The sequence below is a fragment of the Rissa tridactyla genome, unplaced genomic scaffold, assembly GCF_028500815.1.
Source record: "Rissa tridactyla isolate bRisTri1 unplaced genomic scaffold, bRisTri1.patW.cur.20221130 scaffold_29, whole genome shotgun sequence".
Lineage (NCBI taxonomy): Eukaryota > Metazoa > Chordata > Aves > Charadriiformes > Laridae > Rissa > Rissa tridactyla.
This window is the reverse complement of record NW_026529507.1, coordinates 1,863,247-1,985,142: the sequence shown is the minus strand read 5'-3', so window position 1 is coordinate 1,985,142 and position 121,896 is coordinate 1,863,247. Positions and strand designations below refer to the sequence as shown.

The following is a 121,896-nucleotide window of genomic DNA, read 5'->3' as shown; positions in this document are numbered from 1 at the left end:
CACAGATGTCACCCAAGAGGACTCCAACTGATGGCCCGCTCCTCACCGATGTGAGCCTGTGCAGCCTCTGGTTCCCTGGGGTGCAGTGTTGGATTCTTCCAAAGACGGGTGCACCACTTGCTTGTCCTCTCTCACAAGAGACCTCTGCCAATCCCATGACCTCTCAGAAAGGATATTCCAAAGAAATATTGATCTTCCCTGTGACGCCATTACAACTATTCTCCCTGTTACACAGTGCAGTTAGTTTCTCTAATTTTTTGTCTACTTGTCCTGATACAGTGACCATTTCTAAAGTCACCTTTTCAGATCCAGACTGTCTAGGCAAAGGCCCTTTCCATAATTCTTCAGTTTTCTTCTCCATTTACTCTTTGTTCATCCAGGTACCTCTCGCCCACGCTGCTGCTTTCACCTTCAGGGACTGAACAGCCTGACTGTCTCTCAACAGTCTAATTGCCTCCTTAGCCAGCTCTTTAATTATGTTTATATCTATCGTTTTTTATCTAACTACCTAAGTTTATCCCTTGTAGAAATCAACTTCATTAGTGGTAGCTTGTACTTAGCATATGATTACAGAATATCATTTATTGTTTATGAAAACTGATTGTGCTTTACTTTTCTTTTCTGAAGAATGGGGAAAATTCTCCTGTGCCTGGGTGCAGCCAGGTCTCTAAGGGGCTCAGGTGGGAGATGGTGCAATGGAGCTGTAACCTGCAGCTGCAGAGACCAGTGGAGAAGTCTGATGCAAGGAGCAGTGATGCAAGTCCCAGGTGGGCAATGTCAGAAATGGTGAGGTTGGGGAGGTGAGGAGCAAGGCTGTCTATCCAGCGATGGACATCAAAGGACTGCTTTAAGTAGGTGTCCAGACTTCCTGAGGAAACACTCTGCACCAATATCAATCAGAGAATGCTTCTATCACCTCTTCTGCAAAGTGAAAGGTAATAAAATATATCCTTTAACAGAAAAGATCATTTTTATCAGATGCATTTTGAAATCTTCCTACTTCATTACACTATGAAACCTCTCCAATTAGCTGTACAAGTCTTGAAGAAAATTACAAAAAGAGAAGCTTGTTAAGGCTTTCTGTCTTTTAATGAGCCCCATGGGGTATTTGCTGCTGAGTCCACAGACCTCAGATACTGAGAGAAGGTTGAACAGAGTGCTCAAGAAATCAGAAGTCAAACTCCAAGTACCTGGAAGCATTAATGAGCCCCACTGAGGGCCATTCCTGACAAAGCCTCCCCAGGGACTCGTTAGAGCAGATAATTGGAGGCTGTGATTGCAGGTGGGCAAAGGCAGAGTGCAGGTGGCTGTAATGCTGAAGAAACCCTTGGTTGGTTTGATGCAGCAGAAAGGCCAAGCCCTCAGCCCCAGGCCCTGGCAAGGCAGATCCTGTCCCTCACTTGTGGCCCAGGGCTCTTCCTGGGGCAGAGGGATGTGAGGGGGAGCAATGCCAAGTGCAGGAAAATTCTGTGACACCTCCTGGCCTCCCAGAGAAGGGGCGAGGAGGAAACAGAGTCCTGAGGCTCAAAACAATCACAGACTCATGGAATCATCTATGTTGGAAAGGATCTTTAACATCATTGTGTCCAACTGTAAACCCAACCCTGCCAGGTCCACCACTAAACCACGTCCCTGTGTGCCGCATCTTGTGGCGCTGCGCTCTCCCGCTTCTGCCCCTCCCCAGCTCCTGCTCAAGCCATAACCATCAGTGGGAGGTGTGATGAGTGTCACCTGGACTTTGGGGGATGGCTGGCAACACAGCCAACACACTGTCTGGAGTGGGGGCCTAGGTATTTTGTTCCCATGCGAATATGACTGGAGGTCAATTCTCTTACTCTATAAATAGTGGACAGCCCAAGAGTGCTTGGAGCTCTCCTGCACGGCAGTGGGCTGCACGCCAGGATCTCCCCTTGAGCAGGGATGCTCGCTTAAGGTTCTCCTCCTAGACGTCGAGAGATTCCTTGCCACAACAGATTCTCAGTAGGTGATTAATAGAACGTTAAACTGTGAAATCTTAGCTAAGTGATAGAAAGGATTGATTGCACATATATAATCCTTTAGACATAAACCGTTAACCAAGGCTGGGACTAGCATTGGATCCAGCCTCAGGCAGACTCCTCTCCGAGAAGGAGTTTAGAAAGCAAGTTGAGCCTCATGACTCAACGGGAGGGTCTCCCTGACAGCTTGTCCGACCCTGTCCTCTATGCAATAAAGAATCAAGTGTACCTTGTCATCACATCCCATAAAACACTGTCGCGTTCACTACTAATTTTGTTAAATCACTGTTTGCATATTAATAAATATTTCACTCTTCACGCCCAGGCATCTTAGCTTTGTTGGACGCCCTACCAGTGAGCCCAGAAACCTCAACCCATGGAAGAGAAATCCCAAGACATTTCACTGCTCAGAAAGTAAAAGCTGGAAGAAGCCTTGGGACCATTAGTGTGGATGTCCCACCACCTATGTTAGAGTCCAGAAAGTTTCCAAGATGAAGAGACCACACAGGCTCCAAACACAGCCACAAGCCTCATTTTGGCCTACAAAGGTATTCAGAAGGAAATGACTTCACAAACACAGACGCCAGTCATGAGCCTGCTGCTGGATAATCATGTGCCCAAGCAGCAGTGATCCCACAAGCGACCTCTAGCTGCTGGTGTGTTCCATACATACTGGCGTGTCCCATACTGTGTCTTGCATTCATACGCATGCTGCTGGCATGTCCCATACTTGGGGCCTCACAAGAACCAAGCCTGGTCTTCAACCTGCTGGCCTAAGGGGTGCTCTGGAACACAGGGCTTCAAACACCCACGAGCTTGCTCATGGTCTCTCAGGTCCTCAGGCAGCAGCAGCCTCACAACTGGCATTCAGGCCATTTGCCTGCTGCGGGGCTATCAAGGACTCAGGCAGAAGTGACCTCCAAATCAATATCTGCCTGCTTCTGGCCTATCAGAGATTGTGGCAGCACTGACCTCATAACCAACATCCACACCACGTGCCTGCTGCTGGCCTGTCAGGTACTCATGGAGAAATGACCTCGTAGGCACTGAACCCAGCCTTGAGCCGGGGTTGGCCTGCCGCCAGGTTCCTGCCATTATAGCAGCGGTGACCTCACAATCAACACGCCAGGCCTTGGCCTGCTGCTGGCCTGTTGGGTTCTCAGGCAGAAGGGACCTCACAAGCATCTACCCTAGATGTTGCTGGACTGCCATGTCCTCACAGAATCATGTAGATTGAAAGGGATCTTTGGAGATCGTCTAGTTCATTCCTGCTGCCCTAGAGGGAGTCAGCCAGAGCAGGTCACTTAAGAAGATGTCCAGGCTGGGTTTTAGTATCTCCACGACAGGACACTCCACAGCCTCTCAGGGCAGCCCGTGCCAGGGTTCTTGATGCCAAAACCTGTTTTCTTGAGTTCAGTTGGAATTTCTTAGTTTTGAGGATTGGGGCTTAGCGCATAAGCCCTGTGTGGGGACGATGAGGGACATGGGCTTCTTCAACCTGGTGAACCTCCTCCAGCGAGGGTCACCAACCAAAAGGAATAACCTCACTCCAAGTATGGGAGAGATGGATGGGATATGACAGATATAAACACATGGAAGGATTTGGCTGAAGAGATTATCAGACTGCTGAAAGACCAGGGCATTCTTCCAACTGCCTGAAGCTCAAAGCAGCACCTGGGGAGTTTAGAGGGATGTGACTGAGCGAGGAGTAAGGGGATGGGAAACTGGAGAGCAATGGGAAGGCCGTCCTTGCTGCCCCATTAACGGTCCAATGGCCCCACCGTGCTGGAACCACATGGGACAGGTGTGCTCAAGGGTGGGGAGACATCTCCCTGGCAAAGTACTCCGGCAGCCCTAAGGGCTCTGTCCCCCTCAGCCCTCCTGTTTTGGTGGCCTCCCGCAGTGCCTGGGCCACAGATGGTCTGTGTCCCCTCAGTGCCAGCCCCTCTCCCCAGGCCAGCACAAGAGTCCTGCTCCAGGCACAGAGCAGCCTGCCCAGAGTGGGGGCCTGCAGGAAGAGGTTTCTCCTTCTCATGGATTCCTCCCTGCAGGCACAGAAATGCTCCCTTGCTCTTCTCCCTGGTCACCCTTTCTCCCCAGAAAGCCTTTCCCCAGGTGAGTGTGTCCAGGCTGGCCTGGCTGGACATTCCTGGTTCCCACCCCATGCTTCCTGCAGGGACCTGAGCTGGCGGTGCTGCTCTGCAGAGGGAGGGGGCTGTGGTGCCCTGGGGCCATGGGGTGACCCTGCACTCGCCATGCTGGTCAAGGTGGGGAGCAGCCCCAGCCAGAAAGGGATCACTGCTGCTGAGTCCCCTTCCATCTTCCCTGATTGCTCAGTAGACAAGGACGGGGCTTGGCAGGACAATGGGGTGTCTTTAGTGTCACAAAGGGCAGGGAAGGGCTGCCCTAGATCGGTCCCACAGGGTCTCCAGGACAGTGGGCTGAACCATTGTCTAGTCTTTTGTCCCTTTGGCCTGCTGGCTCCTGGCATTGCAGGGGCCTTGTTAGCCCATGGGCTCTTTAGGTTCACCTTTCCTTCAAGGACACTCCACCTTGGATGGTCACTCATTTGATGAGGTGCCACTCACTGCTCACCCAGACTCACATACTTTTCCGGGCGATCCCATGAGCTCTCCTGGCAACTCCAAGTTCCTCTCCAGGATAGCAGTGGCCATCACCCATACCACAAGCGGGACAGTACCAGGAAGAATAATCGAAGACCATGTGCACTCTGCTTGGACATGTGCCACCAAGAAGGGAACTCTCTTCGTCCAGCCCTTGGTCCCTAACAGATCCCCCTGCAACTCTGACCCTGTCCCCCTGAGTCTGTGGAGAACCCCAGAACACCATGAGGACTTTTCATGGAACAGTTCCTTGGGTGTGCTCCTGATACCAGCTTTGGGAGAGGCATCCAGCCTTCTGGCCCTGCCTTTCACACCTTTCATCAGTAGATGACAACTCATTGTATGAGGGTGCCACCGGGGCATGAGCCACCTCCTCATGAGATGCTCCAAAATCTATGCCCTCTGGAAAGTCCGTAATCTCTTCAAGGGTTCCTGGAGGTTTGGTTTCCCTGGTCGAGCTCACTGTGTGATCAGCACTACCCGCTTAGTCCATGTAGCGTCAGTCGCGTGATGTGTGGAGGGGATATCCAGTGTAGCACAGGCAACTGCTGTGCCAGGAGGAGCCGTGCTTGCCCATCAACAACTTCTGAAGTGGCTCAAACCCCCTCATACGCTGTCAGGATCTCTTTTTCGGTTGGGGTGTTGAGGGCTTCCGATCCTCAATACCCTCATCTCCAAAGCCTAGAGGTTGACCTCAGGTTTCTCCCGATGATTTCTGCCAGAGGCTCCAGGTGAGACCACGTGCCCCAGCTGCACTGTAGAGACCATTACGCACGGCTGGTCCTGTCTGGACAGACCCAAGAGCTACCACACGAGCTATCTCCTGTTTGATCTGCTCAAAGGGTTGCTGTTGCTCAAGGCCACACTCAGAATAGATCTTCTTTCAGGTTACTCCATAGAGAGGGCTCACAAGCTGATTACAACCTGGAATATGCATTCTCCAGCATCCCACAAGGCCTAAGAAAGCTTGTGCTTCCTTCTTCTTAGCTGGTGGAGACATAGTTGCAATCTTGTTGACCGCATCCATAGGGACATGATGGCATCCATCCTGCCATTTTATTCCCAAGAACTGAATCTTCTCTGCAAGTCCCTTGACCTTGCTTCTTTTATGGCAAAACCAGCTTTCAGAAGAATCTGAATTGCTCTTTTCCCCTTTTCAAACACTTCTGCTTTGTTGCCCCACATGATGAGATCATGGATGTATTGTACATGTTCAGGGGTATCACGCTGTTCCAGTGCAGTTTGGATTAGTCCATGGCAAACCGTAGGATAGTCGATTACAGAATCACAGAATGGTAGGGGTTGGAAGGGACCTCTGGAGATCACGTAGTTCAACCCCCCTGCCGGAGCAGGTTCATCTAGAGCACGTTGCACAGGAATGCGTCCAGGCGGGTTTTGAATGTCTCCAGAGAAGGAGAGTCCACCACGTCTCTGGGCAGCCTGTTCCAGTGCTCTGCCACCCTCAAAGTCAAGAAGTTCCTCCTCATGTTTAGATGGAACTTCTTATGTTCAAGTACCTCTTGTCCTGTCACTGGGGGCATTCCAGGTGCATTGGACACCACGTGAAAGCAAACTGTGGCCTGCACCCTGCTGCCAAAGGGATTGAAAAAGAAGAATGCATTGGCAATGTCAGATGTAGCACACCACTTGGCTGCCTTTGGCACCAGTTCATATTGGAACTTCCACCAGAAGGTTCAAGCAAGTCGGGGGGCTAAGGCATCTTCTGTGCGAGGGGAACATTATCAGGGCTTTGGAAGAAGGTGGGTGAACTGTTGGAATCTCACAGGCTCTGGCAAATCCCCAAGGGACAGGGGACACGGTGTAGCTATCTCCATTGATGAAGTGCATCAAAGGTTTTCAGAGCCACCTCCACATTTGATTTTCCACCTATAACCAGTGCTTCTCACTTTCTGCTTCACCGGTCCCCAGGGACAGGAATCTTGTCCGGTCGTTCCCTCCATGGTGTCTCCAGTGATGGGCATCAGTGGGGCCTGGTAACACCCTCACCATCTTGGGGTTTGCTGCTGAGTTTTACTTCTCTAGAGGCTTGCCCAGTGTTTGAGGGTCTACAGGATCTTGGCCGGAGAGGACTCATTTCCATACAAAATGCCATAACCAGCCAAGTCTCTGTGCATAGACTTCCCGGATTCCTCAGTTCTTCTGTGCTTAATTAGAGAGTTCTCAGATGAATACATTTCAATACTAAACAACCATAAGAAAGGATTGCTTCCTTCTTATTTTGTTCTTTATTTTTTCTTCTTACACATGAAATGATGCCAGCAATCTCCAGTTCATATTGGTCCTGAATTTCTGCTAATGGAGCCTCAAGACCCTTTAAGGCAAGACTCTTTATTGCAAACACTCCATGGACAGGCTTTGTCTCAATCTCACCATGTCTCTCACCTGGCAACCAGGACTGACAGCAGCCTGTTCAAACCTGAGCTTTCTCCACTCCAGTCCGTAGCTGCGTGTTTCCACTCCTTGGCACCGGTTCCCACCTGCTTTACCTTGAAAACGAGCTGACACAGAATGGTGTTTCCTAATGGCCAACAAAGGAAATCAAAGGCAGGCAGAGTTCAATACAGAGAAGACATGCCTCAGCTGTATGTCACGTCCCCATTCCCTGCCCTGAAGTTCACTTTCCATTCTGGATGGCCTTAGACCAATAGAAAACACATTTTCCTGTCAAGCACAGATCCCAGACTGTGTTCCGAGGACATGTTTATTTTAATATATTTCACATCTGTATCTCCTATCTAAAAGAGGGTGGGCGCAATGAAGGTTGGATACGTTGGATAGATCCTGTCTTTATCTCTTTGCAGTCAAGCAATGGTCCCACCTGCTAGCACTTCCCTCCTATCGTCCCTTTTTTGAGATGGCCAAATCTTTATGGGGCGTACAATGGCATAACACCATGGCCCTCCAAGTGCCAAACCGTAACCGGTGTACATGTTCCCTGAGTTCATCCAGGCACCGTCTCCTTCAGGCACCCAGAAATGCAGTGCGAGAGAACATGCTTTGGGACATGTTCCTCATCTAAAGGGAAGCTAAGCAGCCTTTAGCTCCCCACCTCCTTCTCTGGACCCTTTTGAAAGATGCATGCAGCATTTACTTTTTGCCAGATGGCAGGGAGTCCCGCCAGCCTCCAGGACCTTTCCAAGATGATGGAGAGTGGCCTCACTGTGACATTCTCTTACTTTCCAGCACCTCTGGATGTACCCCGTCCATTCCCATGTACTGGTAGTGGTTGAGTTTGCTCCAGTAGATCCTGATTTCATTCCTATCCGCCATTGGCTGTTCTTGTCCAGAGTCTTGCCTCGAGGCACAAAGCCCTGAGAGACCTTGCTGGGGAAGCCTGAGGCAAAAAAGGCATAGAGTATCTCGGAACTCTCTCTCCCTACTCTAACTCAATACAGCAGTGTCCAACTAATATCTTTGTTTTCTTCTGTAAGAATTCCTGAAGTTGGAAATCTCGTTATGATTCCCCTGAATTTACTTTCAGGTTTCAAACTGAGTTTTGATACAGGCCAATGTTCTTCTTGGAGGACGCTGTCCTTGAAGACCAGCTGTACAGAGCTTTGCGCCACCTTCAATGCTCCTGACCATTGGATCCCCACGAAAACTCCTCAGCGTAGGCCAAAGGCAAAAGGACCTCTGAGGTCCAGCGTCTGCAGTCTTCTGTTCTGCTTCCTCACTGCCCTGGAGTGCTGGGACCCCACTACTTCAGGGTCACGACAGCCAATCTTCACGTCTCTGACCAGCTCTTCCTGCATTGCAGGTATCACATCAAGGTTGGCATTATTTTTGTTGGCCCATCTGGCAGCTGTGCTAAGACGTTGTCCTAAGACACTCCAGAAACCACCTGGACTGTACGTGCTGCTGTGCTCCTCTTTCAGAAGCTGCCAGTATCATGGCAGTCCCCAGCGAGACCCAGGCTCGTACAGCCAGACGCTTCCCTGGGATCCTTCAGAAAGACTATACCCTCTTCCTCATCCTGACTGTGGGTTCCTTATCTCCCACCATGACAGGACACTTCTACTGGCCTCTCCTCTCACCCTCCCCCACAAAGGCTCACCAAACTCTTCACCTGCCCCAAGGAGTTGCACCATACATCCAGTTAACGGCTTCACTTTCAGGAAACCCCACTCCTGATCCTTCCAGCCTGTCTCTCCTGAAAAGCCTGTAGCCATCCATTGCAGCACCCCAAGCTGTGTGCCTTGTCCCACCACGCCTTGGCAGTTCCTCTGTCAAAGTCAAAAAGCACAGGCTCTCTCTCAACTTGTCTCTTCCCCTGGCTGAGAGTTTTGGTGCACATCTGGGCTGTGGCACCTCAGGTGTAGCTCCAGGCCAAGCTCGGACGTCTCTTAAAGGAAACCTGGTACCAAGCATTGAAGACCTTCTGTGTGCAAAGGCTTTGCTTCACGGCAGAGACACGGTCAAGTGGACGGCACCTGGAAGCTTAAAGCTGAAATTGGATGTTGATGGTGAGCAAAGCCTGCTGTCTGCAAGAACAGAGAGAAACAGGGCTGGGAAGGGCGGCCCTGGCAAGAAAGAAGGTTTTTGTCAGTGGTGTCTCTGCAGCCCTCAAGGGCCTTTGACAAAGGTGAAGGTGATCTCCATGAATGACAAGGTGCTGCTGACAGGTCCCCCACGAGATTTTTTGGCCTGTTCCTTGACTGTATTATGAAGAGGGCGAGTAAATGTTGGGCATGAGAAAAAACAGCAGTTTGAGAGTGCAACACATGAGTGGAGACCCTGGTGTGACGTGTCTTGTGTTCTAAACTGCCTCACATCTACTGCATGGAGAAGGGAGAGACCTTGCCCCACTGCAGTGGCAATCAGTCACTTGTGTTATGAAAATTTGCAAGTGGCCCGTGCTGACCGAGCAGAGAGGCTAGGACACAAAGTACAGAGGTGCAAGTGTAAATATTTAGTCATGTGCATGAGGCGTCCGAGCTCAATTGGGGTACCTCAAATGCGGTTAAACACAGGGTTCTTATGCCATTCAAGCATTCAGGTACCTTATTATTTGACTAATGACTAACTAACACACACACGGAGTATCAATTCCTAATCACAGTAAAACTGCACAAAGTAGCTATATCTCTGCAGCTCCATCAGCCATCAGCCTTCTCGCGGCTTGTCTATTGATCCAGACATCCCCGGAGTTGGTCTATTGCTAATTACTTGTCTGTGATGCTGGACACTGGGAGAGTTTCAAAGGTGTGTAAGAGGGACGAGGATACTGGCATTATCTCGGTTCTCCAGGGGTATCTTTTATCCTTCATGGACAGCTGAATGATTCTGAGAAGTCCTTATTTTGAGGGCAGGGCTGTTCTTCTGCTCCTTGTGATGAGCTGACCTCCTTTAACTCACTTACGCAAGCATGATAAATCAGTACACAATGGGAGCTAGCTAGATATATATCTTAAGAAAGTTAATTCATTCTCATACGATAAAGACTGATGGGCATAACAGTTAGGGAGGTAGATTTTGATACCCTTGGATCAGAGGATGTCTGTGGCCAGGTGGGTCCTGCAGAGAGCTTTTTGGTGGTCAAGGATCACCTCTTCGTCATCCAGAATGGTCCATGCCAACATGCAGGAAGTCATGCCAAGGTGGCAGGAGGCTGGCATGCATGAGAAAGGAGCTCTGAGTAACATCAAGCCTGAAGAGGAAGCACAGAGAAGGTGGAAGCTGGCTGCCTTCCAGCCTCCGGGGTTCCGTGGTTCTGTGCTGGAGTTGAACTTTTGGTTTTCCTTTTTCCTCTTTCCCCTTCCCAAGTTCTTTTCTTTAACCATTGTCGTAGATTCCTCTACAAACAGCCCAGCTTCTCTTTCCCCACAGGCCCTACATTTGCTTGCTTTGTGCCCTCTCTACGGGGCACAAAGATGTTTCTAACATAGGTGTTGTGACAATTCCTCTGCTGGACAGTACAAAATTAGGAATGTCTTTAATTCCCTGTAGTGCCCTGCAACTCCTCGTGCTGTTATCTTGTGCTGATGCATCACCACAACCATGGTGAGCTGTCTGCACGCAAACATGAAGAACGAACAAAATGGATCTTCAGTCCAGGGGGACCTTGGGAAATTCTGGGAGTCAGCCAGAAGAAACTGCTGAAGTTTTACAAAGAGAAGTGGCCAGTCCTGCATCAGGGGGAAGAAAAACACCGTATTACAGTGCCAGGTGGGACGTGACAGGATGAGCAGTGACCTTGAGGAGAAGGGCCCACGCATTATGAGGGACACCACATGAGCCAGTGGCGCATGCTGACCATGAACGAGGCCAGCTGCACACAGGGATGGATTAGGAGGAGAGGGCTACCCAGACAGCTTGACTTTTCATGCCCTTTCAGTGAGCCGTGGTGTGGCCACACCTGGACGTGTCTGTCCCTCTGTGGGAATTCCTGCTGTAGACAGGTGGGGAGGAACGGGAGAGTGCCCAGAGGAGGTCTGCACATGGCCTCTGCTTGAGGCCCCAGACCCCATCCTTCTGACCTCTGCCATCCCAGCACAACCCCAGGAACATGCTGTCCCTGGAGAAACACCAGCCTCTCCAGACAGCTCCAGATTCCCCTCCCACAGGATGGGTGGCTTTTATGTCATCTGTGTGAAGGGCTGGGGTACGTCCCTCAGTTAAACCCACGATCTTACCTCTCACCAGACACCGACTGGTGACTCCTAAATCCAGTCCAATATCTCTAAAATGTTACAAACGGACAGTCAGCTTTTTATTCCTGGACACATGGAGGAGGAAGAAGACCTTCAGGGGTGAATTTCCTCAGGCATGTTTGGAGAAAGACCCCAGCATTAAAGCACTGCACCAGGGAGATCTTGCTTTGTTAACAGAGACTCTGTGAAAGAGGCCAGCTCTGAGCCACTGTGAAATACATTTTTAGAAGGGAACCAGGTGAAACTAAGACGTAAATGTCTCAGGTGTAGTGACACAAGTGAAACCTTTGTGTAGGAGCATAAAAACCATAAATGACAATATCAACAGCAATGATGAGAAATGTAATCATTAAAAACACAAAGCCAATAACAAAACACACAAAAAAGCAGATGGAATCAAATAGTGCGGGAGTCATTTGTGGAGAGAGGTGGAACATTTCTCCCTCTTGAAAAAAATCCATGAAATCAGATACCTAATGGCCTCCTTGAGCTCCTGGTTCCTCATGCTGTAGATGAGGGGGTTCAGTGCTGGAGGCAACACTGAGTACAGCACAGCCACCACCAGGTCGAGAACTGGGGAGGAGATGGAGGGGGGCTTCAGGTAGGCAAACATGGCAGTGCTGACAAGCAGGGAGACGACGGCCAGGTGAGGGAGGCACGTGGAAAAGGCTTTGTGCCGTCCCTGCTCAGAGGGGATCCTCAGCACGGCCCTGAAGATCTGCACGTAGGACAGCACGATGAACACAAAACAACCAAAGCCTAAACAGGCACTGACCACAAGAAGCCCAGCTTCCCTGAGGTAGGAGTGTGAGCAGGAGAGCTTGAGGATCTGGGGGATTTCACAGAAGAACTGGTCCAGGGCATTGCCCTGGCAGAGGGGCAGGGAAAATGTATTGGCCGTGTGCAGGAGAGCATAGAGAAACCCACTGCCCCAGGCAGCTGCTGCCATGTGGACACAAGCTCTGCTGCCCAGGAGGGTCCCGTAGTGCAGGGGTTTGCAGATGGCAACGTAGCGGTCATAGGCCATAATGGTGAGAAGACAATACTCTGCTGTGAGAAAGAAGACGAAGAACAAGAGCTGTGCAGCACATCCTGCATAGGAGATGTCCCTGGTGTCCCAGAGGGAATTGGCCATGGCTTTGGGGAGAGTGGTGGAGATGGAGCCCAGGTCAAGGAGGGAGAGGTTGAGGAGGAAGAAGTACATGGGGGTGTGGAGACGGTGGTCACAGGCAATGGTGGTGATGATGAGGGCGTTGGCCAGGAGGGCAGCCAGGTAGATGCCCAGGAAGGTCCAGAAGTGCAAGAGCTGCAGCTCCCGTGTGTCTGCAAATGCCAGGAGGAGGAACTGGGTGATGGAGCTGCCATTCGACATTTTCTTCCCCTGGGCTTGGAGACCTGTGAATGGAAAGAAAAGCAGTGAGAAGTTAGGGAAGATTTCTCTCAAACTAAAGTATTCAATTGGTCTTAGAAACCCACCAAACTGGCTCTCGCCTTTCAGGAAGACCTTTTGCAGGTCCTTTTTGTACACTCTGGTTGGTGCTGGCTGATAGTCCACCAGAGAGCTGAGATCTCTGCAGGATTCAGTCCTGCCCTACAGCCATGGGTAAAAAGGAACACGGGGTGATCTCAGATTAAATCCACTCCTGGCATCAAAGGGCTTTTCAGCATTGTCACCCGACTGCAGGGCAGAGCTCAGGGCACCTTGTTGTTGGTGTTGTTCTGTTGTAGTTTCCCCACCACACCTGAGGAGTGTTTTTAAGGCAGAAATCCCTGGCATTTCTGTTGTGCTGCAAGTGAAACCTTGTGGGTCCTGCGAGCCAAGGGGACTGTCCCTCAGTGCAGAGCGAGGACAGCGAGTTTGTCCATCGGAATTGCTCTCAGTTGCCCTGTGCTGCTGCCTCTTTGAGCTGGAGGATGATCCCAAGCAGACATTCCCCTGAGAAGAACCTGGACACTGCTGAGAGCAGAGGAGTCCCATTTACAAGCGCAGTTCTCCCAGCCCCTCACCTGAGCTCACTGGACCCGAGGAGGATCTCAGCTCTCCCCTCCCAGCCAGGGACACAGGGGGCTCACTGCAGCTGCCTACATTCAGCCCTCCAGCTGGATTTACGTGGCCTTGGCACTGACATGTCTACTCCGTGGGGCTGCTAGACGACACAGGGATGCCACGGGAGAGCTGAGCCCTTCTGGAGGGCAGCGTGCAGCCAAGCAGGACACTCCTGGGAAAGAGCCAACTAGCCTAAAGATGGGGTGGCTTACTCTCGGCCCCACACACTGCAGTCTCCAGAGCCCAAAATATTAAAGGCATTTGGATGCTTTTCCTCCCTGGATACACAGGCATGACAGGACGTGCAGCGTCAGTGTCTGAGCTGCACCTGAATCCTCACCCCCACCACAGTGGAAGAAGGGAAGGAACAAGGACAGCAGGGGTGAGAGGGGAACAGGTGAAAATTCTTCTTCAAAAAGAGTCAGGACAGGGAGACACTTGAACATTTCTCCTCCAGGATGTGGGAGAGGAGACGAGGGAGTGTCTCCAGGGAATGTATGTGTGGTGGTGCCATCCTAAATGGAAAAGGAAATTCCTTTCTCCCACTCCCCATGCATCCCACTAAAGGTGGAAAATTCAAAACATGGGCTCCATTTCTTTCAGGTGAATGCTGCCTTGAAGTCCTTCTCCAAAAGGATCCTCTGCAAATGTCCTGGGGGTGATCTGGAGCTGGGAGGAAACACGACCCATGCAGCACCCTCACGACTGCAGAAGGACCCTGCCATGACACGACTGGGGTCACTCCTTCCACCCACAGCTTCTCCCCGCAGCGCCATGGGGAGCTCCCCGGGCAGGCTGAGAGCTGACCCTGGCAGGCAGCAGAGTCCCTGGCCCAGCACACAGTTCCCTGGGACACGGGGACCCTGCTCTGAAGGACAGCCCTGAGCACCCCTGCACGCACACCCACCTTCACAGCCCGGCAGCCGTCCCTGGGAGAAGGCAGCCGACATGCCCTGTGCCTTTGGTGATGTGGTAGGGGTGCCCTGCTCTCGAGCACATCCTTCTCAACACCGACGGAGCCTTGAGAGCCTTCCTGACAGATCACATTAGCCATGGGCTATGCCAGCTTTAGGAGACTGCTCCAGGGAGCCTCTCTGCATTATACTGCAGCAGAGACACAGCATGCCCTGTCCCTCTGACGGTGCAGCAGGGAAGCCCTGCTCCACACGTTGTCCTTCTCCTCGAAACTAGAGAAACTGTGAGAGTTGTACTTGCAGATCCCGTAGGCTGGGGGTTGGTCCAGCTTCTGGAGATGCCTCCAGCAGCTGCAGATTCAATGCCCTGCAGCCAGAGACTGTGCAAAGGCTGTGAGGATTTCTCCCAGTGAGCTCTCAGCACTCTCCCACCCCAGGCTGCCTTTAAGATCCGCTGGCCTCACACGTCTCCCCTCGTTACCTGCAGGCAGTGCCCTCAGCCCTGCTGCGCTTGGCAGAGGAGCTGCTCCTGGGCAGAGCTGTCTCTCTGCAGCGCTGCCCGCTTGCCACGAGCTCCCTCCATGCCAGGAGCCCAGCCCAGCTCAGACGCAGAGGACCAGCCCGAGACGTCACTTTCTCTGCCTCCTCGGGGCTCCCTGGAGGTGTCCCTGTGCCTCCAGGGGAACCTGCTGGGAAAGAGACTGAAGTAATACTGTGTGGTCTCTCTTGCACCTCTGGAGAGACGCTTCTTTCCAGCCGGGTAATTTCTGCTATCAGAGAGAGCTGCGCACGAGAAAGGTCTTGTTCCTTCTGGTATGAGACAGGAAACCTGGACAGTGCCAGATCTCCTTTGCCCCTGCTGAGCGAAGGCAGTCGGCTTCGTCAACTGAGGCATCTCCTCCTTGGTTTGTAGTCCTGGGTGTGAAGTGGACTCAGCTCTCACTTAGGGCTGCCACAATCCCACAGGAGGGGGGATTCCTCTTGCCTCTCTTCAGGTGGGCACAAAATAGGCACCTGCTGCATGGGAGCTGCTGGTCTCAGCTCCCAGCGTCATTCCTGGAGATGGAGGCCAGCAGTGAGCTCTTCAGACTCAAACACCTACTGACATTTCAGGTCTCAGACGTGGTCCAAGATACGTGCCGGTAACTGCAAGATCTAACGGAGCAGTTTATAGAGAAAGGGCAGTATCTGCTGCCACCATCTTTGAGATTCATGAGGAATTCCTTTGGCCACCAGCACGTGCCCACATTTTGGACAACTGAACTTTTCCCTACTCTTTCAACCCAGGGCAGCCTTCTGAGGTAGACAGGGGACCAGATGTACTCATTGCCATTGACATCATCCATCTTCTCCATCAGGCGTGTATACTAGATCCCCACTGACTGTAACGGCAGATGTCTCATGGACATCCCCACACCACCTAACCTAATTCAGGGCAGCTACTCGATGGCCATGGACAGGCCTGTTGTGCTACAGGAGGTGCCAGGGCTCTCCAGCACAACTGCAGGTGGCCGGCAGGGACTGCACAGGACCTACGGGAAAGGCATCGCCTTCAGAGTGGGTGCGAGACACACACTCCAGATGCCATGTCTCATAGATTCAGTTTCTGTTGGCCGGCAACTGAATCCCACGAGGGCAATGAGGCAGGGTCTGACCCACCTCCATCCAGTGGATGCAGAGCAGTTCAGGAACAGGAAGCACATCACACTGGGATCTCCACTCATTTGCCTATTTAAGCAACACAAGGAAGTCTCAGGAACTTGCTTCAGTAACAGTTAAAGAAGAAACAAAGAGAATGAGTGGCCACTGCTGGAAATTAGTAAGAGCAGGTGTAGATGAATCTGAGATTCTCTGTGTCCTTCTTGCCTTGGTCTCCTCCAGCAAGCTCTCCCAGGCCTTTGTGCCTTGAGGCAGGACTCTGGAGGGAAAAAAAACAGTGGTGAATTTGGATAGAGTCAGGAGTTACTTGAGCAAACACAATCCTTACCAGTCTATGGGACTGGAGGGGTGGCATCCGCGGGAGCTGAGAGGGCAGGACGATGCCACAGTAAAGCCACTCTCCATCATCATTGAAAGGATCTGGAGTTTGCGGGAACTCCCTAACAACTGGCAGCACCCAAATGCTGCAGGCACTTTCTGCTGTGACCCTGCTTTGCGTAGAATGTTGGTCTATAGAAATCTTGCAAGGTCACTTCCAGCCTGAACGGAAAGTTCCCAGAACAGGCCAATGTCTGCCACCCTGAGACCTGGAATCTGCACTCTGCTCTTCGTCCTCACTCCCTCGGGAGCTGAGACTCCACTCTTTCTTTGCTACTAGAGCCAAGGCTGACAAGGATGACACAGGTTTTCTGATCCAGGTGAGCATCGCCTTGCTTGGCCCATCTGGCAGCTGTGCTAAAAAGCTGAGGCAAAGAGCCTCCAGACACCTAAAGGAGCATTTGCACTGTGCTCTCCTGGGAATGTCAGGGGGTGCTGGGCTGACTTTTGGCTGCCAGGTGCCCACCCAGCTTCACTCCCGCTCCCCCTCCTTCTCCACTCGCCTTGCTGTCTGCAGGGCTGTTTCTCTCCATGTGTCTCACTCCTCTCTCTTACAGTGACTGCACACTGCTGTTTAGCCTTGCTTCAATATGCTATCACAGAGGTGCCACGAGAATTGCTTACTGGCTCAGCTTTGGGCACTGGCATGTCCCCTTTGGAGCCAGCTGAAAGTCGCTCTCTCTCACATGGAGTCACCTCTTGATCCCTTTTCTCCTAAGCCACCTCTGCAGCCCCCTCACCCCTACCAAAAGCTAGCCATGCCAACTCAATACACAGGGTCATTGATGTCCCCGGTAAGACGTTAAGTCGTTGGTGAGCCCAAGACTTCCTCAGGTTGGTTAAATAAGAGTTGGTCCCCTTCCTCTCCTTCATTATAGGTTCTTTGTGTCAGAGCAGAGATGTGCTGGACCTCAGTCGTGGCACCAGGGCCAAGCTCAGGCGTGCAACAAAGCCAGCTGTTACCAAGTGCCCAAGTACCGTGCAGGCAAAAGGTTTGTGTCAGAGCATGCTGGGGGGGATGGCAGATGGCAATGTAAAGGGGAAAGGAGGAGATCAATCCCTGCTCTCCTCAGGACGAGAGAGAAGCAGGGCTGGACTCTGCAGCCCCGGCACGAGAGGGCTTTGCTGTCTGCGGGGTCTCTGCAGCCCCAGAGGGCCTGTGGTGCAGGTGAAGCTGATCTCCAGGCAGGACAAGGGGCTTAGCAAGTGTCCTTGGCTATGGGTATCCTGAGATCCAGGAACACTGTGAAAATCATTGCTCTGTTCCTTGACTGCATCATCAAAGGGATGACTGAGGGATGTGGGAGAAGCACTCCCTGCATCTACTGGATTGAGATGGGACAGCACTTGCCTCACTGCAGTTGCTTGAAGGAAAGCACTGACCGCCTCAGAAGGTCTCTTGGGGTCTCTTACACGGCTGCTCTGAATGGGGATGATGTTCGCGCAAGTCCTGTGCTGTCCCTGCCGGCTGCACGCAGTTGTGCTGGAGAGCCCTGGTGCCGCGATTGAGAGACGGGACGCTGCTTGATGCAAGCAAAATGTCGGTTTATTAGAGGCGTCGGAAAGCTTTTTATACAGCTACTTAACAGTTACATAAATTACACAAATTCTATCATTTCTAATTGGCTTAGCTCTAAATGTTTCATTACAATAATCCCTCCTACTTGCGGTTTCGCTACATGCTAGAAGCTACGGTTTTGGATTGTGCTAAAAGCTACAGTGATAACTTGTTGCCTACTCCCTACTTCTTCAAGGTTATTTATCTCAGACCTGCAAGGCCAGTTGTTCCCTGGCTCCTCAGAGTTATTTGTCTCAGGTCTGCAAGGTCGGCATGCCCTCGAATTTCTTGCATATTTGTACTTTTCTGCTAGCCGCCCCCGACATCTCCCCCTTTTTTGTTTCTTTAAAGGCAGAACTGAGGCGCGGGTTTAAAGGTCATCATACTCAGTGAGCTGGACAGAACTAACACTAGCGTAAATCTTCGGAATATCGCCGTTTTGAATAAACCACGTATGTCGAACAACTTTATTCACCATAGACCTAACACAGGAAAGAGCGCAGCTTAGAATCGAAAGGCCTACCAATATAATAACTAATATGAGCACAGCAGATTGTACCAGGCTCCTAAGCCAGCCCTTTAGCCCAAACCAATCACCCGAAGCACCCAATCCGAAGAAGTCCGTATCAGATTGCACCTTTTGTGAATGCGCGAGGAGTTGTGTAATTTGCTTATGTATCGAAGAAGAGTGGTCCTCTAAGTCCATGCAGCACATTCCGTCAAAGTCCTCACAGCCATGTCCGTGGGCTAGTAGCAAGAAGTCAATAGCGGCTCTGTTTTGCAGGACTGCGTGTTGTACCGTGGACAAGTCTTCAGCCATCTCAGATAGTATGCGGCTGGTAGCATTTGCTTGCTTAACCACCCAACAGGCAATTGCATCTAAGTTTCTGTGGGCTCTCGCTGCTGCCACCCCAGGGGTAAATCGCGAGGCGAAAAAAACCTCCCAGCGATTCCATAGCTTAACATTATCGTCGCAAGTATTATCTAATGCTTGTGTTGTGTCACGAGTAAAACGTAACCGCTTTTTTGGGCTTGGATGATAGTGAGGAGTGACAAGACTAAGCTGTCCAATAGTACACGGGCCTCCTCTAGGGTTAGAAGGGATCCCAGACCAAACTCTATTTCCGCAAATAAAAAAGAACCCCAAGGGGAGCCGCCTAGGGAGCGTGGTACCGGGGGCTGAGTGAGTGGCGTCTCGAGCAATGCTCAAACACCATTGTTGTTGCCAGAGGGTAGCATTACCAATAGGTGAGATGGCGGTCGGTGGAGAATCCTTTACTAAGCGCCCCTCTTTTTGGGCCCCCGACCATGACCTAAGGCCAATAAACAAACAGTGAGAAGCATTAAGAGAATCTACTAAGTCAATTTCCTGCGGCTCGGGCCCTATTGGCAATTTATCATCCCAATTATCGTATTTTTCAAAAAGGTCCTTAAGATTTTTCCATGAAAAAGGAAGCCTTCCAGAAATACTGTACTGCTTCCGTAAGGTTGTCATAGAGTTATTAAACAGTAAAAAGGTCGAGTTATTCAGTGGTACCCCTACTAAGCAGGTGATGAAGGGCGAGCTGGGCGTAGCAAGACTGGCACAAAAGCTAGTTGTATTGAGCGACCTGGCCAGAGTAACCCAGACATTTTGACGGGGGTCAAAAAGGTGAGGATGGTACCCTGGCAAAGGATTGGCATGTGTCCAGGCCGCACATATACAAAAAGGTGTTAACAGGATCATAATGTTTGACGGACTCTTCCCCCCACCCCCTTTTTTTTTTTTTTTTTTTTTTTTTTATTTTTGCAATGCTAAATTCTTACAATGCTAACTTCATATATTAGGCAACTGTCACACCATCTATTGGCCAATGTTAACCATCGCTACCATCTCTTACCACAGCGATAGCAGTCACATAAAACCTAAGGGTCACAATCACCACAGGCGACACAATGAATATGTTCTACTGGCGTCTCTGCTCTATTGTCCATAAGAGCACTGCATCAGTCCTCCGAATGTTCTCCGGTATGCTGTTCAGGGGAATGATCTAGCTGTGGATTGGTGTTGTGGCCGTCCGACTGTGGTAGGGGTTCACGGAAAGGTCGCACGCTCTTCGCTGGGATCCACCTGGGGCCGCGTTCTGTGGAGACACAAGCATAGCCTCTGCCCCCTGTGACAAGGGGGTATGGCCCCAAGACCTTACCTGTCTCAGGGTCGCGGATCAGGACTGGAGCTTTTACGCTGGCTTCGAAAGAAGTGTTTGTGTTAAAGTGGCGAATGATCGGAGGGTTGTTATCTATTAAAGAACAATTTAAAAAGTTAAAAACATACAGGGCTTTCTGTAGACGTTCTTCAGGGGTGGCTGTCCCTACTCCCCCTTTCTGTTGCTGCAACAAGCGCTTTAAAGACTGATGAGAGCGTTCAATCAGGGACTGGCCCGTAGGGCAATGCGGGATCCCAGTGATGTGAGTGATCCCCCAAGAGATAAAAAAGGTTTTAAGTGCAGCCGAGATATAAGCAGGGCCATTGTCTGTTTTGGTTTGTGCAGGGATGCCTAAGGTAGCAAAAGCACGCAGCAGATGCCTGCGAACATCTTTCACCGCCTCCCCCACATGGCAGGAGGCAAATAGAGTGCCTGAAAAGGTGTCAATAGAGGAATGGACGTATTTTAATCTCCCAAAGTCTGGATAGTGTGTGACATCCGTCTGCCATAATTGCAGGCTTTGTAAGCCTCTGGGATTAACCCCACCTGGTGCCGTAGGAAAAGAATGTTTTTGACAATCAGGGCAGACAGCGATAATGTTCGCCGCTTGCTGAGAAGTGAGGCCAAACTGACGTTTGAGGCCCCCTGCATTCTGATGGAAAAAGGAATGACTAAGCTTAGCTTGTGCAATACGGTCAGGTAAAACTTGTACCGGCAGAGTGAGCATATCGGCCCGTCGATTGCCCTCTGCAATAAACCCAGGTAAAGAGGTGTGCGATCTAACATGTAAAACAAAATAGGGATGTGTTCGAGAGGTTAAAAGGAAAACAAGTTCCTGCAACAAAGCAAACAAATCAGCATGCGAAGTATGACGCAGCACCGAGGCCTCTGCCCGTTCAACGACGCCTGCAACATAAGCAGAATCAGTAATAAGATTCAGTGGTGTAGACCACTTACAAAAAGCTCGAACAACAGCGGCAAGCTCTACGATTTGAGGGGACCCGGAGACCGTCTCAACGTCCGACTCCCATTGTTGAGAGCGGTCATCCCACCAGACAATCACCGACTTGTGTGTTTTTCCAGACCCATCAGTGAACACAGTAAGGCCTTGGAGGGGCTGGTGACATCTCTTTGGTATGGATATTAAGTTAAAATGAGCATGTAGAAGCTTGTGGGACGGAGGATGTGAGGTTAGTTGACCCGAATAATCTGTTAAGGCAAACACGAAAGCATCAGACTGTTGGAATAACCATTGTAGGTACATATTAGTTACAGGTAAACAGATAGAAGCAAAGTCCATCCCTGACAGGGCAAGCAAGCGCTGCCGTGCTTTAATTATCAAGGAAGCAAACATTTCATGTTGCGTCCAAATTGTTTTAGTGGGCTGGTTGGGTAAAAAGACCCACTCAATGATTAATAAGGGATCAGGATTGTTAGGGTCCCATTGAAAAATCAAAGCATATGGCTGACGTGCAGGGTTCAAAATAATTAAATTGAAGGGCAATTCAGGCGCACAGCGGTGTGCTTGCCGTGAGGCAATGGCTTCCGCTACTTTTTGTAATGAGGCAGCGGCTTCAGGACCAAGTCGACGAGGGGAGCGTAAATCGGAATCTCCCTTGAGGAGTTCAAACAAAGGGCTTAAGTCTGAATTGGAGATTCCTAGCAAGGGTCGGACCCAAGTAATGGTCCCTAATAATTTTTGAACATCGTGCAAATTTTTAATGTCCGCCTGTATATGCACAGGTTGGGGAACTATCGTCTGGGTCCTGATGCGCCAACCCAAGTAGGTCCAAGGGGGCATTTTCTGGACTTTTTCGGGCGCAATACAGAGGCCTGCCGAATTGACAGCAGCCATAACAAGGGCTACGGCCTTTTCCATGAGCTCAAGGTGAGGCGCAGCCATCAAGATATCATCCATATAATGATATAACAGAACTTGAGGCAACGCAACCCTGACAGGGCTAAGTACCTTAGCGACACACCATTGACAAATTGTCGGGCTATTTTTCATTCCCTGTGGCAGTACAACCCACTGATATCGTTGCATAGGGGCTTGCATATTGACACTTGGGACTGAAAAAGCAAATTTGGCAGCGTCGTCAGGGTGTAGTGGAATATTAAAAAAGCAATCCTTAAGGTCAATAACGGTGAGATGCCAATTGCGGGGGATCATAGTTGGAGAAGGGAGCCCTGGCTGCAGAGCTCCCATATCTACCATAGCATCATTGATTTTTCTGAGATCATGGAGCAGGCGCCACTTGCCAGATTGCTTCTTAATAACAAAGACAGGTGAATTCCAAGGACTAGTAGTAGGTACTATATGTCCTTTTGCTAATTGTTCCGTAACCAGTTCTTGGAGAGCGCGAAGCTTTTCGAGTGGTAGGGGCCATTGATCTACCCAAATGCGCGTCTGAGTTTTCCAAGTCAGTTTCAGGGTGTCGCGCACCTCAATGGCCCCTCCTAAAAATGCGACTGAATGGAAGTTCCCCATTGTGACAGCACATCATGTCCCCATAAGACCATAGGAACAGACAGCACAAAAGGCTTGACGGAAGCCACTCGTCCTTCTGGGCCTTTGATTTGGATCAATTCCGAGGATTGGTGGCTTCTACCAACTCCTCCGATTCCGGCTAGTGCCTGAGGCACAGCTGCCAAAGGCCATTGTGGAGGCCACTTCGCCTGTGAAATTACAGTAACATCGGCCCCTGTGTCAATAATCCCATTCAGGATTACTTGCTGAGTGCCGTGAATAAGAGTACATTGACAAAGTGGTCACTTCTGGGAAATGGACTGTACCCAGAGAATCTGTGGATCCCCAGTAGATCCAAAACCTCCTTGTCTTTGCTGCGGAGGTGGGTGAGGCGAAAGAGAGCTTGCGTTCTGCGGGATCAGTAGTAATTGTGCAATGCGGCTTCCTTTGGGTACTGTGCAAGGGGGAAATGGGGTCCAGGCCATGATTTTAATTTCCCCAACGGTATCCGCATCAATTACTCCAGGCAATACAAAAAGTCCGGCTAAGGTTACCGATGATCTCCCTAATAGTAGCCCTTGTGTTTTCGGGGGTAAAGGACCTGAAACATTAGTTGCTAATAAATGAACAGAGGAATCAAGCAACGTTACTGCGTGTGAGGTTGCCAGGTCCAATCCGGCGCTACCGGCTGTTGCTGGGTGAAGACTTGTGGCGAGGTCACACCCATCTGCGTGGCTCGATTCACCGGTGACGATACTTGTGTCTGTGTGCGTCGCTGCCCCGCGCTCCGCAAGCGGTTCCCCTGTATCGGCTGCCCTTGAAAATTATACTTAGAACGACATTGATTAGCATAATGACGCCCCTTCCTGCATCGGGGACAGATCCCAGGGGCTTGGGCTTTAGCCCCCCCATTAGAAGCGGGACAATTTCGTTTGATATGGCCTGGTTTACCACAACCGTAGCAATTTCCTCCTCCAGACTTGTCTCTCATAGCTGCGAAAGCAGCTGCCATCGCTTCAAATTTGTGGTCCACAGTACCAATACGATTACAAGCCTCCACCATTTCGACCAAGGTCGGAGCTGGGTTAGGGAGAGATTTAAGTAATTTTTTACAGTCGGCGTTAGCATTTTCAACTGCTAATTTTAATAGCAAAATCTCTCGAGCTTCGGTATTATCTATTTGGCGTTCTAAAGCTTGCTTAAGTTTATCAATAAATTGCATGTACGGTTCCCAAGGTTCCTGCGTAATAGAGGTGAATGCCTTTTGAGGTTTACGGGAATCGGGTATTTTGAGTAAAGCCTTTTTTGCTTCTTCGCGGATCGCTTCCAGGGCCTCTCGTGGACAATCTCGAGCCTGTGCCGCTGGATCAGAGTGCTGACCCGTACCCATAAGGTGCTCCATGGTCAGTGCGGCAAGAGCAGCATTATTATGACCTACGTAGCTGGTGAGGAGAGTTTGAAGGCCCCCTCTCCAATGCGACTCCCAGAGGGAATACTGGGGAGGGGTTAATAACAATTGCGCTAGCGATTTTAAATCATGGGGAGTCATAACGTACATAGCAAAGACAGAAGACAGCAGGCTAGCAAAATATGGGGAAGAGAGCCCGTGTTCTGTGACGGTACGGCGCAGCTCTTTAATCACAGGGAAGGACAAAGCCTCCTACTGCACTCCCCGGCCTTGATAAATAACAGGGGCGACTATCGTTCGCGCTATTTCCAAGTCACCTTCTTTTAAAGCTTGACGTCTAATATTCGCCCATGTATCATGAGGGTCAGGGGGATACAAGTCAGGCTCTTTATCGGGATCAACGGGCCCCGGGTCAAGCGGATCTTCCTGAGGAGGGTAGCCTGCGGCACAGACCTTTAAGGGTCCGGGCAACTTAGCGCGTCGCGGACGTAGCGGAGGGGGAAGCAAAGGCTGAGCTGGTGGAGGTTCCCCCTTAGTATCTGGAGAGTCTTTATGTGATTTAACAAAATTAGTAGTGAACGCGACAGTGTTTTATGGGATGTGATGACAAGGTACACTTGATTCTTTATTGCATAGAGGACAGGGTCGGACAAGCTGCCAGGGAGACCCTCCCGTTGAGTCATGAGGCTCAACTTGCTTTCTAAACTCCTTCTCGGAGAGGAGTCTGCCTGAGGCTGGATCCAATGCTAGTCCCAGCCTTGGTTAACGGTTTATGTCTAAAGGATTATATATGTGCAATCAATCCTTTCTATCACTTAGCTAAGATTTCACAGTTTAACGTTCTATTAATCACCTACCGAGAATCTGTTGTGGCAAGGAATCTCTCGACGTCTAGGAGGAGAACCTTAAGCGAGCATCCCTGCTCAAGGGGAGATCCTGGCGTGCAGCCCACTGCCGTGCAGGAGAGCTCCAAGCACTCTTGGGCTGTCCACTATTTATAGAGTAAGAGAATTGACCTCCAGTCATATTCGCATGGGAACAAAATACCTAGGCCCCCACTCCAGACAGTGTGTTGGCTGTGTTGCCAGCCATCCCCCAAAGTCCAGGTGACACTCATCACACCTCCCACTGATGGTTATGGCTTGAGCAGGAGCTGGGGAGGGGCAGAAGCGGGAGAGCGCAGCGCCACAAGATGCGGCACACAGGGACGTGGTTTAGTGGTGGACCTGGCAGGGTTGGGTTTACAGTTAGACACAATGATGTTAAAGATCCTTTCCAACATAGATGATTCCATGAGTCTGTGATTGTTTTGAGCCTCAGGACTCTGTTTCCTCCTCGCCCCTTCTCTGGGAGGCCAGGAGGTGTCACAGAATTTTCTTGCACTTGGCATTGCTCCCCCTCACATCCCTCTGCCCCAGGAAGAGCCCTGGGCCACAAGTGAGGGACAGGATCTGCCTTGCCAGGGCCTGGGGCTGAGGGCTTGGCCTTTCTGCTGCATCAAACCAACCAAGGGTTTCTTCAGCATTACAGCCACCTGCACTCTGCCTTTGCCCACCTGCAATCACAGCCTCCAATTATCTGCTCTAACGAGTCCCTGGGGAGGCTTTGTCAGGAATGGCCCTCAGTGGGGCTCATTAATGCTTCCAGGTACTTGGAGTTTGACTTCTGATTTCTTGAGCACTCTGTTCAACCTTCTCTCAGTATCTGAGGTCTGTGGACTCAGCAGCAAATACCCCATGGGGCTCATTAAAAGACAGAAAGCCTTAACAAGCTTCTCTTTTTGTAATTTTCTTCAAGACTTGTACAGCTAATTGGAGAGGTTTCATAGTGTAATGAAGTAGGAAGATTTCAAAATGCATCTGATAAAAATGATCTTTTCTGTTAAAGGATATATTTTATTACTTTTCACTTTACAGAAGAGGTGATAGAAGCATTCTCTGATTGATATTGGTGCAGAGTGTTTCCTCAGGAAGTCTGGACACCTAGGTAAAGCAGTCCCTTGATGTCCATCGCTGGATGGACAGCCTTGCTCCTCACCTCCCCAACCTCACCATTTCTGACATTGCCCACCTGGGACTTGCATCACTGCTCCTTGCATCAGACTTCTCCACTGGTCTCTGCAGCTGGAGGTTACAGCTCCATTGCTCCATCTCCCACCTGAGCCCCTTAGAGACCTGGCTGCACCCAGGCACAGGAGAATTTTCCCCATTCTTCAGAAAAGAAAAGTAAAGCACAATCAGTTTTCATAAACAATAAATGATATTCTGTAATCATATGCTAAGTACAAGCTACCACTAATGAGGTTGATTTCTACAAGGGATAAACTTAGGTAGTTAGATAAAAAACGATAGATATAAACATAATTAAAGAGCTGGCTAAGGAGGCAATTAGACTGTTGAGAGACAGTCAGGCTGTTCAGTCCCTGAAGGTGAAAACAGCAGCGTGGGCGAGAGGTACCTGGATGAACAAAGAGTAAATGGAGAAGAAAACTGAAGAATTACGGAAAGGGCCTTTGCCTAGACAGTCTGGATCTGAAAAGGTGACTTTAGAAATGGTCACTGTATCAGGACAAGTAGACAAAAAATTAGAGAAACTAACTGCACTGTGTAACAGGGAGAATAGTTGTAATGGCGTCACAGGGAAGATCAATATTTCTTTGGAATATCCTTTCTGAGAGGTTATGGGATTGGCAGAGGTCTCTTGTGAGAGAGGACAAGCAAGTGGTGCACCCATCTTTGGAAGAATCCAACACTGCACCCCAGGGAACCAGAGGCTGCACAGGCTCACATCGGTGAGGAGCGGGCCATCAGTTGGAGTCCTCTTGGGTGACATTTGTGGGCACCAACAGCAGAACGTGTCCAAAACCCATCAGCACGGACTTACCAAGGGTCAATCATGCCTCGCCAACCTGACTGCCTTCACGATGTAGTAACTGCATTTGTGCATGAGGGCACTCTTGCCACGTTTGTCAATAGCAATAAACTCGGAGGATCATTTGTTTACCAATTAATTTACCAATTACTGCCATGGGCAAAACAGACCCAACTTGGGAAAATTCATTAAATGTATTTCCAATTGATTGTAACAGAATAGGACAGTGAGAAATAAAACACAATTCAAAACACCTTCCCCCCTCCCTCCCTCCCTTCTTCCCAGGCTCAACTTCATTCCTAACTCTTCTACCTTTGCCCCGAGTGGCACAGGGGGGTTGTGGAATGGGAGTTGCCGTCAGTTCATAACACTTCGTTTCTGACCTTGCCCAAATGTGGGTCCTTCCCACTGACTGCAGTTCTCCACAAACTGCTCCAGCGTGGATCCTTTCCACAGGGTACAGTCCTTCAGGCGTGGACTGCTGCAGTGTGGGTCCCCCACAGGCCACAGGTCCTGCTGCAAAACCTGCTCCAGCATGGGCTCCTCTCCTTAGGCAGCAGGTCCTGCCAGGAGCCTGCTCCACCGGGGTCCTCCATGGGCTGCTGGTCTAACTCTCCTAAAGGAAAAAGGCCAGCCCAGCATGGCTTCTCTTCTGGACCAGACCACAAGAAGTCCCGGAGGATGGCTGTTTCCTATGCCCGTGGGACTTGAGAAAACTCAGAAGACTCCAGTGTTTTGGGTATTGCTGAACAGAGTTTGCATGGTGTCAAGGCCTTCTCTGTTTCTTCGTTCTGCTCCCTCCAGTGAGTAGGTGGGAGGTGAGAAAGAAGTTGAGAGGGGACCCAGCCAGGACCGCTGATCCAAACTGACCAGAGGCATATTCCATACCATATGACCTCATGCTCAGGAATAAAAGCTTGAGGCACAGGAGGAAGATGGTGGGGTTTTTTATTGTTTAAGGAGTCTGCTGCTTGGAGACTGGCTGGGCATTAGTCTGCTTGTGGGAGGTGTTGAGTGATGGTCTCCGTTTCACTTGTTGAGGTTTTTTTAATCTCTTCTCTTCACCAGTTAAATTGTTATGTTGACCCCAAACTTTTCACACTTTATTTCTTCCTTGTCCCACTTGTGAAGGGGGAAGAAAGTGTGAGCGACTGTGTGGCTGCTGGGCTATTGGCTATTGGCCATGGTCAACACATCACAGCAAGGAAGATTGTGATAGCTGGGAGCGAGTTCAGCGGTTGGCCACCAAGATGCTTAGGGGCTGAAGGGGAAGGGCCTTCTTTAGCCTGGAGAAGGGAAGGCCTTGGGAAGCTCATAGCAGCCTGTGTGTCCCTATGGGGACATTTTCAGGGCCATGGAGCCAGGCTTGTGACAGTGGTGCTTGGCAGGAGGTTAATAGACAATGGTCAGATGTTGAAATAAGGAAGGTTCAGGACAAAGAAAATGAAAATCTTTTTCTCTGTGGGGGCATCCAAGCATTGCAGGAGGTTTCCCAGTGACATTGTGCCATCTCTGTCCTTGGATGTTTTCCATCTCCTACGGGATAAAGCCTTGAGCAACATTTGACCAGCATTGGTCATGCCTTGAGGCATTTGACCAGCTTCCTGAACAAAGCTATCAGTATGCCATGCCTCCTGAGATTCCTGGGAGCAGCCACTTTCTTGTCTTTCTTGTTCTTCTACAAACTTCTCCACATCTCCAGACCAAGTGGTGATTTAGGCTGTAAAGAGAATGGAAACAAAGCCTCTGGCTTGGTTACTATCAACTTAATTGCTAAAAGAGAGTGAGATGGAGGGATCTCAGAGCTTCCAGATTCCTGTGGAAGGTTGAAGGCCTCCAAGAAAGGAGTTGAAAATAAGAGTGTTGAACTAGCCTAGCCTTTAAATCACTTCACATGGGATGCTTCTGCTTCCCACTTTCAGTCATTGGCACCCAGAAACCTCACATGCTTTTCTTCCTCTCCTCCCCAAACCTGACCAAGTGACATGAAGAAAGAAAGCAGAAAGGCCCTAGGCCCCTGTGAATCAGCTGGGGTCTGGCACTTGGAGGGCCGCTCAGTGAATGGCAGTTCTTTCGTGGTCCACCCGATAAAGAATCAAGCTGGGACGTCAGCCTGCAAGAGCAAACCAACAAGGTCCATGGACAGGCAAGGCTGTGTCTGGAGAACCTTTACACCTACAGCGTAGATCAAGCTGGGGCTGAACCTCAGGCCTGGGCTTAAAGGGGATCCTGAGCTGAGGGACAGAGGGCTGGGAGGAGGCCCCAGGTGAAGCTGCTCAGGGCCATGAAGGCCTGTGGATATTTTCAGGGCCCTGACATGGTTTCCATGGGAGCCCACCTGCCAGTGCCCTCAGTAGGCCTCCTTCCGTACTGTCCAGGGTCTGTGCTCTGCTCCTCTCCTTCCCTGTTCCCCTGGAGATCTGGGAGACCACCATTTGATGGTCACTACAGCCAAGGCTGAGACTGGTCTTCACATCTCTGACCAGCTCTGCCTCTTGGCAGTACCAGCTCCACTTGTGCATCAGTGTGGCCCATTTGGCAGCTGTGCTAAGAACCATCAGCATGGACTTACCATAAGTAAATCAAAGAAAAAGGAAGCCTACAGAAGGTGGAAGCAAGGACAAGTAGCCTGGGAGGAATACAGAGAAATTGTCCAAGCAGCCATGGATCATGTCAGGAGAGTCAAATCTGGCCAGAGGCATCAAGGGCAACAAGAAAGCTGAATAAAGAACACGGACTTCACAGTATCGTGTTGCCTGGGGTTGGCGTGGCGACCTGGTTCAGGAACAGCACAGCGACCAATCACAGGCCGCTCGGTCCATCGACTCGCAGACACCAATGTGGTGGACGGCAAATGGCGTTTATTAGTAAGTGACACAGCCTTATATAGCTCGAGTTTACAATGTCCCTTCCATCTGCTCACATCATAAACTAACCACTATTGGGAGAGGGGCTCTATCTTTCCGTACAGCGCGATATCTTCCGGCCGCCAGGCCCTAACTACCTACATTTCCCCCCTCCCTATGGATAACCAAACTAGCTAAAATAGAAAAATAGAAAACTTGAATAAAAAACATCTTCCTGAAGAAGAACGATGGCTGCAATGGGGCCACCCATCACTCCCACTCCATGACCCCAAGTGCTATTGGAGACTTTAATGACACTCACTGGCAGGTGAGCATGGCAGGATGCATACTGTCCAGCTGGTGTTGGGGTCTCTTTGGACAACTTCTTTGCACAGGCGCAGACCAACAAAGGTGATGCTCACTCCAATCCAGTCCTTGCAAAAGAGGAAGTGCTGATCAGGGATGCGAAAACCAGTGTCAGCTTTGGCTGTAGGGACCATGAAATACTGGGAGAAGATTTTAGCCTCTTCAGGGGACTTTCAGTGGTAGGCCCATGGGCAGCAGTATTCAAAGGCAGCAGAGCTCAGTACAGTTGGTCTTTCAGAGAAGCATCTTCCAAGCATAAGAACTGTCGACATTCATAAGCCGGAAAACAACCAGACATTTCAGGAGAGCAGCTTGGCTAAGGAAGGAACGTGGATGCAGGGACTCAAGCAGGAATTTAGAAATAGGGATGGCTTTAGAGGAGCCAAAGCTTCCCTAGTGTTGACCCTTGCAAGAGCTTCCAGGACATCAAGAGGATCTCTTAGTACTTCCAGACCAATGCAAGAAAAAACCCAAAGATTATCTGTGGCCACTGCAGAATTTAGTAAGAACAGGTGCAGAGAAATATGAGATACTGTATCCCCCTTGCCTTAGTCTTCCCCAGCAAGGTCTCTCAGCCCTTTGCTCCTCAAGGCAGGAGTCTGGAAGAAAATAACCAGCAGTGAATGCGGATCAATTCAGGTGTCACTTGGGCAAACATAGTCCTTACCAGCCTATGGGGCTGGAGGGGCAGGCTCCCAAGGACCTGAGCGAGCAGGACAGTGTCACCGTGAGGCCCTTCTCCATCATCTTTGAAAGGTCACGGAGTCTGAGGGAACTCCCTGATTACTGTAAGAACCCAAACATTGCATGCACCTTGCAAAAAGGCCCAAAGGATGAGCAGGGTAACAGAAGACTGTGCCCCCCTGTGACACCCCTTTCTGGGTGTCTGAAAGAGAAGGTGATTTACCCTGGATTTACCCAAGGTAGCTTCTTCCTGGCCATCCTTTTTACGTTTTCTGAAGAAAGGAGAGGATTTCTGGGCAAGGAAGAGCAATGATTGTCTTCTACCTGGAAGTCAGCAAGGCTTTCAGCATCATCCCCCACAATGTTCAATGTCAGCACACTATGGTCTGCATGGATGGATAAATAGATGGGTAAAAACCAGCTGGACAGGAGGGCTGTCGTGGTTTGGGGCAGATTGGCCAATGGTGAGATGACAGATGCTCTCCCCCACCTCTCATTCCAAGGAGACACAGAAAAGAGAGAAAAGATTTATGAGTTTAGAAAAAAATGGTTACTGTAATAAAAAAGTAATAGTTCATTGAAGTAGTTACATTAATGAAATATTAATAATAAAATATAAAGGAAATAATGAAATAGATACAATGCACACAAAACCGTTTCAGGCTCCCAGGGAGATGTCAATGGCAGGCACTGGGGAAGTCAAGGACTGGACTCAGCACCAGATAGGAACTGGATATCGGATATAGATTCAGGAACACACAGGTCAGGATCAAAGTCAGAGAAACAGGGTCCTCCTCAGACATCAGTCACTGAACAAAGAGAGCCATTGAAGAAAAGAGCCGACCTTTTGATTCCTCATCTTTTATACTGAGCATGGGAGATGGGATGGAACACTCAAGAGATGGGATGGAACCATGGTAATGCTGGCCTCCTTTGTGGTATCTCTGCAATAAAAGGGAGTTTCCTCAGTGCCATGGGTGAAAATAGGCCTTTTCTTCCCAAACTGGAGTGCAGAACACACTCAGGGAACTGAAGGCTGAAAGGCCTTGATGATGTGCTTGGGTGCTGAATGGACGTGGGGGATGGATGGGGGCATCCCTCACGTCTCATCATGATGAGAAGTCATGACATGAGATGTCAAAACTGGCTCATAAGTCATGACTGACTCACCCCAGAATTCCCTCTCGATTGCCGGTACATCACCATTCAGGGACGGAGCACCAGCCACGTCCCTTGCCTTTGGGGATTCACAAAGTCCAAGCCTGATGGTGAAGTCGGCACTCACAGGAGTGATGGGTGGCCCCATTGAGGCCATCGCTCCTCTTCAGGAACAGCAGGGAAAGCTCTGGATGACGAAGGATGCCAGGACATGCTCCAGAAAGAGAAGATCAGTGCTAATCCTGACACCTGAGTGCAAAGAAATAGTTGCACTTCAACAAAATAAATTACAAAAAATGCCAAACTAAACCCAGAGAACAGCATCCGCCACCAGCACCGTTTCAGTGGTAGTTCCAGCCGCTGCAGAGCTGCAGCTGACGGCCCTGCTGTCCCTGTCGCAGGAATCCAACTGACAGCAGTTACCAAGGCCCTTTGGGAAGACTGCACTGGGTGTCACCTTCTCTGAAGAGGACCTGCTGCTTCCCTCTGGCTGCCATTAGCAGCAGAGCCCTCTGGTTCTCCACCCCACACTTTGCCCCCTTGGACACAGGAGGGACCGGCTTTCAGCTGCTGCTTTAACAACTGCCTTCGCTGTGCTCCTTTTCTGTCTCTCTTCCTACCGCATCTGTCAGGATGGGCTTCTTCTCATTCCAGACGGAGCCCAAAGCCTCAGAGTACACTGCCACCCCCTACTTACCCACCCTAGGATGTGTTGAAGAAATAACAATTAGCAAATAGGAACTCTACCCATAGCGCGTATCTGGCCAGCCTATAAAGCTGTAACAGCTCATCCTAAAGCTCCGAAGGCATAGACCAGCCATCACTTTGATCCCATATCTACCTCCTGTATGATCTGTCCTGAAGGTCAAATCATCGTTACCTTCAGAAGAGGATGGAAGGTGAGGAGAAGTGGGCAGTAAACGATGAATGGTTGGGAAAAAGCAGCCAAGCAAGTGGCAAAGGCAGGAGCCGAGTTGTCCCAAGGCCAGCTCAGCCCAAGGAGCTTTGGCTGGCCCGCTCTTGAGGATGCCAAGCCCTGGCCAGGTGAGCTCACAAGCAGTGGCCAGGTGCCACATCACTGCCCCTTTGTGACAGGGGCCACCCCCACATGCACGGGGACGCACTGTGGCCCCTCAGCCACCACAGCTGGGGCACCTCCTGCAGCCACCAGCCGGCAGCTGTTGGGCTGCCCCAGGCACTGCTGGCCAAGGGCTGCTCATCTGCCCACAGAGCTCCCGCCTCTGCCTGGAGCCGCACCAGCCCCAGGAATAAAAACCTGCCCAGGGCTGTCAGCGAGCCCCTTCACAGCTTTGGCCGGCACAGTCGGGGGGCTGAGTACTTCTTTTCCACTCTTCCCAGGTGCAGGACTGCATCCACGAGACTCCTGCAGCAAAGCACCTGGTGTCTGACAGGTTTGTTTCCAATGAATTTAATCTACCCCCAAGATACAGCCACAGACTGACTCTGAACTAGTGCTACCAAAGAACCCCCTTGAGCAACTGCGCTGGGTGCACCTTGGGTGGCTGCCAGGCCCCCACCCAGCTGCTCTCCCACCCTCCAGATCCAAAAAACATTTGTGGGTGGCTTTTTAGCATCTGGTTTAACCCCACGACCTGCCTGGAGGGCAATGAGTGTTGCCTCTGCCCCAAGAAGGCAGCTGGTTGTTATCCCTGCCCTCCTTGAGCTCACCAGTTGGGCCCCTGCACCTCCTGCGTCCTCCAGTTTTCCCCACTCTTGCTCGGGGCAGTGAGTTCCTCCTGCTCAGCTCAGGGCAGGGAGTTTTCCTCCTGCTCCACTTGGGGAGGCTTTCTTCTTTATATCCTTCCCTTGGGGCATCCAGTGTGGCCTCAGCCTTGCTTGGGTGGCTTCTTTTCATCGTGTCCCCCTCAGGACAGCTGGTTTTTCCCCTCTCTTGCCTGGGGAGGCTCCTTTTGCCCCTGCCCTACACCAGGTGCCTGGATTTACTCCTGCCCTGCTCAAGGTGGCTCTTTGTGCCTCTGCTGAAATCAGGGTGACTCGCTTTGCTCCTGCCCCACTTGGGGCATTTAGTTTTTTCCCTCTCCGGCTCAGGGCATCTCCTTCTGCCCCTGCCCCCGCCCCGCTCGCAGGGGCCATTAATGTCCCGGCCACAGCAGGACCACCGGGGCTCCAGCGCCATTCCCCTGGCACCAGCCCCTGGTCAAGTGCTGCCCTGAATTGTCACATCACAACCACGCTTTTGCTTCCCAGCCTCCTCTGGCACCGCTCCTCCAGCTGGCATCTGACATTGAAAAAAGAGCCTGAGCCCTGTGATCCCTCAGCTTTTATACTGAGCAAGATGCAGGTGGGATGGAGTACTCTGTTAGTCAGCTTTGGGTCACCTCTCCTGTGCGCTCATTCCCAAAGGTGCCATCCCTCTACGCTTCTCCCTTCCGACCCTCCGTGCCCTGCCATGTTTAACCCACCACCGTCATCCTTCCCAACTCTCCTGCTACCAACAGTGCTAACAGGGTGGGATTCCTCAAGGGCTCCCCCAGCTTGGCATCATCTACAAAGGAGGTGAAAGTGCATTGTCTGCCATCACACGGAGAGATAATAATGTTCCATAGTAGGTGTCAAGGGCTGGTCTTTGATGGATGCCACTAGTAAGTGGGTTCCAGAAGGACTTTGTACCACAGATGATGTCCCTCTGTCATTATTCAGACAGCTTTCCACCAACCACATCGTCCACTTCTTCAGCCCGGCTGTCAACAACCTGGCTATAAGGAGACTACAGAAGACCATGTCAAAGGCCTTGCTAAAGTCCGGGTACACAACAACCCCTTCTATTCCCTCCCACATGTCTTCTGCCATCCCTTTCTTGTCCTTCAAACGCCTGCAGATGGCTGCAGGAGGACTTGTCATATCCCCTTCCCTGGTGAGGCTGGCCAGTCTGTCATTGGCCCAATCCTCCTTCCTGCTTTTTTGAAAACTGGTTTCATGTCTGCTTTTTCCAAGGCTCTCAGATGGCTCTGGCCTTTCCAAGGTGTTGGAGAGAGGTCTCACAATGGCACTGGCCAGCCTTCTCCATCTCCATGACACCAAAAGTCTTCTCACTATGACACACTGCCAGAGGAGTGCCCAGGACACAATACTCGCTGTCCAGATCCTTGGGGGCCGCTTCAGAAGAAAACCAGAAGTGATTTCTTCCTACAAGCCCACGACTCCAACGGGATCTCTCGGCAGCCGACAGCTTTCCTAAGCTGTTTCTGTCAGTTCCTCCCAACTCCCATCCTTCCTTCTCCTCAGGCTGTAGATGAGAGGATCGAGCAGGGGTGAGGTGCGTGTTGAAACAGGGCTTTGTTAAACTCTCTCAGGAGGGCTGTTCTGGGCATCCCACTGAGAGTGGTGGGGGTGCCGCAGAAAGGAGTGGCTCCAGGGAGGGCAGGGGAGCCGGTGGAGAAGGCCTTCTGCCTGCCCATGCTGGGCAGGAGAGCTGCCCCCAAGTGCAGGCAGGGGAAGAATGGGTCTAAAAAGCAGGTTATGAAAACAAAGTCCATGATGAATGTAATGGTTTCACATCAGGAGAGTTTCAGCATTGGTGTAAACCCACAGAATCACAGAATCATAAACAGGGTTGGGTTTTAAGGGACCTTTAAAGACCACCTAGTCCAACCCCCTGCAGGGAGCAGGGACATCTTCAATTAGATAGGTTGCTCAGGGCCCTGTCCAACCTGACTTTGAATGTCTCCAGAGACTGGGTACATACAACCTCTCTGGGTGACCTGTTCCAGTATTTCACCCCCACAAAGAAGTGTTCCAGGACATCTGGACCAGATCTGGTCCAGACATCTGTCCAGGACAACTGGGACAAGAAGGATATGATTGCTGTAGATGACAGAAATCCCCCTAGCCAAGGTGCAGCCGCCTTCTGGAGACAACCCTTCCAGTTCCTGAGCCTTGCAGAGAGCAGGGGGTGGCACAGAGCCCAGTCGTCATCGTAGGATGGGGCCACCAGCAGGAAACACTCTGTACATGCCAAAGGTGCAGGAAAGAGCACTACCATTGCTGTGAGCAGAGATTGTGCTGTCCCCAGCCAGGGGACAGTCAGAGTGGTGGAGCTGGAGCAGGTTTACAAGTTTTCCAGAGGCAGCCCCATGATGAGGAGGGTGTTCCCAACCACAGTCACAAGGCAGGTCATGAGAGAGAAGAGGACGAGAATTTTTCTGAAGGTTGAGGACATCTCGTACTAAAGGCATTTGCTTCTCTGTCAGGTGCTTAAAAATATTGTGAAGGACGTTCAGAGAGGTGAAACATGGAGGGTGTGCGCCTCTCACTGCATTCCTACTCCCTAGACGTGCTCTGTGCTCTGTGAGAGGTGAGAAATGCCGTCTTGTAGAGGGCAATGCCGCTCACGCCTGCAGAACCCTTTCGGACTGCACAGGGGAGATGCTCCACAGAGGTGCTTCTGTCACACCGTGTAATCAAAGGGACAGGCCATGAAGAGAGGGGAGGGTGAGGTAGCACACAGGTGTTCCTGGAGACACACACGGCACTGTCAGGGCTCTGGCAGGGCTGCTCAGAGACACGAGTCCTTCCCTGGCACGGGCAGAGGCCCTGCAGCAGACTCCATGGCCTCCTGTTGCCACTCCCAGAGGCCGGCAGCACCTCAGCCCCGCGCTGTGTCTCCCTGCTCGGCACCTCTCTGAGATGCCCCACGGCGTGAGGAATGGACACAGGGACCTGGGGTCAAGGAAGCCCATCCCAGTGCTGCATTCAGGGGGTTTCCCAGGGGACGTTACTCTCCAATGAAGGGACACGGCCTGTCCCACAGCACTTTCGGGCATTTCTAAGAACAGCTGCTGGTGTTTGTGCTCTCTCGGGTTCATGTCCCCACATGCACACGGTGTGCATGCCGAAATCTCCTCTGAACCATGCAAACAGGGACTTCTGACCTCGTTATTCGGTGTCTCTCCACAGGCAGACAAACATCCTCTCTGGGTTTGCGTAGGCGTCCAGTTCTGCAAATGGTGGTTTCAGGTGTCTGTTCTGTGACGATTGCCCTGGGACAGCTTCCCCGGGGTGTCCAGCAAACAAAGGCACAGACCAGACCCCGCTCTGCTGGTCCTTCAGTCCTGTCCCTGGAGGTGTGGCTGTGCAAGGACACTGTTGTGTGTGCCCTCACCCTGCACACGCACACTCTTTACCTCTTTACTGGGCATCCCTCACCAGGGCACGTTTGAAGGAACGCTCTTGACAGCAACTGTGGAAGAAGACCTAATCCTTCCTGCACTGCCCTGAGCAGATCCCCTTTCATGGTGGAAACTCTGTTATGCAGACGAGCTTTTTCTCAGAGGTGCCCATTGCTTCTCCGTGCCTGTGATCACAGAGCTGCTACACAGCAGCACCATGACCAAGCTGCCAGAGCACTCAGGCCTTAGATCAACACAGGGGCTCAGAAGGAGAGTGTGGAAGTGAAAATAGAGCAGCCCCAGAAAGAACAAGTGCTGGTGCTCTGCAAGTACTGGGATTCTTTCCCCTCCGCCTTGGCGCTCAGGCTCTACCCCTGCAGCTCTACCCGTGCAGAAAAGGCCTGAGAAGAAGGATTTTGGGCATGAGTCTGTGAGTCTCAGAAATTTGGATAGATAGGTAGTAAAAAAAAAATCTCAAATAATGACATTTATTTGTGGACAAAAGTATATAATTTAAAAAAAAAAAAGTAAGAAAAAGCCAAAACCCTCAACCAAACCTAACACACAGTTACCTAACCCCTAACCAAACCTACAGAAGACGGGCTTGGCGTATAATGAATTACATTATGAGTGATTTGCAGGAGACAGTTTATTGCTGCAGAAAATAACCTGGTCATTAATTTCCAGAGGGCATCCTTGAGCTCCTGGTTCCTCATGCTGTAGATGAGGGGGTTCACGGCTGGAGGCACCACGGAGTACAGCACAGCCACCACCACATCCAGGGATGGTGAGGAGATGGAGGGGGGCTTCAGGTAGGCAAACATGGCGGTGCTGACAAACAGGGAGACCACGGCCAGGTGAGGGAGGCACGTGGAAAAGGCTTTGTGCCGTCCCTGCTCAGAGGGGATCCTCAGCACGGCCCTGAAGATCTGCACGTAGGACAGCACGATGAACACAAAACAACCAAAGCCTAAACAGGCACTGACCACAAGAAGCCCAGCTTCCCTGAGGTAGGAGTGTGAGCAGGAGAGCTTGAGGATCTGGGGGATTTCACAGAAGAACTGGTCCAGGGCATTGCCCTGGCAGAGGGGCAGGGAAAATGTATTGGCCGTGTGCAGGAGAGCATTGAGAAACCCACTGCCCCAGGCAGCTGCTGCCATGTGGACACAAGCTCTGCTGCCCAGGAGGGTCCCGTAGTGCAGGGGTTTGCAGATGGCAACGTAGCGGTCATAGGCCATGACAGTGAGAAGATAAAACTCTGCTACAGCACAGAAAAAGAAAAAAAAGACCTGTGTAACACATCCTTTGTAGGAAATGGCCCTGGTACCCAAGAGGGAATTGGCCATGGATTTGGGAAGAGTAGCAGAGATGGAGCCCAGGTCGAGAACAGAGAGGTTGAGGAGGAAGAAGTACATGGGGGTGTGGAGGCGGCTGTCACAGGCGATGGCCGTGATGATGAGGCCGTTGGCCAGGAGGGCAGCCAGGTAGATGCCCAGGAAGAGCCCGAAGTGCAAGAGCTGCAGCTCCCGTGTGTCTGCGAACGCCAGGAGGAGGAACTGGGTGATGGAGCTGCTGTTGGACATTTGGTGCCTTTTGGTGTGGAGCACTGAACAAGGAGGAAAGCACAGTGACAAGTTAGGGGAGACTTTTCTGAGAAAAATCAACACCAGTTCTCATACCTCACACTCTGCTCTGCTTTTCCATTTCTGTCAGATCTTCATTCAGCTCTGTGGCTGGAGCTCTGGTTGGTTCTGTCCAGGTGTGCCAGGAGGAGCGGGACCTCTGCCCGCCGGATGCCCAGGAGTCAGCCCTGCTCTGCAGCAGCAGATTCGTGGGAATGGGGTGGGCAGTCCTGGTGTCCCAATTTCTCAGATAAACCTCTCCTCGTGAAAAAAGGGCTTGTCAGTCTCTGCACTCCCATTGCCATGAAACCACAGTTGCAAGAGTGTTGGAGAGAGGTTCTTATACAGCTCTCTCCCGTCTCAGCAGGAGATTCTCTTGGATTTCAGAAACCCTCACCATTTCTGCTGCGTTCAGGGACAGCAAAGGGAGTCCTGCCAGGCCAGGGGATTGTCTGAGGGTTAGTGCAGAGCGAGGGGAGCTGGCCTGTCCCTCTGTCTTGTTCCCAGCTGCCCTCTGCTTGTGCCTTTCTGAGACAGAGGGGAATCACACTCACATGTAGACCTGAAAAGACACCAGGCGCTGCTGAGAGCAGAGAAACCCACTGCCGAGAGCTCAGCGTCTCACCTTTTCTCAAGGTCTCAGCACCCCACTTCTCGCCAAGGACACACATGGCTCGTTTCACAAACCCAGCAGCCTTTCCTTGGTCGTAGCGTCTCTGCGCTTCTCCACTGGGCATTCAGGTAACACCAGGATGCTCCAGGACAGACTGGCATCCTGGAGGGCAGCGCAGTGCTTGGAAGGACACCCCAAGGAGACACCCAAGTGTCCTAGTGATGGTATCTCAGAAGGGGAGAGTCAGCTCATTCCCCAGCCACATAGACTACTTTGCCCACAGCCCCACGGGTTAGAGGAGAGCTTGGACACTTCATTCCCATGGAGACACTTGCTCAGGGGAAGGGGTCTGCATTGGAGGGGATCATACAGAGTTTTCTGAATCCTTCCTCCCACAGCATTTCTGGTTTCTCTTTCCTCTCATTCCCTGATCATAGCTCTGCTGCCGGGAGATTTTCCTCCTGGGAGGTGTTTCCCTGTCCCATGTCTTTTCCCTGTCAGCTCTCACAGACCCCATCCCAACCCCTGTGCGCTCCCCTTGGCCCCACAGAAACCTGCCTGTTTGCCGGGCACTGGCCGGGTTCACGTTCCTGTTTGCAGGTGGAAAAGGGCAGGTCAGAACAACCCCGATGGGTCCAGCAGAGCTGATGCTGGTGCTGCCCATGGGCAGAGGAGTGGCTGAAGGCACTCCAGGAGGTTCCTGGCAGACCTACTGATCACTCAAAGCTACAGCTCAGGAGTCTCACTGACTTCTTCCCACTTGAGAGCTCCCTATACATGTATCCCTTGTTCTACCTCCCCACCCTCTCACTAGGAAAATAAAAACACAAACGCAGGAAAGCTCCTTATCTGTAACGTAATTCCTGCCTTGAGCTTTCCCTCAAACAATCCCTTGGGAAATGTCCTGGGGGTGAACTGCAGCTGAGAGCAGCCCTGCCCCACGCAGCACCCCCTTGACAGCAGGACACTCTCCTGCCAGGAGTTGCCTCTTCCCCCCACAGCTTCTCCCCGCACTGCTGTTGGGAGCTCCTCAGGTAAACGGAGAGCTGATCCTGACAGGAGATAAGTCCCTGCCACGGCACAAAGCACCCTTGGGTGAAGGGACCCTGCTCTGAAGGACAGCCCTGGGCACCCCTGGCTGCACACCCACCTTCACACTGCAGCCATCCCCGGGTGAAGGCAGCTGATGTGCCCTGTCCCTTTGACAGAGCCACAGGGAAGCCCTGCTCCAAAGCAAGTCCTTTTCCTCTACGCTGGAGAAACTGTGAGAGACCTCCTGGTAGATCCCAGAGGCTGTGGGATGTGCCAGCTTTGGGAGATCATTCCAGGAACCGCAGCTGCATTGCCCTGCAGCCAGAGACTTACCCTGTTCAGGGCTGTGAAGATCTTTCTCCAAGCGAGCTCTCCTCTCTCCTCCCACCCCAGACTGCCTTTACACTCTCTGCCTCCCTCCTCTGCCCTCGCTGCCTGCAGGCAGTGCCCTCAGCCCTGCTGCGCTTGGCAGAGGAGCTGCTCCTGGGCAGAGCTGTCTCTCTGCAGCGCTGCCCGCTTGCCATCAGCTCCCTCCATGCCAGGAGCCCAGCCCAGCTCAGACGCAGAGGACCAGCCCAAGGCAGCCCTTTCTCTGCCCCCGCGGGGCTCCCTCCAGGTGTCCCTGGGGCTCCAGGGGAACCTGCTGGGAAACAGGATGAAGTCACCACTGATGTTCCCTCCCTCAGCTGGGCAGAGACACTTCTTTCCAGAACTTTTAATTCTCCTCTCAAAGTTACATCGAAATATCACCTTTTTTGGTCTTATTATTAGATAACCGCAAGCTCTGCTGGAGCCGTTCATAGAGACAGGGCATCGTCTCAGGGATCATGAATGAGCCTGGTGGGAAAGCCCTTTGGCCAAGTGAAATGGCAGCAACCTCCAGATCCAGCAGTGGTCCATATCAAAACTGAACTGAAACTCAAATAGGAATTCCAGGGCACCGAGATGAGCTTTAGGTAATTCAGGAACAGTTAAACGAAGAAAAGGGAATAATGTAGGACCGCTGTCGAATTCAGTAGGAGTAGGACTAGACCTGAGATATTCAATGTCCTCTTTGCCTCAGTTACCAGCAGCGAGGTCTCCCAGGCCTTGGTGCTTTGAGGCAGGACTCTGGAGGAGAGCAACCAGCAGTGGATGGGGATCAAGTCAAGGGTTACTGGAGCAAACTACACCCTTACCAGTCCACGGGTCCAGAGGTTTGCATCCAGGGGTGCTGAGAGAGTGATTTTTCACTAGGAAGTGTTGGTCTGTTATGATCCCAGTAAGAAAGGCACTCCGACTTCATAATGTATGTTTTGAAACGCTGTTCATGTGGTCTAGCACTGTACGGAGAGTATCCCAGGGGCAATCCTATGTCTTTTTAGATGGTGGGAACTCCAGGATGTGTGCATTAAATGGGCCTTTGAACTAAGACCCCACACAGGTCACGTGCACGAGGTCCCGAACCCCACCTTGGCAGACCTCCACTCAGCACTCTCTAGTTCATCACTACTTCTCAGAAATGGGGAGCGACACACTGGGACACAGCCACATGTGTGGGGCCACACCGGTGCTGAGTTGAGGGGGATGAGAACTCAGGTTCTCTGGGTGGCCCACACTCCTCCTAATGCAGCCCCATATGCAGCTGGCCTTGTTCATAGTGTCCCTACTCTACGGGCTCGTAGGGCATCCCTCGTAGTGCCCAGGCCCTTCTCCTCAGAGTCTCTGCTCAGCCCGTCAGGTCCCAGCCTGTGCTGATGTATGGGCTTATTCTCCCCCTTCCCCCCCGGCACCCACCAAGGCAGGACTGACCACTTCTCCTTGTAAAACTTCAAGTGACTTCCACTGCCCGAATCGCAGTTTCTCAAGGAATCCATGGACTGAAGCACCATTTACTCAGCTTTTAATGTTTGCACGCAGCTGGCTCATCTTGACTGGGGTGTCTCTCACAAGAGAACAGCATGAGGAGTTGCAGGGCACTACAAATACTCCTTCCTAGAGAAACTGTGGGTCTGGTACTGGTCAAGCCATAGGTCTGGACCCAGAGGGGAAGTTGCCCTTTCTGGGAGAGAGCAGCAGGAACACGTGGGGCTCTGCCTGGGGGGAGGTGATGAGTCAACTGAGAGCTGAAGGGCCAGCACGAGAGGGCAGGACATGGGCACCGCTGTGGTGGGTGGATGTCTGCTATGGATCCCCTGACCAGGAAGAGGAAGCAGATGAGGCCTTCTTCAGACACCTGGAAGAAACCTCATGTTTGCAGGCCCTGGTCCTCATGGCCGACCTAAACTATCCCAGCATTTGCTGAAGGGGCAAGAGAGTGAGGTGCAAACCACCCAGGAGGGGTTTGGAGCTCATTGGGGATGTCTTCCTTACAAGGGTGACTGTGATGCCATGAGGTGAAGTGCCCTGTGGGACTTCCTCCTTACAAACAGGGAAGAGCTGGTCAGGGCTGTAACAGTCAGGGACGGGAAGGTAAAGGTGAGGCTCCTGAAAGAAGCAAGCCCATAGCTTTTCCCTTTTGGTCCTTCCCCTCTTTTGTGTTGCTTTTAAAATCTTCTTTTGTTTTTCCCCCTCACAGCCAGAATGATTTACCAAAACTGGTTTTCAGCGAGAAAGTGGTCAGTGACTGAGGACCTTTCCCTCCTCCCTGTCTTGCTTACCTTTACTTCCCACGTCTCCTCATTTGTCACTCTCTCCATGCCACTTTCTCCACTTTCTGAGGTGTTTTCTCTTCCAATAGAATTCCTTTTAGCGTATCCTAAATGATGTATTTAAATAAGACTAGAGGAAGAACTAGAGGAAAAAGACTAGATTGAGAAACACCAATTGTGGTCTCCATTTACTGTAAAGAGACTCTTGGGTAAAGAGCGCATGTGCAATAACTTACCTACTGTTTCTAGTGAAGTCCTACTCTAACTCCCCTAATAACTTTGTTCTTTGTACATCAAAGGATGTCTTCTTGCTTTCAGATGATTCTCCTCTCCATTCTGTTTTCCTTCCAGCCTGTGCCCGAATGTCCCCATGAACCTCTTTTCTCGTCCTTCTACACTCTTTCGCTCTGTCTCATCTTCTTTTAACCTCCTGAAGCATTGTTTCCTCCACTGACCATCTGCCCTTGAACACTGCAGCTTGGATGCAAACTATTGAACCATACCAGTGTCACGGAGTTCCTTCTTTTGGGCTTCCCCTCCCTCCACCATCAGGAGGTGCCTAATGGCAATAACTCTCTGGGCTTCGGACCTGGTTATCTTAGTTTGCCCTTTTGAGAGGCCTGGTTGACAGAGTCCCCTGGGAGGCAGTCCTGAAGGGCAAAAGAAGTCCAGGAAGGCAGGACGTTTTTCAAGAAGGAACTTTTAAAGGCGCAGGATCAGGCCATCCCCATGTGCCTAAACACAAGCTGGTGGGGAAGAAGACTGGCCTGGCCGAACAGAGAGCTTTGTCTCAAACTCAGGGGAAAAAAGGAGATTATGACATTTTGAAGAAGGGGGAGGCAACTCAGGAGAACTACAAGGATGTTGTGAGGTTATGCAGGGAAAAAATTAGAAAGGCCAATGCCCAACTAGGTCTTTGTCTGGCTAATGTCATAACAGACACTAAAACATGTTTCTATGATTACATTAGAAACACAAAGAGAGCTAAGGAGAATCCCCATCCTTTATTGGATATGGCGGAAAACATAGTGAAAATGGATGAGGAAAAGGCTGAGGTACTTAATACCTTCTTTGCCTCCGTCTTTACTAGTAAGACCAGCAGTTCTCTGGGTACTCAGCCCCTGAGCGGGAAGACAGGGATGGGGAGCAGCATGAAGCCCCCATAATCCAAAGGGAATAGTGAGGGACCTGCTACAGCACTTAGACATACACAAATCTATGGGGCCAGATGGGTTCCACCCACAGGTACTGAGGGAGCTGTCGGAGATGCTCACCAAGCCGCTTTCCATCATTTTTCAGCAGTCCTGGCAAAGCGGGGAGGTGCCAGTTAAGTGGAGGTTAGTAAAGGTGACACCCATCAACATAAACGGCCAGAAGGAGGATCCTGGGAACTACCGCCCTGTCAGTCTGACCTCGGTGTGGGGAAGATCATGGAACAGATCATCCTGAGTGCCATCATGTGGCACATGAGGACAACCAGGTGATCAGGCCCAGTCAGCATGGGTTCATGAAAGTCAGGTCCTGCTTGACAAACCTGATCTCCTTCTATGAGAAGGTGACCCACTTAGTGGATGAGGGAAAGGCTGTGGATGTTCTTTACCTGGACTTTAGAAACGCCTTTGACAGCATTTCCCAAAGCATTCTCCCTGAGAAACTGGCTGCCCGTGGCTTGGACGGGAGTACTCTATGCCAGGTGAAAACCTGGCTGGATGGCTGAGCCAAAGAGTGGCCAAAGTGGTGGTGAACAAAGTTTAATGCAGGTGGCAGCTGGTCACAAGTGGTTTTCCCCAGGGCCTACAACTGGGGCCAGTTCCTTTTAATGTCTTTATCAATGATCTGGATGAGGGGATCGAGTGCACCCTCAATAAGGTTGCAGACGACACCAAGTTGGTTGGCAGTGTCGACCTGCTTGAGGGTAGAAAGGCTTTGCAGAGGGATCTGGACAGGCTGGATCGATGGGCAGAGGCCAGTGGCCTGAGGTTCAACACAGCCAAGTGCCGGGTCCTACACTTGGGTCACGAAAACCCAATGCAGCACTACAGGCTTGGAAGTGGCGAGGTGGCTGTTGGTGTCTTCTCCCAAGTAACGAGTTACATGACAAGAGGAAATGGCCAGGAGTTGTGCCAGGGAAGATTTAGATTGGATAGTAGGAAAAACATTTCTTCACTGAAAGGTTTGTCAAGCACTGGAATACTTTTATTTTCAGCCAAATCAAAGGGATTTGGTTGGTATCAGACAGCCAAGTTTAAACGCATGGGGGATGGAGGGCCCTGGGGACAGCCCAGTCCAAAAATCCAACCCCAACAAATCTAGCCCAAAAAGAAAAACCCAACCCAAACACCCCCAACCCAAAAAAACCCAACCAAAACCACCCCAAAATCCACTCCAAACAACTAAAAATCCCAGGGTTCAAAAAACCCAACCCCAAAAATCGAGTCCCCAAAACCCAAAATCTAATCAAAAAACCATAAACCGAACCCCCAAAAACCCAATCCCAAAAAACCCAAACAAAAAAACCCAACCCAAAAATCAACCCAAACAACCCGAAAAATCCAATCCGAAAAATCCAACCTGAAAAACCAAACCCCAAAAATCCAACCCCAAAAATCCAACCTGAAAAACCCAAAATGCAACCCAAAATATCACTCAAAAAACATAAAATCCACCCCAAAAAATCCAAGCCCAAAAAATCCAAGCCAAAAAAGGTAAAGCCCAAAAATTCCAAAATCCAAGCCAAAATCCAACCATTAAAAAAAACCCCACTCCAACTTCAAACCCAACCGACCCAAAATCCCAGTGCTCAAGGCCAGCTTGGATGGCATTGGAGGAACCTGACCTGCTTGAACATGTCCCTTCTGATGGCAGCCCCACCACTGCGGGCAGCACATCAGCAGTTGCCATGCCACCACCGCCAGACAATCAGCACTGGCCCTGTCACTGTCATGTCACAATGGCTGCCTGACACACCCATGCAGGGGTAAAAATCAAACCCAAAAAACCCAACCCCAAAATCCAACCCAAAAAATCAAACCCAAAAAAGTCCAAAACCCAACTCCAAACAACCCAATCCCCAAAAAACCCAACCCAAAATTCAACCCAACCAACTGCAAAAATCCAATCCAAAAAGTCCAACCCCAAAAATCCAACCCCAAAACCCAAAATCCAACCCAAAATCTAACTGAAAAACACCCCAAATCCACCCCAAAAAATCCAAGCCCAAAAAACCCAAGCCCAAACATCCAACCCAAAAAAATCCAAAATCCAATCCAAAATCCAACCCAACAAAACAAAATCCACCCCAACATCCAACCCAACCCACCCAAAATCCCAGGGCTCAAGGCCAGCTTGGACGGCGTTGGAGGAACCTGACCTGCTTGAACATGTCCCTGCCGATGGCAGCCCCACCACTGCGGGCAGCACATCAGCAGTTGCCATGCCACCACCGCCAGACACTCAGCGCTGGCCCTGCCGCCCTCATGTCACAATGGCTGCCTGACACGCCCGTGCAGGGGTGAAAATCTAACCCCAAAATTCCAACCCAAAATCCAACGCAAAAATTCAAACCCAAAAAAATCCAAAACCTGAACCCAGAAAAATCCAACCCCAAAAAACCCAACATTAAATTCAACCCAACCCACTTGAAATTTCTAACCCGAAAAATCAAACCCAAAAAACCCAAAATATGACCCAACATCTAACTGAAAAAAAACAACAATCCACCCCAAAAAATCCAATCCGAAAAAATCCAACCCAAAATTTCTAACCCGAAATATCCAACCCGAAAAAAATGAAAAACCCAACCCAAAATCCAACCCGAAATTCAGCTCGGTTAACAGAAAAAATCTAACCTTAAAAATCCAACCCGAAAAACCCCAAATCCAACCCCAAATACAACAACAACAACAAAAAAACCATACAAAATCCAATCTAAAAAATCCAACCCCAAAAACCCCAAATACTCAATGGAAAACTCAACCAAAAAATCCAACATAAAAAATCCAACCCTAAAAAAACCCGCAAAAAACGCCAAATCCAACCTAAACGACCCAAAATCCCAGGGCTCAAGGCCAGCTTGGATGGCATTGGAGGAACCTGACCTGCTTGAACATGTCCCTGCCGATGGCAGCCCCACCACTGCGGGCAGCACATCAGCGGTTGCCATGCCACCACCGCCAGACACTCAGCGCTGGCCCTGCCGCCCTCATGTCACAATGGCTGCCTGACACGCCCGCACAGGGGTAAAAATCAAACCCCAAAAATTCCAACCGACCAACCCATAATTAAACCCAAAATCCAACCCCAAAACGTGAACCCCAAAAAACAACTTAAATAAATAAAAAAAACAACCCCAAAAATCCAACAGGAAATGTCCAACAAAAAGAATCCAGTCCAGGAAACTCAACATCCAATCCAAAAGCCAAATCAAAAAACCCAAAATCCACCCCAAACTCCAACCCAACAAACCCAGAATCCCGGGACGCAAGGCCAGGTTGGACTAACAGCGTTCTGACCTGTATCAGGAACAGTGTGGCCAGCAGGACTAGAGAAGTGACCGTCCCCCTGTACTGGGCACTGGTGAGGCCCCACCTCGAGTGCTGTGTCCAGTTTTGCGCCCCTCACCACAAAAAAGACACTGAGGGGCTGGAGCAGGTCCAGAGAAGAGCAATGAAGCTGGTGAGGGGTCTGGAGAACAAGTCTGATGAGGAGCAGCTGAGGGAGCTGGGGCTGTTTAGCCTGGAGAAAAGGAGGCTGAGGGGAGACCTTCTCGCTCTCTGCAACTCCCTGAAAGGAGGGTGTACAGAGGTGGGGGTCGGTCTGGGGGCCGCCTCCGCTGTGCGCTAGTGCCTTGGTACCCGGGCCTTGGGAGAGGGTGCTGCCACACACACAGATGCAGCTCCTCGGGGCTTGTGAGCCGTGCTTGGTTGCTGAGGAAGTGGTGCCTGGCTGGTGTGTGTCCTGTTGTCGTTTGAAGGTGGCTGTCAGAGACCAAGAAGTGGGCGCTTTCCTTCCCGTGTATCTCGGACAGGAGGCACTAGCCCCTTCTGACACAAAAGTGTGCCTGGGCACTCTCAGTGGCCACTTCTGCGCGTGGACTCGCACATTTAGCACGAACCTGTGAGCTGCACTAAATGGCCGCATGGTTCATGGTGCTGGTTTCGCGTCTGGTTGAAAACCTCTGGTTTTCATCCAAAGACTTCTGCATCCAAAGATGCAGCGTCCCTGAACCTGACAGTGCCGGTGCTTGGCCATTCGTGGGTTGGTTTTCTCTTCAAGGCAGTCTTTGATTAGACCAGTTCTCATTAGCAGGGGGCCCATTAAATGCTGCCGGCCTTCCATCCCCTGCAACAACCTGCAACATTCTAGTCTCCAAAGTGTGCCGAAGAAGAAGGCCGAAGAAGAAGTGCCTAAAAGCATCCAGCCTACGCTGCTGCAGGCTATGCTGGACGAAGACCAGGACGTTAAAGGGAAGGCCGAGACCATGGTCAAGGAAGTGCTGGAGCAGGTGAAGGCGCTGGACCAGTCCGTCCACGTCTTAAGGAGGGCTCCCGATGAGGTCAGCGGAAGCTCGGTTGCCAGTGCCAGAGGGGCAGATCCTTTGGACACTTCTTCTTCTTGGGCAAAGCTGCTCATCTTGCAGCCACTGCAAAAGGCTGTTGATATCTCCCGAGTGAGTCGTGAGACTGCCAAGGAGAGCACGCAAAAAGCCATCTCCAGAATTCAGCAGCTGGGTGCAGAATCGGTCGGGTATGCCAAAACCATTGACCCTGAAGTTGTGGAAACCTTGAAGAAGAAGTCAGAGGAAGAAAGGATGTCAGAGCAGAATTCAGAGAAGCTTCAACCAAGGAAGGTCTTGCCACCTCTCAGCCTCCCTCCAACAGTCCCACCTGCAGAGGAAGCAGGAGAAATCAAAGAGCAGATCTCACAGACTCTCCTCCCACCCCTCCCCTGAGGCACTGAGCAAGATGCTCCCCAGCCAACAGAAGGCCTTCAGCAGTCCCGGCATTACACCTCTGGAGTCACAGAAGCAACTAACTACTTTAATAAAATATTAATAATAAAATAAAAAGAAACTATTGAAATCTATACGATATGCACAAAACTGTATCAGACTCCCAGGATGACGATCACGTCACCGGCAGGCACTGGGAAAGTCCCAGACTGGACTCAGCGATGGACGGGAGCTGGATTCCCGATCTGGGTTTGGGAATGCACGGTTCAGGATTAAAGTCGGATGAACTGACAGAGTCCTCCTGGGACGTCGGCCGTCGAAAGAAGAGACTGCCCCATGTGATCCCTCAGCTTTTATACTGAGCGTGGGGCAGGTGGGATGGAATGCCCCGTGGGTCAGTTTGGGATCCCCCGTCCTGTCCCCTCCTCCCCGCAGGTGCCGCCCCTCTACGCTTCTCCGCTTCCCCCCCTCCAACGGGGCAATAACACAGTGAGCTGAGCTTGGCTGTGACAGCAATAAGGATGAGCAGGAGCCTCTCTGCACACCGTTCCTTGGCATAAATTAGAAACAACCAGGTCTTATCACTCTGGGAGCGAACAGCGTCTGGACAATACGCTGTTAATGTCAGAGAGTTCAGTTGGTTAGAAGAGGCTTAGCTGCAGAGTAAAATTACTGAACACAAAATTGGTTCTGCTTTACCTCAAACCAGGACGCTCCCAAGGGCTTGCTTGTACCTACAGGAGTCACGCCAGGCCACACCGTGTCTGGGCATTTTCCCTGCAACGTTTTCCCTCGTCTTCCTCCCTCCTACAGCCCTGGTCAGGCTAAGACCCAGTTTTACAGGGAATGTGAAGTAGGGAAGAGAAAAGCAGCCAAGGTTTTAGCCTTGTGTAGGAAGCTTTGCGGCTGGGCTCTCTGAGGGGCTGGTCCAGCCCTGCAAAGCTCTACTCATGCCGTAGGCGAGTCCCATCTGCAGGTGCTGCTGAAGGCTGCGCCTTCTTCTGTGCCTTTATCCTCTGGTCCCCTCAAGAGCCCTGATGGGCCTTTGGGTTCCCACCCAGGGCCCTCGCTGGGCCTTTTGGTGTCCTGCCAATGGATGGGCTTCAGCTTGTTGTCTTTGCCACGGGACCCCTCCTCTTGTCTTCTCAAGGCCTGTTTCCTTCCCCTGTCCCCCCCGGACCAGTGTGTGGGCCTTTCGGGGCAGCTGAGGGGCCACCAAATGGCCTTTGGGTGCCTCCCAAGGACCTCCATTTCTCTTTGCGTGCTTCCTAAGGCCCTCTGCTTGCCCCTTGGTGCGGCCCTGGGCTCTAGATGTGCCCTTTGCTGCAGCCCAGAGCCCTCTGGCTGCCTCTCGATGCCCACCCCGAGCCCTTGGCGTGCCTCTGGGTACCCACCACGGCCCTCCGTGTGCCCTTGGGTGCCACCCAGAGCCCTCCCGCTGCCTTTCTCTATGCCCGGGGAACTCCTTTTATCCTCTTGTCCCCTCCAGCCTGGCTGGAGCCCTGCCAGAGCAAAAGGAGCAGGGGAGAGGGTTTAGGCTCCAAAGCTACACTTACAGTGTCCAAAGCCTCATTTTTGTTTTCCAAAGTCTTAGTTTGGGCTTCCAAAGCCTCATGGTAGGCTCTAAAGCACCATTTTCATGGTCCAAAGGCTCCGTTTCAGTTTGCAAAAGCTCCTTTTCAGAGTCCAAAGCTGCATCTTAAGTGTCCAAAGCCTCATTTTCAGGCTCCAAAGCATGGTCTTGACGATCCAGCCAGTCGTTTTTAGGGTCCAGGTTGCACTGTAAGTGTCTAAACCCTCATCTTTATGGGCCACAACCCTTCTTTAAAGATCAAAGCCACATTTTTTAGGCTCCAAAGCCTCATTTTTAGAGTCCAACACCTTCATTCCAGGGCTGAAAGGCTCCTTTTTTGGGTCCAAACCCTCACTTTTAAGGTCCAAGACCTCATTTATATGTTCCAAGCCCCACTTTTAGGTCCAATGACTCATATGAAGGGCCCAGAGCACCATTTTTAAGGCTCAAAGTCTGATTTTGGAGGGCCAAAGCCTCATTTTCAAAGTCCAAAGTTTCATTTTTGTAACCAAATCCTCATTTTTAGCTTCCAATACCTCATTTTCAGGGACTAAAGCCCCCTTTTTCGGATTCAGTCCACAATTTGGAGGGCCCAAAGCCTCATTTTGAGCCTCCCAAGCCCCATTTTTAGGGTGTAAAGCCTCAGGTTTTGGTACCAATGTGTCATTTGAGGGCACAAAACCTGATTTCAGGGTTCAAAGCTTCCATTTCATTTCCAAAGCCCCATTTTTAAGGCTGAAATCCTCAGTTTTGGGACTCAAAACCATCTTTTCTGATCCAGAACATTTCTTCAGGGCCCACAGCTCCAACCTGAGGGTCTGAACCCAAAGGCGCAGCTTGTCGCCTGGCAACGTCCGCCCTCCCCTCTGTGTCCCGCCTATCTGCCCCAAAGAGCCAATCGCCTTTGAGGAGGCGGGAGCAAGGCACACGATTGATGTGTAACCAACCAATCAAGCTTCAAGGCCTGCAGGGAAGGTGGCAGGAGTCAAAAACAACCCTTGGCACCCTGTGGGGGCGGGGCATGTGGGCTCCACCAATCACAGCTGGAGTTCGAGCAGCACACAGATGATTGATAAGCATCTGACCCATCAGTTGATGGGAGGAGCAAGGCAGAAGTAGAGCCAATGAAAGAAAAGATCCTGGGCAGAGTGACAGCCCAGGCAGCCAATCAGAGAGTGCACAACCTCAGGTGACCTGCGCCTGGGCAGCCTGACCACCTGGGAGCCAATCAGGAGCCGCCTCCAGGCAGGGCAGGCCCCAAGCCAGGGCAGAGTGACAGCCGAGGGGACCAATCGGAGGCAGCATCACCTCAGGGGAAGGGCGGGTGCTGCTGCTGTGCAGCCTGAGCACCCAGGAGGAGGGCGGTGGGCTGCGCCGGGATGGGGGAGGGTGATGCTGGCTGTGGGGCCGCCCGCCATCACCTCACCCACTCCCCTCCCTCAAGCCCAAGCGACGCCTCAGTAGCCTGAAGGCTTGTGAGGAGGGGGGGACACGTCCCCGAGATGGTGCGTTGAGCAGGGGGAGATGGCGGTGCTGGGCCCTCCCCCTCAAAGCCGGGGGTGCCCAGGGTTGATGCTCTCCGCCCCCCTCTCCCCACAGCTGCTGCTCATCAGCTCCTTCCTGACGCTGCCCGACCTGCTGAGCCTGGACCCGACGTGCTGCTGCCTCCCCTCCGCACCCTTCTCCCCCGCCAGTGCCTGGCCCTGCAAGAGGGCCGCCATCCTCAACTGGGAGTCGGCCGTTGCCACGGGGGCGTGGGGGTGGTGGCACTTTGTCCCACAGCCAGTAACAACGTCCCGGCGTCCCCCCCCTCCAGACACCAAGGGGCCGTACCTGCAGAGCCTGGGCCGCGGCTGGCAGCGAGCACTGATGGCCTCCATCCTGTCTCCCCCCTCTCATGGCTACCACAAGCTGGCGCTTGCCCAGCAGCACCTCTTCCTCCTGGGTTACAGCAGGACCCACCTCTTGCTCCGTGACTCTGGCCGTCACGCCTGCTCCTGCCAGGCCCTCTCCCACGGCGTCAGGGATGTATGCCGACCCTTCACTCCCCCTTCCCCCCCTGCCACCGCCATGCTGGCTGACCGTCCCCTCCTCCCCACAGTGACAGTGGATCCCCGTGGGGAGCCCCCCCACGCCTGCATGCTGACGGAGCAGAAGCAGAGCGACACCCTGGAGGTGTTCGACCCAGCCGACGTCCAGCACATCTTCTGCATCAGCTTCCCCTCCTCCATCCGCGTCAAACAGGCGGTCGTCACCAGCACGGAGGTGACGTGGAGCCTTCTGCTGCTCACAGGTTTGGGGGGGACACTGAGGAGATGGGGAGAGCACCTTGGGGTGTGGGGACACTGCGGGGAGGGGGACACACATGCCAGATTCAGCCCCCTGACTTCCCCGTGTGGGAGCGCAGAGGAGGGGCAGGTGTACAACCTGCAGCTGACCCTATCCCTGACCCCAGTGTCATCCCTGTAGGTGCCATGTCCCCATCGCTGTCCCCACAGGTGTCCTGGCCACACCACTGTCCCCAGCCCTGTCTCTGTCCCTCCAGGTCTCTTGTCCCCCTCCCTGTCCCCACAGGTGCCCTGTGCCCAGGGCTGTGGGGACAGCGGCCGCCTGCTGGGCTGGTTCCATGGCAGCATCAGTTTTGTCCACCTCCGTGTCACAGTGAGACCAGGGGACACTGTCGACCCCACTGGGGGCTGGGGAGGACCCCAAGGCTCAGTTGTGGTGTGTAATGTCTCCTTTCAAGAGTACAAAAACGCACTTTTAGTTTCCTAAGCCCTTTTTCAGGCTCCAAAGAGGCATTTTTAAGATTAAGCCAGTCAGTTTTAGGGTCCAAGGTGCATCTTGAATGTCAAAACCCTCATTTTTATGGTCTAAACCCCTCTTTTAGGCACCAAATTATCATGGGTTTGATCCCAAAGCTTTATTTTTAGGGTACAAACTCTCATTTACAAGTTCCAAAGCCCTTTTTAAGATTCAAAGACCCATTGTCAAGCTCTCAAACAGCATTTTTAGCATCCAGGCAGTCGTTTTTAGATTCACAGCCACATCTTGACTGTCCAAAGCGAGAGCGAGTGGCCCACACGCATGTCCAGATGGGCCTCCAGGTGGGCCCCGGGGTGGCTGGGCAGCAGCCGGGCAGCGGCGTGGCAACATGACGATGTGCAGTGCGGTGTCGTGGCAACGTGACGATGCAACAATGTGCGTCTGCTCTCTAGAGCCGCTTGCTGGGAGACTGGCTGTGGTGGCCGCAGCTGGGTGCCTCTGGAGCGAGAGGTGGCAGCGCAGGGTCACAGCTCCAGGAGAGCTCTTGCAAGGAGCCATGGAGCACCGTCTCACTGCTGGCGTCCCAAAGGTGGACACACTGCTGAGCACAGTGGGGAGGAGGGGAGAGGTGAGCAACGGGCCGATGGAGAGGGCTCAGCCCGGGAGCCGGGGACACGTGGGGCTGCTCTGGGGCCTCAGGGCATGTGTGGGGAGCTGGGAGGGATGGAAAGGTGGTGGTGCTGGGCAGAGTTGCGGGGAGTCGTGCCTCTCTGCCCAGCATGGCTCACGGCTAAGCAGGTGGCAGGGGTTGCTGCGACAGGAGGCGGATGTGGGTTGAGGAGAGGATGGGAGTTGTGGGGCCGGGGGCGAGGAAGCAGAGAGCAGCTTTTGACGGGGCTTGCTCTTGGCGCTGCCCCTGGTGGGAGTCTTGTGAGAGCCTTTCTAGCAAGTGCCGTGCAGGAGGCTTATGGAGATAGTGCCTGAGCGCCCCTGAGTGTGTGTCTCTTTCTAGCTCGGGAGCAGGAGACAGCCACTGGCAGAAGGACCTACAGCGTTGCTGGACCTCCCGCTCGGGGTCAAGGTCCCCGTGCTGTCTGGCTCCAAGCCTGTCTTCTGCAGGACAAAGCTGGGGGAAAAGGTAAAGGAAGTGGAAAGGGGTAGAAAAGCTCTCCTCTTTGACAGAGTCCCCCTGTCCTTCCCCCTTGTGGCCAGCTGCTCTACAGTGGGCGCTGCAGCCCTTCAACGTGGCAGCGCAGGGGAGGAGAGGGGAGCTCCTGGCTCCCTGGCACAGAGACAAAAAGGAGGACTTGCCAGTTTTCTGGGTTGGTTTCTGGCACCGTGCCAACGCGCGGCCGGGGCCCTGCCTGCAGCAGGCGTCTGTGTGTCCAGGTGCTGGGGCAATGTGCCCTTCTGGCTCATCCAGCAGCATTGAGCCGGGCCCCGGGGCACACTTGAGGGAGAATCATAGAATCATAGAATTGCCCTAGCTTGGAAGGGACCTTTCAGATCATCTAGTCCAACCATCAGCCTAACTCTAAGAAAAACCATCATTAAACCAAAGGTCTCTCAGCACTCTGTCTACCCGTCTTTTAATTACCTCCAGGGATGGTGCCTCAGCCACTTCCCTGTGCAGCCTGTTCCAATGCCTGAAAAACCTTTCAGGGGAAAGATTGTTCCTAATATCCAGTCTAAACCTCTGCTGGGGCAACTGGCGGCCGTTTCCTCTTCTCCTGTTGCTTGTTTCTTGGGAGAAGAGACCGACCCCCACCTCTGTACACCCTCCTTTCAGGGAGTTGTAGAGAGCGAGAAGGTCTCCCCTCAGCCTCCTTGTCTCCAGGCTAAACAGCCCCAGCTCCCTCAGCTGCTCCTCATCAGACTTGTTCTCCAGACTCCTCACCAGCTTCATTGCTCTTCTCTGGACCTGCTCCAGCCCCTCAATGTCTTTTTTGTGGTGGGGGGTGCAAAACTGGACACAGCCTCTTCTGGGTCGGTTGGGTTGGATTCTGGGTTGGATTTGGGGTTTTTTGATTTGGATTTTGGATGGATTTTGAGTTTCTTGGACTGGATTTTTGGGGTTGGATTTTTGGACCGGTATTTTTGTGGTTGGTTTTTGGGGGTTGGGTTTTTGGGGTTGGGTTTTTTTGGGGATGGATTTTGGGTTTAATGAGTTGGATTTTGGGTTTGATTGTGGGTTGGTCAGGTCGATTTTTTAGGGTTGGATTCTTTGCCTTGGATTTTCACCTCTGTGCAGGCGTGTCAGGCAGCCATTGTGACGTGACGGTGGCAGGGCCAGCACTGAGTGTCTGGCGGTGGTGGCATGGCAACCGCTGATGTGCTGCCCGCAGTGGTGGGGCTGCCATTGGCAGGGACATCTTCAAGCAGATCAGGTTCCCCCAACGCCGTCCAAGCTGGCCTTGAGCCCTGGGATTTTGGGTGGGTTGGGTTGGATGTTGGGGTGGATTTTGTTTTGTTGGGTTGGACTTTGGACTGGATTTTGGATTAATTTGGGTTGGATGTTTGGGGTTGGATTTTTTGGGCTTGGATTTTTTGGGCTGGATTTGGTTGGTTTTTTTCAGTTAGATTTTGGGTTGGATTTGGGGTTTTTTGGGCTTGGATTTTTTGGGCTGGATTTGGTCGGTTTTTTTCAGTTAGATTTTGGGTTGGATTTGGGGTTTTTTGAGTTGGATTTTTTGGGTTAGAAATTTCGAGTTGGTTGGGTTGAATCCTGCCCAGCCCCATCCTTGGCTATTGAGCCATGAAGGAAGATGCAAAAGGGCTCAGCAAGCGTGAACATCGTACGGCTGGGGCTGCTCGGCACTATGACCAGCCCGGCCAGTGCAGGGTCTTTCCATGGCCACAGGGCACTGCAGCCCCCTCCTTCTACAGAGCAGCACCGCCAGCTCGGGGCCCTGCAGGGCGCATGAGGAGGCAACCGTGAACGGCCAGCCAGGCCAGCAGAGACACACTCACCTGGGGAAAGGCTCTCTGGGGAGAAGGGGTGTCTCTGGAGAAGAGCAAGGGAGCATTTGTTTGCCTGCAGGGAGGAATCCGTGAGAAAGAGAAACTCTTTCTGCAGGCACACGCCTGGGGCAGGCTGCTCTGTCGCTGGGCCAGGGTGCTTGATCTGGCCTGGGGAGAGGGGCTGGGACTGGGGGAGCTCAGGCAGTCTGTGGTGGGGATCTCCTGGACTTGAGACCAGGGATCACGAAGTTTCACTAACCTCCTTTTCCTCCTGCTGTGTTCAGCCTCCAGCCCAGGGGCTCATGGGGAAACAGAGACCCCTCTCTGCCCCCCAGCAGCTGCTGAGCCCTGTAGAGGGGCTGTGGGGTGAGCTCCCCAAGTGTTGCTTCACCCTGTGGTGGGCTCTGCCATGGGGCCAGCCCAGAATGGGCTGCTCTGCTGGTCTGGGTTCAGCTGGGTGAGGGCGAGGGAGGTGAGGAGAGCTGGCCTGGACTGCAAAGTGACCAGGAGAGAAAAAAACCAAAGAGCATTAGCTGGGCGGTGTGACCATGCAGGGCGAGGACACGCTCCCGTGGGTGTGCAGTGCAGAGCCAGGTGTCCATGAAGGGAGCGGAGACACGTAGGTGCAGGAGAAAGGAGGCTGCTGTGTGCCCTTGGTGGCATGAACAGACCAGGAAGGTGTCCAGGACATTCATCACCCCAGCATGTCCCATAGGCCATTGCCAGCACCTGCCACTCGCCCCAGGTAATGGGTGAGGTTTGCTGGTCTCAGCGCCTTTGTCAGGGGAACACCCCACCGTGCCCAGTCTCTCTACTTGCCCAGACCTTGGTTGACCCCACAGCAGGACTGTCTGCGACCCTCCGTGTGGGACACGGCTGGGGCTGGGAAGCGGTCAGGCACTGAGGGTGCTGTCAGTGCAGGAGGGCAGACATGGACTGAGCACTGAGGGCTCTCAGGGCATTTTGCCCTGGTGATCTCTCCCCACCCCTGAACCGATGCATCCCACGGGGCTCCTGCACAGTGGGACCGAGCGTGGGGCTGGGGCTGGGTATGGAGAGGGCACTGGTATGGGCCACAAAGCAGGTGTCCAGGAGGTGAAAGTAAGGACGGGTTACAGAAAAGTACTTGGCATTTATTGTCTGTGTTGCACAAGAATGTTTTTAGGAAAGGCAAAGCTCACCTGGAGCTGACGGTTGCAAGGCAGTCTTGATGCCCTCCCCTCTGCCCCTAATTTTGCTCTGGTCACCCCCAGAGTAGACAGTACTGGCCACTCTTCTTGTTCAGCAGTCTCTAGGGCCAGTTGGATGGCTTTCACTTCTGCAAACTGCCTTCACACCCTTTCTCCTTCCGTGGCTTCAGCAACTTTTTGTGTGGGACTCCACACCACAGCTTCCGATGGTTTCCTACAACACGACAGGATCTTCAGTGAACGGAGCATAACACCTTTCATCAGTAGATGACAACTCATTGTATGAGGGTGCCACCTGGGCAGGAGCCACCTCCTCATGAGATGCTCCAAAATCTATGCCCTCTGGACAGTCCGTAATCTCTTCAAGGATTCCTGGAGGTTTGGTTTTCCTGGTCGAGCTCACTGTGTGATCAGCACTACCCGCTTAGTCCATGTAGCGTCAGTCGCGTGATGTGTGGAGGGGATATCCAGTGTAGCACAGGCAACTGCTGTGCCAGGAGGAGCCGTGCTTGCCCATCAACAACTTCTGAAGTGGCTCAAACCCCCTCATACGCTGTCAGGATCTCTTTTTCGGTTGGGGTGCTGAGGGCTTCCGATCCTCAATACCCTCATCTCCAAAGCCTAGAGGTTGACCTCAGGTTTCTCCCGATGATTTCTGCCAGAGGCTCCAGGTGAGACCACGTGCCCCAGCTGCACTGTAGAGACCATTACGCACGGCTGGTCCTGTCTGGACAGACCCAAGAGCTACCACACGAGCTATCTCCTGTTTGATCTGCTCAAAGGGTTGCTGTTGCTCAAGGCCACACTCAGAATAGATCTTCTTTCAGGTTACTCCATAGAGAGGGCTCACAAGCTGATTATAACCTGGAATATGCATTCTCCAGCATCCCACAAGGCCTAAGAAAGCTTGTGCTTCCTTCTTCTTAGCTGGTGGAGACATGGTTGCAATCTTGTTGACCGCATCCGTAGGGACATGATGGCATCCATCCTGCCATTTTATTCCCAAGAACTGAATCTTCTCTGCAAGTCCCTTGACCTTGCTTCTTTTATGGCAAAACCAGCTTTCAGAAGAATCTCAATTGCTCTTTTCCCCTTTTCAAACACTTCTGCTTTGTTGCCCCACATGATGAGATCATGGATGTATTGTACATGTTCAGGGCTATCAGGCTCTTCCAGTGCAGTTTGGATTAGTCCATGGCAAACTGTAGGATAGTCGATTACAGAATCACAGAATGGTAGGGGTTGGAAGGGACCTCTGGAGATCACGTAGTTCAACCCCCCTGCCGGAGCAGGTTCATCTAGAGCACGTTGCACAGGAATGCGTCCAGGCAGGTTTTGAATGTCTCCAGAGAAGGAGAGTCCACCACGTCTCTGGGCAGCCTGTTCCAGTGCTCTGCCACCCTCAAAGTCAAGAAGTTCCTCCTCATGTTTGGATGGAACTTCTTATGTTCAAGTACCTCTTGTCCTGTCACTGGGGGCATTCCAGGTGCATTGGACACCACGTGAAAGCAAACTGTGGCCTGCACCCTGCTGCCAAAGGGATTGAAAAAGAAGAATGCATTGGCAATGTCAGATGTAGCACACCACTTGGCTGCCTTTGGCACCAGTTCATATTGGAACTTCCACCAGAAGGTTCAAGCAAGTCGGGGGGCTAAGGCATCTTCTGTGCGAGGGGAACATTATCAGGGCTTTGGAAGAAGGTGGGTGAACTGTTGGAATCTCACAGGCTCTGGCAAATCCCCAAGGGACAGGGGACAGGGCGTAGCTATCTCCATTGATGAAGTGCATCAAAGGTTTTCAGAGCCACCTCCACATTTGATTTTCCACCTATAACCAGTGCTTCTCACTTTCTGCTTCACCGGTCCCCAGGGACAGGAATCTTGTCCGGTCGTTCCCTCCATGGTGTCTCCAGTGATGGGCATCAGTGGGGCCTGGTAACACCCTCACCATCTTGGGGTTTGCTGCTGAGTTTTACTTCTCTAGAGGCTTGCCCAGTGTTTGAGGGTCTACAGGATCTTGGCCGGAGAGGACTCATTTCCATACAAAATGCCATAACCAGCCAAGTCTCTGTGCATAGACTTCCTGGATTCCTCAGTTCTTCTGTGCTTAATTAGAGAGTTCTCAGATGAATACATTTCAATACTAAACAACCATAAGAAAGGATTGCTTCCTTCTTATTTTGTTCTTTATTTTTTCTTCTTACACATGAAATGATGCCAGCAATCTCCAGTTCATATTGGTCCTGAATTTCTGCTAATGGAGCCTCAAGACCCTTTAAGGCAAGACCCTTTATTGCAAACACTCCGTGGACAGGCTTTGTCTCAATCTCACCATGTCTCTCACCTGGCAACCAGGACTTACAGCAGCCTGTTCAAACCTGAGCTTTCTCCACTCCAGTCCGTAGCTGCGTGTTTCCACTCCTTGGCACCGGTTCCCACCTGCTTTACCTTGAAAACGAGCTGACACAGAACGGTGTTTCCTAATGGCCAACAAAGGAAATCAAAGGCAGGCAGAGTTCAATACAGAGAAGACATTCCTCAGCTGTATGTCAAGTCCCCATTCCCTGCCCTGAAGTTCACTTTCCATTCTGGATGGCCTTAGACCAATAGAAAACACATTTTCCTGTCAAGCACAGATCCCAGACTGTGTTCCGAGGACAAGTTTATTTTAATATATTTCACATCTATATCTCCTATCTAAAAGAGGCTGGGATCAATGAAGGTTGGATACGTTGGATAGATCCTGCCTTTATCTCTTTGCAGTCAAGCAATGGTCCCACCTGCTAGCACTTCCCTCCTATCGTCCCTTTTTTTGAGATGGCCAAATCTTTATGGGGCGTACAATGGCATAACACCATGGCCCTCCAAGTGCCAAACCGTAACCGGTGTACATGTTCCCTGAGTTCATCCAGGCACCGTCTCCTTCAGGCACCCAGAAATGCAGTGCGAGAGAACATGCTTTGGGACATGTTCCTCATCTAAAGGGAAGCTAAGCAGCCTTTAGCTCCCCACCTCCTTCTCTGGCCCCTTTTGAAAGATGCATGCAGCATTTACTTTTTGCCAGATGTCAGGGAGTCCCGCCAGCCTCCAGGACCTTTCCAAGATGATGGAGAGTGGCCTCACTGTGACATTCTCTTACTTTCCAGCACCTCTGGATGTACCCCGTCCATTCCCATGTACTGGTAGTGGTTGAGTTTGCTCCAGTAGATCCTGATTTCATTCCTATCCGCCATTGGCTGTTCTTGTCCAGAGTCTTGCCTCGAGGCACAAAGCCCTGAGAGACCTTGCTGGGGAAGTCTGAGGCAAAAAAGGCATAGAGTATCTCGGAACTCTCTCTCCCTACTCTAACTCAATACAGCAGTGTCCAACTAATATCTTTGTTTTCTTCTGTAAGAATTCCTGAAGTTGGAAATCTCGTTATGATTCCCCTGAATTTACTTTCAGGTTTCAAACTGAGTTTTGATACAGGCCAATGTTCTCCTTGGAGGATGCTGTCCTTGAAGACCAGCTGTACAGAGCTTTGCGCCACCTTCAATGCTCCTGACCATTGGATCCCCACGAAAACTCCTCAGCGTCGGCCAAAGGCAAAAGGACCTCTGAGGTCCAGCGTCTGCAGTCTTCTGTTCTGCTTCCTCACTCCCCTGGAGTGCTGGGACCCCACTACTTCAGGGTTACGACAGCCAATATTCACGTCTCTGACCAGCTCTTCCTGCATTGCAGGTATCACATCAAGGTTGGCATTATTTTTGTTGGCCCATCTGGCAGCTGTGCTAAGACGTTGTCCTAAGACACTCCAGAAACCACCTGGACTGTACGTGCTGCTGTGCTCCTCTTTCAGAAGCTGCCAGTATCATGGCAGTCCCCAGCGAGACCCAGGCTCGTACAGCCAGACGCTTCCCTGGGATCCTTCAGAAAGACTATACCCTCTTCCTCATCCTGACTGTGGGTTCCTTATCTCCCACCACGACAGGACACTTCTACTGGCCTCTCCTCTCACCCTCCCCCACAAAGGCTCACCAAACTCTTCACCTGCCCCAAGGAGTTGCGCCATACATCCAGTTAACGGCTTCACTTTCAGGAAACCCCACTCCTGATCCTTCCAGCCTGTCTCTCCTGAAAAGCCTGTAGCCATCCATTGCAGCACCCCAAGCTGTGTGCCTTGTCCCACCATGCCTTGGCAGTTCCTCTGTCAAAGTCAAAAAGCACAGGCTCTCTCTCAACTTGTCTCTTCCCCTGGCTGAGAGTTTTGGTGCACATCTGGGCTGTGGCACCTCAGGTGTAGCTCCAGGCCAAGCTCGGACGTCTCTTAAAGGAAACCTGGTACCAAGCATTGAAGACCTTCTGTGTGCAAAGGCTTTGCTTCACGGCAGAGACACGGTCAAGTGGACGGCACCTGGAAGCTTAAAGCTGAAATTGGATGTTGATGGTGAGCAAAGCCTGCTGTCTGCAAGAACAGAGAGAAACAGGGCTGGGAAGGGCGGCCCTGGCAAGAAAGAGGGTTTTTGTCAGTGGTGTCTCTGCAGCCCTCAAGGGCCTTTGACAAAGGTGAAGGTGATCTCCATGAATGACAAGGTGCTGCTGACAGGTCCCCCACGAGATTTTTTGGCCTGTTCCTTGACTGTATTATGAAGAGGGCGAGTAAATGTTGGGCAAGAGAAAAAACAGCACTTTGAGAGTGCAACACATGAGTGGAGACCCTGGTGTGACGTGTCTTGTGTTCTAAACTGCCTCACATCTACTGCATGGAGAAGGGAGAGACCTTGCCCCACTGCAGTGGCAATCAGTCACTTGTGTTATGAAAATTTGCAAGTGGCCCGTGCTGACCGAGCAGAGAGGCTAGGACACAAAGTACAGAGGTGCACGTGTAAATATTTAGTCATGCGCATGAGGCGTCCGAGCTCAATTGGGGTACCTCAAATGCGGTTAAACACAGGGTTCTTATGCCATTCAAGCATTCAGGTACCTTATTATTTGACTAATGACTAACTAACACAGACACGGAGTACCAATTCCTAATCACAGTAAAACTGCACAAAGTAGCTATATCTCTGCAGCTCCATCAGCCATCAGCCTTCTCGCGGCTTGTCTATTGATCCAGACGTCCCCGGAGTTGGTCTATTGCTAATTACTTGTCTGTGATGCTGGACACTGGGAGAGTTTCAAAGGTGTGTAAGAGGGACGAGGATACTGGCATTATCTCGGTTCTCCAGGGGTATCTTTTATCCTTCATGGACAGCTGAATGATTCTGAGAAGTCCTTATTTTGAGGGCAGGGCTGTTCTTCTGCTCCTTGTGATGAGCTGACCTCCTTTAACTCACTTACGCAAGCATGATAAATCAGTACACAATGGGAGCTAGCTAGCTATATATCTTAAGAAAGTTAATTCATTCTCATACGATAAAGACTGATGGGCATAAGAGTTAGGGAGGTAGATTTTGATAACCTTGGATCAGAGGATGTCTGTGGCCAGGTGGGTCCTGCAGAGAGCTTTTTGGTGGTCAAGGATCACCTCTTCGTCATCCAGAATGGTCCATGCCAACATGCAGGAAGTCATGCCAAGGTGGCAGGAGGCTGGCATGCATGAGAAAAGAGCTCTGAGTAACATCAAGCCTGAAGAGGAAGCACAGAGAAGGTGGAAGCTGGCTGCCTTCCAGCCTCCAGGGTTCCGTGGTTCTGTGCTGGAGTTGAACTTTCGGTTTTCCTTTTTCCTCTTTCCTCTTCCCAAGTTCTTTTCTTTAACCATTGTCGTAGATTCCTCTACAAACAGCCCAGCTTCTCTTTCCCCACAGGCCCTACATTTGCTTGCTTTGTGCCCTCTCTACGGGGCACAAAGATGTTTCTAACATAGCTGTTCTGACAATTCCTCTGCTGGACAGTACAAAATTAGGAATGTCTTTAATTCCCTGTAGTGCCCTGCAACTCCTTGTGCTGTTATCTTGTGCTGATGCATCACCACAACCATGGTGAGCTGCCTGCACGCAAACATGAAGAACGAACAAAATGGATCTTCAGTCCAGGGGGACCTTGGGAAATTCTGGGAGTCAGCCAGAAGAAACTGCTTAAGTTTTACAAAGAGAAGTGGCCAGTCCTGCATCAGGGGGAAGAAAAACACCGTATTACAGTGCCAGGTGGGACGTGACAGGATGAGCAGTGACCCTGAGGAGAAGGGCCCACGCATTATGAGTGACACCACATGAGCCAGTGGCGCATGCTGACCATGAACGAGGCCAGCTGCACACAGGGATGGATTAGGAGGAGAGGGCTACCCAGACAGCTTGACTTTTCATGCCCTTTCAGTGAGCCGTGGTGTGGCCACACCTGGACGTGTCTGTCCCTCTGTGGGAATTCCTGCTGTAGACAGGTGGGGAGGAACGGGAGAGTGCCCAGAGGAGGTCTGCACATGGCCTCTGCTTGAGGCCCCAGACCCCATCCTTCTGACCTCTGCCATCCCAGCACAACCCCAGGAACATGCTGTCCCTGGAGAAACACCAGCCTCTCCAGACAGCTCCAGATTCCCCTCCCACAGGATGGGTGGCCTTTATGTCATCTGTGTGAAGGGCTGGGGTACGTCCCTCAGTTAAACCCACGATCTTACCTCTCACCAGACACCGACTGGTGACTCCTAAATCCAGTCCAATATCTCTAAAATGTTACAAACGGACAGTCAGCTTTTTATTCCTGGACACATGGAGGAGGAAGAAGACCTTCAGGGGTGAATTTCCTCAGGCATGTTTGGAGAAAGACCCCAGCATTAAAGCACTGCACCAGGGAGATCTTGCTTTGTTAACAGAGACTCTGTGAAAGAGGCCAGCTCTGAGCCACTGTGAAATACATTTTTAGAAGGGAACCAGGTGAAACTAAGACGTAAATGTCTCAGGTGTAGTGACACAAGTGAAACCTTTGTGTAGGAGCATAAAAACCATAAATGACAATATCAACAGCAATGATGAGAAATGTAATCATTAAAAACACAAAGCCAATAACAAAACACACAAAAAAGCAGATGGAATCAAATAGTGCGGGAGTCATTTGTGGAGAGAGGTGGAACATTTCTCCCTCTTGAAAAAAATCCATGAAATCAGACACCTAATGGCCTCCTTGAGGTCCTGGTTCCTCATGCTGTAGATGAGGGGGTTCAGTGCTGGAGGCAACACTGAGTACAGCACAGCCACCACCAGGTCGAGAACTGGGGAGGAGATGGAGGGGGGCTTCAGGTAGGCAAACATGGCAGTGCTGAGAAACAGGGAGACGACGGCCAGGTGAGGGAGGCACGTGGAAAAGGCTTTGTGCCGTCCCTGCTCAGAGGGGATCCTCAGCACGGCCCTGAAGATCTGCACGTAGGACAGCACGATGAACACAAAACAACCAAAGCCTAAACAGGCACTGACCACAAGAAGCCCAACTTCCCTGAGGTAGGAGTGTGAGCAGGAGAGCTTGAGGATCTGGGGGATTTCACAGAAGAACTGGTCCATGGCATTGCCCTGGCAGAGGGGTAGGGAAAATGTATTGGCCGTGTGCAGGAGAGCATTGAGAAACCCACTGCCCCAGGCAGCTGCTGCCATGTGGACACAAGCTCTGCTGCCCAGGAGGGTCCCGTAGTGCAGGGGTTTGCAGATGGCAACGTAGCGGTCATAGGCCATAATGGTGAGAAGACAATACTCTGCTGTGAGAAAGAAGATGAAGAACAAGAGCTGTGCAGCACATCCTGCATAGGAGATGTCCCTGGTGTCCCAGAGGGAATTGGCCATGGATTTGGGGAGAGTGGTGGAGATGGAGCCCAGGTCAAGGAGGGAGAGGTTGAGGAGGAGGAAGTACATGGGGGTGTGGAGGCGGTGGTCACAGGCAATGGTGGTGATGATGAGGGCGTTGGCCAGGAGGGCAGCCAGGTAGATGCCCAGGAAGGTCCAGAAGTGCAAGAGCTGCAGCTCCCGCGTGTCTGCAAATGCCAGGAGGAGGAACTGGGTGATGGAGCTGCCATTCGACATTTTCTTCCCCTGGGCTTGGAGACCTGTGAATGGAAAGAAAAGCAGTGAGAAGTTAGGGAAGATTTCTCTCAAACTAAAGTATTCAATTGTTCTTAGAAACCCACCAAACTGGCTCTCGCCTTTCAGGAAGACCTTTTGCAGGTCCTTTTTGTACACTCTGGTTGGTGCTGGCTGATAGTCCACCAGAGAGCTGAGATCTCTGCAGGATTCAGTCCTGCCCTACAGCCATGGGTAAAAAGGAACACGGGGTGATCTCAGATTAAATCCACTCCTGGCATCAAAGGGCTTTTCAGCATTGTCACCCGACTGCAGGGCAGAGCTCAGGGCACCTTGTTGTTGGTGGTGTTCTGTTGTAGTTTCCCCACCACACCTGAGGAGTGTTTTTAAGGCAGAAATCCCTGGCATTTCTGCTGTGCTGCAAGTGAAACCTTGTGGGTCCTACGAGCCAAGGGGACTGTCCCTCAGTGCAGAGCGAGGACAGCGAGTTTGTCCATCGGAATTGCTTTTAGCTGCCCTGTGCTGCTGCCCCTTTGAGCTGGAGGATGATCCCAAGCAGACATTCCCCTGAGACACTGCTGAGAGCAGAGGAGTCCCATTTACAAGCGCAGTTCTCCCAGCCCCTCACCTGAGCTCACTGGACCCGAGGAGGATCTCAGCTCTCCCCTCCCAGCCAGGGACACAGGGGGCTCACTGCAGCTGCCTACATTCAGCCCTCCAGCTGGATTTACGTGGCCTTGGCACTGACATGTCTACTCCGTGGGGCTGCTAGACGACACAGGGATGCCACGGGAGAGCTGAGCCCTTCTGGAGGGCAGCGTGCAGCCAAGCAGGACACTCCTGGGAAAGTCAACTAGCCTAAAGATGGGGTGGCTTACTCTTGGCCCCACACACTGCAGTCCCCAGAGCCCAAAATATTAAAGGCATTTGGATGCTTTTCCTCCCTGGATACACAGGCATGACAGGACGTGCAGCGTCAGTGTCTGAGCTGCACCTGAATCCTCAGCCCCCACCACAGTGGAAGAAGGGAAGGAACAAGGACAGCAGGGGTGAGAGGGGAACAGGTGAAAATTCTTCTTCAAAAAGAGTCAGGACAGGGAGACACTTGAACATTTCTCCTCCAGGATGTGGGAGAGGAGACCAGGGAGTGTCTCCAGGGAATGTATGTGTGGTGGTGGGGAGGTGCCATCCTAAATGGAAAAGGAAATTCCTTTCTCCCACTCCCCATGCATCCCACTAAAGGTGGAAAATTCAAAACATGGGCTCCATTTCTTTCAGGTAAATGCTGCCTTGAAGTCCTTCTCCAAAAGGATCCTCTGCAAATGTCCTGGGGGTGATCTGGAGCTGGGAGGAAACACGACCCATGCAGCACCCTCACGACTGCAGAAGGACCCTGCCATGACACGACTGGGGTCACTCCTTCCACCCACAGCTTCTCCCCGCAGCGCCATGGGGAGCTCCCCGGGCAGGCTGAGAGCTGACCCTGGCAGGCAGCAGAGTCCCTGGCCCAGCACACAGTTCCCTGGGACACGGGGACCCTGCTCTGAAGGACAGCCCTGAGCACCCCTGCACGCACACCCACCTTCACAGCCCGGCAGCCGTCCCTGGGAGAAGGCAGCCGACATGCCCTGTGCCTTTGGTGATGTGGTAGGGGTGCCCTGCTCTCGAGCACATCCTTCTCAACACCGACGGAGCCTTGAGAGCCTTCCTGACAGATCACATTAGCCATGGGCTATGCCAGCTTTAGGAGACTGCTCCAGGGAGCCTCTCTGCATTATACTGCAGCAGAGACACAGCATGCCCTGTCCCTCTGACGGTGCAGCAGGGAAGCCCTGCTCCACACGTTGTCCTTCTCCTCGAAACTAGAGAAACTGTGAGAGTTGTACTTGCAGATCCCGTAGGCTGGGGGTTGTTCCAGCTTCTAGAGATCCCTCCAGCAGCTGCAGATTCAATGCCCTGCAGCCAGAGACTGTGCAAAGGCTGTGAGGATTTCTCCCAGTGAGCTCTCAGCACTCTCCCACCCCAGGCTGCCTTTAAGATCCGCTGGCCTCACACGTCTCCCCTCGTTACCTGCAGGCAGTGCCCTCAGCCCTGCTGCCCTTTGCAGAGGAGCTGCTCCTGGGCAGAGCTGTCTCTCTGCAGCGCTGCCCGCTTGCCACGAGCTCCCTCCATGCCAGGAGCCCAGCCCAGCCCAGACGCAGAGGACCAGCCCGAGACGTCACTTTCTCTGCCTCCTCGGGGCTCCCTGGAGGTGTCCCTGTGCCTCCAGGGGAACCTGCTGGGAAAGAGACTGAAGTAATACTGTGTGGTCTCTCTTGCACCTCTGGAGAGACGCTTCTTTCCAGCCGGGTAATTTCTCCTATCAGAGAGAGCTGCGCACGAGAAAGGTCTTGTTCCTTCTGGTATGAGACAGGAAACCTGGACAGTGCCAGATCTCCTTTGCCCCCGCTGAGCGAAGGCAGTCGGCTTCGTCAACTGAGGCATCTCCTCCTTGGTTTGTAGTCCTGGGTGTGAAGTGGACTCAGCTCTCACTTAGGGCTGCCACAATCCCACAGGAGGGGGGATTCCTCTTGCCTCTCTTCAGGTGGGCACAAAACAGGCACCTGCTGCATGGGAGCTGCTGGTCTCAGCTCCCAGCGTCATTCCTGGAGATGGAGGCCAGCAGTGAGCTCTTCAGACTCAAACACCTACTGACATTTCAGGTCTCAGACGTGGTCCAAGATACGTGCCGGTAACTGCAAGATCTAACGGAGCAGTTCATGGAGACAGGGCAGTATCTGGTGCCGTCATCTTTGAGATTCATGAGGAATTCCTTTGGCCACCAGCACGTGCCCGCATTTCGGACAACTGAACTTTTCCCTACTCTTTCAGTCCAGGGCAGCCTTCTGAGGTAGACAGGGGACCAGATGTACTCATTGCCATTGACATCATCCATCTTCTCCATCGGCCGTGTATACTAGATCCCCACTGACTGTAACGGCAGATGTCTCATGGACATCCCCACATCACCTAACCTAATTCAGGGCAGCTACTCGATGGCCATGGACAGGCCTGTTGTGCTACAGGAGGTGCCAGGGCTCTCCAGCACAGCTGCAGGTGGCCGGCAGGGACTGCACAGGACCTACGGGAAAGGCATCGCCTTCAGAGTGGGTGCGAGACACACACTCCAGATGCCATGACTGATAGGATCAGTTTCTGTTGGCCGGCAACTGAATCCCACGAGGGCAATGAGGCAGGGTCTGACCCACCTCCATCCAGTCGATGCAGAGCAGTTCAGGAACAGGAAGCACATCACACTGGGATCTCCACTCATTTGCCTATTTAAGCAACACAAGGAACTCTCCAGAATAATGACCCCAGGTCTTATTGGAGACATTAATGACCCTGACACCACTGGAAGGGGAACACAGCAGCATGCATACTGTCCAGCAGGTTTCTGTGTCTCTTGGGACAACATCTTTGCACAGGCGCAAGTTAGGCCAACAAAGGTGTTGCTGAGTCCAGTCAATTCAGAGGGAATTCTGATCAGGGGTGTGAAAATGTCAGCGTGGGCTGTAGCGACCATGAAATAGTGGGGTCTCAGCTCCCAAGGGGAGTGAGAAAAAACGGAAGCCAGACTACAGATGCTGGGTCTCTAGAGGAGAAATGGGGATGGAAGAAACAAAGAGAATGAGTGGCCACTGCTGGAAATTAGTAACAGCAGGAGTAGATGAATCCGAGATTCCCTGTGTCCTTCTTGCCTTGGTCTCCTCCAGCAAGCTCTCCCAGGCCTTTGTGCCTTGAGGCAGGACTCTGGAGGGAAAAAAAACTGTGGTGAATTTGGAGAGAGTCAGGAGTTACTGAGCAAACACAATCCTTACCAGTCTATGGGACTGGAGGGGTGGCATCCGCGGGAGCTGAGAGGGCAGGACGATGCCACAGTAAAGCCACTCTCCATCATCATTGAAAGGATCTGGAGTTTGCGGGAACTCCCTAACAACTGGCAGCACCCAAATGCTGCAGGCACTTTCTGCTGTGACCCTGCTTTGCGTAGAATGTTGGTCTATAGAAATCTTGCAAGGTCACTTCCAGCCTGAACGGAAAGTTCCCAGAACAGGCCAATGTCTGCCACCCTGAGACCTGGAATCTGCACTCTGCTCTTCGTCCTCACTCCCTCGGGAGCTGAGACTCCACTCTTTCTTTGCTACTAGAGCCAAGGCTGACAAGGATGACACAGGTTTTCTGATCCAGGTGAGCATCGCCTTGCTTGGCCCATCTGGCAGCTGTGCTAAAAAGCTGAGGCAAAGAGCCTCCAGACACCTAAAGGAGCATTTGCACCGTGCTCTCCTGGGAATGTCAGGGGGTGCTGGGCTGACTTTTGGCTGCCAGGTGCCCACCCAGCTTCACTCCCGCTCCCCCTCCTTCTCCACTCGCCTTGCTGTCTGCAGGGCTGTTTCTCTCCATGTGTCTCACTCCTCTCTCTTACAGTGACTGCACACTGCTGTTTAGCCTTGCTTCAATATGCTATCACAGAGGTGCCACGAGAATTGCTTACTGGCTCAGTTTGGGCAGTGGCATGTCCCTTTTGGAGCCAGCTGAAAGTGGCTCTCTCTCACATGGAGTCACCTCTTGATCCCTTTTCTCCTAAGCCACCTCTGCAGCCCCCTCACCCCTACCAAAAGCTAGCCATGCCAACTCAATACACAGGGTCATTGATGTCCCCGGTAAGACGTTAAGTCGTTGGTGAGCCCAAGACTTCCTCAGGTTGGTTAAATAAGAGTTGGTCCCCTTCCTCTCCTTCATTATAGGTTCTTTGTGTCAGAGCAGAGATGTGCTGGACCTCAGTCGTGGCACCAGGGCCAAGCTCAGGCGTGCAACAAAGCCAGCTGTTACCAAGTGCCCAAGTACCGTGCAGGCAAAAGGTTTGCGTCAGAGCATGCTGGGGGGGATGGCAGATGGCTTTGCTGTCTGCGGGGTCTCTGCAGCCCCAGAGGGCCTGTGGTGCAGGTGAAGCTGATCTCCAGGAAGGACAAGGGGCTTTTGCAAGTGTCCTTGGCTACGGGTATCCTGAGATCCAGGAACACTGTGAAAATCATTGCTCTGTTCCTTGACTGCATCATCAAAGGGATGACTGAGGGATGTGGGAGAAGCACTCCCTGCATCTACTGGATTGAGATGGGACAGCACTTGCCTCACTGCAGTTGCTTGAAGGAAAGCACTGACCGCCTCAGAAGGTCTCTTGGGGTCTCTTACACGGCTGCTCTGAATGGGGATGATGTTCGCGCAAGTCCTGTGCTGTCCCTGCCGGCTGCACGCAGTTGTGCTGGAGAGCCCTGGCACCTCAGGCAGCTCCACAGGATGGAGTTAACCTTGAAATTGGGCAGCTGCCCTGAATTAGGTTGGGCATTGTAGGGGTGCCAGTGAGAACCCAGCCCTAACTGCCAATGGAGATCTGGTAAAGACAGCTGGTGGAGAAGAGAGAGAGACGTAGCTCTTCAGATGGCCTCTGTCTTCGGGTAACTTGACTTTGAGAGGAACGTCCTCTGGGAAACCACCTGGATGCCGCACTGGGATGTGCTTCCGTGAACCAGGGTCCCTATGTCCATACCTCATGCCATGAGGCATCTCAGATGGGCACCACACCACAGGGCTGAGGTGCCTCCCAGCATCTGGGAGTGGCAGCAGGAGGCCAGAGAGTCCCTACGCCTCTGCACGTGGAAGGGAAGGGCTCGCGGCTTTGAACAGCCCTGTCAGAGCCCTGACAATTCTGCGTGTGACTTCAGGAACAACCCCACCGGCCCAATGAGATTTCTCTCACCTGCCTTTTCCGGTTCATCGCAAGTGCCTCTGTGTGCTGCCTCACCCTCCCCTGTCCTTATGGCCCATCCCTTGTTTCACACAGTCTGAAAGCAGCACGTCCACAGAGCATTTCGCCCGCGCAGTCCGAAAGCGTTCTGCAAGCAGGAGTGTCACTGCCCTCCAGAAGATGGCTTTTCTCACCCTTCACACAGAACAGAGCACGTCTAGGGACTATGATGCACTCAGAAGCACAGGCACCTCCGTGTTTCACCTCTCTGAACTTCCTTCCCAATGTCCTTAGGCACCTAACAGAGAAACAAATGTGGTCACTCGAAGGCGTACCCACAAGGAGAGAGGGGACAGGAAGACCTAAAATTTTCCATGGCAAAAGGGGATTAGGACAATTTGTCATCATCAGTGGAGTTTCCCCTAATGGGAATGGGCAACGTCCCCAACCTTCAGAAAAATCTCTTCCTCCTCCCTCCCATGACCTGCCCCACAATTGCAGTTGGGAACAGCCTCAGCATGGGGCTGCTGGTGGAAAACATGGAAACCTGCTACAGCTCCGCCACCCTGACTGTCCTCCCACTGGGCACAGCACCATCTCTGCTCACAGCGCTCTTAGGGCTATTTCCTGCACCTTTGGCATGTACAGAGTGGCTCCTGCTGGTGGCCACATGCTATGAACAGTACTTGGCTCTGTGCCACCCCCTGCTCTCTGCAAGACTCCTGAACTGGAAGGGTTGTCGCTAGAAGACAGCTGCACCTTGGCTGGGGGGATTTCTGTCATCTGCAGTAATCATTTCCTTCTTGTCCCAGACACATTTGCTGGCCCTGATGTACTAGACCACTTTTGTGATTTAGCCCCAAGGCTGGAGCTCTCCTGCAGTGAAACCATGACGCTCATGCTCTCAGCTTTGGAAACGTGCTGTTTAGATCCAGTCTTCCCCTTCCTGGTCACACCGGCATCTTGTGTGTGCATCAGAGCTTCCATGGCCACCGAATTAATTCGCATCAGGTGCAGGGATGCTTTACACGTGCCCTTATACAGCCCTGACCATATCAAGAATCCTTCAATACTCCTTCAGGAGTTTGTTTGATCTCCCAAGGAGTATCAGTACCTATTAAAAAAAATATAAACATACATATGTCCAATGCAGCAGTCTGCATCTCTGTTAGAAGCCTTGAAGCAGTGTCCGGGGGAGCAGGGCTTGAGGTGTGAGCATCCCGTGAGTTGACGGATCCCCTTTCCCAGCAGATGGGGTCAGGGCTTGGCTGTCCTGCTTGGTGACACCCATCAAGGGCTTTCACAACCACGTTCCACGTTTGATTTTCCACCTCGAAGCAGCACCTCTGACTTCCTGCTTCACCAGCCTCCAAGGACTCTGGGAAACTCTTGGAGGTTTGCTGCTGACTTTTACTTGTCTTGAGGCTTGTTCAGTCTTTCAGGATCTGCAGTTCAGGCACTTGGCACCAGAGGGCTCATTAACATGCAAAACGCCCTAACAAGTCAAGTCTCTCTGGGCATATTTTTCCTTAAAGTCTTCAATTCTCATGTGCTTAATTAGAGAAGTTTCAGGAATGTAATCAAAGTGAAATAATATGATTACTAAACAACAAGAAGAAAGGGTTTCTTTTTTCTTTTTCCTACTTTATTTTTCTGCTTATACATGAATGGAAATCAGCAGTCTCTACGTGATACTGATCCTGAGCGTCTGCTAATGCAGTCTGAACAGATATGAAAATCAAGACCCTTTGTGTTCCACAACCTATGGCCAGTCTTCATCCTGCCCCCAGCCCAGCATTTCTCTCATCAGCCCCCTGGGACTTACAGCAGCCCTGTTCCAATCTGAGCTTCCTCCACTGAAGCTGCGCGGTTCAGCCCATTGGCACCGGTTCCCACCTGGGTTACTTGGAGAACGAGCAGCACACGGACACAGAAGGGTGTTTGTCACTTGCCAACAAATGGAAACAAAGGAATGCATAGTTCAGTAAAAAAACGAGACATTCCTCAGCTATGTGTAAAGTCCACATTACCCCCACCGAAATCTGCTTCCTACAGCGGCTAACCTTAGACCAACAGAAAACATAATTTTTGTTAAATCACAGATCCCAAGACTTCCCAAAAGATTCCCTGTCCTGGACTTTCTTTCTTTGTCCATAATTGTTCTTTGCACGCAGTGAGGCTTACACTCACGTCACGAGCTCCCTCGATTCGCAGAGAGAAGCAAAGAGACAAAGTAAATCAAATGGTCTTTTGAATACACAAATCTGCCTAAAGGGGGCCCTGAGCAGCAACAAGCTTTTGGACAAATCATGGAATAACAGAATGATGGAACGTGTGGGGACCTTTAAAGGTCATCTAGTCCAACCCCCCTGCAGTAAGCAGGGACACCGACAACTAGATCAGGTTGCTCAGAGGCTCATCAAACCTGGCCTTGAATGTCTCCAGGGATGGGGCCTCCACCCCGTCTCTGGGCAACCTGTGCCACTGTCTCACCACCCTCAGTGGAGAGAACTTCTTCCTAAACTCTAATCTAAACCTGCCCTGCTCTAGTTTAAAACCATTGTCCCTCGTCCTAAGGCTACATGCCCTTGCAAACAGCCTTGCAACAGCTTTCTGACAGGGCCCCTTCAGGTACTGGAAGGCCGCTATAAGGTCTCCCCGGAGCCTTCTCTTCTCCAGGCTGAACAACCCCAACCTCTCTCAGCCTGTCTTCACAGGAGAGGTGCTCCAGCCCTCTGATCATCTTCGTGGCCCTCCTCTGCACCCGCTCCAGCAGGTCCATGTCCTTCTTGTGCTGAGGGCTCCAGAGCTGGACACAGTACTCCAGGTGGGGTCTCACGAGAGCAGAGTAGAGGGGGAGAATCCCCTCTCTGGATCTGCTGGCCATGCTTCTTTTGATGCAGCCCAGGACACGATTGGCCTTCTGGGCTGCAAGCACACATTGTTGGCTCATGTCCAGCTTTTCATCCACCAGGACCCCCAAGTCCTTTTCCACAGGGCTGCTCTCTATCAAGTCATCCCCCAGCCTGTATTGGTAATGAGGGTTGTCCTGACCCAAGTGTAGGACCTTGCACTTGGCCCACCTTGATTGCCGTGTCCAGTTTTGCACCCCCCACCACAAAAAAAGACATTGAGGGGCTGGAGCAGGTCCAGAGAAGAGCAATGAAGCTGGTGAGGAGCCTGGAGAACAAGTCTGATGAGGAGCAGCTGAGGGAGCTGGGGCTGTTTAGCCTGGAAAAGGAGGCTGAGGGGAGACCTTCTCGCTCTCAACAACTCCCTGAAAGGAGGGTGTAGAGAGGTGGGGGTCGGTCTCTTCTCCCAAGAAACAAGCAACAGGAGAAGAGGAAACGGCCGCCAGTTGCCCCAGCAGAGGTTTAGACTGGATATTAGGAACAATCTTTCCCCTCCTCCATCCGCGTCAGACAGGCGGTCATCACCAGCACGGAGGTGACATGGAGCCTTCTGCTGCTCACAGGTTTGGGGAGGACACTGAGAAGATGGGGAGAGCACCTTGGGGTGTGGGGACACTGCGGGGAGGGGGACACACGTGCCAGATTCAGCCCCCTGACTTCCCCATGTGGGAGCGCAGAGGAGGGGCAGGTGTACAACCTGCAGCTGACCCTATCCCTGACCCCAGTGTCATCCCTGTAGGTGCCATGTCCCCATCGCTGTCCCCACAGGTGTCCTGGCCACACCACTGTCCCCAGCCCTGTCTCTGTCCCTCCAGGTCTCTTGTCCCCCTCCCTGTCCCCACAGGTGCCCTATGCCCAGGGCTGTGGGGACAGCGGCCGCCTGCTGGGCTGGTTCCATGGCAGCATCAGTTTTGTCCACCTCCGTGTCACAGTGAGACCAGGGGACACTGTCGACCCCACTGGGGGCTGGGGAGGGGCCCCCAGGCGCAGCTGTGTTTTGTAAAGTCTCCTTTCAAGAGCACAAAAACGCATTTTTTGTTTCCAAAGCTTCTATTTCAGGCTCCAAAAAGGCATTTTTAAGATTAAGCCAGTCAGTTTTAGGGTCCAAGATGCATCTTGGATGTCAAAACCCTAATTTTGATGGTCCAAACTCCTCTTTTAGGGACCAAATTATCATGCTTTTGAACCCAAAGCCTCATTTTTAGGTACAAACCCTCATTTAAAAGTTCCAACGCCCATTTTAAGATTCAAAGACCCATTGTCAAGCTCTAAACAAGTATTTTTAGGATCCATCCAGTCATTTTTAGAGTCCAAGCCACATCTTGACTGTCCAAAGCGAGAGCGAGTGGCCCACACGCGTGTCCAGACGTGCCTCCAGGTGGGCCCCGGGGTGGCTGGGCAGCAGCCGGGCAGCGGAGTGGCAACATGACAATGTGCAGTGCGGTGTCGCGGCAACGTGACGATGCAACAATGTGCGTCTGCTCTCTAGAGCCGCTTGCTGGGAGACTGGCTGTGGTGGCCGCAGCTGGGTGCCTCTGAAGCGAGAGGTGCCATCACTCTGTCTACCCGTCTTTTAATTACCTCCAGGGATGGTGCCTCAGCCACTTCCCTGTGCAGCCTGTTCCAATGCCTGAAAAACCTTTCAGGGGAAAGATTTTTCCAAATATCCAGTCTAAACCTCTGCTGGGGCAACTTGCGGCCGTTTCCTCTTCTCCTGTTGCTTGTTTCTTGGGAGAAGAGACCGACCCCCACCTCTGTACACCCTCCTTTCAGGGAGTTGCAGAGAGCGAGAAGGTCTCCCCTCAGCCTCCTTTTCTCCAGGCTAAACAGCCCCAGCTCCCTCAGCTGCTCCTCATCAGACTTGTTCTCCAGACTCCTCACCAGCTTCATTGCTCTTCTCTGGACCTGCTCCAGCCCCTCAGTCTCTTTTTTTGTGGTGAGGGGCGCAAAACTGGACACAGCACTCGAGGTGGGGCCTCACCAGTGCCCAGTACAGGGGGACGGTCACTTCTCTAGTCCTGCTGGCCACACTGTTCCTGATACAGGTCAGAACGCTGTTAGTCCAACCTGGCCTTGCGTCCCGGGATTCTGGGTTTGTTGGGTTGGAGTTTGGGGTGGATTTGGGGTTTTTTGATTTGGCTTTTGGATTGGATGTTGAGTTTCCTGGACTGGATTCTTTTTGTTGGACATTTCCTGTTGGATTTTTGGGGTTGTTTTTTTTATTTATTTAAGTTGTTTTTTGGGATTCACGTTTTGGGGTTGGATTTTGGGTTTAATTATGGGTTGGTCGGTTGGAATTTTGGGGTTTGATTTTCACCCCTGCACGGGCGTGTCAGGCAGCCATTGTGACATGAGGGCGGCAGGGCCAGCGCTGAGTGTCTGGCGGTGGTGGCATGGCAACTGCTGATGTGCTGCCCGCAGTGGTGGGGCTGCCATCGGCAGGGACATGTTCAAGCAGGTCAGGTTCCTCCAATGCCATCCAAGCTGGCCTTGAGCCCTGGGATTTTGGGTCGTTTAGGTTGGATTTGGCGTTTTTTGCGGGTTTTTTTAGGGTTGGATTTTTTATGTTGGATTTTTTGGTTGAGTTTTCCATTGAGTATTTGGGTTTTTTGGGGTTGGATTTTTTAGATTGGATTTTGTATGGTTTTTTTGTTGTTGTTGTTGTATTTGGGGTTGGATTTGGGGTTTTTCGGGTTGGATTTTTAAGGTTAGATTTTTTCTGTTAACCGAGCTGAATTTCGGGTTGGATTTTGGGTTGGGTTTTTCATTTTTTTCGGGTTGGATTTTTCGGGTTAGAAATTTTGGGTTGGATTTTTTCGGATTGGATTTTTTGGGGTGGATTGTTGTTTTTTTTCAGTTAGATGTTGGGTCATATTTTGGGTTTTTTGGGTTTGATTTTTCGGGTTAGAAATTTCAAGTGGGTTGGGTTGAATTTAATGTTGGGTTTTTTGGGGTTGGATTTTTCTGGGTTCAGGTTTTGGACTTTTTTGGGTTTGAATTTTTGCGTTGGATTTTGGGTTGGATTTTTGGGGTTAGATTTTCACCCCTGCACGGGCGTGTCAGGCAGCCATTGTGACATGAGGGCGGCAGGGCCAGCGCTGAGTGTCTGGCGGTGGTGGCATGGCAACTGCTGATGTGCTGCCCGCAGTGGTGGGGCTGCCATCGGCAGGGACATGTTCAAGCAGGTCAGGTTCCTCCAACGCCGTCCAAGCTGGCCTTGAGCCCTGGGATTTTGGGTGGGTTGGGTTGGATGTTGGGGTGGATTTTGTTTTGTTGGGTTGGATTTTGGATTGGATTTTGGATTTTTTTGGGTTGGATGTTTGGGCTTGGGTTTTTTGGGCTTGGATTTTTTGGGGTGGATTTGGGGTATTTTTCAGTTAGATTTTGGGTTGGATTTTGGGTTTTTGGGTTGGATTTTTGGGGTTGGACTTTTTGGATTGGATTTTTGCAGTTGGTTGGGTTGAATTTTGGGTTGGGTTTTTTGGGGATTGGGTTGTTCGGAGTTGGGTTTTGGACTTTTTTGGGTTTGATTTTTTGGGTTGGATTTTGGGGTTGGGTTTTTTGGGTTTGATTTTTACCCCTGCATGGGTGTGTCAGGCAGCCATTGTGACTTGACAGTGACAGGGCCAGCGCTGATTCTCTGGCGGTGGTGGCATGGCAACCGCTGATGTGCTGCCCGCAGTGGTGGGTCTGCCATCAGAAGGGACATGTTCAAGCAGGTCAGGTTCCTCCAATGCCATCCAAGCTGGCCTTGAGCCCTGGGATTTTGGGTCGGTTGGGTTGGATTTGGGTTGGTTTTAGTTGCTTTTTTAGGGTTGGATTTTTTGGGTTTGGATTTTTTGGCTGAGTTTTTCGGTTGTGTTTTTGGGCTTTTTGGGGTTGTATTTCTGGGATTGGATTGTTTGGATTGGATTTTTTGTAGGTGTTTTCTTTTTTTTTTGGTTGGATTTTGGATCAGATTTTGGGTTTTTCGCATTGGATTTATAAAGTTAGATTTTTTGTGTTGATTGGGTTGAATTTTGGGTTGGGTTTTTTGAGGTTGGGTTTGTTGGGGTTGGGTGTTTCGGTTTGGTTGGGTTGAATTTTGGGTCGGATATTTTGGGATTGGGTTTTTTGGATTTGGCTTTTGGATTTTTTTGGGTTCAGTTTTTGGGGTTGGATTTTGGGGTGGTTTTTTTGGATTTAGTTTTTGGCCTTGATTTTTGCCTTTGCGTGGGCGTGTCAGGCAGCCATTGTGACATGACAGTGACAGGGCCAGCGCTGATCGTCTGGCGGTGGTGGCATGGCAACCACTGACGTGCTGCCCGCAGTGGTGGGTCTGCCATCAGAAGGGACATGTTCAAGCAGGTCAGGTTCCTCCAACGCCGTCCAAGCTGGCCTTGAGCACTGGGATTTTGGGTCGGTTGGGTTTGAAGTTGGAGTGGGGTTTTTTTTAATGGTTGGATTTTGGCTTGGATTTTGGAATTTTTGGGCTTTACGTTTTTTGGCTTGGATTTTTTGGGCTTGGATTTTTTGGGGTGGATTTTATGTTTTTTGAGTGATATTTTGGGTTGCATTTTGGGTTTTTCAGGTTGGATTTTTGGGGTTGGATTTTTGGGGTTTGGTTTTTCAGGTTGGATTTTTCGGGTTGGATTTTTCGGGTTGTTTGGGTTGAATTTTGGGTTGGGTTTTTTTGTTTGGGTTTTTTGGGATTGGGTTTTTGGGGGTTCGGTTTATGGTTTTTTGATTAGATTTTGGGTTTTGGGGACTCGATTTTTGGGGTTGGGCTTTTTGAACCCTGGGATTTTTAGTTGTTTGGAGTGGATTTTGGGGTGGTTTTGGTTGGGTTTTTTTGGGTTGGGGGTGTTTGGGTTGGGTTTTTCTTTTTGGGCTAGATTTGTTGGGGTTGGATTTTTGGACTGGGCTGTCCCCAGGGCCCTGCATCCCCCATGCGTTTAAACTTGGCTGTCTGATACCAACCAAATCCCTTTGATTTGGCTGAAAATAAAAGTATTCCAGTGCTTGACAAACCTTTCAGTGAAGAAATGTTTTTCCTACTATCCAATCTAAATCTTCCCTGGCACAACTCCTGGCCATTTCCTCTTGTCATGTAACTCGTTACTTGGGAGAAGACACCAACAGCCACCTCGCCACTTCCAAGCCTGTAGTGCTGCATTGGGTTTTCGTGACCCAAGTGTAGGAAAGGCACTTGGCTGTGTTGAACCTCAGGCCACTGGCCTCTGCCCATCGATCCAGCCTGTCCAGATCCCTCTGCAAAGCCTTTCTACCCTCAAGCAGGTCGACACTGCCAACCAACTTGGTGTCGTCTGCAACCTTATTGAGGGTGCACTCGATCCCCTCATCCAGATCATTGATAAAGACATTAAAAGGAACTGGCCCCAGTTGTAGGCCCTGGGGAAAACCACTTGTGACCAGCTGCCACCTGCATTAAACTTTGTTCACCACCACTTTGGCCACTCTTTGGCTCAGCCATCCAGCCAGGTTTTCACCTGGCATAGAGTACTCCCGTCCAAGCCACGGGCAGCCAGTTTCTCAGGGAGAATGCTTTGGGAAATGCTGTCAAAGGCGTTTCTAAAGTCCAGGTAAAGAACATCCACAGCCTTTCCCTCATCCACTAAGTGGGTCACCTTCTCATAGAAGGAGATCAGGTTTGTCAAGCAGGACCTGACTTTCATGAACCCATGCTGACTGGGCCTGATCACCTGGTTGCCCTCATGTGCCACATGATGGCACTCAGGATGATCGGTTCCATGATCTTCCCCGCACCGAGGTCAGACTGACAGGGCGGTAGTTCCCAGGATCCTCCTTCTGGCCGTTTATGTTGATGGGTGTCACCTTTACTAACCTCCACTTAACTGGCACCTCCCCGCTTTGCCAGGACTGCTGAAAAATGATGGAAAGCGGCTTGGTGAGCATCTCCGACAGCTCCCTCAGTACCTGTGGGTGGAACCCATCTGGCCCCATAGATTTGTGTATGTCTAAGTGCTGTAGCAGGTCCCTCACTATTCCCTTTGGATTATGGGGGCTTCATGCTGCTCCCCATCCCTGTCTTCCCGCTCAGGGGCTGAGTACCCAGAGAACTGCTGGTCTTACTACTAAAGACGGAGGCAAAGAAGGTATTAAGTACCTCAGCCTCTTCCTCATCCATTTTCACTATGTTTTCCGCCATATCCAATAAAGGATGGGGATTCTCCTTAGCTCTCTTTGTGTTTCTAATGTAATCATAGAAACATGTTTTAGTGTCTGTTATGACATTAGCCAGGTAAAGACCTAGTTGGGCATTGGCCTTTCTAATTTTTTCCCTGCATAACCTCACAACATCCTTGTAGTTCTCCTGAGTTGCCTCCCCCTTCTTCAAAATGTCATCATCTCCTTTTTTCCCCTGAGTTTGAGACAAAGCTCTCTGTTCGGCCAGGCCAGTCTTCTTCCCCACCAGCTTGTGTTTAGGCACATGGGGATGGCCTGATCCTGCGCCTTTAAAAGTTCCTTCTTGAAAAACGTCCTGCCTTCCTGGACTTCTTTTGCCCTTCAGGACTGCCTCCCAGGGGACTCTGTCAACCAGGCCTCTCAAAAGGGCAAACTAAGATAACCAGGTCCGAAGCCCAGAGAGTTATTGCCATTAGGCACCTCCTGATGGTGGAGGGAGGGCAAGCCCAAAAGAAGGAACTCCGTGACACTGGTATGGTTCAATAGTTTGCATCCAAGCTGCAGTGTTCAAGGGCAGATGGTCAGTGGAGGAAACAATGCTTCAGGAGGTTAAAAGAAGATGAGACAGAGCGAAAGAGTGTAGCAGGACGAGAAAAGAGGTTCATGGGGACATTCGGGCACAGGCTGGAAGGAAAACAGAATGGAGAGGAGAATCATCTGAAAGCAAGAAGACATCCTTTGATGTACAAAGAACAAAGTTATTAAGGGAGTTAGAGTAGGACTTCACTAGAAACAGTAGGTAAGTTATTGCACATGCACTCTTTACCCAAGAGTCTCTTTACAGTAAATGGAGACCACAATTGGTGTTTCTCAATCTAGTCTTTTTCCTCTAGTTCTTCCTCTAGTCTTATTTAAATACATCATTTAGGATACGCTAAAAGGAATTCTATTGGAAGAGAAAACACCTCAGAAAGTGGAGAAAGTGGCATGGAGAGAGTGACAAATGAGGAGACGTGGGAAGTAAAGGTAAGCAAGACAGGGAGGAGGGAAAGGTCCTCAGTCACTGACCACTTTCTCGCTGAAAACCAGTTTTGGTAAATCATTCTGGCTGTGAGGGGGAAAAACAAAAGAAGATTTAAAAAGCAACACAAAAGAGGGGAAGGACCAAAAGGGAAAACCTATGGGCTTGCTTCTTTCAGGAGCCTCACCTTTACCTTCCCGTCCCTGACGGTTACAGCCCTGACCAGCTCTTCCCTGTTTGTAAGGAGGAAGTCCCACAGGGCACTTCACCTCATGGCATCACAGTCACCCTTGTAAGGAAGACATCCCCAATGAGCTCCAAACCCCTCCTGGGTGGTTTGCACCTCACTCTCTTGCCCCTTCAGCAAATGCTGGGATAGTTTAGGTCGGCCATGAGGACCAGGGCCTGCAAACATGAGGTTTCTTCCAGGTGTCTGAAGAAGGCCTCATCTGCTTCCTCTTCCTGGTCAGGGGATCCATAGCAGACATCCACCCACCACAGCGGTGCCCATGTCCTGCCCTCTCGTGCTGGCCCTTCAGCTCTCAGTTGACTCATCACCTCCCCCCAGGCAGAGCCCCACGTGTTCCTGCTGCTCTCTCCCAGAAAGGGCAACTTCCCCTCTGGGTCCAGACCTATGGCTTGACCAGTACCAGACCCACAGTTTCTCTAGGAAGGAGTATTTGTAGTGCCCTGCAACTCCTCATGCTGTTCTCTTGTGAGAGACACCCCAGTCAAGATGAGCCAGCTGCGTGCAAACATTAAAAGCTGAGTAAATGGTGCTTCAGTCCACCGGGACCTTGAGAAACTCTGGGATTCGGGCAGTGGAAGTCCCTTGAAGTTTTACAGGGAGAAGTGGTCAGTCCTGCCTTGGTGGGTGCTGGGGGGGAAGGGGGAGAATAAGCCCATACATCAGCACAGGCTGGGACCTGACGGGCTGAGCAGAGACTCTGAGGAGAAGGGCCTGGGCACTACGAGGGATGCCCTACGAGCCCGTAGAGTAGGGACACTATGAACAAGGCCAGCTGCATATGGGGCTGCATTAGGAGGAGTGTGGGCCACCCAGAGAACCTGAGTTCTCATCCCCCTCAACTCAGCACCGGTGTGGCCCCACACATGTGGCTGTGTCCCAGTGTGTCGCTCCCCATTTCTGAGAAGTAGTGATGAACTAGAGAGTGCTGAGTGGAGGTCTGCCAAGGTGGGGTTCGGGACCTCGTGCACGTGACCTGTGTGGGGTGGCTGAGGGATGTGCAGTTCCTTGGCCCAGCACTGTGGGGGCTCCAGGCAGTATTGCAGTAACCTGAGAGTGTTTGAAGGCTGCTTTCAGAGATGATGGGCCTTTCCTTTCTCGTAAGGTACAGCATGAGAAAGAAATAGCGATGCAACGTGCAGCTGGGGAGGTCCAGACTGCACATGAGGAAGAAGAAATGTCACTCCAAGGGCTGTGCTGTGGTGTAACAAGTCACCCAGAGGGAGACGGGATCAGCCCGTGGCTTTGTGTTTCAAGGAACAGCCAGGGAGGACGGAGAGACATCAGTAAAGGAAGGAAGATGCTGAGGTGAGAGCAAGGTGTGGTGGCAGGGTGGAGGTCTACAGCCTGCAGAGAAAGAGGTGCAGGTGTGGGACACTGTAGGACAGCCTGTGGTGGAGCTGATAGAGGGATGAAGAAAGCCTGAAACGCACCAACAGGGATGAGCTCTTTCTGCCCTCGGCTATGGCTGTTGTCTCTGCCACCGATGCCTGTGAGGAAGCACTTTATCCTGACAGCATTAGTGTCTCATTGCCTCCCCTTCCCCACCCAAGAGCCTGGGAGCTGTTGTTGCATAGTCCTACCGTTGAGCATCCCCACATCTCACTGCCCCAGGAAGAGCCCTGAGTTACTTTTGAGGGACAGGATCTCCCTTTCCAAGGGCTGGGGGTCACGGCTTCACCCTTTGGCTGAATGGAACCCATCCAGGTTTACTCCGAATGTGTTCCACCTGGACATTCCCTTTGCCTATCTGTCATCTCTGCCTCCAGTTGACTGCTCTAACCAGCCACTGGGGAGGCTTTGTCAGTCATGGTCCTCAGTGGGACCCATTGACGCTCCAGGGAACTTTGGGTTTTGAATCTGACATTAAAAGGCCTTTGGCTGGTCCTCTGCGTCTGAGCTGGGCTGGGCTCCTGGCATGGAGGGAGCTGATGGCAAGCGGGCAGCGCTGCAGAGAGACAGCTCTGCCCAGGAGCAGCTCCTCTGCCAAGCGCAGCAGGGCTGAGGGCACTGCCTGCAGGCAGCGAGGGCAGAGGAGGGAGGCAGAAAAAGGTTTAAAGGCAGTCAGGAGTGGGAGGATGCTGAGTGCTCAAGAGAGGAGAAGTCTTTGCAGTCCTTGACACAGTAAGTCTCTGGGTGCAGGGCAATGCAGCTGCAGTTTGTGAAGGGATCTCCTAAAGCTGGCATAACCCACAGCCTGTGGGCTCTCTGTCTTCTACAGAGGAGGAGGACGTGCTCAGAGCAGGGCTTCCCTGCTGCACCATCAGAGGGACAGGGCATGACAGGGACAGGGGCGGCTGCAGGGGTGTGAAGGTGGGTGTGCAGCCAGGGGTGGCCACGGTTGTCCCTCAGAGCAGGGTCCCTGTGCTGCAGGGATCTGTTTGCCGGGGCAGGGACTCTGCCGCCTGCCAGGGTCAGCTCTCAGCCTGCCCGGGGAGCTCCTCATGGCACTGCGGGGAGAAGCTGTGGGTAAGAGGAGTGACCTCTGCCAGGGCAGGGTCCTTCTTTTGTGAGAAGGTGCTGCATGGGCCAGGGCAGCTCACAGCTCCACATCACACCAGGACATTGGCAGAGGCAGCATTTCAAGAGCAATGGTCAAGGCAGTGCCTATCCTAGAGCTGAAGAGCTTTCCAGGATTTGTGATCTCAGCTTGCTTCTAAGGGAAAGGAGAAAGGGGCTCTAAAGGTTAAGACTGAGCCTCCTGACCTGTTGCACTGAGGGATCAGCAGATCTGCCAAAAGCCTCGTAAGTGCCTTCCCCCACTCCTCTACCTACAGACAGCACCGGCATCACCTTTGCTTGCGGCATCAGTGCTTATCTGAACTACTCCTTAGGACCTGCTGACAGGGAGGTGCCTCTGAGCAGTGCCCTTCTGCCAGGAGGTGCCTGCAGGGCAGAGCTGAGCACAGAGCGGGTGGGATGGGGTCTGTGAGCACTGGCAGGGAGGAGACTTGGAGACAGAGAAACAGCTCCCAGCAGGGACAACTCCAGGAAGCAGAGAGCCAGGCCACCCCTCTGCATCACTCTCTGCTCAGCTGCACAGGGAGAGAGGGAAGAGTTTGGAGAAATGGACTTTGAAACTGGACTCTTCTGAGCTCAGAAAACTCCCGTTTCTTCTTCAAGAAGGTTTCTAGTGAGAACATCCTCTAACAGAGAGACGTGTAAGCAGAGGGCACCTGTGTGGTGACCAGCAGGTCACTCATGGGCAGACCGGCTCTCCTGACTCTGCATTAGGGCACAGGGAGCCCATTTGTCGCTCAGGGCTCACCAGTGGTCAGGCTGAGAGCAATGGGAAAGATGAGGATTTCTGCCCCTTCAGAGCAAGTGCCCTCACTCAGCAGCAAAAACCTGAGCTCACAAAAAAGATGAGTGGAGCTCCCTCAAAGAGAAGTAATTCTGAGGGGGTGTTGGGGGAACTAGCTTAGGATTGACTCAAGAAGTCAGCTGTAACTTGTCAATGTCTTCTCCTCTTTCAATGGTCAGCCATGCCCAGAGGCACCAAATGTCCAACAGCAGCTCCATCACCCAGTTCCTCCTCCTGGCATTTGCAGACACATGGGAGTTGCAGCTCTTGCACTTCAGGCTCTTCCTGGGCATCTACCTGGCTGCCCTCCTGGGCAACGGCCTCATCATCACCACCATTGCCTGTGACCACCGCCTCCACACCCCCATGTACTTCTTCCTCTTCAACCTCGCCCTCCTCGACCTGGGCTCCATCTCCACCACTGTACCCAAAGCCATGGCCAATTCTCTCTCGGACACCAGGGCCATCTCCTATGCAGGATGTGCTGCACAGGTTTTTCTCTTGCCTTTTCTGATGGTAGCAGAGTATTGTCTTCTCACCATTATGGCCTACGACCGCTACGTTGCCATCTGCAAATCCCTGCACTACGGGACCCTCCTGGGCAGCAGAGCTTGTGTCCACATGGCAGCAGCTGCCTGGGGCAGTGGGTTTCTCAATGCTCTCCTGCACACGGCCAATACATTTTCCCTGCCCCTCTGCCAGGGCAATGCCCTGGACCAGTTCTTCTGTGAAATCCCCCAGATCCTCAAGCTCTCCTGCTCACACTCCTACCTCAGGGAAGTTGGGCTTCTTGTGGTCAGTGCCTGTTTAGGCTTTGGTTGTTTTGTTTTCATCGTGCTGTCCTACGTGCAGATCTTCAGGGCCGTGCTGAGGATCCCCTCTGAGCAGGGACGGCACAAAGCCTTTTCCACGTGCCTCCCTCACCTGGCCGTGGTCTCCCTGTTTGTCAGCACTGCAGTGTTTGCCTACCTCAAGCCCCCCTCCATCTCCTCACCATCTCTGGATCTGGTGGTGGCTGTGCTGTACTCGGTGGTGCCTCCAGTAGTGAACCCCCTCATCTACAGCATGAGGAATAAGGACCTCAAGGATGCAGTGTGGAAACTGATATCTGGATGGTTTCAGAAGCATTGAGCTGCTTGTTTTCTTCTGCAAATCACTCCTAATGGAACTCATTGCAGGTTGGTTTTGGTTGTGAGTTTCTGGGGGGTTTTTTGGTTGTTTTTTTTTTTTTTTTATTTTTTATTATAATATTGTCCACAAAAAAAAGTCATTATTTTATGCCATTTCCAATTATGTATCTATTCACCTTCTGTGTGGTGTGACCCACAGGCTGTGTCTAGGAGGAGAGATGCTCTCTCTGTGTTTTAAGAAAATAAAGGACCTTCAATGTATTGTTTGATCCTTCCTTTGAGACCTTCTCTTGAGCTGCAGGGGTAGATCCTGTGTGCAGAGGTGGAGGGGAAAAGAGTCCTGGCACCGGAGCACTGACAAGGAGCACCAGCGCTTGGTCTTCCCAGAGCTGCTCACTTTCCACTTCAGCGCTCCCCTTCTTAGCTCGTCTCTTGGTATAAGGCCTGAGTGCTCTTGAAGCTTGGCGGCAGTTTTGCGGTGTGGTGGTCCTGTAGCTGCAGGCAGGGACAGGGAATGAGCGCTTCTGTGACAGAGCTGGCCTCCAAAAGAGCATTTCCATCATACCAGGGGATCTCCTCAGGGCGGTGCCTGAAGGCTCAGGTCTCTTGCCAAAATGGCTCTCAAGCGCACAGCCAGTAATTTGCATAGGAGAAAAAACATCAGTGAAGAGTGAAAGCGAGTGAGTGTGCAGGGCGGGAGCACACAGCAGTGTCCTTGCACAGCCAGGCTCCTGGGAGGGACAGGAAGGTCCAGCAGAGCAGGGTCTGGTCTGTGCCTTTGTTCACTGGACACCCTGGGGATGCTTCCCCAGGGCAATCGTCACAGACCAGCCAAGAACCACCACCATTTCCAGCACTGGCCGCTCACCCTTGCTCGGAGACGTTGCTTCTCCTTCCATGTAGGGACGCGGAGTGACTGGCTCAGAACTCCGTGTTTGCATCGTACAGACGAGGCGTAAGCATGCCCATCGTGCGGGGGTGGTGGGATGAACCTGAGTGAGCACAAATGCCATCAGCTGTTCCTAGAGGTGCCTTGAAGGCCTGTGAGACAGCGTCTGGAGGTCAGTTCACGTAGACAGTGTCCTGGTTTGAGGTAAAACAAAACTGACCTTCTTTTTAGTAACTTTACTTTTCAGTTAAACCTCTTCTGACTCTCTGAAGTTCATGGCATAATGTTATGACCATAGCCCGCTTCCAGAGTGGTAAGGGCTTGTTTATAATTAATACCAAGGAATGGTGTGCAGAGGGGCTCCTGCTTGTGGCCATTAGGCACGGACTCCGTTTCGGTGTACAAACGAAATCGCTTTATTTTAGGCAACAGCCTCCTTAAATACCTTCTGCAAGAGAGCTAGCAATTTCCCACTGCTACATCCTTATCGTGTGATTACCCAGCACATACCACACATACCACACATGGTGTAAACAAAGACAAACTATTCATCTTCAGCAACGCGGCCGGCCGTCAGCACTCTCTCCTTTTCTTCCCCTTACCATGGCCCAGGTGCTGTGCAGCGAGGGCTTGTTTACTTATCCCGCGGTTCGCCGCCAGTGAGAGCCACGAGAACTCCAGGGCTCGTTCCGGGTGCCGTGTCTGCAGGTTCTTCGGCATCCACACCTGCTCATCCTTATTGCTGTCACAGCCAAGCTCAGCTCACTCTGTTATTGCCCCGTTGGAGGGGGGTAAGCGGAGAAGCGTAGAGGGGCGGCACCTACGGGGAGGAGGGGACAGGATCCCAAACTGACCCACGGGGTATTCCATCCCACCTGCCCCACGCTCAGTGTAAAAGCTGAGGGATCCAAGGGTCAGGCTCCTTCTTCAATGTCCAGTGTCCCAGGAGGACTCCTCTGGCTGTTGGTCTGCCTTTGTTCCCGATCTGTGCATTCCTGAATCCAGCCCCTGAGTTCAGTCCCCTTCCGTCACTGACTCCAGTCTGGGGCTTTCCCAGTGCCTGCCGGTGACACGATCGTCATCCTGGGAGCTTGACATGGTTTTGTATATATTGTATATATTCCATTATTTTCTGATTAATATTTGTCACGGATGGAGCAATGCACTTCACTCATAGAGAGAAGCAGCAATGCATTTATTGACATAAACCAGGGATTTAACAGTTTGATGGTAAATGTGACAGCGTTTTAAGATAACACTTGGTTATTTACTGCACAGAGGACAGAGCTGTCAGGAAGACCCTCCCGTTGAGTCACGAGGTTCAGAGAGGACCCCCTTGCTTTCTAAACTCCTTCTCAGAGAGGAGCCTAGGGGCGGCTGGATCCAGTCTTAGTCCCAGACTCCTCAATGGTTTATGCCTAAAGGATTATGAATGCGCAATCAGTCCTTTATATCACTTAGCTAAGATTTCAAAGGTTACATGCTATCAGTCACTTACTGAGGATCTGTTGTGGCACGTCTTGAGCGGGCGTCCCTGCTCAAGGGGAGATCCTGGCGTGCACCCCACTCAAAGGGGGCTGTTCCCTACTTATGGGGCTAAGATGAATGACCCATACTCATATTTGCATATTGACCACCGTGCCAGTATTGCTCAAGTAGCCCTTGGCTATTGTGTTGTTGTCTGTCTCACCAAAACCACGTTCAACCCGGTGCAGCCATCATGACTGCATGTACCCACTGTGACCACCACTTGGGCAGGGTTACAGGAGATAAAGGTCAGGTTTGTGCCTGGGGAGGGGAGCACACCGTCACAATATTATTATTAGCTTTTCTTATTATTAGAGTATTATGTTGGTTTAGTTTCTCTTCAACTCATAAGTCTCTCTCTCTCATTTTCTCTCCTCTCCTCTGAAGGGAGATGCTCTCCCTCCTCTGAAAGGGAGAGAGGTAAAAGGGAACATCTGTCATTTGGTTTAGTGGCCAGTCCAGCCCAAACCATGACACTGGGGAAGACGGCAGAGTTACTAAAGGCTGCCTTTGTTTCAGTCTTTACTGCTAAGGCTGGCCCTAAGGAATCGCAGACCCTGGAGGTAAGAGAGAGAGCCTGGACAAAGGAAGACTTTCCCTCGGTAGAGGAGGATCGCGTTAGAGATCATTTTGGCAAACTCGACACGCACAAATCCATGGACCCCAATGGGATGCACCCAAGAGTGCTGAAGGGAACTGGCAGATGTTATTGCGAAGCCGCTCTCCATCACCTTTGAAAGGTCCTGGAGAGCAGGAGAGGCGCCTGAGGACTGGAGGAAAGCCAATGTCATGCCAGTCTTCAAAAAGGGCAAGAAACAAGGCCCGGGAAAGTACAGGCCAGTCAGTCCCTGCTCCATGCCTAGGGATGTGAGGGAACAGCTCATTCTGGATGTCATCTCTAAGCACGTAGAGGAATGGAAGGTTATGGGGAGTGGTGAACATGGATTCATATGAGGGACGACTAGTCATTTCTCCTAAACAAAGCAGCCTGAAGAGACTTTTCATGTCTCAAACACTCGCAGTACCAGGCCTTCTGTCATGGAACTGATAAGGCCAACACCTGCTTATCTCTTGTGCGACTCATGAGAAAGAAAACTGGCGCCTGGACGACCAGTTTTAAAGAAACACAACAGCCCTGTTTTCTCTCCCGTGAAGGATGAGCTGTTTCTCCACAAAAGACACTATGCCCAGTGTTGACCTTTGCCTCATTATGCGTGAAATGATTATTAAAGTTCACACCCCTGCATATGCTAATGAAGATTATCGAGATCATGCTAAACGTATATGACTGTAGCTCTCATCTCCCACCCAAATCATGCTGCACGTCACCTGGCGGGCGGGGGCAGGGAACCTGAGACAAAACGGCCCCTAGGAGTGGGCAAACATAAAAGGGGGAAGAATTTCCCTGGAGAAAAGAAGAGTTTTGGCTGGTCAGACTTTTCCCTGAAGAGACCCTCAAGACACTTCTGCGACCCGCGCTGACTGGAGTAACGCTGGAGCCAGGACCGGTGATGTCTTTATCTCTCTCTCTCGATCTCTCCTTCTCTACTCCGTTGCTTCTTTCTTTATCTTTCTTTTTAGCTTCTTATTCCTTTCAGAGACGTAACACGAGGCATACCGTACTGCTTGCCATAAGTTGTTACATACCTAAGCAACTGTTGTGGACCTACTTAAGACCTGGTTACTGACCTAATAAATGTTTGTATAGGGACCTTGAGATTTGTCTCACCTCAGTCCGCGCTGCTGAGGATTTGTGAATCTGAGTCCCTCACACACACCTCTCTCTTCTGAGTGGGACGTGACAACCAAACAACCGCTGTCAGCATCAAGGTACTGGAGCAGCTCTTTAGTGTCATGAAATGCCTGTGGGCAGGGGGAAGGAAGCATTCCCAGGGACACTGCAGAGGGCAGAGAAGGGCTCTAGGCTATAGGTCAAGTGTCCTAAATCACCACCAATTTCACTGGTGCCACGTGCTCTGCATCCCCTGCTGCCCTCCTTGGAAGGACGCCTGGCAGAAGGTGTCCCTCAGCAGGTGTCAGACCACCAGGTCTCACCGTGAAGAACATGCACGTTCTGTCTCTACCCCTGCCAGGAGAGCCCTGGAGGTAAGAGCCCATCTGAAATGCGGGCACTCGGTCTGAATTGTACCTGTCTCCCATGGGAGAGCTGAGGGACCTTCCTCAGAAAAGGGCTAGAGAGAACACAAGACCAGCTGCGTTAGTCAGGCACTAAGAGACAAAAACTTGCCCAGCAGACCCCCTCGTTCTGGGTCAAACGCTGTGGCAATGGAGAAAAGCCTCTGTGCAGCCGGGCAGCAGTGCGGCAGGCTCGGCGGGGCCCCGGCAGTGGCACGGTTCCCAAACCTCAGGCCATGTCTGATGAGCATCTGGAGATACCAAAGAAAGAGGCACTGGCTTGTGTGCCAAGACGTGCACTGAAACCCAAATAAAGATCAGTTAACCGCTGGAAAAGCTCACCCTAATTCACCCTGCTTATTAATGATCAAAGCCACGAGTTGCAGGGTGTTCTAAGGGCAACGGTTAGAGAACTGCAACCCGAGGTGGTGCTCCCAACTGCACCATGAATTGTCTGCTCAAGGTGCATCTGGATCTACGGGCTTGGAGTTGGACAAGAAATTAAAATCTTTTCCGCATTCTACCTGCCCGCACATCAGTGCGCTCTCTGCCCTCCTCAGGCTCTGGTGCTCTTGGCTCCAGCTGCTTCTGCGCTTGCTGCAGAAGCACGTGCTCTTCTGTGGGCTTCTCTGTGCCTTGGAGTCTGAGGACACTGATGTGGTATCCTCTGGGCAGGCGGGAGGAAAACAAATCCCTCCCAGATGACTTTCCATAGGTCAGTGGTACTCTTTCTCCCCAAAGGTACATGAAGACGCCTGCCTTTAGTCCCCCCGCCCAGTACTCCAGCAGCAGCTCAGCTGGCCCATCGTGCCGCGGCCAAGGAGATGGCTGTGCCATGGAAGTGCTCAGCAAGGGGAAGAGCAAGGCCTTCCGAGGGTGGGGAGCGATGTCCCTGAGCAGGGCAGTGCTGCTCTGCTCAGAGCTCATCTCTCCCCGGCGCTGCCCGGGCCAGCACAGCCAGACACTGGTGGCCGTGGCCGGGGTGGCTGTGGGAGCCACAATGGCCTCTTGTGAGGCGCAGGGGGCACGTCCAGGGCGGGGGCCACAGCGGGCTCCGGGGCACAAGGAGTCGCTCCCACTCTAAAGGCTTTCCCACACTGCTGGCAAACAAAGGGAACTCCGTCCAAGCTAAGGCTCCTGGACAAGGCAGAGAGCTGCTGGCGGGAGCCACCTCAGAGCCAAGAGAGACACTCGGTGCCCGACCCTGCCAGCTGAGCAACGGCCTTCCGAAAGGCAGCCCTTCGGCACCTCGGCTCTACTGCCACCACCCCTCGGCACGGGATGATGTTCAGTCCTTCCATCTGGTCCTGCGTACTGGGTCCGGGGCTCAGGCCAGACTTGGTGAGACTCTCCGGGATGAGGACAAGTGGGTAACAGCCTGGTTTTCCTGCTCCCAACAGGCTGTGGGCAGGCAACCCTCAGCAGCACGGTGCTGACAGCCGTGCTGAAGGAAGACACAACGTCGGTGAGCCGAGGCCGCAGGCAAGCCCACCAGTGTCACCCAGACGGTCCCACCAAACCTGTTGGACTCCCCCAGGCCCCAGTGCCTCCGGTGCCACCATCCATTTCTCTGCTTGGCCTGGGTCCCCAACCTCCTGTCCCAGGGCACAATGTCACACCCCAGGCCCGGCCTCCTCTAAGGCACCTACCCAGAATGGTCTGTTGCTCTAGGAGGCATGTCCGTGCCCAGCAGCTGCCAGGACTCCTGCCAGGCAGCTACCACACTCTCTTGGCCTCCTCTGCAGCAACCTGAAGGCCCAGGAGCAGCCCCAGGCTCTTCCAAGGCAGCTATCCAAGGAATCGTGTCCATGGCCAAGGCAGGTCCACGTATTCTAGCACCCCATGACTACTCCCAGGCAGCTCCCAAAGACTTTTGGCCTCCTCTGGAGACAACTGAAGTCCCGGGTGTCACCCCCAGACTCCTCCAAAGAAGCTCCTTGAGGAATGCTGTCGATGTTGGAGGCAGGTCCATGGCCGCTAGCTCCGCAAGACTCCTCCCCTGCATCGCTTCATTCATCTTCCTCCCCTGCCCAGCGGCTGCTGGAAGCAGGGCTGTGACGCACGGCTGTGGGCTCTGCCCGCCATTCCTGTCATAGCTGCAGCAAGGGCAGGTGGGGGATCCCACGATTCAGGTATCCACGGAGGTGCAGCCACCAGCTGGAATGGCCCAAACCCCCCAGCGACCTGCAGCTGGGTCACCCTGGAGAAACACTCGTGACAGCTCCCCGTGACACAAAGTGCCAGGGACCCTTTCCACCTCCCCTGCGGGAGAGCGGCCTCTTGGCTGTGCTGGGGTGCTCGTGCCCTGGGGCAGGAGGTTTGTGACCCAGCCCAGGCAGAGGAATCCCTCTGTCTTCAGGACACAAGGAGCTCAGGAAAGAGACGAAGAAAAACACAAGAGATGCTGCTAAAGAGTGTTGACTTTAGAAGTTGTTCACAGCGGTCCTTCCCCCGAACAGGGGAGAAGGGTTTTACAGTTCGCCATGGCTCTGAGATCAGCCCAACGTGGTGCTGGAAGCAGGGCCATCTGTGGGACCTTCCTTCAGGACCTTGACCCTCCCAGGGACCTTTTGCATGGTGCTATGGAAAGGAACGTACTTTCTTGGGCAAGAGAGGGCAACCAGACCACTGTGGGGACAGGGACGGGGCATCTGTGGGGACAGTGACAAGAACAGGGATGGGGACATGGCATCTGCCGGGACAGAGAGAAGGACGGGGACAGTGGCGGGGTCAGAACTCCCGTGGGCACACTGATCAGGACATGACACCTACAGGGATGACGCTGGGGTGAGGGATCGGGTCAGGGATGGGGACAGGACCCTTGTGGGGACAGTGAAGAGGAGAGGGAAAGCAGAGGATGGCCCATCACCTGTGTCACCTCCATGCAGTCCAGCCTGTCCCCAGTCCCCAGCTGCCCGCAGCAGTTCCTCCCTTGCATGTAGACTCTCCTCTGGACATCCACCAGCCCCAGGTGGTTGTACGCCACAGAGCAGGCCACCACTTTGGGCACAGGGTGACAGCGAGGTGACATCTCTCGCGACACCACCCAGGGTGTCAGGGACACCCACAGGAACCCCCCTGATCTCAGTGGGCAGTGGCAGGGGGATGAGCGTGGGATGGGCAGGGCATCCCGATGTTCGCACCTCTCCCATCTCTGTGCGACATCGCAGGTAGTGTCAGGGGGAGTTTTTTGGGGTGAATTATGGGGATTTGGGGAGAATTTTTGACAGGTGCAGCCAGACAAGGGGAGGAGGCTCCCTGCCCGCCCTGCAGCTCCCTCCCTTGGCATTATTTGGGTGATTTGGAGTTATTTTGCTGTGGCAGTGAGGCAAAGCTGGCCTCCGGAGCTGAGCACGGCGAGACCTGACAACGGGTGGGATTGTCTTGAGGCTTTGCATGGAGCCCTGTCCCCACTGGAGGGGACGTTGGTCGTGTTGAAGACAACGGTGCTGCATCCTTTGTTGTTGCGTGTGTGCGTCCCGCCCCCAGCCCCCAGGGTCGTTCCGTCTCCCAGGGCCTCAGCGCTGCTTTCTGATGGGGCCATGCCCGAGTCCTACAGAGACCTGTCTGTCCTGGCTTCCCTGACAAAGGGCTGCTTCCACTGGGGAAGGGGACAGGGGAGTCACCCCCCGGCATTGCCTTCCCTGCTGGAGGTGGGTTAGCCTTGGGGGTGGCTCGGGGCCCTTCAGGGCTCAGGGGCTCTGACATGGGGCTCAGGGGGCCTTTTGTACCTCTTGGGTGCTGTTTCCCGGTGCCCCCTGGCTCCCTCCTCCTCCCACACAGGCACAGAGCGGTTCTGCAGGAATGGCTTTTAATGGAAAAAAAAAGTGTCATGAAACCTCTTCTAATGTAATACCCCACCACCCCCCAGCAGCTGCACCATTTCACCCCCCAGTCTCCATCTCACCCTCGCTGTGGGTCTAATCTCACCCTCCCACCCCGGTGCTGGATGAGCGAGCCCTGCGCTTGCTGGGTGGCTTTGGCCAGGTCCTCTTCCGCTTCTTTCCCCGCTCTTTCAGCCGCCCCAGGCTGGGGTGCTGGCAGGTCCACCCTGCATCCAACTGGAGCTCCTGGAAACCCATCCTGATGGTGGTGAACTGCTCCAGGCTCAGGGCGACGTCGGAAGTTTCAGGGACATTGCGTTTGGGGGTGAGCAGCTCTGCAGGCAGCGAGAGCAAGCCGATATTGGAGTGGGGGATGGCTCTGCTGGTGCCACCAGCGTCCACAAGCATGGGCACGCTGCTGGGACCGTCCTGGCCCACCAAGGAGCAATTCAGAAGCACCTCCTGGGGCAGTGCAGTGTCGCCTGCTGGGTCGCCCAGGGCTTGGCTGTGGCGTCAGCACAGTGGCTGAGCAGGACGTCGCTGCTCGGGGGGATGCTGCTGCCTGGGAGTGCCCCGGTGACGGTGGCCATGTCACAGAGGCTGAGCCGTGTGCTGGTAGCCAGGGAAGCACAGCAGCAGCACCGGGGGATGTGGGGCCACCACTCTTCCCTCATGGCTGTAGGGTGTGAGGTGTTGGGGTTGGCCCTGGGGGTTCCCAGGGGCTGCCCAGGCTGGGGGGGTCCTGCAGCCCCGTGGCCCCAAAGGGCAGCCCCTGGCAGAGAAGCAGCGCCGTGGCCGAGCGTGGCGGTGACTGGTGGAGGCGGGTTGGTGCTCGTCCACTAGATGCGGGAGACCCAGGGTTCTGCTCGGGGACGGATCACCGGCCATCACCTTCACTCCTTTCCCCAAAAGTGTTCCCGAGCTGCAGGGGTCGGGGCCAGTCTCTACCGTGGGGGTAGAAGCTTTCAGGATGGACAAAGGGCTGAAGCAGCTGGGGCACTGCGGGGGGCGAGGGGTTTTTCACTGCCAAGCTGAAAAACCCTTCCAACCTGCACCCTGAGACCCTGCAACTTGCAGGTTTCAAAGCCAGGTGGTTGCAGGGTTCACAGAAACCTGCCACAGCTCATAAATGTCTCGAAACAAAACCTTGGTGTGTGACGGGATGGAGGAGCATTGCCTGGCACCAGAACAGCACTGTCCCCTCCCAAACGCCTGGTGCACAGGGACCGGTCCACGGATGGGAGGGAACCTGCCCTGGGAGTCTTTTCCCATTCAAACTGAAACGTTTTGAATGCCGCCTCTGGATTTTTCTTCCTCCTTGTCAGGAATTGGATGCAGCTCCCCCAAAAGACAGCACTGGGATGGACAGTCTTGCTCAGAAGTGATACAGGAGCAGAGCAGATCCAGTCCTTGCAGGCAAGGACAGGGCAACGCCAGCACATGGGATGTACAGGGTGGCATGTGTCACTGGAGATGATGGGTCCTGGCAGGGCAGCGGCACCTGGAGGAAGAGCACAGCCCCCCCTGCCAGCACCGAGCAAGGGGGCACAGCCTCACGTCCCCCCTCCCAGGCAGACACAGCTAAGAAACAGCTCCAGCTGGAGCTGGCAGGACAAAAAGCCAAATGAAAATCTATCCGTGGGGTCAGAACCACAAAAGCCAGGAGAAATGGGTGCTCCCAGAGCAGCACTGGAAGGAGAGGGGGCTGTACGCCTGCAGGGCCCATGGTACCTGTGGCCTCTGCAGGGCCCCCGCGCTGCTGTTGGAGTTACAGGTTATAAATCCTCGAGTACGGGGGCTGACACACCTGTGCTGGGGAAGAGAGGCCACCTAGTCTGCAAACACATCCCATCCCTCTCTACGAGATCAAGGCACGTAAGTCACAAAACAAAGTTAAATCTGACTTGGAAAGACACAGCAGCCCTGCCTCGTGACGTGCTGTCTTTGTCCTACGCAACACCCAGAAACCAAGGTGTAAACGCGTTGTGTCGCATACAAAGGTTAGAAAGCCCATCCTCTCCCGCTGAAGTTTCCCCTAGTGGAAAGATGCATCCAGGAACAGCGCTGGGATGGGCGGTTGTAGCTCTTGGATGGAGATGATGCGTTCTAGGGCTGGAGCAGCGTGGAGCTGATCCATTGCTAGGACTGCCAAAATTGCAATAGGTTCTTGCCGGTCGCTGTCTGGCCAGGGCTGGGAGAGGCTGAGAACCGAGACTGGAAGCAGTGCTCTGCACAAAGCGCTTGGGTTTGGGGATGGAGTGAGAGCTGCTGTGATTTAAGAGGTGGTGTGGCTTCACACGTACTGTTGGTAAAGCTCCCCTTCATTTTCCCAGTAGTCAAACGTGAATCCCATCAGGGCTCCATTGCCATCCACCCTGAGAAATCATAATCCTCTCTGCAGGCTGCGCTGTGGGAAGCCCTGCGAGGAGCCGGGTACAGGATCGCTCCGGCTCCATCCCCCTGCAGCGGTTTTACAGGTCCCGGCAGAAATCGTATTCAGTGTAAGCATGTGAATTTAGGGGAGGGGGCAGAGAGAGAATAACTCCCTGCGAGTCGCCAAGTGTAATAAACACAGTCGCTAACCACTTTTCAGAACACACACATAATGATATGTGGTATTTATATTTTTACCACCCCAGTGGGACTTTGGCAAGTAAATCGGATTTTCCCACCCTGACCCAAATAAACGTTCAGGAGTGGAAACAGCAGATTGCCTTTGCCTGAAATAACCATGTGCTCCTTCCAGGGGGATGTCAGCTGAGTGATCCTCTCTTCTCTGGACCAGTTAGACCTTGCAAAGTTGTCCCCTCTTCTCCCCGAACTCTGTGAGGAGCCAGTTGCATCCAAGTTCCACCAAAGTTGGTGGAAAGGCTCCATCTGGCTCATGAAGATTTTTAAAAATCCCTCAGCCATTAAAATGCTGAAAAGGGTGGGTGGGTAGAATCCAGACAATTCTGGCCCCCCACAGGAAAAGTGCTGCCTGCATTTCAGAGACGATCCGTGAAATGTCCCTCCGTTAGGAATGGACCCAGGGGAGCGATCGCCAGGAAAGGGGGCCTCAGCTCCCCCCAACCCTCCCCTTCCTCAGGTACACAGTACCTTAAAGCTACAGGGTAGGGTACCTTTAAGGCCACAGGCCCCCCAGCTGCCAGAATAGCCATGTTTGGTTATTTGCATAGCCATCACAATGGCCTCCTGATGCCTTGAGCTACCTTACCGTGTTCTGTTCTGGACCCTATAAATACCGGCTCCCCAGCAGTTGCCCTCCATTCGCTGAGCTTCTGGGTCCTCAACTTCCAAGACGGTTGGCAGACAGAAGACCCAAAAGGGCGAAGCGAGCGGGTGCCTGCTTCCACGCGGGCGAGAGAAGATTCTGCAAGAGGTGTGGAGGCAGAGGAGGCGTCAGAGAGGAGGCACCGTCAGCTACTCGGCAGCGATGGCCTTTGCTCATGTAGCTGGTGGTGTGGAGCCCATGCAGGTGGATCCTCCTTGAGATGAGGAGGAACCCATGCAAGTGGATCCTCCTTGAGATGAAGAAGAACCGATGCAGGTGGATCCACCTTCAAGATGGCTCTCCCGGCACCACTCCATCGTGCCAGGGCTCCCCTCCACACCACCATCGTCGTGGGGCCGCAGGAGCGCCTGGCCAGCCTTCTACCGTCGGCCCAGCCTCCACACCTGGCACTAGCCGGGAGGCCCACCCTCCGCACCTGGCTGTCCAGCCGGCTCACCTTTTCCACCTCCCCAGCATCAGCAATGATTTGTTGATGACTGCGGGTCTTGTGAGCCTTTCCTTCCCGTCCCTCACCTTCTCCCAGACGCCCACCCCTTCCAAAGGGGTACCATCTCCTCTGCTCTGAGCTCCGAGAATAGGGGACAAGACAACATGGCTTCGTCAGGCTGCTGCGCCGGGAGAAGTCCCTCAGAGGGCCACTGAGGTCCCTGCGGCCTGGAGGTGGGGTTTCTTCGGCCTGAGGATGAGGAGGCTGCTCGACGGGAGGTTGGAGATGAAGCCAGACCCTCCACGGCAGCACATGGAGAACACCACCACGTCGAGCAAAGACGCCAGAGAGACAGCCATTCCCCTGGAGAAGCAGAAAGCCGCAGGTCTGCCGGGAGCAAGTGCTGGCCTTCAGCAGGAACGCCCCTTCTACCTGCCTCGTTACTTCTTTTCAAGGCTCACAACCACCAATTTTTTTTTTTAACAAAACATACCAAGAAAGTCACAGTAAAAATGCTTTCCCTCTCTCTTGTTTGGTACTTTGGCAACTGCGTCTGGGCTCCTCTGGCCCTCGTGGTCTCCCCAGCCCAGGAGAGACGCGGGTGCGGGTGGTGGGGGCCCAGCCCCGGGCCTTGGGGAGAGCGACGGGACGGGGCACAGGCGGGCAGGCCGAGGAGGACTGCCTCGGGTCTTGAGGGTGGTGAGACCCTGGAGCAGGAGACCTGGAGAGGTTGCCCCATCCCTGGAGGTGTTCAAGGGGAGGTCGGTTGGGGCTTTGAGTAACGTGGTCTAGTGAGAGGTGACCCGCCGTATGCCCCAACAATTCCCCCTTTTTGTATTTGTGCTACAAATGCCGCCCCCATCACCCGCTGCAGGGCCCTTTGCAGTAGGGAGATGAGACATGGCACCAACATTAGCACAACTACAACTATACCTCAAACGGCCGAATTCAGTAATATGTGTGACATCAGTTTGCCAAAGCTGTAAAGCACGTAATCCTCGTGGATTGGTGCCAGAATATATAGGTACATGTTGACCTTGACAATCGGGGCAGGCTGCAATAATATTGCGAGCCTCAGCGTTACTAAGATTGAACTGACATTTTAAAGCACAATATCCCTGATGATAAAAACTAGGCGATGCTATCGCGTGCTGTTTAACATTGGGCACAGGTCCCAGGGCCACTGCAGACACTAAAGCATCAGCTTGTGCATTGCCTTCTACAATAAATCCTGGCAACTGGGTATGACTTTTAATATGCATCACGTAATATTCTTGCTGTCGCTTTTGTATTGTTATCCATAACAGTTTCAATACGCCAAACAGCAATTCATTGGTTACATTACCTAAAACAGCCTTATCTAAACGTTGTACCAGACCAGCCACATCAGCCGAATCTGTCACAACGTTGACAGGGCTGGGGAAGTTCTGAAACACCGTGGTCATCGCCCGTAATTCTACGACTTGGGGCGAACCTTCTTGATGTTCGATCTTATGTTGCCATTGTGTTCCTTGTCTCCAGACAATGGCAGCTTTTCCAGTTTTTCCTGATCCATCTGTGAACACCGTGGGGCCCTCCACTGGGTTTCTGCGACTGAGATTTTTCTGTGCAAAGGCCATTTGGGTGCCCAATTTGATCAGTGGGTGTGAAGGTAAATGGGAGCTCACCTGCCCTGTATAATTGGTCATGGCTGCTCGTAGGGCAGTGCTGTTAGCTAAGCACCGTTCAAAATAATCCCTCTGCACAGGGACTACAAGCTGTTCGGGGTCTCTTCCCATCAGTTCTGAACATCGAGTTCTAATTTTTATAATAACATGTGCTATTAGCTCAAATAGACCAGGGGCTGTCTTCTTCGTCTTGTTCGGCAAAAAAATCTATTTTAAAACATGTAAGGGATCATCCCATTGTTCACACCATTGAGCAATCACAGCAAATGGCACTAATTCATCTACTAACACAAAGGCCTGCACCGAAACCGCTAAGTCAAGTCTCCATACGTGTTTACTACTAAGAGCTTGTTCTATTTCAGCTACCACTTTTTTCACTTCCTCAGTTAACATTTGTGGGGCTAAAATATTAGTGTCAGCTTTTAATAGCTCAAAGAGAGGTTGTAATTTGGAAGATGGAATACCAACATAGGGCCGAATCCAATTAATCATTCCTGCTAATTTTTGTACATCATTCAACGTTTTTACTTCTATTTGTAGTTGGATAGGTTGTGGCATGACTGTCTGAGCTCATACTTTCATTCCCAGGTATAACCACGGTCGTTGCCTTTGTACCTTTTCTGGGGCGATTATTAAGCCATATTCACACAATGACTCCCGTGTTTTCCATTTTTTCTAACTCTTGTGGTGTTGCAGCCGCTAGCAGAATATCATCCATGTAATGGTAACAGCAATCAGATGGGAACAGGGCACGTACTGGACTCAACGCTTTTGCTACAAACCATTGACAAATTGTAGGCATTTTTCATACCTTGTGGCAACACTTTCCACTGATATCTTTTGGTCGGCTCCACGTTATTCACAGACGGAACAGTAACTGAAAATTTTTCTTTGTCTTGTTCTGCCAGAGGGATGGTAAAAAACCAGTATTTTAAATCCATTACAACAATTTCCCACCCCATCGGTATCATAGTAGGCAAAGGTAATCCCAGTTGTAGTGCTCCCATTGTTGCCATGACATCATTAATCTCTCTCAAATCATGCAACAACCTCCGATTTCTTTTTGATAACAAATACCGGGGTATTCCAAGGGCTATGTGACGCTTCTATGTGTCCTGCAACAAGTTCTTCCGTTACCAGAGACTTCAGGGCCGTTAATTTCTCTTGGCTAAGGGGCCACTGATCAACCCACACTGGTTTTTCTGTTAGCCATTTTAGAGCTAAAGTGGGCCGAGAAACGCCCTGCAATACAGTGGCCCCGACTGAAACTCCGTAGTTATGCGAACTCCCCATTGGCCGAAGCAGTCCCTTCCACAGAGGTTTAAAGGAGTTGAGGTCACGTATGGCCACACTGTAGCCCTTTGCCATTCTGAGTTTACAGTCACCATAGGGTTAGTGGACATAGAACTATTGGCAACCCCTCCGAGTCCTGCCACTCCCAAGGCACTGGAGGTTAATGGCCAAGCAGCAGGCCACTCCCGTAAAGAAATGATCGTCACATCTGCTCCAGTGTCTCATAATCCAGCCACTCGGACCTTCTTGGGAGTGGCATCACTAAGTTCAAGAACACAATGCATTTGTGGGCGTTGATCAGATACCGTCTGCACCCAATAGACTTATGCCTTTCCCGTAGCACCAAACCCACCATCACCACGTGTAACGTTGTCCCGTTGTGGAACACAACTTTGAAATGGGACTAACTGAGCAAGTCGAGTTCCTTTCTCCATAGTCACAGGTGGTGTAGCTGTCGATACCATGGCACATATTTGTCCTGTGTAATCAGCATCAATCACTCCAACGTGTACCATGAGGCCTTGTAAGGTGCTACTAGATCTTCCTACTAGTAAGGCACTTAAACCTTTGCCAATTGGCCCCCAAGCATCCAGGGGCACCTTGCGTACGATGGGGGTGGCTCCCCAGAGTCCACCACTTCAGTCCCTTCCTCACCTTTTATATGACTGCCCTCCTCATCGTCTGACTCAGGTGGCAAGGATGGAAAACCCAGACTTGAGATGGGGTTAGTAGAAATGAGGCCATGCCTCTGTTTCCCCCAAGGCTGGAGCAAGAGGTGCAGAGGGATGCACCAGTCCTTCAGGGTGGATAACACCCATCCCTCTTTGAGTCTCTTTTACAGCTGCTATTTGGTCACGAGGCAACACGTACTTATATTGTTTATCTTTTGTGTTCATCGGGAGCAGTCCCTTATTTTCTTTAACAGCAATCTCCCGCCCCTTCATATCATCAACAGGAGGTTTTAAGGCCAAGGGCTCAGGGGCTGCGGACGGCTGTTCACTTCCTTCCGCTACATCTTTCTGCTCCTTAAAGTTCTTTAACGTCCCAAACAAAAGTCACCACGTAGTTAACAGTTCAATAGCCGTTTTTGAGCCATGCGTAGCTTCCTCAAATAATGTCTGCCCTGGGTTCGTCCATTGCGTTACACTAAATGCCGTAACCGACGTTACTTCTACTCCCTGTTCCTTTCCCCACAATAGCGTTTTTCGCAAAGTCACTTCAGGGAGGATTACACCCTGCCGCTTCAACAGCAGCGTCCATGTGGAGAGTAGAGTCTGCTCTTCCTTAGTTAACTTCTCTCCCATGTCCCCAGTCGCTCACCTACTACAGGTGTCTTCTTAAATATGATCCGGATCCATCAACAGCTCTGCCCGCTGTCTTCAGCTTCACTGGGCTCCGTCCCCACGACTATTCCCAGTCGTCTTCTTCCTCAGCATCACGTCGGGGTCACCAATTGTCGTTTCAGTCGGGATGGACAAACGACAAGACTCTCCTTGAAGGGTTAAGTTAAGCTCTTTTTATTACAAACTTGGCTGTCTTATATAGCTAATCTTTTGTTCACGCTCCGTTCACGCGTTCTTTTTACGCTTTCAATTGGTTAGGTTACATAGCACATGCGCTCATAGCTACAATGCGATTGGTTATTGAAATCCTGTTCACATTGCTCAAAATCCGTCTTTCTCACAGCCTAGTTCCTCCTTGTTCTCCGAAGCAATCTTCTTCTTTCTCCTTTTTGTTACATTGTCCTTATACAACGCAACTCGCCGCCTTCTTATGGGTACACTGCAATCTCTGTCTCTTCTGTCAAGGGGTCTACGGACCCGCCGTATCCCCCAACATCCCGCTGCCGGCGGGACGGCTCATCCCTCAGCTCAGCCTGGCCGCAGACTTGTTACAGCCTGGCCCGTGACCAGGGGAGGTGTCCCTGTCCCTGAGCCCAGAGTCCTGCCCCACAGGCGGCACCCTGGGGCAAAGGGCAGAAAACCAGTAGGTTCCCCTCCTTTGCAGGGTCCAAAGTGTCATTTGTAGCATCTTACCCAGCCTTTTGAGTGCCCAGAGCCTCATGTATAGGGTCAAAACCCTCATTTTGAGGGTCACAACCCGTCTTTAATGACCATAGCTTTTTTTTAGAGCCACCAGTTTCATTTTCAGGGTGTAAACCCTCATTTTCTCAGGCATGAAGCCTTGCTGTACGGTCCATAGTTACAGTTACAGTGTCCAAAGCCTCATTTTTATTTTCCAAAGTCTTAGTTTGGGCTTCCAAAGCCTCATTGTAGGCTCTAAAGCACCATTTTCATGGTCCAAAGGCTCCATTTCAGTTTGCAAAAGCTCCTTTTCAGAGTCCAAAACTGCATCTTGAGTGTCCAAAACGTCAATTTCAGGCTCCAAAGCATGGTCTTTACAATCCAACCAGTCATTTTTAGGGTCCAAGACACATTGTAAATGTCTAAACCCTCATTTTTATGGGCCAAAGCCCTCCTTTAAAGATCAAAGCCTCATTTTTTAGGTCCAAAAGCCTCATTTTTAGAGTCCAACACCTTCATTCTAGGGCTGAAAGGCTCCTTGTCCAAAGCCTCACTCTTAGGGTCCAAGACCTCATTTATACGTTCCAAGCCCCACTTTTAGGTCCAATGACTCATATGAAGGGCCCAGAGCACCATTTTTAAGGCTCAAAGTCTGATTTTGGAGGGCCAAAGCCTCATTTTCAAAGTCCAAAGTTTCATTTTTGTAACCAAATCCTCATTTTTAGCTTTCAAAGCCTTGTTTTCAGGGAGGAAAGCCCCCTTTTTAGGATTCAGTCCACAATTTGGAGGGCCCAAAGCCTCATTTTGAGCCTCCCAAGCCCCATTTTTAAGGTGTAAAGCCTCAGGTTTTGGTACCAAAGTGTCATTTGAGGGCACAAAACCTAATTTCAGGGTTCAAAGCTTCCATTTCATTTCCAACGCCCCATGTTTAAGGCTGAAATCCTCATTTTAGGACTCAAAACCATCTTTTCCGACACAGAACATTTCTGCAGGGCCCACAGTTCAAACCTGAGGGTCCAAAACCAGAAGGCAGAGCTTGTCGCCTGGCAACGTCTTCCTGCCCGCCTCTGTCCCGCCTATGGGCCCTGAGCAGCCAATCGGCTTTGAGGAGGCGGGGGCAAGGCACACGATTGATGTGTAACCAACCAATCAAGCTTCAAGGCCTGCAGGGAAGGTGGCAGGAGTCAAAAACAACCCTTGGCACCATGTGGGGGCGGGGCATGTGGGCTCCACCAATCACAGCTGGAGTTTGAGCAGCACACAGATGATTGATAAGCGTCTGACCCATCAGTTGATGGGAGGAGCAAGGCAGAAGTAGAGCCAATGAAAGAAAAGATCCTGGGCAGAGTGACAGCCCAGACAGCCAATCAGAGAGTGCATCACCTCAGGTGACCTGTGCCTGGGCGGCCTGAGCACCTGGGAGCCAATCAGGAGCCGCCTCCAGGCAGGGCAGGCCCCAACCCAGGGCAGAGTGACAGCCGAGGGGACCAATCGGAGGCAGCATCACCTCAGGGGAAGGGCGGGTGCTGCTGCTGTGCAGCCTGAGCACCCAGGAGGAGGGCGGTGGGCTGGGCCGGGATGGGGGAGGGGGATGCTGGCTGTGGGGCCGCCCGCCATCACCTCACCCACTCCCCTCCCGCCAGCCCAAGCGACGCCTCAGTAGCCTGAAGGCTTGTGAGGAGGGGGGGACACGTCCCCGAGATGGTGCGTTGAGCAGGGGGAGATGGCGGTGCTGGGCCCTCCCCCTCAAAGCCGGGGGTGCCCAGGGTTGATGCTCTCCGCCCCCCTCTCCCCACAGCTGCTGCTCATCATCTCCTTCCTGATGCTGCCCGACCTGCTGAGCCTGGACCCGACATGCCGCTGCCTCCCCTCTGCACCCCTCTCCCCCACCAGCGCCTGGCCCTGCAAGAGGGCTGCCATCCTCAACTGGGAGTCGGCCGTTGCCACGGGGGCGTGGGGGGTGGCGGCCCTTTGTCCCACAGCCAGTGGCAATGTCACGGCATCCCACCCTTCTAGATGCCAAAGGGCCGTACCTGCAGAGCCTGGGCCGCGGCTGGCAGCGAGCACTGATGGCCTCCATCCTGTCTCCCCCCTCTCATGGCTACCACAAGCTGGCGCTTGCCCAGCAGCACCTCTTCCTCCTGGGTTACAGCAGGACCCACCTCTTGCTCCGTGACTCTGGCCGTCACGCCTGCTCCTGCCAGGCCCTCTCCCACGGCGTCAGGGATGTATGCCGACCCCTCACTCCCCCTTCCCCCCCTGCCACCGCCATGCTGGCTGACCATCCCCTCCTCCCCGCAGTGACAGTGGATCCCCGTGGGGAGCCCCCCCACGCCTGCATGCTGACGGAGCAGAAGCAGAGAGACACCCTGGAGGTGTTCGACCCAGCCGACGTCCAGCACATCTTCTGCATTAGCTTCCCCTCCTCCATCCGCGTCAAACAGGCGGTCGTCACCAGCACGGAGGTGACGTGGACCCTTCTGCTGCTCACAGGTTTGGGGGGGACACTGAGGAGATGGGGAGAGCACCTTGGGGTGTGGGGACACTGCGGGGAGGGGGACACACGTGCCAGATTCAGCCCCCTGACTTCCCCGTGTGGGAGCGCAGAGGAGGGGCAGGTGTACAACCTGCAGCTGACCCTATCCCTGACCCCAGTGTCATCCCTGTAGGTGCCATGTCCCCATCGCTGTCCCCACAGGTGTCCTGGCCACACCACTGTCCCCAGCCCTGTCTCTGTCCCTCCAGGTCTCTTGTCCCCCTCCCTGTCCCCACAGGTGTCCTGGCCACACCACTGTCCCCAGCCCTGTCTCTGTCCCTCCAGGTCTCTTGTCCCCCTCCCTGTCCCCACAGGTGCCCTATGCCCAGGGCTGTGGGGACAGCGGCCGCCTGCTGGGCTGGTTCCATGGCAGCATCAGTTTTGTCCACCTCCGTGTCACAGTGAGACCAGGGGAAACTAGCGAGCCCACTGGGGGCTGGAGAGGGGCCCCCAGGCTCAGTTGTGTTTTGTAAAGTCTCCTTTCAAGAGCACAAAAACGCATTTTTTGTTTCCAAAGCTTCTATTTCAGGCTCCAAAACGGCATTTTTAAGATTAAGCCAGTCAGTTTTAGGGTCCAAGGTGCATCTTGGATGTCAAAACCTTAATTTTTATGGTGCAAACCCCTCTTTTAGGGACCAAATTATCATGCATTTGAACCCAAAGCTTCATTTTTAGGTACAAACCCTCATTTACAAGTTCCAAAGCCCATTTTAAGATTCAAAGACCCATTGTCAAGTTCTAAACAAGCATTTTTAGGATCCAGCCAGTCATTTTTAGAGTCCAAGCCACATCTTGACTGTCCAAAGCGATAGCGAGTGGCCCACACGCGTGTCCAGGTGGGCCTCCAGGTGGGCCCCGGGGTGGCTGGGCAGCAGCCGGGCAGCGGCGTGGCAACATGACGATGTGCAGTGCGGTGTCGTGGCAACGTGACGATGCAACAATGTGCGTCTGCTCTCTAGAGCCGCTTGCTGGGAGACTGGTGTGGTGGCCGCAGCTGGGTGCCTCTGAAGCGAGAGGTGCCATCACTCTGTCTACCCGTCTTTTAATTACCTCCAGGGATGGTGCCTCAGCCACTTCCCTGTGCAGCCTGTTCCAATGCCTGAAAAACCTTTCAGGGGAAAGACTTTCCTAATATCCAGTCTAAATCTCTGCTGGGGCAACTGGCGGCCGTTTCCTCTTCTCCTGTTGCTTGTTTCTTGGGAGAAGAGACCGACCCCCACCTCTGTACACCCTCCTTTCAGGGAGTTGTAGAGAGTGAGAAGGTCTCCCCTCAGCCTCTTTTTCTCCAGGCTAAACAGCCCCAGCTCCCTCAGCTGCTCCTCATCAGACTTGTTCTCCAGACTCCTCACCAGCTTCATTGCTCTTCTCTGGACTTGCTCCAGCCCCTCAGTGTCTTTTTTGTGGTGGGGGGTGCAAAACTGGACACGGCAATCAAGGTGGGCCAAGTGCAAGGTCCTACACTTGGGTCAGGACAACCCTCGTTACCAATACAGGCTGGGGGATGACTTGATAGAGAGCAGCCCTGTGGGAAAGGACTTGGGGGTCCTGGTGGATGAAAAGCTGGACATGAGCTAACAATGTGTGCTTGCAGCCCAGAAGGCCAATCGTGTCCTGGGCTGCATCAAAAGAAGCATGGCCAGCAGATCCAGAGAGGGGATTCTCCCCCTCTACTCTGCTCTCGTGAGACCCCACCTGGAGTACTGTGTCCAGCTCTGGAGCCCTCAGCACAAGAAGGACATGGACCTGCTGGAGCGGGTGCAGAGGAGGGCCACGAAGATGATCAGAGGGCTGGAGCACCTCTCCTGTGAAGAGAGGCTGAGAGAGGTTGGGGTTGTTCAGGCTGGAGAAGAGAAGGCTCCGGGGAGACCTTATAGCGGCCTTCCAGTACCTGAAGGGGCCCTGTCAGAAAGCTGTTGCAAGGCTGTTTGCAAGGGCATGTAGCCTTAGGACGAGGGACAATGGTTTTAAACTAGAGCAGGGCAGGTTTAGATTAGAGTTTAGGAAGAAGTTCTCTCCACTGAGGGTGGTGAGACAGTGGCTCAGGTTGCCCAGAGACGGGGTGGAGGCCCCATCCCTGGAGACATTCAAGGCCAGGTTTGATGAGCCTCTGAGCAACCTGATCTAGTTGTCGGTGTCCCTGCTTACTGCAGGGGGGTTGGACTAGATGACCTTTAAAGGTCCCTTCCAACCCCACACATTCCATCATTCTGTTATTCCATGATTTGTCCAAAAGCTTGTTGCTGCTCAGGGCCCCCTTTAGGCAGATTTGTGTATTCAAAAGACCATTTGATTTTCTTTGTCTCTTTGCTTCTCTCTGCGAATCGAGGGAGCTCGTGACGTGAGTGTAAGCCTCACTGCGTGCAAAGAACAATTATGGACAAAGAAAGAAAGTCCAGGACAGGGAATCTTTTGGGAAGTCTTGGGATCTGTGATTTAACAAAAATTATGTTTTCTGTTGGTCTAAGGTTAGCTGCTGTAGGAAGCAGATTTCGGTGGGGGTAATGTGGACTTTACACATAGCTGAGGAATGTCTCGTTTTTTTATTGAACTATGCATTCCTTTGTTTCCATTTGTTGGCAAGTGACAAACACCCTTCTGTGTCCGTGTGCTGCTCGTTCTCCAAGTAACCCAGGTGGGAACCGGTGCCAATGGGCTGAACCGCGCAGCTTCAGTGGAGGAAGCTCAGATTGGAACAGGGCTGCTGTAAGTCCCAGGGGGCTGATGAGAGAAATGCTGGGTTGGGGGCAGGATGAAGACTGGCCATAGGTTGTGGAACACAAAGGGTCTTGATTTTCATATCTGTTCAGACTGCATTAGCAGACGCTCAGGATCAGTATCATGTAGAGACTGCTGATTTCCATTCATGTATAAGCAGAAAAATAAAGTAGGAAAAAGAAAAAAGAAACCCTTTCTTCTTGTTGTTTAGTAATCATATTATTTCACTTTGATTACATTCCTGCAACTTCTCTAATTAAGCACATGAGAATTGAAGACTTTAAGGAAAAATATGCCCAGAGAGACTTGACTTGTTAGGGCGTTTTGCATGTTAATGAGCCCTCTGGTGCCAAGTGCCTGAACTGCAGATCCTGAAAGACTGAACAAGCCTCAAGACAAGTAAAAGTCAGCAGCAAACCTCCAAGAGTTTCCGAGAGTCCTTGGAGGCTGGTGAAGCAGGAAGTCAGAGGTGCTGCTTCGAGGTGGAAAATCAAACGTGGAACGTGGTTGTGAAAGCCCTTGATGTGTGTCACCAAGCAGGACAGCCAAGCCCTGACCCCATCTGCTGGGAAAGGGGATCCGTCAACTCACGGGATGCTCACACCTCAAGCCCTGCTCCCCCGGACACTGCTTCAAGGCTTCTAACAGAGATGCAGACTGCTGCATTGGACATATGTATGTTTATATTTTTTTTAATAGGTACTGATACTCCTTGGGAGATCAAACAAACTCCTGAAGGAGTACTGAAGGATTCTTGATATGGTCAGGGCTGTATAAGGGCACATGTAAAGCATCCCTGCACCTGATGCGAATTAATTCGGTGGCCATGGAAGCTCTGATGCACACACAAGATGCCGGTGTGACCAGGAAGGGGAAGACTGGATCTAAACAGCACGTTTCCAAAGCTGAGAGCATGAGCGTCATGGTTTCACTGCAGGAGAGCTCCAGCCTTGGGGCAAAATCACAAAAGTGGTCTAGTACATCAGGGCCAGCAAATGTGTCTGGGACAAGAAGGAAATGATTACTGCAGATGACAGAAATCCCCCCAGCCAAGGTGCAGCTGTCTTCTAGCGACAACCCTTCCAGTTCAGGAGTCTTGCAGAGAGCAGGGGGTGGCACAGAGCCAAGTACTGTTCATAGCATGTGGCCACCAGCAGGAGCCACTCTGTACATGCCAAAGGTGCAGGAAATAGCCCTAAGAGCGCTGTGAGCAGAGATGGTGCTGTGCCCAGTGGGAGGACAGTCAGGGTGGCGGAGCTGTAGCAGGTTTCCAGGTTTTCCAGCAGCAGCCCCATGCTGAGGCTGTTCCCAACTGCAATTATGGGGCAGGTCATGGGAGGGAGGAGGAAGAGATTTTTCTGAAGGTTGTGGACGTTGCCCATTCCCATTAGGGGTAACGCCATTGATGATGAGAAATTGTCCTAATCCCCTTTTCCCCTTTTTCCATGGAAAATTTTAGGTCTTCCTGTCCCCTCTCTCCTTGTGGGTACGCCTTCGAGTGACCACATTTGTTTCTCTGTTAGGTGCCTAAGGACATTGGGAAGGAACTTCAGAGAGGTGAAACACGGAGGTGTCTGTGCTTCTGAGTGCATCATAGTCCCTAGACGTGCTCTGTTCTGTGTGAAGGGTGAGAAAAGCCATCTTCTGGAGGGCAGTGACACTCCTGCTTGCAGAACGCTTTCGGACTGCGCGGGCGAAATGCTCTGTGGACGTGCTGCTTTCAGACTGTGTGAAACAAGGGATGGGCCATAAGGACAGGGGAGGGTGAGGCAGCACACAGAGGCACTTGCGATGAACCGGAAAAGGCCGGTGAGAGAAATCTCGTTGGGCCGGTGGGGTTGTTCCTGAAGTCACACGCAGAATTGTCAGGGCTCTGACAGGGCTGTTCAAAGCCGCGAGCCCTTCCCTTCCACGTGCAGAGGCGTAGGGACTCTCTGGCCTCCTGCTGCCACTCCCAGATGCTGGGAGGCACCTCAGCCCTGTGGTGTGGTGCCCATCTGAGATGCCTCATGGCATGAGGTATGGACATAGGGACCCTGGTTCACGGAAGCACATCCCAGTGCGGCATCCAGGTGGTTTCCCAGAGGACGTTCCTCTCAAAGTCAAGTTACCCGAAGACAGAGTGTGTCCCACAGGCCTTCGTGGACGCTCTGGGAATAGCTGGTGGCACTTGTGCTCAACTCGGGTTCCTCTCCCCACATGCACATGATGTGCATGCTTGAGTCTCCTCCATGCAATGCAATCGAGGACTTCTGACCTAATCAGGTGGCACTTTCTCGGCTCGCTGTGGCTCCATCATAGATGTCCCTGAGGCTCCAGGGGAACCTGCTGTGAAACAAGCTGAAGTCATGACTGATGTTTCCTCCCTCAGCTGTTGGGGGGGGACATTCCTTTCTGGCAGTATCATTTCCCCTATCAGAGGCAGAGTTAGGTCCCAGAACGACCTCTTCTTTTCCACCTATGAGACAGGACACCCAGACAATGAAAGGGAGGAATCTCCTGTACCCCTGCAAACCACAGTGCACATTTGAAGTGCCAGAGGTGGCCCAAGACATGTGCAGGTATCTCTAAACTTTGATGGAGCAGTTCAGAGGGACAGGGCAGCGTCTGGGGCCATCATTTTGGAGGCTCTTGGGGCATTGCTTTGGGCAGCTGAAGTGACAGCAGATGACCACGTTTAGGACAATGAAGCCTGTTCCTGCTCACTATGTACAGGGCAGCCTGTAGAGCTATTCCTCTGAGCAAATGGAGTCATTGCCATCTGAAGAGCTACGTCTCTCTCTCTTCTCCACCAGCCGTCGTTACCAGATCTCCATTGGCAGTTAGGGCTGGGTTCTCACTGGCACCCCTACAATGCCCAACCTAATTCAGGGCAGCTGCCCAATTTCAAGGTTGACTCCATCCTGTGGAGCTGCCTGAGGTGCCAGGGCTCTCCAGCACAACTGCGTGCAGCTGGCAGGGACAGCACAGGACTTGCGCGAACATCATCCCCATTCAGAGCAGCCGTGTAAGAGACCCCAAGAGACTTTCTGAGGCGTTCAGTGCTTTCCTTCAAGCAACTGCAGTGAGGCAAGTGCTGTCCCATCTCAATCCAGTAGATGCAGGGAGTGCTTCTCCCACATCCCTCAGTCATCCCTTTGATGATGCAGTCAAGGAACAGAGCAATGATTTGCACAGTGTTCCTGGATCTCAGGATACCCATAGCCAAGGACACTTGCTAAGCCCCTTGTCCTGCCTGGAGATCAGCTTCACCTGCACCACAGGCCCTCTGGGGCTGCAGAGACCCCGCAGGCAGCAAAGCCCTCTCCTGCTGGGGCTGCAGAGTCCAGCCCTGCTTCTCTCTTGTCCTGAGGAGAGCAGGGATTGATCTCCTCCTTTCCCCTTTACATTGCCATCTGCCATCCCCCCCAGCATGCTCTGACGCAAACCTTTTGCCTGCACGGTACTTGGGCACTTGGTAACAGCTGGCTTTGTTGCACGCCTGAGCTTGGCCCTGGTGCCACAACTGAGGTCCATCTCTGCTCTGACACAAAGAACCTATAATGAAGGAGAGACAGGGGACCAACTCTTATTTAACCAACCTGAGGAAGTCTTGGGCTCACCAACGACTTAACGTCTTACCGGGGACATCAATGACCCTGTGTATTGCGTTGACATGGCTAGGTTTTGGTAGGGGTGAGGGGGCTGCAGAGGTGGCTTAGGAGAAAAGGGATCAAGAGGTGACTCCATGTGAGAGAGAGCGACTTTCAGCTGGCTCCAAAGGGGACATGCCACTGCCCAAACTGAGCCAGTAAGCAATTCTCGTGGCACCTCTGTGATAGCATATTGAAGCAAGGCTAAACAGCAGTGTGCAGTCACTGTAAGAGAGAGGAGTGAGACACATGGAGAGAAACAGCCCTGCAGACAGCAAGGCGAGTGGAGAAGGAGGGGGAGCGGGAGTGAAGCTGGGTGGGCACCTGGCAGCCAAAAGTCAGCTCAGCACCCCCTGACATTCCCAGGAGAGCACAGTGCAAATGCTCCTTTAGGTGTCTGGAGGCTCTTTGCCTCAGCTTTTTAGCACAGCTGCCAGATGGGCCAAGCAAGGCGATGCTCACCTGGATCAGAAAACCTGTGTCATCCTTGTCAGCCTTGGCTCTAGTAGCAAAGAAAGAGTGGAGTCTCAGCTCCCGAGGGAGTGAGGACGAAGAGCAGAGTGCAGATTCCAGGTCTCAGGGTGGCAGACATTGGCCTGTTCTGGGAACTTTCCGTTCAGGCTGGAAGTGACCTTGCAAGATTTCTATAGACCAACATTCTACGCAAAGCAGGGTCACAGCAGAAAGTGCCTGCAGCATTTGGGTGCTGCCAGTTGTTAGGGAGTTCCCGCAAACTCCAGATGCTTTCAATGATGATGGAGAGTGGCTTTACTGTGGCATCGTCCTGCCCTCTCAGCTCCCTCGGATGCCACCCCTCCAGTCCCATAGACTGGTAAGGATTGTGTTTGCTCAAGTAACTCCTGACTCTATCCAAATTCACCACGGTTTTTTTTTCCCTCCAGAGTCCTGCCTCAAGGCACAAAGGCCTGGGAGAGCTTGCTGGAGGAGACCAAGGCAAGAAGGACACAGGGAATCTCAGATTCATCTACACCTGCTGTTACTAAATTCCAGCAGTGGCCACTCATTCTCTTTGTTTCTTCTTTAACTGTTCCTGAAGCAGCAGCCTCTCCTCTTGGTGCCCTCGAACCCTTGCCTTGGAAGGGTCTACACTTGGGAAGCTCTAGCTTACCTAAAGCCATCCCCATTTCTCCTCTAGAGACCCAGCATCTGTAGTCTGGCTTCCGTCTTTTCTCACTCCCCTTGGGAGCTGAGACCCCACTATTTCATGGTCGCTACAGCCCAGGCTGACATTTTCACACCCCTGATCAGAATTCCCTCTGAATTGACTGGACTCAGCAACACCTTTGTTGGCCTACCTTGCGCCTGTGCAAAGAAGTTATCCCAAGAGACCCAGAAACCTGCTGGACAGTATGCATGCTGCTGTGTTCCCCTTCCAGTGGTGTCAGGGTCATTAATGTCTCCAATAAGACCTGGGGTCATTATTCTGGAGAGTTCCTTGTGTTGCTTAAATAGGCAAATGAGTGGAGATCCCAGTGTGATGTGCTTCCTGTTCCTGAACTGCTCTGCATCCACTGGATGGAGGTGGGTCAGACCCTGCCTCATTGCCCTCGTGGGATTCAGTTGCCGGCCAACAGAAACTGAATCTATGAGACATGGCATCTGGAGTGTGTGTCTCGCACCCACTCTGAAGGCGATGCCTTTCCCGTAGGTCCTGTGCAGTCCCTGCCGGCCACCTGCAGTTGTGCTGGAGAGCCCTGGCACCTCCTGTAGCACAACAGGCCTGTCCATGGCCATCGAGTAGCTGCCCTGAATTAGGTTAGGTGATGTGGGGATGTCCATGAGACATCTGCCGTTACAGTCAGTGGGCATCTAGTATACACGGCTGATGGAGAAGATGGATGATGTCAATGGCAATGAGTACATCTGGTCCCCTGTCTACCTCAGAAGGCTGCCCTGGGTTGAAAGAGTAGGGAAAAGTTCAGTTGTCCAAAATGTGGGCACGTGCTGGTGGCCAAAGGAATTCCTCGTGAATCTCAAAGATGACGGCACCAGATACTGCCCTGTCTCCATGAACTGCTCCGTTAGATCTTGCAGTTACCGGCACGTATCTTGGACCACGTCTGAGACCTGAAATGTCAGTAGGTGTTTGAGTCTGAAGAGCTCACTGCTGGTCTCCGTCTCCAGGAATGACGCTGGGAGCTGAGACCAGCAGCTCCCATGCAGCAGGTGCCTATTTTGTGCCCACCTGAAGAGAGGCAAGAGGAATCCCCCCTCCTGTGGGATTGTGGCAGCCCTAAGTGAGAGCTGAGTCCACTTCACACCCAGGACTACAAACCAAGGAGGAGATGCCTCAGTTGACGAAGCCGACTGCCTTCGCTCAGCAGGGGCAAAGGAGATCTGGCACTGTCCAGGTTTCCTGTCTCATACCAGAAGGAACAAGACCTTTCTCGTGCGCAGCTCTCTCTGATAGCAGAAATTACCCGGCTGGAAAGAAGCGTCTCTCCAGAGGTGCAAGAGAGACCACACAGTATTACTTCAGTCTCTTTCCCAGCAGGTTCCCCTGGAGGCACAGGGACACCTCCAGGGAGCCCCGAGGAGGCAGAGAAAGTGACGTCTCGGGCTGGTCCTCTGCGTCTGAGCTGGGCTGGGCTCCTGGCATGGAGGGAGCTCGTGGCAAGTGGGCAGCGCTGCAGAGAGACAGCTCTGCCCAGGAGCAGCTCCTCTGCAAAGGGCAGCAGGGCTGAGGGCACTGCCTGCAGGTAACGAGGGGAGACGTGTGAGGCCAGCGGATCTTAAAGGCAGCCTGGGGTGGGAGAGTGCTGAGAGCTCACTGGGAGAAATCCTCACAGCCTTTGCACAGTCTCTGGCTGCAGGGCATTGAATCTGCAGCTGCTGGAGGCATCTCCAGAAGCTGGACCAACCCCCAGCCTACGGGATCTGCAAGTACAACTCTCACAGTTTCTCTAGTTTCGAGGAGAAGGACAACGTGTGGAGCAGGGCTTCCCTGCTGCACCGTCAGAGGGACAGGGCATGCTGTGTCTCTGCTGCAGTATAATGCAGAGAGGCTCCCTGGAGCAGTCTCCTAAAGCTGGCATAGCCCATGGCTAATGTGATCTGTCAGGAAGGCTCTCAAGGCTCCGTCGGTGTTGAGAAGGATGTGCTCGAGAGCAGGGCACCCCTACCACATCACCAAAGGCACAGGGCATGTCGGCTGCCTTCTCCCAGGGACGGCTGCCGGGCTGTGAAGGTGGGTGTGCGTGCAGGGGTGCTCAGGGCTGTCCTTCAGAGCAGGGTCCCCGTGTCCCAGGGAACTGTGTGCTGGGCCAGGGACTCTGCTGCCTGCCAGGGTCAGCTCTCAGCCTGCCCGGGGAGCTCCCCCTGGCGCTGCGGGGAGAAGCTGTGGGTGGAAGGAGTGACCCCAGTCGTGTCATGGCAGGGTCCTTCTGCAGTCGTGAGGGTGCTGCATGGGTCGTGTTTCCTCCCAGCTCCAGATCACCCCCAGGACATTTGCAGAGGATCCTTTTGGAGAAGGACTTCAAGGCAGCATTTACCTGAAAGAAATGGAGCCCATGTTTTGAATTTTCCACCTTTAGTGGGATGCATGGGGAGTGGGAGAAAGGAATTTCCTTTTCCATTTAGGATGGCACCTCCCCACCACCACACATACATTCCCTGGAAATACTCCCTGGTCTCCTCTCCCACATACTGGAGGAGAAATGTTCAAGTGTCTCCCTGTCCTGACTCTTTTTGAAGAAGAATTTTCACCTGTTCCCCTCTCACCCCTGCTGTCCTTGTTCCTTCCCTTCTTCCACTGTGATCGGGGGTGAGGATTCAGGTGCAGCTCAGACACTGACGCTGCACGTCCTGTCATGCCTGTGTATCCAGGGAGGAAAAGCATCCAAATGCCTTTAATATTTTGGGCTCTGGGGACTGCAGTGTGTGGGGCCGAGAGTAAGCCACCCCATCTTTAGGCTAGTTGGCTCTTTCCCAGGAGTGTCCTGCTTGGCTGCACGCTGCCCTCCAGAAGGGCTCAGCTCTCCCGTGGCATCCCTGTGTCGTCTAGCAGCCCCACGGAGTAGACATGTCAGTGCCAAGGCCACGTAAATCCAGCTGGAGGGCTGAATGTAGGCAGCTGCAGTGAGCCCCCTGTGTCCCTGGCTGGGAGGGGAGAGCTGAGATCCTCCTCGGGTCCAGTGAGCTCAGGTGAGGGGCTGGGAGAACTGCGCTTGTAAATGGGACTCCTCTGCTCTCAGCAGTGTCCAGGTTCTTCTCAGGGGAATGTCTGCTTGGGATCATCCTCCAGCTCAAAGAGGCAGCAGCACAGGGCAGCTGAGAGCAATTCCGATGGACAAACTCGCTGTCCTCGCTCTGCACTGAGGGACAGTCCCCTTGGCTCGCAGGACCCACAAGGTTTCACTTGCAGCACAGCAGAAATGCCAGGGATTTCTGCCTTAAAAACACTCCTCAGGTGTGGTGGGGAAACTACAACAGAACAACACCAACAACAAGGTGCCCTGAGCTCTGCCCTGCAGTCGGGTGACAATGCTGAAAAGCCCTTTGATGCCAGGAGTGGATTTAATCTGAGATCACCCCGTGTTCCTTTTTACCCATGGCTGTAGGGCAGGACTGAATCCTGCAGAGATCTCAGCTCTCCGGTGGACTATCAGCCAGCACCAACCAGAGTGTACAAAAAGGACCTGCAAAAGGTCTTCCTGAAAGGCGAGAGCCAGTTTGGTGGGTTTCTAAGACCAATTGAATACTTTAGTTTGAGAGAAATCTTCCCTAACTTCTCACTGCTTTTCTTTCCATTCACAGGTCTCGAAGCCCAGGGGAAGAAAATGTCGAATGGCAGCTCCATCACCCAGTTCCTCCTCCTGGCATTCGCAGACACGCGGGAGCTGCAGCTCTTGCACTTCTGGACCTTCCTGGGCATCTACCTGGCTGCCCTCCTGGCCAACGCCCTCATCATCACCACCATTGCCTGTGACCACCGTCTCCACACCCCCATGTACTTCTTCCTCCTCAACCTCTCTGTTCTCGACCTGGGCTCCATCTCCACCACTCTTCCCAAAGCCATGGCCAATTCCCTCTGGGACACCAGGGACATCTCCTATGCAGGATGTGCTGCACAGCTCTTGTTCTTCATCTTCTTTCTCACAGCAGAGTATTGTCTTCTCACCATTATGGCCTATGACCGCTACGTTGCCATCTGCAAACCCGTGCACTACGGGACCCTCCTGGGCAGCAGAGCTTGTGTCCACATGGCAGCAGCTGCCTGGGGCAGTGGGTTTCTCAATGCTCTCCTGCACACGGCCAATACATTTTCCCTGCCCCTCTGCCAGGGCAATGCCCTGGACCAGTTCTTCTGTGAAATCCCCCAGATCCTCAAGCTCTCCTGCTCACACTCCTACCTCAGGGAAGTTGGGCTTCTTGTGGTCAGTGTCTGTTTAGGCTTCGGGTGCTTTGTGTTCATCGTGCTGTCCTACGTGCAGATCTTCAGGGCCGTTCTGAGGATCCCCTCTGAGCAGGGACGGCACAAAGCCTTTTCCACGTGCCTCCCTCACCTGGCCGTGGTCTCCCTGCTTGTCAGCACTGCCATGTTTGCCTACCTGAAGCCCCCCTCCATCTCCTCCCCAGTTCTCGACCTGGTGGTGGCTGTGCTGTACTCAGTGTTGCCTCCAGCACTGAACCCCCTCATCTACAGCATGAGGAACCAGGAGCTCAAGGAGGCCATTAGGTATCTGATTTCATGGATTTTTTTCAAGAGGGAGAAATGTTCCACCTCTCTCCACAAATGACTCCCGCACTATTTGATTCCATCTGCTTTTTTGTGTGTTTTGTTATTGGCTTTGTGTTTTTAATGATTACATTTCTCATCATTGCTGTTGATATTGTCATTTATGGTTTTTATGCTCCTACACAAAGGTTTCACTTGTGTCACTACACCTGAGACATTTACGTCTTAGTTTCACCTGGTTCCCTTCTAAAAATGTATTTCACAGTGGCTCAGAGCTGGCCTCTTTCACAGAGTCTCTGTTAACAAAGCAAGATCTCCCTGGTGCAGTGCTTTAATGCTGGGGTCTTTCTCCAAACATGCCTGAGGAAATTCACCCCTGAAGGTCTTCTTCCTCCTCCATGTGTCCAGGAATAAAAAGCTGACTGTCCGTTTGTAACATTTTAGAGATATTGGACTGGATTTAGGAGTCACCAGTCGGTGTCTGGTGAGAGGTAAGATCGTGGGTTTAACTGAGGGACGTACCCCAGCCCTTCACACAGATGACATAAAGGCCACCCATCCTGTGGGAGGGGAATCTGGAGCTGTCTGGAGAGGCTGGTGTTTCTCCAGGGACAGCATGTTCCTGGGGTTGTGCTGGGATGGCAGAGGTCAGAAGGATGGGGTCTGGGGCCTCAAGCAGAGGCCATGTGCAGACCTCCTCTGGGCACTCTCCCGTTCCTCCCCACCTGTCTACAGCAGGAATTCCCACAGAGGGACAGACACGTCCAGGTGTGGCCACACCACGGCTCACTGAAAGGGCATGAAAAGTCAAGCTGTCTGGGTAGCCCTCTCCTCCTAATCCATCCCTGTGTGCAGCTGGCCTCGTTCATGGTCAGCATGCGCCACTGGCTCACGTGGTGTCCCTCATAATGCGTGGGCCCTTCTCCTCAGGGTCACTGCTCATCCTGTCACGTCCCACCTGGCACTGTAATACGGTGTTTTTCTTCCCCCTGATGCAGGACTGGCCACTTCTCTTTGTAAAACTTCAGCAGTTTCTTCTGGCTGAGTCCCAGAATTTCCCAAGGTCCCCCTGGACTGAAGATCCATTTTGTTCGTTCTTCATGTTTGCGTGCAGACAGCTCACCATGGTTGTGGTGATGCATCAGCACAAGATAACAGCACGAGGAGTTGCAGGGCACTACAGGGAATTAAAGACATTCCTAATTTTGTACTGTCCAGCAGAGGAATTGTCACGACAGCTATGTTAGAAACATCTTTGTGCCCCGTAGAGAGGGCACAAAGCAAGCAAATGTAGGGCCTGTGGGGAAAGAGAAGCTGGGCTGTTTGTAGAGGAATCTACGACAATGGTTAAAGAAAAGAACTTGGGAAGGGGAAAGAGGAAAAAGGAAAACCGAAAGTTCAACTCAGGATATGATGAAAGCGGTTTGGAGATACCCGATGAGCAGCATTGAGTCAATGCCTTGAGTGGGACAAAAAACCCACAGCGGAGTGGACCAACGTTATGTCTGTTTACTTCTGTGGTCATGGGCAACGTGAGCGCTCTCCCCCTCATCATGAAGGGAAGACCCGTGGTGGAAAGAAATGCACAGTCTCTCATCCTGGAAGGGACCTTGGGAAGACTCCAGACCAAGACAATCCACAGTCTGTGGAGAAAGGGCAATGAGGATGGGGCTGTTTGCATGCTAGTTAGCGTTAGTGTTAGATGTGTACCTCTATAGATACACAGACAGCACGGATCCCTCCAGGAGCTGGTCTCAGACCCTCCATCTCTCTAGAAGCTGGCCTCGGGATTCCCTCATCCCTCCAGTTCCCCCATGCACAGACAAGCACACACACACACAAACAAATGGCCCTCTCCAGCACAGAACCACGGAACCCTGGAGGCTGGAAGGCAGCCAGCTTCCACCTTCTCTGTGCTTCCTCTTCAGGCTTGATGTTACTCAGAGCTCTTTTCTCATGCATGCCAGCCTCCTGCCACCTTGGCATGACTTCCTGCATGTTGGCATGGACCATTCTGGATGACGAAGAGGTGATCCTTGACCACCAAAAAGCTCTCTGCAGGACCCACCTGGCCACAGACATCCTCTGATCCAAGGGTATCAAAATTTACCTCCCTAACTCTTATGCCCATCAGTCTTTATCGTATGAAAATGAGTTAACTTTCTTAAGATATATAGCTAGCTAGCTCCCATTGTGTACTGATTTATCATGCTTGGGTAAGTGAGTTAAAGGAGGTCAGCTCATCACAAGGAGCAGAAGAACAGCCCTGCCCTCAAAATAAGGACTTCTCAGAATCATTCAGCTGTCCATGAAGGATAAAAGATACCCCTGGAGAACCGAGATAATGCCAGTATCCTCGTCCCTCTTACACACCTTTGAAACTCTCCCAGTGTCCAGCATCACAGACAAGTAATTAGCAATAGACCAACTCCGGGGACGTCTGGATCAATAGACAAGCCGCGAGAAGGCTGATGGCTGATGGAGCTGCAGAGATATAGCTACTTTGTGCAGTTTTACTGTGATTAGGAATTGGTACTCCGTGTGTGTGTTAGTTAGTCATTAGTCAAATAATAAGGTACCTGAATGCTTGAATGGCATAAGAACCCTGTGTTTAACCGCATTTGAGGTACCCCAATTGAGCTCGGACACCTCATGCGCATGACTAAATATTTACACGTGCACCTCTGTACTTTGTGTCCTAGCCTCTCTGCTCGGTCAGCATGGGCCACTTGCAAATTTTCATAACACAAGTGACTGATTGCCACTGCAGTGGGGCAAGGTCTCTCCCTTCTCCATGCAGTAGATGTGAGGCAGTTTAGAACACAAGACACGTCACACCAGGGTCTCCACTCATGTGTTGCACTCTCAAAGTGCTGTTTTTTCTCTTGCCCAACATTTACTCGCCCTCTTCATAATACAGTCAAGGAACAGGCCAAAAAATCTCGTGGGGGACCTGTCAGCAGCACCTTGTCATTCATGGAGATCACCTTCACCTTTGTCAAAGGCCCTTGAGGGCTGCAGAGACACCACTGACAAAAACCCTCTTTCTTGCCAGGGCCGCCCTTCCCAGCCCTGTTTCTCTCTGTTCTTGCAGACAGCAGGCTTTGCTCACCATCAACATCCAATTTCAGCTTTAAGCTTCCAGGTGCCGTCCACTTGACCGTGTCTCTGCCGTGAAGCAAAGCCTTTGCACACAGAAGGTCTTCAATGCTTGGTACCAGCTTTCCTTTAAGAGACGTCCGAGCTTGGCCTGGAGCTACACCTGAGGTGCCACAGCCCAGATGTGCACCAAAACTCTCAGCCAGGGGAAGAGGCAAGTTGAGAGAGAGCCTGTGCTTTTTGACTTTGACAGAGGAACTGCCAAGGCGTGGTGGGACAAGGCACACAGCTTGGGGTGCTGCAATGGATGGCTACAGGCTTTTCAGGAGAGACAGGCTGGAAGGATCAGGAGTGGGGTTTCCTGAAAGTGAAGCCGTTAACTGGATGTATGGCGCAACTCCTTGGGGCAGGTGAAGAGTTTGGTGAGCCTTTGTGGGGGAGGGTGAGAGGAGAGGCCAGTAGAAGTGTCCTGTCATGGTGGGAGATAAGGAACCCACAGTCAGGATGAGGAAGAGGGTATAGTCTTTCTGAAGGATCCCAGGGAAGCGTCTGGCTGTACGAGCCTGGGTCTCGCTGGGGACTGCCATGATACTGGCAGCTTCTGAAAGAGGAGCACAGCAGAACGTACAGTCCAGGTGGTTTCTGGAGTGTCTTAGGACAACGTCTTAGCACAGCTGCCAGATGGGCCAACAAAAATAATACCAACCTTGATGTGATACCTGCGATGCAGGAAGAGCTGGTCAGAGACGTGAAGATTGGCTGTCGTGACCCTGAAGTAGTGGGGTCCCAGCACTCCAGGGCAGTGAGGAAGCAGAACAGAAGACTGCAGACGCTGGACCTCAGAGGTCCTTTTGCCTTTGGCCTTGCCAGGGTTCTCACCTGGGAAATAGTGGCGTCTCCCCATGGGGAAGCTCCATAGGAAAAGGAAGCATATGAGAGGGCGATGAAGAATTAAAGGAGGAATTTAGAAATACGGGAGGTTTTAGAAAAGCCAGAGCTCCCCTGGACTTCAAGGGCACAAGGATGTGGAGTTACAGAACAGTTAATGAAGTTGAGGAACGGTTAAGGAAGTAAATGTAAATTATTGACCACCACAGAAGTGCGTCACCAGTGTTGAGTAGAGAGGAAGGATCGCTTCCCGCGACCTGCTGGCACTGCTCTTCCTAACGCACCCAGGAGGCTGTCGGCCTGCTTTGCTGCAAGGGCACACTGCTGGCTCTCGGTCAGCTGCTTGTCTCTCAGAACACAAAGGTCCTTCTATGCCAAAGTGTTGAGAAGCTCTC

The 121,896-nt window shown here is 52.3% G+C and overlaps 4 protein-coding genes across 4 annotated transcripts in view; 2 read left to right on the top strand and 2 right to left on the bottom strand.

Annotated features, from left to right (window-relative positions):
- Nucleotides 1-847: 847 nt before the first annotated feature.
- On the bottom strand, nucleotides 848-12,268 carry LOC128903258 (olfactory receptor 14J1-like; the record flags this gene model as incomplete). The annotated part of the gene is made up of 2 exons (XM_054187270.1): nucleotides 848-868; nucleotides 11,774-12,268. Coding segments are annotated over 2 exons (516 nt in total), but the record flags the coding sequence as incomplete, so codon positions are not given.
- Nucleotides 12,269-37,667: 25,399 nt separating this feature from the next.
- On the bottom strand, nucleotides 37,668-65,107 carry LOC128903257 (olfactory receptor 14A16-like; the record flags this gene model as incomplete). Its single annotated transcript, XM_054187269.1, has 2 exons — nucleotides 37,668-38,552; nucleotides 64,418-65,107. Coding segments are annotated over 2 exons (1,575 nt in total), but the record flags the coding sequence as incomplete, so codon positions are not given.
- Nucleotides 65,108-84,907: 19,800 nt separating this feature from the next.
- Nucleotides 84,908-85,852, top strand: LOC128903307 (olfactory receptor 14C36-like). The gene has a single exon (XM_054187321.1). It carries the CDS (start codon nucleotides 84,920-84,922, stop codon nucleotides 85,850-85,852), a length of 933 nt encoding a protein of 310 aa, XP_054043296.1. The 5' UTR covers nucleotides 84,908-84,919.
- A 31,144-nt stretch (nucleotides 85,853-116,996) lies between these two features.
- Nucleotides 116,997-121,896, top strand: part of LOC128903256 (olfactory receptor 14J1-like) — a gene marked incomplete at its 5' end in the record, with an annotated part of 10,877 nt that continues 5,977 nt past the window's right edge. The window contains one exon of the mRNA XM_054187268.1: nucleotides 116,997-117,458. Coding sequence (XP_054043243.1) covers nucleotides 116,997-117,458 — 462 coding nt within the window. The remainder of the gene's footprint in view (nucleotides 117,459-121,896) is intronic.

Bases quoted from the DNA above. Each gene is read 5' to 3' on its own strand.
- LOC128903307 (XM_054187321.1), top strand. From the start codon at position 84,920: ATGTCCAACAGCAGCTCCATCACCCAGTTCCTCCTCCTGGCATTTGCA.